The sequence below is a fragment of the Ostrea edulis genome, chromosome 1, assembly GCF_947568905.1.
Source record: "Ostrea edulis chromosome 1, xbOstEdul1.1, whole genome shotgun sequence".
NCBI lineage: Eukaryota > Metazoa > Mollusca > Bivalvia > Ostreida > Ostreidae > Ostrea > Ostrea edulis.
Genome location: NC_079164.1, coordinates 14,756,639 through 14,886,246, shown reverse-complemented (window position 1 = coordinate 14,886,246; position 129,608 = coordinate 14,756,639). Strand labels below are relative to the sequence as shown.

The window sequence follows — 129,608 nt, the reverse complement described above, 5'->3', positions numbered from 1 at the left end:
GGGCTTTACGAAGTAGCCCAATAAAAAGATAGATAATGTAAGCTTTAGATACAGTATGCTTTCCATGACAGAAAACGTTATGACAAGTCTAACAGACGCTATGTGGACTTTGTTAGTTCCCTGCTCATTCATGTCATCGCCATAGCAATGCCGTCTGTGCTGTTGGGGATAGTGTATGTTGATGTCATCAGAGAGTTTGACGCAGACGCCTCATGGGCGGCCTTGATGCAGTCTTTGTTTCGTGGAATTATGACCGGTGGAGGTATATGTATGCTTTGTTATCTAAAATAAATTTGAGATCATTGAGAATTTAAAATTCAGTGATGGCTCAGTCCTAGAATTGGGAGTATCACGCCAGTTTCCGTTGAAGTAGGCTATCGATTTTAATCTATTGGTGAATTACTGTCTCCTCTTAACAGAGTTGCGAAAGGATACAGTTGTTAGTCCAGGAAATAGTCAGTAAGTCATATCAGATAACACTCTCAATATATATCTTTAAAATTATGGAATATTTGAGGATGAAATAACTGATGTTACAGGCTTAGAATTGAAAAATATGTCTCTATCTGCCTATCTGATAAGATATATCCTATACGAATACACAATGTAATCCATAGGAGCATAATAGAATTATAAGTATAAATTTAAGGTACCTTCATCCTGATGTGACTTATGAATATTTAAAATGGTTGAAAGTGGAAAAATTGTATTTATTTTCCACTTAATGTAGTTAAAATCTAATTAATATCCACAAAATGTCTATCTGATAATTTTTTTTAAAGATGTTAGACATACATAAAACAAGTATATGTTAACAAGAAAACCGCACATTTTCGTTGTACAAAATAATAAAAATAGATAAAAACTTGTTGAAACAAGATTGCTACACGTAGCCATTTCACCCACCGCCGCAAAAAAGTTGAAGAACAAAAGTCCCATAACTCATGTAACATTTGTCGAATCAAAGTGACAGTGACAGTGCCATATGATCAACTATATATGGTGACTAACAATCCTACAACATTTGAACAAAATCTGTTGAGCGGTTTCGGAGGAGTTGCGTTCACAAAGTGTTCCTATAGTGTATCATGTACAAATTCAACAAAGTCCCATAACTCCTGTAAAATTTGTTGAATCAAAATGACGTCACAATATGATCAACTCCATATGGTGACTAACAATCCTACAAAATATGAACAAAATCCTTTAAGCGGTTTTTGAGGAGTTGCGTCCACAATGTTTTCCTATAGTGAAGCATGTACACATTCAGCAACGTCGATCCATAACTCCTGTAAAAATTGTCGAATCAAATATGATCAACTACACATTGTGACTAGTAATCCTACAAAATATGAACAAAATAGATTGGACGGTTTCTGAGAAGTTGCGTCCACAAAGTGAGTGGGACGTCCGGACACCGGTATTTCTATGTCTTCTTCCGCGTTGCGGTAGGGGACAATAACAAATTTTAAATGTCAACAATTTAACAAAGATGTTTATTCATAAATATGTATAAATTAATTGTGGATATTGGGGGAAATCATGTAAAATAGACATGCAGTAGAAGAAATACCAGCATAGTCCGTGGGTCATTGACCTTGACAACATTTTCAATATCATAAACAATTGATTATCTATGGGAAATATAAACTTTGTTGTAGCATCAATAGTTTACCACTTTTTTTTATTTTATGCAGTGAATAAAATTCCTCTCAAAAATATATTTCTATCATGCGCAAAGTTTAATTTGATATAGATTTATGACATCACATGAGGATCGATTCACCTGAAATACGGTACTACTCAATGAAAACGACGACCTGAGTTCAGTATTATCTTCTACTCTATTGTAAATTGCAAGGACAATACAAAATTGGTATTCCCTCGAAACATACATATGTACAAAACGGTTTTTAAATTCTTGGATTCACCAATTATGCAAAGGTAAAACGACATCATGAACCATCATATTGTGACTTAACTCATAATATATTCTTACTATATTACTTTATTTCAATTGAAGAGAAAAATACATATTACATTATCACCTGCATATGGTGTTTATATATCTCAACTGATTCGATTTGCAAGAGCTTGTTCTGCGTATAGTCAGTTTTTAAATCGAGGTAAGCTACTGACAAACAAGTTGATGGTAAAGGGGTTTCAATAGTCTCGATTGAAATCAGCATTTCGCAAATTCTATGGTCGTTATAACGATCTAGTTCGTCAATACAACCTATCATTGGGTCAAATGCTGTCTGACGTGTTTCATACCGATTGTTAAGCCGTTCTTGGCACACTAATTTTGACTGCGGATAACTCCGTTTACCTAATCAGGATATAGGGCTCACGGCGGGTGTAACCGATCAACAGGGGATGCTTACTCCTCCTAGGCACCTGATCCCACCTCTGGTGTGTCCAGGGGTCCGTGTTTGCCCAACTATCTATTTTCTATTTTGTATTGCTTATAGGAGTTATGAGATTGATCACTGTTCGTTATCTTCACCTTCCATTTGTACTCGAAATGTAACGTCTTGCGACATGGGGATCCGGGTTAGAATAGGTCCTCAGTACCTCTTGCTTGTCGTAAGAGGCGACTAAATGGGGCGGTCCTTCGAATGAGACCGCAAAAACCAAGGTCCCGTGTTACAGTCGGTGTGGCACGATAAAGACCCCTCCCTGCTCAATGGCTCTAGGCGTCGAGCAGGCCTAAATCACCGGCAATAGTGGCGTCTCCATATGAATGAAAGATTCTCGAGAGGGGCGTTAAACAATATACTATTAATCAATCTTCTTAAAGAAGACCGGCCGCTGTAGTTTTAAAGTGGTATAACCGTTCGCTTTGTAACCGGGAGGTCTTGCGTTCGAGGTCATGAGTTCAAGCCCCGCTCGTGTCATGGCCGCGTCAAACAGAAGACGTTGAAATAGTTAGTGATTGCTACTTCGCCAAACGCTCGGCATTTAGAAATGAGAATCATGCACGGGTCTTTCGGATATGACCTTAAAAACGGCAGGCGTTGGTACGATAAAAACACAACAACACTACTATGGACTTGAGTGTTCAGCATGTCTAAATCTGTGTTATTTCACCTACAGCTGGCGACGTCTCAATATCAGTGAAAACTTCTCGATGATACGTAAAACAATCAATAAATCAATCAATCTTGCTCAAGAATTGACAACAGATAAAAATTTCCGTTTCTAAACATTGAAATCACAAGAACTGACACTAAATATCTACTGGCTTATAGTTCCGTGGGGATCCGGGTTAGAATAAGTCCTCAGTACCCCTTGCTTGTCGTAGGAGGCGACTAAATGGGGCGGTCCTTCGGATGAGACCGCAAACACCGAGGTGCCGTGTCAAAGCAGGCGTGGCACGATAAAAATACATCCCTGCTTAAAGGCCATAAGCGCCGAGTATATGCTTAAATTTTGCAGCCCTTCACAGGCATTGGTGACGTCTCTATATGAGTGAAATATTTTCGAGAGGGAAGTTAAACAACAACAATCAATCAATCTACTGTCTTGTATGATAAGGGCCTAATTTGGCACTTAAAAAATTGGGACAATTACGTGAAATATGCAATATTGGAAATGTATATGTTTTTACTACAATGTTTGTTAGACAAAGCCATGGCATTATTTACTGCAATTTTCACACCGTTTGTTATAATTTCACGTCACAAATAAAGCATTTTATGGTTTGCTCGAGGTTTCCGCACTGCAACTGTTACTTGCAGTGCTTGTTTATTGCTTTTAAGTAGCATTGAGTACATTTGAATTTCTGCCATTGACATGTATACATATAGTAACGACGTTTGTTTTACAATGTGGAGATCCGGGGTTCCATCTCCGTTGACCGTGCCAAACCTAAGACATTTGAAATATGTTGTGACTTCCTTAGCCAAGCAGTCGAGTGAGGAAGTGAAAGTCTTCTCTTAAACACCAATCGCAATATTTAAGCTAAGATTTCCTTTAATTCACTTGATTTTGATTGAGCAGATTGATACTCGGAATGAATATATAAGTTTTTCGTTTTTCGTTGGATGGTTCGAGGTATACCATGGAAAAAAAAGACGGAAAACTGTATCATTGCACGTAGCGCATGGTGAAAGGTTTTCCGTCTTTTTTTGGTGGTTTACCTCCATCCGACTAAGAAATAATAATTCAGATACACAATATTATGTCGAAATAAGGTTTTCTTTGATGCAAAAATCAAACGAATTTTTCATTCAATCAAAATCATCGTAATTGCATCAAGACTATTCATATTAAATGATAGGGGGATTTCTATGTACGTGAATGAATTCAAATACAAAATAACTTTTTCCAAACTACCATAACACTTGATGCTTCGCAGAGCTAATCAAAATCATATTTCACAGGAGTGGTAGCGGAACTTGTTACCAGACGAGTAGGGGAATTCCCGTGTATGATGGCTGGGTCATTGTTAGGAAGCCTTAGTTTTCTAGCAGCAGCCTTCTCAGAAAGTGTGACCACAATTGTCCTTCTTGTTGGTGTTGGTGGAGGTAGGCTTAGCAAAACGTGGACCAAGAAATCAGATAATTCACCTTACATATATAGATTACCGTCTTTGACTGAATTTTGAAACGTAACATATGTTATATTCAGGATGTGGATTTGTGTTTCCAGTATTCTTGTCTTATGTCAATGTTAGACGAGTCTTCTATAGTCACTCCTCTGCTGCCAAGTACCTTTCATCTATGATTACCGGAGGTGGCGTGGGGATGTTGGTAACACCTTATATTACCGAGTTCTTCCTCAGAGAGTTCGGATGGCGAGGGACATTTATGTTGACAGCTGGGATATTATTTCATCTTATCCTGATTGGAATAGCAGTGAAATTAAATTTACCACATTCAGAGGAACCTACTAAATCTATGGATTTCAAGTGGAGGGACCAAGTCACCATTTTCAATAACAGAGGCTTTTCAGTTTATATGTTTGATACTGTTCTGATAGGAATGTTTGGTAATTCATATGTCGCCATTGTTGTTATAACATTATGTTTCTGTGATCCAATCTCTGTTATGATTTGTTTAGAAACATATTCAATTTCTTCAAAAATCTTTAAAGTAATTGTATACATGTATTTGAGATAGGTTACAGTGAATCGTGGTTTCTTCCGGATTTCCTCGTCTCAAACAATTACATCAAAGAAGATGCTGCTTTGCTGTTGACAGTAAGCGGTGTATTTAATCTCGGCGGATGAATGCTGGCAGTACCCCTATCATCGTTCTTTAGGTAAGAAGTAAATGTTAAATTAATGCAAAAATGCTACTCCACTCTTCTTAGATATTGTATACGTATTTCAATATTACGATCAATCGATTTTACTAATAATTTTGCATACTTTCAATCGGTATTTTATGAAGAATTTCGTTATCATTTACATTTATATTTCTTCACGTTCTATTTCTTATCCTTTTCTATAAAATGTCGCGGTAGTTCAATAGTGGAGATTTTGTCTCGTAACTGAGAGATTGTGAGTTCCATAGCCATGTCCGCGTCAATCCGAAGACGTGAACATGGGTAGTGATTGCTCCTTCGCCAAAATACTCGGCATTTTGAAGTGAGAATGACGGGTCTTTCCGAAGTAAGCTTTTAAACAGAGGTCCCGTGTCGCGACAGGCGTTGACACGTTAAAAATAACCTCACTACTACGGCTGTAAGCACTAAGCATAGGTCTAAATTGTTGTACTTCACCTACAACTAGTGACGTCTCGTACGAGTTTTAAATTCTCGGCGGGACGTAAAACCAACCAACAATCAACCTTCCACAATATTGTTTTGACAGTTGCTTCTTCAACAAAAATGGAAAACGGAAATATTCATATCTTGTTATCCGTCATCCTGAACATTACTGTGTTAAACACCACTCTGATTCCACGCACAAGTACCCTGAAGTTGAAATTAAAGATATGCTGGAGTTCTTCATTGACAATATCTTCGTAGTTTTGGTGATCAGGTCGTCCAACAGTCTGTTCTGTGTATGGTCTGTTTTTAAATCGAAGCAGGCTACTGATAAACAAGTTTTTGCTGCAGGGGTTTCAACAGTCTCGTTTAAAACAGCATTTTACAAGTTCTGTGGTCGTTGTAACGATCTAGTTTGCCAATACAACCTATTATTGGGTCGAGTGTTGTCTGACGTGTTTCATGCCGATTGTTAGCCCGTTCTTGGCAAACTGATGTTGGATACGGATGACTCCGTTAACCTGATCAAGATATAGGGCTCACGGCTGGTTTGACCGATCGACAGGGGATGCTTACTCTTCCTAGGCACTTGATTCCACCTCTGATATATCCAGGGGTCCGTGTTTGCCCAACTCTCTGTTTTGTATTGCTTATAGGAGTTATGAGATTAATCTCTGTTCGTTATCTTCACCTTTCATGTGATAGAATTACCATTGGTACTTTAATGATAGTCTCATGCATATAATTTAAAAACAATCCCCTGATAATATATCTTGTTATAAGTTGAGGAATATACAGAAATCAGAATAATTTATCTTTTTCAGTCGACCCAAGATACTGTATCACTGGAGCTACATCTGTTTAGCCTTGGCTCTCAGTCATGCTCTATACCCATACTTCCTTCAGTTTTATCCCATCCTAGTTGTCGCCTCCGGACTCTACGGTATTTGCTTTGGACTGATCTTTTCTCAGGGCCCTCCTGTTATTCTGCAATCACTCCCCCGAGATAGTTTTCCAATAGGAATGGCAACAGAAATGACTATTTATGGATTTACCTCAGTCGCTGGCGGATACATTGGTGGTGGGTATATATCTTCCTCATTATTAGAGGGAGGACTAATTATTAATTTATTAATGAATAGTATACTATAAGTGTTTTGATTCAGAGTTCTGCAGCAGACTAAAAGTAACTGAAAAATTAATGGAAGATCTTTGAATATAGAATATTTCAAATTCTTCGTTTTCGATGATATTCCTGAAATTAATATTTTTACATGTCGTGTCGCATGTATCCTATTTTATAAATTTATTCACATTATTTATTCATGTTTTGATACTGTACTTGTAACTTTTGCAATTGTAATGCTGCAAAATATCATAAAATTTAACTTACAGGGACTGATTCACGATTCCCCCAAATTTTGTTTTTCACTTTTAAATGATCAAAATCTATAGTCTAATATGTTTAGAAGGTTTCACAAAAAAATTAAGGTTATTCATCATGACAGAAGCTCATTATAGAGAGTTTATTATTTGTTTTGAAAACAAAGATGGAGGTGTGTTATTGTTTACGATGTTTTCAAAATAAATGGATATTGCTCCAAGTTTATTATATATATCATATTTCAAGCATACTTTAGGTAAAATGTGTCATTTAAAAGTTAACATTTGTGATTGTACCAAATAAAGATGCTTTAAATTACAAAATTAACGTTTCACATGTTTGTTTGTTTACATAAAAAGACATGAGTCTGTTTACATAACACTGAATCAAAGCTAAAATATTGCTCTTGTCCTTGCATCCAGACGGTCCAAATTTTGGTTGTCAACATTAAATGAGTTATATTTTTAATTTTCAACAAAAAACAATGTAAAATATTTCTTTTGAAAAACGTGAACCAGTCCCTTTAATGTACTAGTACTAACACAAGTACAAATGTAATATGTATGATGTTCATTTTCCATGATTTTTAGTCTGTTTCTCCCAAGCTATACAGGTAAACACTTATGTGATTCAACTCCCTTTCCATTGCCGTGCGTTAGAATACGTTGGTCTCTTACTTTTATAAGATTTGCATATGCAATTGGGAAAATGCTATCCGAAGAGATTTTTTTAAAAATGTGTACACTGCTAAAGGTTACATCCATGTAGATAGTTTACTGAAGTTCGAATTCCGTCCAGCAAGACTATTCCTATATGGTAATAATGTCTGCATAGAATAAGTGAAGACTGATATCATATATGGATGCTCTTTGTGGGTTGTAACAGTTTAACAAATAGGGTATCGTCAAGAATTCATGAAAAACTATTTATTCCCTAAAAAAATAATATCCTTGCACAGTAAATGTTAGACATCAATATACCAGCTCTTGTGTCGTTAAACATTTTGAAACAAGATGAAGGTAATTTTCATGTAATAAGAACATATGTAATGCGAAAACTAAATAATATGATTCCAACATTTGATAGTTTAGCTCTCTTGATTCAAAGGCTCAATAGAGCTATCTCAAGATATAAAGTATGTTTGTCAGTATTACTTGGAAGGCGTCCGTATTTGTTTAAACACAAAGACAGTATATAACTTAAAGTTACATGTAATTCTTTACCAATGCAAATTAATACTATGAAATGTGTACGCATGGGTTTGTTTCCCAGGGCCTGAATAGGTAATGATGCGTATGTATACAATGTTACAGAGGAAAGGAATAATAGACAGAATGTATCAAAATACATGAAGCACTCAATCTCCAATATTTCGTGTGGGATTAATAACCGCATATACAAGATGTCACGCTTGATTTACATTTACCTTAAATCAACAGACAATTAAGTCCACATCATATTCGCACAAAACTGTACTATTTCATTAAGAGTTTTGAATAGGTTATTTGAAGAAACCAGAGCTGGTCCATACTTGGAATTTTCAACACCAGAATATAGACTGAACTTTCTGATTATGGATGCTTTTCATCACATGCTCTTTAAATCACCGTGGGTTATCGATGATATTCCTTCCGAATCATACTGCCAGTTCCTCAAAACTCAAATTTACTAAAAACAAGGAATGGATGTATAGTCAACATCAGCAACATTCTTCGTCATAAAAATGTTTAGTCTTATATTCCAACATACATGGATTTCAAATTCAAGTATACACCTTGTATTTCCTACAAATATACTTCTACTATTATATCCAAACTTTTTAATTATAAACAAACTTTTCGGTTTCTAGATATAAACCATCTTAATCCTTAATCCACCTACGTGTTCTTCGTCGTCTTCTTTCAACTGTAGTGCAGCTGGACATGTCATTACTGTGGTTGTTAATATAGTTGAAAATGAGGACCTGAAATACTAATTTTAAAAGGTCCTAAGTACAGAGAACCTCAGTCTTTAAATTAATGACAGAACTTTATCTCTATTATGAATTCTGTCAAAGATTATGCCAGAAAATGGGCTAAAAATGAAAAAGAACTTGATACCTTGTGAGAATGTATTAAAAATATAAGATGAATATTGAAATACGTATTAGACACATCAAAACAAAAGCACGTACATGTACCATCTATCCTTTTGTGTTTGGTAAACCAGAAATGATAAAAGGATTAGATAGGTTTCATTGATAATATGGTTTGGTTCCAGCTGACAAAGTTTGTGTAACAAATTATCGGAGTTAATGTTAACTACTTTTGAATGTTAAATATTTATTATTACAGTTTTAAGCATGTGAAAAGGGATAAGTGATGTCAATATAATGTCAGGTTACAATGTATATGTCGCAATAAACATGATGGTTATTATATTTTGGATACCTAATTGTGAGATTTAGACAACTCATTGAAGGGATCGTATCTTTATGTGAGCGAGTGAAAATCATGTATGCTTTTGACATTTCTAACTATGTTGAAGTTTATATGTAAGATGAAGATAACGAACAGTGATCAATTTCATAACTCCTATAAGCAATACAAAATATATAGTTGGGCAAACACTGACCCCAGGACACACCAGAGGTGGGATCAGGTGCCTAGGAGAAGTAAGCATATATGTTGTTTACTCGTACTAGATTAATTTTGACTGGTGAACTAATGTTCCAAAGTCAGCAATGAATTTACCAAGAGTTTGTTTTATCGGAATTTTGTTTTATAATTTAAATAACTACCCCTTTACCTTCAGCTAGTGATTTTGTCGTTAGCGATGGCCGCTGTATTGACCTACACTGCTGATGTGACCTACATCGCTGTATTGACCTACACTGCTGATGTGAACTACATCGCTGTATTGACCTACACTGCTGATGTGACCTACATCGCTGTATTGACCTACACTGCTGATGTGACCTACATCACTGTATTGACCTACATTGCTGATGTGACCTACACTGCTGATGTGACCTACATCGCTGTATTGACCTACATTGCTGATGTGACCTACATCGCTGTATTAACCTACATTGCTGATGTGACCTACACTGCTGATGTGACCTACACTGCTGATGTATTTCGAACCCGATTCTCATTTGAGCAAATTTTATTATTATTATTTTTCATCGTAATGTAAGGTATCTTGTACGATATATTTCTATTTTCAACAGTAATATATATATATATATATATATATATATATATATATATATATATATATACCTCAACTGATTCGATATACAAGAGCTTGTTCTGCATATAGTCAGTTTTTAAATCGAGGTAAGCTTCTGACAAACAAGTTGATGGTACAGGGATTTCAACAGTCTCGATTGAAGACAGCATTTCGCAAATTCTATGGTCGTTATAACGATCTAGTTTGTCAATATAATGTAGTATTAGGTTAAATGCTGTCTGACGTGTTTCATACCGATTGTTAAGCCGTTTTTGGCACATTGATTTTGACTGCGGATAACTCCGTTTACCTGATCAGGATATAGGGCTCACGGCGGATGTGACCGGTCAGCAGGGGACACTTATTCCTCCTAGGCACCTGGTCCTGCCTCTGGTGTGTCCAGGGGTCCGTGTTTCCCCTACTATTTATTTGTATTGCTTATAGGAATTATGAGATTGATCACTGTTCGTTATCTTCACCTTGCATACGTTAGTTTTAGTACCAGTGTTTGCCGTAGGACCAGGTGTCCATCGGAGGCCTTGCTGTTGGTTTCCTATCAGACACGAGGGTTCCCGGGGGACGGTCAGAAGGGGTATAAGGGAACGCGGTGGCTCTGCCGAGGACTCTCACTATTTTTCTATTGCACACATGACGCATAATTTGGTAGGGATATTGATCAAAGGTGAAGATTTATTTTATTGGGATTTTCTTATTAGATTTTTGATACATTTATAGAATTTGGGTAATTCCTATGCTCTATAAATACTTTAATTGAAAGTAACTGTAAATACGGCAGGCCCAGTAAGATCGGGTAATTCTTGATCTTACTTGAAATTTATTTTCGGAAATTACAATTGAACGAGGGTTAGTCTCTTTGTCTCATTGTACTATGAATAGGGTTTATTCAATAATTTATGGCATTTGAAGGAAACTGCATGGTATTTTATAGTAGCGGATCAGTAAATAATTGGTGACAAAAATTTGTTAGTCTAGCTGAATTGACAATTCTTAAATAATTCCATTATTTTGTTATCAGAATATTTAGTTTTAAACTCCCTTGTGAGTTAGCGGTACATTCTGGTGATTCTAGAGTGTTCACACTAGATCTATTATTTTTATCCAGTGTTAGTTGAGTGCCCCCTTTATTTAATACTGTCAAAGGTTGAGTTTTATGCACGAGTCTGGGTAATTCCCGTCTCATGTAGTTGTTTATATTAATCAATTATAAGCTATATGTTTGTAGTTGTGTAAATTGATAAAAAAAAAAACACCTCTTCTTTGCTTTCCTAAGTTGATACATCAGTAAACTTGATCAAGTCTTGTCATTTCAAGCCAGATAACCCAACACGGGTAATTCTCGTGTTGATTATTCGAAATACTGTCAGATACATTTTCGACAGCTCAACCATTGAATCCTTTATTGTACAAAACTGCAATTATCTAGTTCTGTTACATTTGTAAGAACGTTATCTTTGTTTTAAGGATCATTACTACAACTGTATTTAAACGAACTTGGCATTAATTTCACAATTGATATTTGTACTTATACTCCAAATCTCCTTTCAAAATATACAATTCTTCAAAAATGATGATTCAGTTTTAAACACATTTGATATCATAGTTAATGAGATTAATGATTAACTGAATGTATATTGTTTAACGTCCCTCTTGAGAATATTTAACTCATATGGAGACGTCACCATTGCCAGTAAATGGCTGCAAAATTTAGGCATATGCTCGGCGCCTACGGCCTTTCAGCAAGGAAAGATCTTTATTGTGCCATATGCTGTGACACGGTATATCGCTTTTGCGGTCTTATCCGAAGAACCGCCCCCATTAAGTCGCCTCTTACAACAAGCAAGGGCCGGGGTACTGAGGACATATTCCAATGGATCCTCACGGGACATGGGATGGATTAATATGAGTGACCTATACTGGATTCCTAAACTTCACAAAATCCCTTACAAAGGAAGATAAATTGCTGGATCCAGTAAATGTTCTACCAACCCCTTATCTTTGCTCCTCACGAATATATGATAGTTGTGAAGGAGAAACTTCGAACGTACTGTGCCACAACATATGCCAGAATTGGTGTAAATCAAATGTGGATTCTAAAAATATTTAAAGAACTTTTAGTGAATTCGAAATCGCACTTTTCTCAAATCAATATCAAAACATATGACTTTTCAACACTTTACACGACCATTCCTCACGATAAAACTAGATATTTTGACATCATAGATAGTTGCTTCTTCAACCAAATGGAAAAAAGAAATTATTCATATCTAGTGATCAGTCGTCCAAAACACATTTTTGTTAAACATCACTTAGAGTCCACACACAAGTACTCAGAAGCTGAAATTTAAAAATGTTGGAGTTCCTCATTGACAATATCTTCGTGGTCTTTGGTGATCAGGTCTTCCAACAGTCTGTTGGAATTCCCATGGGCACGAATTGTGCTCCTTTGTTAGCTGACCTGTTTCTATATTCATACAAAGCAGAATTTATTCAAAAGCTTCTACATGAGAAGAGAAAATCTCTTGCTGTGGCCTTCAATGCGACATTTAAATATATCGACGACATTTTACGCATCAACATTAATCATTTTCATTGATATGGCAATTTTATATATCCCTGTGAACTGGAAATAAAAGACACCACAGAGTTGTCCACTTCTGCTTCGTACTTTGATATTTTATTGAAAATGGATATTAACGGCAAACTAAAACTTAAGTTAATGACAAACGGGTTGATTTCAGCTTTTCCATCGTCAACATCCATATTCATGAAGCAATATTCCATTATCACTTGCATATGGTGTTCAAATTTCTCAACTGATTCGATACCCATAAACTTGTTTTGCATATGATCAGGTTTTAAATCGAGGCAGACTATTGACAAACAAGTTGATTTTAAAGGGGTTTCAACAGTCTCCTTTAAAGTCAGCATTTCGCAAATTCTATGGTCGTTATAATGATCTAGTTTGCTAATACAACCTATCATTGGGTCAAATGCTGTCTGACATGTTTCATACCAATTGCTATGCCGTTCTTGATTTTGACTACAGATTACACCGTTTACCTGATCAAGGCAAAGGGATTTCAGCGGATGTGACCAGTCGATGGGGATGTTTACTCCTCCTAGACACCTGATCCCACCTCTTGTATGTCAAGGGGTCCGTTTTTGATATTAGCATGGGATATTGTCAATGAAGAACTCCAACATATTTTTTTTTAAATTTCAACTTCAGAGTACTTGTGTGTGGAATCAGAGTGGTGTTTAAATGATATCCCATAGGTGCAAACATGTCAATCGTTGTACGATTATGCATCCCTCAAATAAAATGTTTTCAAATTCTTCATGACAGGTTAAAACTTCGTGGTAGATAGTTTTATTCCTTTCCCTCCGAAATGCGACTGTTCACATATGAAACTGAAGGATTTTTTAAACTTTCATTCTGGAGTAGGTATGCACCTTGCAAAACTCAGATCATTCAATAAATTGTTTGAAATGGTGAAAAGGTTTAAAATGAAATGTCCTCCTGTATAACACAAATAACATGAAAGAGCAAAGATAACGATCAGTGATCAATGTCATAAATTATGTAAATAATACAAAATTATGAAATTTACTAACATAGACATACCAGAGGTGAGATCAGGTACCTATAAGAATAAGTACCCCCGCTGTGAGCCGTATATTTTGATCAGGAAAACATAGGTATCCGTAGTCAAAATCGATGTGCCAAGAACGGCCTAACAATTTGGTATGAAACATGTCAAACAGCATTTTACCCAATGATAGGACATCGAGTCGACATATGAATAAGCTTAATTGTTACTCAGAAAAATGCAATACTTCACATTGTTTTGCATACTCTGAATATCTTTGGGAAATTTCCATCAATACCATGATTGAATAACTTATGCCACAAAGCAATTCTATTCATAGAATCAGATATTTTTCTATACTCAATGAATATCAAAATGAATACCAGAGCAATACTTACCTTCTTCTCATGCAGTTCTTGGATAAATTCTGCCTCATAAGTTACAGAAAGAGGTCAACTAATCATGGAGCGCAAATTATGCCCATGGGCATTCCAAAATATATTAGAAGTCCTGATCACCAAAGATTACATAAATATTGTAAATAGTAATGAGGAACTCGGGCATCTTTTTAAAGTCATAGTGATTTTGAACGATCAGACGATATGAATATTTCCATTTTCCATTTTTATTGACGAAGCAGCTGTCTGTGATGTCCAAAAGCATATTATCCTAGCTATCGAATGCAACGTGAAGATAACGAACAGTGATCAATCTCATAACTCCTATAAGCAATACAAAATAGATAGTTGGGCAAACACGGACCCCTGGACACACCAGATGCGGGATCAGGTGCCTAGGAGGAGTAAGCATCCCCTGTTGACCGGTCACACCCGCCGTGAGCCATATATCCTGATGGAATAGTCGTATGGAGTGTTTGGAAAAGTTTTGTGATTTCAAATTTATTACTTGTTCTTCTGGAAGTTTTGAGAATCCACATTTGATTTACAACACTTCATGCATACGTTGTGGCACAATACATCTGAAGTTTCTCCATCATAGCAGTTAATATCTCCGCGAGGAATAAAGATAGAACATGAACTGGATCCTGCAATGTATATCTGCTTGTAGGGGTTTTTGTGTGGATTTAAAATGCAGTATTACAGTATAGGTATGGTATTCATATTCGTTCGTTCCATTGACGGGATAACAAATGTGATTAAAACTAATACATGATTTTGAAGAACTTTGAGTATAATCTAGATTACCAAATGTGGAATTAATATAAAGTGCGTTTAATGAGCTATACAAAGGCAATATTGTTACAAGCTTTACCAACAGGAACCAATACATATTCTCATGTAACTTATTTCATTTTTTCATCAGTTCTGGTTTCCTAAGAAAGGACAGATGACACGTTGTTCCAATGTGTCTAATACGAGAGTTTGATATTCTTTTTACACTTTATATCAATTTTGACAAAGTGTCTGGAATGATACACATTCTTTTTATTTACTGTTTAGAAATTCAACAAATGTTTCTGTTCCACACAAAACTTACATGTGTTGACCTGTTTTTATATTCATATGAAGCAGAATTTATTCAAAAACGTCTACGTGAGAGGAAAAAATCTCTCGCTGTGACCTTCAATTCGACTTTTAGATATATCGATGACGTTTTGTCTATTAACAATGATAGCTTTCATTCATATGTCAATTTGATATATCCCTGTGAGCTCGACATAAAGGACACTACAGAGTCGTCCACTTCTGCTTCATACTTAGATATTTTATTGAAAGTAGACATTAACGGCAAACTGACAACTCAACTGTATGACAAACGGGATGATTTCAGCTTCTCCATCGTCAACTTCCCACATTTATGTAGCAATATTCCATTATCACCTGCATATGGTGTTTATATATCTCAACTGATTCGATATGCAAGAGCTTGTTCTGGGTATAGTCAGTTTTAAATCGAGGTAAGCTACTGACAAAAAAGTTGATGGTACAGGGATTTCAACAGTCTCGATTGAAGTCAGCATTTCGCAAATTCAATGTTCGTTATAACGATCTAGTTCGTCAATACAACCTCGCATTGGGTCAAATGCTGTCTGACGTGCTTCATACCGATTGTTAAGCCGTTCTTGGCACACTGATTTTGACTGCGGATAACTCCGTTTACCTGATCAGGATATGGGGCTCACGGCGGGTGTGACCGGTCAACAGGGGATGCTTACTCCTCCTAAGCACCAGATCCCACCTCTGGTGTATCCAGGGGTCCGTGTTTGCCCAACTATCTATTTTGTATTACTTGTAAGAGTTATGAGATTGATCACTGTTCGTTATCTTCACCTTGCATGTATTGATATGTACTCTAGTGTGCAAAGAAATATATGGTTGAAGTCAGTATTTAGCAAATTCTATGATCGTGGAATAATATTTGCCATGTAGTGTAGATGATGAGCCCCGAATCTAGTAGCTATTGATAGCTAGCCCCCCCCCCCAAAAAAAAACGCTCATTGAATTTTTTTTTTTCAATTTTATTTATTATAACATCTTGACTTTATCCTAAAACATATCAAAAAATCAACAAAAGCAATCAGGTTAATTTTCGAGGAAAGCGAGATTGAAATCCCCTCTTTTGTGGCCCCAAAAGGCAAAAAGTGCCAAAATTGAGCAAATTAACACAGAAACCAATAAGAAATTTATTGACACCAGAAATAATGTTTGTCATATATAGTTATGTAAATCAAACACAAACAGATAAAAAATCAACATTGATTAGAAATTCAAAATGCATCTAAGGAAAACATTGGAATGATTCGACTTGGCAATTGGCCAAATTTACCCTAAATATGGCATTTCTCAAATACTATCAGGCATGCATTTTCTGACAACAACAAAATTCTGCTCATAAAATTTCTAATTTTATTTCATTTTTACAATAAGTCAAGTAGTATCTAAAATATTGAATAGAAAAAATATACCAAATGAGGTTTAATCTGAAACTATGTCAGATTTTGTAACCCTACCCCACCCTTCTAGAAATGAATTTTAAGAGATACAGTCAGCAGAGATAAACTATTGACCTTAAATGATTAAGCATTCCCAAATTACCACATTGAGCATTCAAACTCACAAAACTAGAAGTTTCTATGAGCCATTTAAGAATGATATATAGGGTGTGCTGTTGCAGTTGACCTTTTCGCACTCACAATGATTGCCTAAATATTTAATTATTTTTCATACAATTTCTTGTAATAACTGGACCAAATCAATTATCTATACATATTTTTTTATAGAAATTTATATCACTATACAGTATAATACACCAAATATGTTTAAATAACCATTTCATATTTCAATAAATAATTAATATCAATGGAAAGAGACCCATAGATTGCCCATGGATCACTACATGCAAGTCCATCTGAGTCATCTTGCCCTCACAGATAGGTGTGTCTTTCATAAGTTTAAGATTTCTAATTGTAGTTTTACAATGAACCAAAAACTCACTATTGGATAACTGAGAATGCATGTACATGTATATTGCATTAACTAACTGTAGTTTTCCCCAGGTGAAGGTTTATGTTCACTGTATGTATAAGGGGGAGGGGGGTGAATTAGTTCTATTATGAAACTTTTCTAAAAAATTTGATATACATTAATGTATCAATGATGTATGTTTCAACTAAATTTTGAATTACAAGGAAAATTCAAACACATTTATTGAAGTTATAAAATTGATATTTTTTTTACTAATATATCTAAGAAAGAATAATCAACATTGAAATTTCCTTTACATTTATGCAATATTATTGTCTTTCAAAAGACATTTAGATGTAATACACGAGTACATGTACTTGTTTTCCCTTAAATTCACAATTTAGTTTAAAGTATGTTGTACAACATCCACTGCTTTGAGCTCATATAAATGAATTAATTTTTTTCATCCAGTCCCAAATTTTGCAGTAGTTCTTTAATCTTCGGAACTTGATCAAACAATTTTAAATTTGTGGAGTTGTGGGGGTCCAGGGGATATGTCATCATCACTGTAAATGGAGTACCTTTTCAAAATATAGATACATATATCTAAATATAGCAAATAATATGAATATCTGATATACTCAGAATTGTCTTTACAAATGTTTATCAAAAGAAAATATAGTACCTCTCTTGCTGTTATACTTGTTGACTCGAAATCCACTTCAATCTGCACTGGTCCTATCGAACCTCCCTTGGTCTTCAGGCTGATGCCTAGAAAAAAGATCATCATAATTGATATTTGCACAGTTAGGTCTATATTATACCATTGAGTAATTATACTGCATCAGACAATGTGAATTTTAAAATTGTGTCTCAACACATATTCATATGTATACTATAGTCTAGGGAATTATAATTCGACACATGCCCCCCCCCCTTCCACTTTCTACACGGTTCCCTCATACCCCTAGATAGTGGTCTATACAGATATTTGTTTTTCATTACTTTTATACATGTAGTTCAAGGTATGTTATTTTCGTAACGGTTATTTTCATAGCGATATTTTCTTAATAAAAATGTGGTATACATTTACATGACATCCGTTCGTTTACAATCACATGCACAGGTGGGAGTTATATTTTAAGCACACATGGAATACATATATACATACAAAATAATACATATATTGTATGTCGCGTCGTGTGTTTAAACTTACAGATGCTATTATAAATCGCGTTGTGAAAAAGCAAAGGAAATGTGAGTTCAATATTTGAATACAAATTTATGGCATTTTTTTCACTCACCAAACGAAACTATGATTTCGTTGTCCAAGTTGAATGCATCCACCAACTTCCTCTTCTTGCAAGAAACTTTGTTTAGCCTCTCAATGACTGTATAAACAGTATTTAATATCGTAGCATGCAGCACTCGGACATTACGATGTATCAATCAACAACTTTGTTTACTAGCTCATCTATGCACATGGGTTGGTTATGTTGGTGGTTTGTTTAACATTTCGTTTGGCAAATAGTTTCACACAGATGAAACATTTGATCTACCATTATTACAGATATTGACGTATACTTATGTGCATGTGGTATGTACATATTTTCTCTAGGCGAGTCAGTCACAGCAACAAAACACTTTCGGAACCCCTTTTTGTTTCTCGACTATTCTATGACGGAGTAAGGAATTCCGGAAAATGAATTCATGTGAAAATACACAATTTTTACTGATCACTTGGTTGCTATCCGTCGCTACCTTAATAGAGAATGAAAGACTTTCTGTACGACTCCCTAAAATAGGAACAATTTGGTTTGTTAAAATTGTGAATGTATATAACATCGTTACTTGCGTAGCCCAATAAAGTGCTTTTGTGCATTATCTATGAAAAGTGACTAAGGTTTGTTTTTTTCATTGTCTCAAGCGTGTGACAAAGGCTTTCCTAATTGGAAATCCTTTATCAGGTAACAATGACTATTTTATTTCAATATCTGAATATGGTGGCTATGACCTTATTTCAATGTCTTTATCAAACTTTGTTATTTCAATATCTCCGTAAGGTTATTGGGACTTTTCTTATTAATTTAATTACAGGATTCATTCGTGACGTCACTGGTGGATATGATGGAGTCTTCTATGCGGCATCAATATCGTCTATTCTCTGTTCGTTTGTATCTTTTCTTCTAATCATGGTGGATATCACATATAAGAAGGACAGAAAGAATCTTCATATTAACACTATTTCGATAGTGTCACACCTGTAAATTATGATTTTCACAATGTAGTAACGATATTGATGTCATGGATTTGGCTTTACTATCTTTATAAAATAAATAGAGATTACACAAACAATTAAACAAGATGAGATCGACACGGAAATTGGTGATTTTACAAAGAGTGTATGTAACTTAAAACAATCGATTGAGATTTTAAGTGTAGTATTTCTATCTTTATAGTCCCGTGGGGATCAGGATAAAAATAGGTCCTCAGCACCCCTTTCTTGTCGTAAAAGGCTATTAAATAGAACAGTTCTTCGGATGAGGCCACAAATCTGAGGCCCCGTGTCAAGGCAGGTTAGACACGATAAAGATCCCTTCCTGCCCAATGACCATAAGCGCCGAGCATAGGCCTAAATTTTGCAGCTTTTCACTAGCAATGGTGACGTCTCCATGTGAGTGAAAATTTTTCGAGAGGGACGTTAAACTATATACAATCAATATATCTATATATTTTTCTATTCCATAGTTCCTCCAGATTAAAATTGAAGCAAAGTGACTTATATAGTAGACACACAATACTAAACAGAAAAATGCTGTCGTTTCTTTTTGCTGCTGATTTCTGTTCTTGTGCTGTCGTTTCTTTTTGCTGATGATTTGTTATTGTGCTGTCGTTTCTTTTTGCTGATGATGGCTGTTATTGTGCTGTCGTTTCTTTTTGCTGATGATTTCTGTTATTGTGCTGTCGTTTCTTTTTGCTGATGATGGCTGTTATTGTGCTGTCGTGTTTTGTTGTTTTTTTTTTTGTTTTTTTTTGTTTTTGTTTGTTTTTTTTTGTTTTTGCTGATGATTTCTGTTATTGTGTTGTCGCTTCTTTTTGCCGATGATTTCTGTTATTGTGCTGTCGTTTCTTTATGCTGATGATTTCTGTTATTGTGCTGTCGTTTCTTTATGCTGATGATTTCTGTTATTGTGCTGTCGTTTCTTTTTGCTGATGATTTCTGTTATTGTGCTGTTTGCGCTAACACGTTTTGATAATCAGTAACATTTTTACTGTTGGTGTCGATAATATCGGTTGGTACTGATATTTTGACATTTACTGTGGTTGAACTGTGCTATTTACTGATGAGTACTGAAGAAAATACTGTCAGTACTGAGAAATGCTAATGGGTCATATCTATCTGAACAAAATTACTAATAGTGAATACAAACTACTAAGTTGCATGCCCTAGTTTAACTACTAAAACGGTTGTAACAGTTGACTGACTTAAGAGAAAAGCAAAACTCGGTGAAACATATCGTTTATCAAATACATATAATAATTAATATTCCCATCAAATACAAATACAACTGAGATACGAAGAGTTGAAAAATATGAATACAAGTACAAATTGAAATACAACTGTAGGTTTATACAACACAAAAGGACAATATAAAACATTGTCATGGAATAGTGTTGATTTGCATTTAGGTAACCGACAGTCTGTGAGACCTCTATAGTTTCGAGCTGTTTTCTGTATACAAACACTATCTATAAGTGTTTATAATTTAAAGTTATGTCTGTAGTGTTTACTATGAATTAGCTATTCTTGTCAGCTTCTTTTGTTTTCTTTTCTAACTGTTGTTTTTTGACCAATTTATGGGTATCAACGTTGCCATCATCTGAAGGTACTCGTATCTGGTAACTATCATCTGTGGACTTTTTCTCATAATTAATTGACCCACTGATGGAGGAAGAACTGCTTCTCTTATTAGAAAATATCCTGCAGCTGCAAAAGTCATGGAATTGAAATAATTGCTAAACACGTTAAGCCATATAATATCAGCTGAAGACTAAAGCAGTTCCCTAGCCTCGGGGATAATACACCTTTTACAATATAATTCTGAATTCTGCATATACATTGTAACACTTAATATACATATCCTCAAATTTACAGCTATTTCGGATCTTATACCAATATACCACGTTTAGAGTGATATCGGAGTTGTATATCGTTAACTTACTTCCTTCTCTTCCCTTCAATTTGTAAAGGAACAACTATGGACTTCTTCTGGAACTCCTCCCGTATAGCTTTCCGATTGAAATCATTATTACCTGTTAACGATAATCCAATTGTCTTTGAACCCATCTTTATGAGCCATTCTGAAAATGAAACAGTGGAAAAACATAGTAGTGTATAATCACAAACTGTAATATACTATGAAATCATTTTAATTCGTTGGGGCCAATGTTCGTGGGTAAGCATAATTTTGCTGGCTCATGTGGACTTAATTTCGTGTGTAATCGATACGATGTGACTAGAAGAAATAACTCTACTCGGTTAAAAAAAATGTTCGAAGACACATAAATTCGTGGGTAAGTGCCCACAAAATCCACGAAAATAAATCCCCCACAAACAATGATGATTCCACACTGTTACATGACTAAATATTAGTGAGCAATTATACATTAGAGAGAAGTCAAAATTATACATTAGAGAGAAGTCAAAATTATACATTAGAGAGAAGTCAAAATTGTCGTTTAAATATTAGAGAGCAATTATACATTAGAGAGAAGTCAAAATTGTCGTTTAAATATTAGAGAGCAATAATACATTAGAGAGAAGTCAAAATTGTCGTTTGATTTGCAACTAAGAGATATGGAAAATCATTTCGTCACATTGAACTGGTTTTATACTTTTCGAAATGGGTAGGATTTGAAAATTTAGCCTCATTTCGTGGTAATATTCTCAGATCCTAATTACCTGTTTCGAGTATCTCGAACATTTCTGCTAATTTCTTGTTATCTCGAATTACTTTGTTTAGTGTGTTTTTCACTCCAACAGATTGCTGAAAATAAACAACACAAAGCAATAGAAGAAGGAATGTATTGAGTAATATTTTCTATTATTTAATGATGAAGGAAATTTAAGTCAAATCTTAAAAGCTACCTCCTTTTCGAACCAAAACGTACATCATATACATGTAATGCTCTACAAATCAAATACTATATAATTCTACAAAGATTACATTTTAAAAAGAAGAACAATCTGAAGATTGTAAGGTATGTGATACTTACAAGTTGCTCAGCAATATCCATGTCTCCTTTGCACAATTCGTACATCTAAAATATTTGGACAATAAGACAGTTGTATAATTAAATGCAGGATGAAAGGTGAAAGTTGCTCAAACGAATGATGGAGTTGTATGAAATAGTTGCCTGGATTATTATGTCATATATTTATATTCTCAGTTCAGTACATCCGTGTATCATTCTTGTTAACAATGTAGATTATAAATATATGTCGTTTTGCCATGGTGTGCGGTATGTGTTTATGTAATATTTGTTTCTTGATAAAGAATGTGGTAGCGCAGAAAATAAACCAACAGTGTCGAAACCTTTTTAGTGATTATATATATATATATATATATATATATATATATATATATATATATATATATAGCACTACAACTACACCAATCTACAAACGTATTTACAACGCAGACTACATGTTTTTGGTCTTTAGGCTTGCCAATCAATGTTAAAAGTGGAGCGAATTAGGACATGCCTTATTCGTCCAAAGAGCTGATCCAAAATGTCCGAAATGAGAAACGATATACTTAATTAATCTCAAGTGGAACGAGTTAACCCAATTACATTGACAAATAGTAAAGCTAACTCTGTTGATATTGGCCACATTATGTAATTCTTTTCGTTTGTCCTGAAGAAGGGACGGGTCGTCCCGAAAATTTGACAATCTCGTTGTTCGTGTCGTTGCTCTTTTTAGTGCTTTGTATAATTTTTTGTATTTGACCTTGTATCCATGTTGTGGATCCGACACTCTGAGGTATCGGGTGTTGTTGAAACTTTAGTGCTTTTATATATATATATATATATATATATATATATATATATAAAGTCTCATCGAATAAAGATTTGGTTAGTGTGCAAACGAATAATGGCGGAAGTTTGCAGCAGATAGTTGTTTCGTTTCTCAGTTGTTCATTCATAGGTATTAGCTACTACTGGACAATCTCAGAGACAATTTTTAATAGAGTATGTTCAAATTATTATCGCAATTACCTATGCTTACCTGTTTACATGACACGTACTAGATTTAGCTTTGCTCTGATTTATCGTAGCAAAACAATTATTTATAATTAGGGTTCTGATCCCTGGTCGTTGGCATTGTTATCGGGGGATTTAGAAAGGCAATTTGACCTATTGTATCTGAAAACGGGTGTCGGATTGCAATATGCAAGATTGGCGTTATATCGGGGTTTTTAGCGTTTATGGAAATCCGTTCTACACATTTCGATGGCGGTATGTGGGGTCGCGATCTAACGAGTGGCGATATACGAACGATAGATAGATAGAATCTTTACCTGATGCAGGAGATTGGGGTTTGCCAGAATAGGATGAAAACTGTTCGTTGAGATGTCCAGAACATGTCCTTTTTCAGACGTTTCCACCAAAGCCTTTGCATATTCCTATCAGTCAAAACAAGAAGAATCATTCAACCATAATTGTTTTAAAAAAAATAAAACATGAAGAATAAAGAAATCCTGACAAACACTTCTACATTCTATTGCTGCTTAATTATAATCACCAATTGACTTCTGTCTGTGACGGCAATAACCAACGGGATGTCTTTCAACACAGTCGTTATTGTATCCTTTAACTCATCAACCTGAAGATAAATTAAGAGAAAATGCATTCTGCAATTTATATATCCAACATTTTCCACATCTGAATTATATTATACACATCAGTGACATACAAAACATGATAAGCTCAATTAAGTTTTTTTTATCGCCGGGAAACTTCCCACATTTATGTAGCAATATTCCATTATCACCTGCATATGGTGTTTATATATCTCAACTGATTCGATATGCAAGAGCTTGTTCTGGGTATAGTCAGTTTTTAAATCGAGGTAAGCTACTGACAAACAAGTTGATGGTACAGGGATTTCAACAGTCTCGATTGAAGTCAGCATTTCGCAAATTCTATGGTCTTTATAACGATCTAGTTCGTCAATACAACCTCGCATTGGGTCAAAAGCTGTCTGACGTGTTTCATACCGATTGTTAAGCCGTTCTTGGCACACTGATTTTGACTGCGGATAACTCCGTTTACCTGATCAGGATATGGGGCTCACGGCGGGTGTGACCGGTCAACAGGGGATGCTTATTCCTCCTCGGCACCTGATCCCACCTCTGGTGTGTCCAGGGGTCCGTGTTTGCCCAACTCTCTATTTTGTATTGCTTGTAGGAGTTATGAAATTGATCACTGTTCGTTATCTTCACCTTGCATTAGGAAACCAATCTTTACATTAAAGTTCATCAATCTAGAAAATGATTCACCCGAGAATGTTGAGGAATGTTCCTTTTTTCAACATACATTTTTCATTTCGTATATAAAAGGTGAAGATAACGAAGATTGATCAATCTCAGAAACCCTATAAGCAATACAAAATAGATAGTTGGACAAACACGTACCCCTGGACACACCAGAGGTGGGATCATGTGCCTAGGAGGAGTAAGCATCCGTTGGCGACCGGTCACATCCGTCGTGAGCCCTATATCCTGATCAGGTAAATGGAGTTATCCGTAGTCAAAATCAGTGTGCCAAGAACGGCCTAACAATCGGTATGAAATACATCAGACAGCATTTGACCCAATGTTAGGTTGTATTAACGACCATAGAATTTGCGAAATGCTGACTTCAATCGAGATTGTTGAAACCCCTTTACCATCAACTTTTTTGTCAGTATCTTGCCTCAATTTAAAAACTAACTACACGTAGAACAAGCATAAACTCTTGCGTATCGAATCAGTTGAGAGATATAAACATTATATAGAGGTGATAATGGAATTTGCCACATAAATATGTGAAGTTGATGATGGAGATGCTGTAAATTTAAGCTTAAGGAACTGGCGGCATGATTTGGAAGGAATGTCCTCCATGACCCATGCTGGTTTAAAGAGCCTCTGATAGGTAACACCATAACCATAGAGTTCAGTCTATATTCAGGTGTTGAAAATCCAAGTATAGACTAGCTATAGCTTCTTCAAATAACGTATATAAAACTCTCAATGGAACAGAATAAAGTTTTGTACGAATATGATGTGGACCTAATTGTATGTTGACGTAAAGGAAAGATGAATCAAATGTGACATCATTTATATTTGGTATTTTAGTTGAACGATGTCCATGACTGCATTTCCGTCTTTGAGTATTGGGAAAGAGTCCCATAACATTCATGTTATTTCCTTGTGGACAAGTCCAATTTCCCACATCATATACATTATGATTGCACCCATATAGAAATGTAGTGCCTAGTGTCCCGATCCAGTGCTCTTCTTGTTGTCTACGAGAAGGTGTATTTAATGTTGGATTGTTTGTGTGGTGGTAAATTATTTTTCCAAAATCCTTAGCCTCATGGACAAGATGGAGTTGTCCGGTGCATTAAAATGCTTGTAAAGATGTTGGTTACCACCATTATTTATTTGAAATATTTGCCCGGATATTCTTTTATTAAGTGAACTCTTGGTTTCTCCCACATAAATTAAGCCACACAGGTTACACGCAATGGCGTAGACAACGTTAGAAGATTTACAAGTCAAATTATCAAACCTTTTGGTTTAGAAACTACGTTCTGTGAGATTACTACTAAATGAATTTCTAGTGATCAGTATATCACACCTGATCCCAACTCTCGCTAGTCCAGGGGTCCGTGTTTGCCCAACTATCTATTTTGTATTGCTTATATGAGTTATGAGATTGATCACTGTCCGTTATCTTCACCTTTCATTCAATATAGTCCGTCTCATAATCAAATAAAAGCATAATGCAAATATATCATATTCGAAATAATGGTAAATATACAGGTACAAGTTTTAGTAAATTATGGTCAGTATTATTTTAAAATGCATTTTTACTAGAGAAATTGCTTGCTCCGCTTTTCAAAGCACAAAACACTGTAAATCACGATTAGTTACTCGCTTATATTTTGGAATACTTTGATATACATTTATAAATTTTACTATAGAATCGAAATCCACAAATTATTGCATCGTCAGTATTTTTTAAATTTGTGTGACGTCAAGAATATAGAATTAACATAAATGCTGGAGTGATTTCAGGATCGATCTTAGATGTACCCCGAAGGAAACATTACATGCGCAGCTTTCTGTCATGGATATCCGTTGCAAAGCTCACCTTCAATAACAATGTTTTCAAATTTGATAAACAAATTACTTTCTTTGGTTATTGTAGAACTAAGATGGCTACCTTCACATCTGTCTTTGTTGGTAGTTGCCAAGTAAATCTTTGTGTGGCACAAATGATTTGCATTAAGCAATGTTTATTCGCATATTTATGAATGAAAACTTAGTTTTCTGTGTTTTTGCACTCAATTATGAGGAATGATTTTGTTGGAATTGTAGGGCATGTTATACCATAAAACTTAGTTTGGGTTAGTTTAGGCTTCGCGGATTATAACGTGTATATAGCATTTATGTCTAAAAATTTAAAATAATTCCTTAAGTAGCTCAAATTGTTGGTGATAAACCCTAATATAAGTGTAAACAATTTTCATCGTGGCATATTCATACTAATTAAAGAGTCAATATAACAAAACAAATATCATACATTTTTGCTTTAGACAAACCATAAATAAAGGTTTAAAATCTCCCATTATATTAAAACCATAAAACAAACTCCTCCTAGGCACCTGATACCACCCCTGGTGTGTTCAGGGGTCCGTGTTTGCCCAACTGTCTATTTTGTATTGCTTCTAGGAGTTATGAGATTGAGCACTTTTCGTTATCTTCACCTTTCATGATGAAAGAGATCACTAAATTCTTTACAGAATCTTAAATTTCCTATGGCATTTAAAACCCTTCAATTACAGCAAGATAACGTGGTTTCTCCGTCTAGAATCCAACAGTAAGATCTGTGTTGTCAAAATGATCCGTGGTTTGATACGTAAGAATGTTATCTTTGTTTTATCATGTCAATGTTTGCTTATAGTGACATGCACCAGTCGATTTATATTAACTTGCTGTTATAAAATTTAGAAATTCATTTCAAAATTAAGGATTATCTCCCTCATGCATAGCTCTTATCCTTGGACGAATTTGGCTCCACTTGTTTGACACGCTGTTTTTGGCTATATTTAGATCTAAAACTTCATAGCTATTTCGGGTTTCAAACATTTCGGTTGAGCATCACTGAAGAGACATTATTTGTCAAAATGCGCATCTGGTGCATCAAAATTGGTACCGTATAAGTTTTACATTAACCTTGAAGTACAAAAACATCCGTTTTCAACAGTTGATATATCTAACGTTAATAAATGATATCCCAAACAGTTTCATAAAGTGAAATCAGTTTTTACACATCATAATTACGCAGATTAAAGAAAGATTAAAACAAATATTTCAAAAATATTTTTAAATTAAAGAAAAACACGAAAACATTGAAATGATATCTCAGAACAGAGTGTGTACCATTCAATGACTTTAATATCCCAACTTTTTCTAAAACTAGAAGGGTGACCGGTTGACAGGGAATGCTTACTACTGCTAGGCACCTGATCCTACCTCTGGTTCATCCAGGGGTCCGTGTTTGCCGAACACTCTATTTTGTATTGCTTATAGGAGTTATGAGATTGGGCACTTTTCGTTATCTTCACCTTTCACCTTTCATGAGCACGGGTTTTTTTTAGCTTATATTCCAGGTTAAAACTCGTATACAAAAACTATCCGATTGGGTGTTTAAAAAAAGAAGATTAAAGTCTACCACTTTCGATCTGTGTGTGATTAAGAAATCCCTCCCCATCGTTCATCATTGTTTAATCAAAAGTGAAGATAAGGAACAGTTATCAATCTCATAAGTCCTATAAGGAATACAAAGTAGAGTTGAGCAAACAGGGGCCCCTGGACACACCAGGAGTAGGATCGGGTGCCTAGGAGGAGTAGGCATCCCCTGCAGACCGGTCACATCCGACGTGATCCCGACAAGGCGTATGTTCATTAAAATTTACCACTAAATGTTTAGGAATACAAAAATGACGTGCAAGAATTCAGAACAATACAATAATGATGTGATTTGAAAACTCAAAACCGAAACATAGTTAGGCGAGTTGTGCTTGAATTGTTGTTTTAAAAGAAAGAAATATGTTAAAAGATTCAATAACGGTTCCATTTAAAATCACAAGGTCGATAATATAACACGACGAGAATGAATCGTCTATTGAAGGTTACCTGGATAATACACTACAGATGACTACACTACAACTCTATTACAGTCTACAAGTATTTACCAATTTCGTGAATTTTTTTGGACATTCTTGGCTTTCATCTTTTGGATTGGAGTTGTATTCAGAAAAACCACCGTTCCATTCTTCAGTCGGCTTGAGATCAGTTATCATTATTATGTAACCACTCATCACTCCTTTATTTTCATCATCCCCAATGAAATCTAGAAATACAAACCAAAATTTTCTCTGTTTCCAACACAAAGAATTGAACCAATTTCGGCATAAATCATGACATTGCTTACCTTTTAGTGTTTTGTAGCGAAATACACCTCTGGTATGTCCAGGGGTCAGTGTTTACCCAAACCTTAATTTCATATTCTTTGTAAGAGTTATGAAATTGATCACTGTTCGTTATCTTCACCTTTTCACAGAGGTAGTCAATTAAACCATTGCTTACCAGTGGTGATATTCACTAAGGCAGTAAATCCAAGATTTGGTTACTTGTCATTGCTTTGTTTGATTTGATTTGATGTTTTCCGCCACACTCAACAATTCATTGCTTTGTTGCAAATTATATTGTTAATCATTGGTAATCTGTCAGTGCTTTTGTAGCCAACTTTACTGAACCACTAAATGAAACCATTGCTTGTGTGGCAAACTTTACTGAAACACTGAATGAAACCATTGCTTGTGGCAAACGTTACTGAAACACTAAATGAAACCACTGCCTGTGTGGCAAACTTTATTGAAACACTAAATGAGACCATTGCCTGTGTGGCAAACTTTACTGAAACACTAAATGAAATCATTGCTTGTGTGGCAAACTTTACTGAATACACTAAATGAAACCATTGCTTGTATGGCAAACTTTACTGAAACACTAAATGAAATCATTGCTTGTGTGGCAAACTTGACTGAATACACTAAATGAAACCATTGCTTGTATGGCAAACTTTACTGAAACACTAAATGAAACCATTGCTTACCTTGTAATGTATTTCTGGCGAACTTGACGGAGGTAGTCAATGGCGTACATCCTTTATGTTGAATTATATCTTGTAAAACAGAACAATATAAGTTTTATTATACACCCGCACAAAACTCTATCAGGGTACGTTGCTGTTCGCTGCTTTCTAGCCTGAATTTATAAAGATATGTACCCACGTAAACAAAGTATATCATTCAGTAGATTCCCCATACCCAAATCATTGACGTTAAAATCCCGTGCCAGGGTGAAAGGTATCAAGCATCCTGGGCCATCTCCAATTGTACAAACAGCGACAGCAGTTAATTTTGGACTTTTCTTTAATGTTTCTGTGAAAAAATAATCCAAATTGAAAAGAAAATATAGAGTATCTAATTCAATAAAGGACTCATTCAATCATAGTTATGTATATCCACCAAAATATACATACAGGCACTGTTTTGATTTCAAAATTGGGTGCATTTTCTGCAAGAATTCAATGCAAATCCTATTTTTTACAATTTCATCAAAATGACATAAAACTGGATTATGAAGTCATAATGACGTATTCCCGCCATTTTCAGTATACAAATGGCTACCATTCACATAGTCTAGGAAATAACAAGGGTAGACTTGGACTAACTTCATATTCATGTCATAGATTTATCAGAAAACATATATGATAATGCAATTTCGTCTGTCCAAAGCGGCACTCTGTTTTCTGAAAGAAAGATATCCAAGAAAAAAAATATTTTAGCTGAAATATTGAGAAATTGTATCACTTTTGATGACTGCAAATACATGTATTAAGGACAAATATAGTAAAATCCTATTGGACATGATCACTTTAATGAAATAAAAGATATAATCTTCTTTTGAAGCTTTTATACAGAGGTCCAGAAAAATTTTACATGTTGCCGTATATAATTGATCATATCAATGTTTATTATTCTCCCATCAATGTTTCATTTTTGATAGTGTGGATTTCACAGTGTGATTCGATTTTCTGGATCTTCTGCTTCCTTATCAGTATCCTCTGAAACTAATGATGTCACAATGCATCATCGCAACGTTTTTTGTGGAAAATATCGACCGTGTCACAAACAAAACTGCGTACACAAAACATAATTTCACTGTATGTCTGTGTTTTGATAATTTGGATTACATTTATTATCTTATAAATCTGGGTTTAAAAATACATAAGAGGGTATATGATAAATTTATCATTACTACAGTAACTTCATCCGAACAGTTGGATCATGTTAACAGGCGCGGATCATCAGATCAAACACGACGCTTCGCGTCTCTCGGGTTAAGTTACTGTAATGATAATAAAATTGTGGCATGCAGAACAACTTTGGCTACAAAAGAAATTGGTGTGGTAATGATGTCATGATGTTCTGTTGTGACGTAGCAGTTGTTCCGCCTTGATCAATCCATAACATGATATGGATACAAAAACTATTTTCATAAAAGAATATCTCTGACAGAATGTCTTTGTTTTCTGTTTGAATTAAAGAAAGTTTCCGTGATTATATTACGCATATTATAGCATCATGACTGAAAATAATCCGGTGAGGTTTGTCGTTTGTTTTGAATCCGTGTCTAAACGAGTTTACATTGTTATTCGGTTGTTTATTCTACAATATACATGATCTCAATTTTGCATACCCCCATAGTTTTACTTGTATGAGATACATTTATGAAATGTTGACTGTTTGGGCATTATGTTTGCATACAGTAGGTGTTGTCAATCATATGCATATCTTACACGAAATTCATATTCACTATCTTGCCCTTGAACCTTTTGCTCAAAGTTGACCTACTGCGTTTTACGGGAAATAGTACTTACATGATTGTATTTGATCATGTAACGAAAAACAACATCATTTGTAAATATTAGGCTACGTGTCACAGTAAACCATCAACAGAACTGGCATATATACTTGTACCATGCTCATAGAAATAATTAATAAAATCCTTTTCAACATGGTTCAGAGTCAAATCTTGTCTTGGGTGCACTGCGTACTTGTTTACTTTTCTGTTGTTAAGACATCATATATATGATAATTTTTGTATCATTCATGTTTTGTTTTACTTCAGAATTTTAAAATCTACGCCATGCAGAATGAGACTGATTCTATCTCCTCATATTTCAATTTCTCAAATTGACAATTTATAAAGTATTGTATATGTACTTATTTTAATATATTCAAATCAAAAATCAAATCTGGTGCACTATATGGCGTAATAAAACTTCAGCGCTTGATCAGTGTTTAATCATGGATAGATAGAGATTTTCATACTTTTGCGTAATAATAAATTAGTGCTCTTGCTGCACCGACAAAGCCGCTATAACTTGAACCTCGCTAGGTACGTGTATAAGTATACAGTACGTTTTTAGATGAAAAGTCTGAATAGATATATTTTTTGTTGTACTTTACTTTGTTCCAAAGTCACAATACAAAATGTGTGAATTGTTTATCAGTAGACTTTAGTATCAATTCCTCGGTAACAAAAAGGCATATTGTTTGCAATACAAGTATCAAAAGCCATAATTCATGCGACAAAGTCATGAAATGTGAAATATATAAGTATCATTTCATCAAAACATTCATTTCAGGAAAATACTTAAATAGAAATTTATATTTTAGTGGATGGCCGACTTGAGCGGTTCTGATCAAAATAATTCGAGTACTGTAGTCCTATCTGAGCTTGAATTGTGAACTAATATAATTATGTCCTTTGTTTGATAAATCTCATTGAAGAAGAACATATGCATGTTGACAAATTTTCTTTTTTTATTTTGTATATCGTTGTGGCCTTGGAATGAGAATGAGACCATATCAGTTTTATAAAGTTACATGTAAATCTCCATATAGTGTTGATGTATCGTCCTCTTTTCCATAACCAATAGAAGTTCATAGCTTATCTAAATTGAATAAAATTCTTGCAAATGAGAAATATACGTTAAAGAATTTTACAATACATATTTATCGATATCTACAAGTCCATACAACACACAGACACCATTACCTATAAACTGCTTGCAAAAGCTTAATGTCGTCATTCTCTCCTTAAGCATACTCTTTGAATTATCGAAAAGCAGCACCACAAGACTTAGTGGAATATTCCCTGTAATGTAAAGTTGGAAATAGAATAAGGTTTCTTCACTTGAATATTCTGAAAGTTGGTTACCTGATTAAAAATACAATTGACTCAATTAAAACTGCAATAAAATCACATAGAATTCAAGAAGATCTGGAGCGGTATAATTGGGAACAACTTTAATATGATGCCTGCTTGAAAATACGGATGTATATTTAATTGCTGGGATAAAATTTTGAAATCCATTTCAAAATTAAGGATTATCTCCCTCATGCATAGCTCTTATCCTTGGACGAATTTGGCTCCAGTTTTTGGCATTCTAGGTTTCCTTTTAGCTCTCACAAGTTTATTGTTATTTCGAATTTCCAAACTTTCAGCTTGAACATAACTGAAGAGACATTATTTGTTGAAATGCGCATCTGGTGCATCAAAATTGGTACCGTACCGTATAAGTTTTACATTTTGCATCGTGTAAAATCAAAATAGTCATAAAAAGATATTTAATAAAAGAATGGTTTCGTTTTGGTCAAAATAATTATTTGACTTATGAAGAGAAAGTAATAGACAACAGATAATATTTTTCTTGAATCATTAGGGTGTGTTTCTAGGTTGTAAAAGTTAACTTGTGTCAACAATTATTTTCAATTCAGTATCTTTCAAGTTTTCTATTATCTGTTTTATAGAATCATAACCCGTGTGTGATCACTTACTATGAAATAAGTCAATTTGATCTATACATGTATATCATAAAATGAACTAATTAACATATTGGAAAGATGGTGATAACGAACAGTGATCAATCTCATAACTCTTATAAGCAATACAAAATTACGAGTTGGTCGAACAGGGAACCCTGGATATACCAGAAGTGGGATCAGATGCATAGGAGGAGTAAGTATCCCCCATTGACCGGTCACGACCGCCATGAGTCCTATATTGATATGGAACAGTCCAGGCAGCATTTGACCCAATGACTGGTTGTATTGGTAAACTAGATAGTTATAACTAACATGAAAGGTGAAGATAATGAAACTTCATCAATCTCATAGCTCCTTTAAGCAATATTTAAAGAACAATATTAAACGTAAATATCCTTGGGGACAGACTGTCTACCAGCAGAGATGCAAGCTACATTTACAAAATGTTGACTTAAAAGGAGACTGATGAAACCCCTATAACATCAACTTGTTGATCATACCCAGAACAAATTCTTGCATATCGAATCAGTTGAAATGAATAACTACTATATACAGGTGATAATGGAATATTGCTACTTGAATATGGAAAGTTCACGATGGAGAAGTCATCCCGTTTGATATAAAGTTGAGTTGTTCGTTTTTCGTTAACATCTATGTTCAATAAAATATCTAAGTACGAAGTGTGAAAGATTCTGTGGTGTCTTTTTTTCGAGTTCACTTGGATATATCGAATCACATATGAATAAAAATGATTACTATGCTACGAGCTCGCTCAAATGATTACATATATAATCACGTGATTTGCTCTTCATCAGCTGAATAATAATGGGGATTACCCATATTTCTTCCGGGGGAAAAGTCGCTGTCACTGCGGTATACTTCATTGACAATCCCGTAAATAAAATAAATAAATAGTTTGAAAAGTATCGCGTTAAATGAATCGGCGGATTAAATGTCTAAAGTCGTTGTTGCAAGATGTAAAGGGTCTTCGTTCAACTCAACGGTCACACTGTAAAACATATTGGATAAAACGTCGTCGATGTATCTAAATGTCGAGTGAATGCAAAAGGATGATATCGTTTCTTCATGTAGAAGGGTTTGAATAAATTCTATCTCGTTAGAATGTAAAACCAATCAGCCAATAAAGGAACACTATTCGTGCGCATAGGTATTCCAACAGACTGTTGGAAGACCTGATAACCAAAGGCTACAAAGATATTGTCAATGAGGATATCCAGCATATTTTTATATCAACTTCAGAGTACTTGTGTGTAGAAGCAGTGTTAACAAAGTAATTTTTTAAATGACTGATCACTAGATATAAATATTTCCTTTTTCCATTTTTGTTGAAGAGGCAACTATTCATGATGTCAAGAAGTTTTGTTAATCCATCGTAAGGAATGATCAGCCAGAGTGTTGAAAAGTCAGACGCTGTGATATTGTTGCGTTGAGAAAGGTTCAGTGGTTTCAAATTAATTGAAAAGTTCTTTAGAATTTTGTATTATCCACAGTTAATTTTACACCACTTCTGGTATGCATCGCTTTACCACATGTATTGAAAAATGTACTGACAAAATTAATCATTGAAAGTGATAAAGTGAGAGTACGTACGTAGAAGCCATTTCCTTAGCTTGTTGATATCAGGTGTCCTACCTGGAAAAAATATGTAAGAACTGGTTTGCGATCATATTTACTTTTTCTTTTCAAAACCACTTGTGGACATTAACGTTTAAAAAAGATGCACGATTGATAAACAGTTGTATATACATGTAATACATTACTAGCACGTGATAACATTTTGACCAAAAAGATATTGCCAGTGTGAAATTAATTCGAAGGGGGGGGGGTAAAATGCTTTACGGACGGAGAGCAAAAAGTTTCCTCTGTTTATGAAACAGAAGAATTACAATGTTTAATTATTTCATACATTAAGAAATACAAGTTCTTATAAGCTGTAAAATATGTCGATTTTCCAAAGGATGAAAGATACCGTTTCTGCCATACGTGGAAAGACACTGGTCCTTCCATACATAGAAAGACACCGATTTAACACTGGTGAATGTACTATTCTCCTATATGGTGAAACATATAACTGCATATGGTGATGCATACATGTATATACACTAAAATATACTTACATATGGCTCCTAATATTTCCAAGGCATCATTAACTTTGTCTTCATCTTCACAATCAACTGTAGTATACAAAAGTATGGTGTGAATATAGATACATCATTAAACTGTAGTATACACAGGTATGGTGTGAATATAGATACATCATTAAACTGTAGTATACACAGGTATGGTGTGAATATAGATACATCATTAAACTGTAGTATACACAGGTATGGTATGAATATAGATGCATCATTAAAATTGTGTCATAAACTATCTACTATTGTGGATGTCGTACAAATTTAGATTCGACTGTGATGGATGGAGAGAAATGCATTAGGAAGTTGCGTGGTAACGTTCACATATGAAACATGTATTATCGTAGGATTACTCCATAGGATAAAAACACTGATGAAAGATTCATAGAGATGTCGGGGAATTAAGGAAGGATTGACTATAGATTACCTGATCAAGATATTGGGTTTTTGGTGAGTGTGACCGGTCAACATGGGATACGTATTCCTCCTAGACACTTGATCCCACCCCTGATGTGTCCAGGGGTCCTTGTTTGCCCTACTCTCTTTAATTACTAATTCTGTATTATTTATAGCAATTGTCAGATTGACCACTTTTTGTCATCTTCACGTTTTCATTAACGTAGAACTATCATAAGACACGCCATGCATGAATGAAGTCTTTTCACGAAAGTGTAAATCCGTTGTAAACACATGCTTTCATAGAAAAGAACAACGGACGTCTTAGGAATATTCCAAAGATCAAAGTTCACATAGATCCTTGTTTGACATTATGAAATTTCATTAAAAAAAGGTTGGTGAGTTTCACGTTTTGGCTAACAAACTATCACGACCATGCCTTGTGATTAAAGACCTATGACTAGTACTATAAAGTAAGTGTACGTAATATGACGCCATATAGTACATCACTATAGCAACTTTGTCAATTTCATTCTTAAATTAGCAAGAAATGTAAAGTACTTTTAAACGTCTGCATGAATCACGACATGTGATTCATTATATATATGCTTATTGATAGATATGCTATTGATGATAATTATTGTATATTGACTAGATATTGGAAATTATGTCCGCCAGAGGTCGCTAGATGGAAAAGAGGATCGAGTTCCAGATTTGGTATTCAAGTATCAATTGTGATTTGTGTGGTCGCGCTCATCTGAGGCCTTATGGGGTGGGGAAAAATTCAAATGAGTTTGTACTCAGCTCATCTGACCAAAAGCTCCAGTGTGTCTTTTTAACACTTCATCTCATCTAAAGCAGAGCCATTTTGAACCCCACTAGCCGGAGCGCCAAAGGAATACTGATTACATACATGGGGTACATGTGTAGTACGTGTGCACCATTCAACATTTCTATTGGTGTCTATTTTACAATTATTTAAAACCATTCAAAATGTTCTACATTAAAATAATTACGACGTATTGCTCATAATTACAATCAATAAAGTATTACTTACGAAGCGTTTGTACTTTATCTAATTCCCCAGCGTCTAATCCAAATAGAAGTTCTCCTTTATCAGCGAAAATTTTATTTAAATTCTTATTTAAATATATCAGATCTTGGGTGTATTCCAACAACGCTTTTCTGGTTCTTCCCGAATCTAAAAATAAACATATTCATACATACTGATAAATATAAAATCTCTAAACTCATTTTGTGTAAGATAATAAGGGATAGAAGAAGAGAGAAGAGGAGGAGACCGTGCTCACTGTTATGGTTCCGAAGTTCCTGTAATCTCTTCTCTATTCCCTCCAGTCGGTGGACGATTTTTCTCATCTTTTGTAGCATTTCTTCATTACGATAATCTAAAATATGGTGTTGACAGACATCAGTTTAATTCTGATTTAAACGTAAATTCATCGATAAGGTAATATTCACATAAATAGTGTAAAACATTACCGCGTTCAAAGCCATTGTTACTGTTTATGCCATTCATGATTGAATCAAATGTTGGTGCTGAGGCAGCTGTGGCAAAATATGTATTAATTAGCATCCTTTGTACATGATTACTACACTATCTTCGACTATACTGAATTATGAAAATGTCATTAAAACAAGAGATTATTACAGGTCATAAAACTTAGACGAGATCACTTTTTTAATCTCAATCTTACTTTCATAAAGCAAACTTAGAGGGAAAAAATTAGTCTTAGGTCAAAAATAAGCTTACTTTTGTAAACGGAACGTAAAGCGAAAAAGTAATCTTGGTTCTAAGGTGAGCTTACTTTTGTAAAAAGGAAAAAGTAGCGAAAACGTGGGTCTTAGTTCAAAGTGAGCTTACTTTTATAAAAGGAACTTTAAGCGAAAAGTGAGTCTTAGATCAAAAGTGAGGTTGTCTAAGTGGTATAATCCCGTAGCCTAATCATTTCAGGAATCAATATCGTTTAAGTTTACCAATTTAAAAAAATGATGATGAATGTCCTCATGAGTTTTGATTCAAAATGGAAAGAATTTTGGGAACATAGTTCCTAATATGTTATTCAATCCGATTATAATGATCAAACGTTTTTCATTTATGAGAGAACCCATGGAAATGTTGCTAAAGCTGTAAAAATAAACAAATTATATGTCAACTGAATTGCTTTTCAAATGTGTTGATGCCTTTCTGTGCTGATAGCAGAGATAAAATAACATCACTCTTACTTTGAAGATCAGATATGAAAAAGTGTTGCAGAAAATCCAAACACCTATAGTTCACAGTTCATCCTTTAACGACATTGATTCAAGTTTCGACGAATTTCATGTTCCTTATGTAAACGAAAATATGTAAAGCAATACATATACGTACGAATAAAATAGATTTGATTGAATTGTCCATAAATTCAGGCATGCATTGTATATTAACCCAAGACATTTAAAATCAGAATTACATCTAATTTAACAGAAAAGTTTTCAAACCCAGTGATTGTATTAACCGGATGGTTTCCTGCGTCAACTTTGCCATTTATATTTTACAGTTTTATAACAATGTAAGATTTTAGAAGCATTTGACAAATACTGCTGTCAAAGATTAAAAAGAAATCCTGATTTGTGGTCAAAATTAGTATTTCTTCTTTCGAAATTAATCTATTTTGCAGACCTGAAGACTTATGTTACTACAAAGTTTACATTGTTTGAATTGGTAGTCATAATGATTGAATGTTTTACTAATCATTGTAATTTTCTTGCCTGTATCTTGAACTACAAGCTCCCATAACTCCTCAATAGTCCTTTTCTGATCATCAAAGTTGCGTGAACTGAAACAGGTTTGAATTAGATTAGTTCTTTAGTTAATCAAGGCATACAGGATCAGTAGAAAATGTTCCATTGATATAAGTGTACATGTTTTCATGAAATTCATAGTTTTTCAATTGATCTTCATTAAAACGTATTATCCCAGATTCATATAAATGCAAATAAGGCTTATATTCATTTATTTGTAATTATTCCTTAAAGGGACTGATTCACGATTTTCCCCAAAATTTTGTTTTTCACTTTTAATGATCAAAATCTACTGTCTAAGGTGTTTAAAAGCTTTCACATGAAAATTAATGTTATACATTATCATAGAAGCTCATTTTAGAGAGTTTATCATTTGTTTTGTAAACAACGATTGTGGTATGTTATTGTTTACGAATTTTTCAAAAGAAATGGATATCCATCCAAGTTTATCATATCTTTCATATTTCAAGCAATCGTTGGGTAAAATGTGACATCTAAAAGTTAAAATTTGTGAATATGCAAAATTATGATGCTTTATATTACAAAATTAATATTTCACTGGTTTGTTTGTTTACATAAAAAGACTCGAGTCTTTGTTTACTCAACACAGATTTAAGGCTAAAATATTCCTTTTATTCTTGCATTCAGAAGGTCAAAATTTTGGCTGTCAACATTGAATGAGTTATATTTTTAATGTTTAACATCAAAAATGAAAAATATTTTTCTCAAAAATCGTAAACCAGTCCCTTTAAGTCCAATTTTAATGTTTTCTTACCTGATCAAAGGATCGTTCTTAACAAAGAAAGAAAGGAAACAATAAGAATTACGAGATAAATGATCAATACATGCAATTAATATTTTAGATGAGACAAATACAAGCGGATTTTGACTGGAAAAACAACAAATGGAAAATTGATATGGACTTTAGAGAAATTCGGCTCCCACCTGAATCTCGACAACCTCTAAATGCCCTTTGTCAAAATCAATGGATTCAAGTAATAGCTTTCTTCCATCTTTATGGAATTGCTCGACGACCATTTCATCGAAGTTGCAAGATACTCCATCTAGATTTCGTATGCCGTGCGCTATGTGCTGTATCTTTCTGTCACTGTCTATTCCCCTTTCAGTTAAAGATTCGCCACAAAATAACTCCAACTGCCTGGAAAAAGTTGTTGTTTGAGATGTTTGTTTAAGACGGACGTGTCGTCTTACCGTCATTCCTGAAATATATGAGTATTTTCTTCAAGCATCATATTACTGCAAAAATAATCTCAATATTGGTGCTTTAAAGATGTCCTGAATAAATATTCTTATTAATAAACGTTTTATCACTATTTTTGTATCGGTTTGGAACCAGTTAAGAATTTTTTTTCTGAATATTATCCATAATTCTGTTTTCCTTAAAACTAAGAAGATATTTCTCCTTTGAATTCTGTTATATGGATAACATTTTAACATGATAAATTCTGGAGAATTTCCACATGGTTTATTTGAATACTGAAGAACCCATATGCTTAGAAGAGTGATTACCTGTAAATGAATGTTGCTCATCGCTTGAATACAAAACTACTCTCTTGTCTCCTTTGTGTGTTATACTGATTCCCTGAGGGTTATGAGGGTTCCAGGAATTGGTCATTTCTGAAGTGATATCAAGTAAATCTTATACAAAGGGTGTTTTCAAACACAAAGAATAGCCATAAAATTAAAGTTCCAACAAAAACACTGCGATGAGGGATATGTCAAATACAAGCAGTTATTCTTTTTAATGATTTGTAATACACGAGTCCTGAATAAGCTGAATTGTGACCCGTATGAGAAACAACGCCCTAATGTTGACAACACGACATCAAGACACCTACAGCTGGTTAAGCCTCAATCCAAGTGAACAAAAGTTTAAAACGATGTAAAAACAAAAGATACAAAGAAAGATACAAATACCGCTTCTAAAATTCTGTTTTGAAGCAATGTCTTTGAATTTCCGCAGTAACCAGGAAGTTACGAACGGAAATGAACATTTTCTCAATCATTTCGTTGATAAGACAGCACAGGTAGCTTTCATCGTATCAGAAAAAGACCAAAAGTTAAAATGGAGCTCGAGTTCATCCCTTTCATACAATGTGAGTGAAATAATAGTGAGATATCATGGTTTTACTTACTTTCTGTTCCACCACAATACGGGATTTCCCTAGCTACGTCACACAAGGAGACAATGACGAGGTTTACCTTTGTAATCATTCACAAGTTCAAACCGAAACTACATGCACTCGAGCTGACATGTTATAGTAAGATATTTGTTTTCATTCTTAGATAAATACTAACTGTGTTGAATATATTTCTACATACAAATTATATCGATACTATTCTTGTCTATATTAGTCTTTTCATAATTCATCTGAAACACTTATGGGTGTAAATCATGTTCACGTATAAGAATAGTGGATGAATATACATTTGCATTGATATGGCCATTTTAAACCAATGGTCTAAAATATATACAAAGAAACGATACAATAAGACCCCCCCCCCCTTATATAAACTTACTCAATTTTCATCAAATGAAAATGTAGCTAACCTATCTTAATAATAATATATTGATAAAATTGTTGACGTTAACCTGCTATCATTTCACAAAATAGATAATTTATGTTGTTGTTTTTTTTAGTGGAGTTTCTGATCTTGACCTGGATGAGGGTCATGTTTTAAAACTGGTTTCAAAATGGTTTTGTCAGTTCTGTGATCTTGTATTTGTTTTCCGGGATGGTCTTTGATTTCTCTTTGATTTTGTTTGTTCGTTGCCGTAGCCTAATTGTTTTCATATCGTTGAAGCCAAATGGTTTTAGTTTCCAATATTCTCTTTGATTTTTCCTCTTCGCGGGCAACATCGTGTGTCCAGAGTTCAATGACTTTTTCGCGGATTTTCCCATAGGTTCATCCAAACCTTAATAGGAAATAATTATTTGAACAATCGAACTACAATTTAGCATAATAAATTTTTACAAAATATCTGGGAATTATAGACAATTACCAAACGCTTCTGGTTGACGTTATTATGACGTCATAAAGTACTCGTTTAATTGACGTCATAACAAAGACTTTGCTAAACAATTTTTGTATATTTGAACTGACTGGAGAAAGCGCTAACAGTAAATGATTGTTTTTATGGAATGTGTCATTCTGATTTTCAATATATATATATATATATATATATATATATATATATATATATATATATGGAGAGAGAGGGAGAGAGAGAGGTAAAAAATAAAAAAGATACACGAAGACGTTTAGTAAAGCTTAAGGGCTTTCATTTCAAATCTTCAGAAGCTTTACATTTAGTAACATAGCGACGTTACGTCACAAACAGCGGAACATTTTAAACAAATCTAGACGTCATTACATACTGACTGTATTGTTCATTGTGACGTCATAGTAAAGCAAAACAAATTTCGACGTCATAAGACACTGAACGTTAAAACATAGTAACGCGTGAAAACATTTCCATTTACAAATATGATAACGTTAAACTGAATTATTGAGTATAGGTTTGAACATATAAATGAAATGTTTTTCCTTTTCACATCTCTGAATGTCACTTCCACCTGTAAACTTGTAAAATGGAAATATATTGAATAGTTTTTGTCCACAAACATCTAAATGTACACTTACATGTAGTTGAATTTGCCTGTATTCCGGGTTGTGGATATGCTGTTTGTGGACCCGCATGCGAGCCCGAAGCGGATTGCTTGTTTCCCCCAATATAAAATTCTTTGCATCCAGGACATGTAATGACATACAGGACATTTTTGCTATCGCACGACATGTTGGCATTAACTTTAAATATCCGTCCGTTAAAGTTGTATTGTGATCCTTCCGTGATGTATTGAGAGGTCCCGCATCGTGGATCCCCACACTTATTGACATTGTGATTGTCTTTAAGATATGGAGGGCATAATATTCTTTTCAGATTTTTCGGTTGACGTTAGCTGTTGATGAGTTCAGTGTCTTATGACGTCGAAATTTGTTTAATTAAGAAATAAGGTATCATTTTAAAATATTTATCGGGATATAAATACGGGTTGGTCACGTGATCAAATTCCATAAAGCCCGAAGGGCTTTATGGAAAATTTGATCATGTACCAACTCGTATTTATATCCCGATAAATATTTTAAAATGATACCTTATTACTTATATTTACATTTTTGGTCGGTAACATTACTGAATTGTGTTAACAACACGTTTCCATACATTTCAAATTGTTGACGTCCACAACGAAGCGTCATAGATGTTCAAAATGACGACAACACAAAACAAAGTTCTATAAAATTAAGAACTGTTTTAATTATTAAGACGCTAGAAAGCAAGTATATCAACATATACTTATACATTAACTCGGGAGTATATAATGGAAAACTCTTCCATATGTCTAATTTTAGGGGGTGGGGGAATTATGATTTAAACGGGGATGCGCAGTGTTACACTAGAGTTGTGATGCGCTTTGACTTTTGAAAAGTGAAGACGTTGAAGACCGACTTTGAAAGATATTCTGTGGATATTACGGAGTTAACAGAAGACTGAGATGGAGGAACATGAAGAACAGGGCGGCAGTCGTCAGGTGTAGGCAAATCATTTATAGACAGGACAGAGGACGCAGCTCAGATGAATCTCCGGAAAGAACTGACCATCGCAGAGAATGTGGAACTGCACGAAGGTAAGGGACGATTTGGATTTGGATATGTAATTGTTGATAAACATGAGCTCACTGAACGCTTCTTTTGACTCGATAATTTTTTGTAATAGGTTTTTAACGACGCCTCGCTTCGATGTCCCGACATAAACTTGGAAACCGACGACATCAAGCACCTATGGCTGCTGTGGCACGGAAGCAGTGTGGTGTGAAGGTCTTAAACTCTTAATGCACTTTGACGACTTATCGGCCATACATCCTGTGAATGACCTTTTTGCTAAAGCCTAATGTCATCGTCTAGCAGTAGGTACAATTCTGCATCACCGATGACCAGGGTGAAGTTGTAGCAGACGAAAGGCCTAGTAGGCTAGTAACTAAAGACATTGTTTACAGAAATGCTTTTATCAATTATTGATGAAAGTCCACTGCTTGGAATACAAATAAAACCGTAAATACATTTTGTGATGTTGATTTCATCTATTGAAAGATTTCTGTACCAGTAAGTGAGAGCGATTGCTAGATGTGTATTGCCTTAGTAAAAGTAGTACCTGTTACCTACTTTAACAAATGTTCATACGCACAGCCGTGACCTCTGTTGACCCCGTAGTAGATTTATCCAGAAATAAATACGTATTGCTCGTAATAGTGTTATGTAGGAGAAAACAGTTGCAAATGTAAATATCTAAATGTAAAGCTTCTGAAGATTTTAAATGAAAGCGTTAAAGCTTTACTCGTGTATCTTTTTTTTCATTTTTTACCTATAATTTTACCGATCATTGCGAAAAGTAATTATTATCTATATCTATTTTTCACGGCCGAAATATTTCTACAAAGTGTTTAGACAATATATATATATATATATATATATATATATATATATATATATATATATATATATATATATATATATATATAGAAAAGACTTGCCTAGATGGTCGAGCGGTCTAGTGCGCTGGTTACATGCTGCGATGCTGCTAGGAGATTTGGTTCCGCAAGTCGTGAGGTCAACCCCGGGCAGGGGCGGAAGTGGGTATCCAAATAAAGTGAAATTTATATATATATATATATATATATATATATATATATATATATATATAAACAAGAAACATTAATGAATAAATAAACAATGGGGACCAACAGAAAGAAAACGCAAAGGAGAAGCAGTCTAGGTAGTCTAATCAATTTCAGACATCCCCGTACTGATCATGTCTTTGGTAGATGAGCAGAAATGAATTAAAAATAATTAAACATAGAATCACGGAAAATTATGAATTATAAATGGGTTTTGCACATAACCAGCTGGATAATTTTGTAAACGGAAATTTAAGCTATAGCAATAAATTGAAAAATATGGCTTTAGTACTAGTGTTAGGGACATGATAGGACGAGAATGCCTATATGAAACTTATATATACAAAAGTAAAAGTTTAGCCCTTATACATCCTGGTGAAGTCAGTGGGTTTGTTGAGTTTGATTGATTGATTGATTGAAGTTTTTCCGCCACACTCAACAATTTTTCAGTTATCTGGTGGAGCTCAGTTTTTAAAGGTGGAAGAGAGAACCTAGATACGATGTACCGGGGAAGAGACCACCGACCTTCCGAAAGTAAACTGGGAAACTTTCTCACTTACCGGCGCGAGCGGGATTCGAACCCGCGCCGACAGAGGTGAGAGGCCGTGTGATTTTGAGCGCGATATTCTAACCACTCGACCACGGAGGCCCCTGTTGAGTGTGAAAAGGTTCGAATGACTTCAACCTGTGCATCCAGAATTTTTCCTTCTACTTTCTTTCGGTATTTGATCAACTTGGGCCATGGTCAATAACTACTACTGTCATGTTCTCACATTCGTGATAATTGCCATTGAAATGTGTGGCTACTAGTAAATCTTCCTTGGCTCTGACAGAGGACCAGTTTGCGAAGGTCTGTTGTTCCCCTACGTACTGTTTTTGGCAGACATCGAAACTGATGAGATAGATGCAGTTATTGGTTTTGCAGGAAAATTTTCCCAATATTTTATAACTGCGACCTGTGACATGAATGTCTGATCTATATTTGCATAATTGACATCTGAGGTCTGAGCATGTTTTGAAACCTTCATTGGGTAAAGGGTTATCCAGTCTAGTCCTTACTACCATGTCCTTTGGGTTATGGGGCGTCTGAAGGATGCCATCGGGAGTTCCTTGAAAGCATCAGCAATTCGTTTGTTGGCATATATACAGAATGGGCAGGTGTTTTCTCAGAATACTGTTGAGGTTCTTTGGGGCAGGATGATACGTAGTGACTAAATTATGGAAAGACATGTTTTTAACACTTTTTACGAGTATTTGAATGCAAATAATCTTTTAACATAGCATCAATCAGGTTTCAGACCAAAACATTCTTGCGAAACTGCTTTACATAATATCATTGACAAATGGCTTGAGAACATTGATAAAGGGAAACTTACAGGTGTACTTTTTATTGATTTAAGCAAATCATTTGACACAGTTAATCATGATGTATTGATGCACAAACTTTTATCTTATGGTATCTGTGAAATTTTTTTTAAATGGTTTCATTCTTATCTATATGAAAGATCGCAATGTGTCAAATGGAAAGGGACCATCTCAAAGGAAAAAATATTACCATTGGAGTCCCTCAGGGTTCTATATTGGGTCCTCTGTTTTTTATTCTGTTTGTCAATGACTACCCAACATGTCTCAAGCACTCTACAGTCAATATATATGCAGATGATACCACGCAAGATGTTTCTGATAAATCTTTAGATGTAATTGAAAAAAAAAAAAGGATGATCTTATAAATTCTGTGGAATGGATGCATAAGAACAAATTGACAATAAATTTAAAGAAAACACAATGTATTTTAACAGGAACGTCACAGAAATTATCGAAATGTAGAAACCTTTGTATTAATTTGGTGAAATTTTTATAGAAAATGTCAAATGTGCCAAACCTTTAGGTGTTTATATCGATGAATGTCTTACATGGTCTTATCACACAGATGCCTTATGTAAAAAGCTTAGTCAGAAACTAGGTGTTTTAAGGAGATTGAGTACTTTTATGTCAAAGGAGGCACTATTCAAAATTTACATTATTATTGTTTTTCCTCATTTTAATTATTGTTGTACAGTATGGCAGGATACAAAGAACAAGACTAATATTGATAGGCTTTTTAAATTACAAAAGAGGGCAGCAAGGATCATTTTACATATCAAAGTACCTCATTCAGTGTCAACTCCTTGCATACTATCAAATTTGAGATGGATGCCTTTGAATGACTATTTCATTTATCGAAAAATTAGTCTTATGTTTAAAGTTTTACATCATATGACTCCAGAGTATTTACATGTTTTTAGATTTGTGAATGAGGTAAACACAAGAAATACAAGACAGGGCTTTACAAATTTTATCTATGTTAAAAGAGCCAAAACAGAATATTTTAGAAGATTTTTTATCATTTCAGCAGCAATTTTATGGAACTCGTTACCAGATTTTATAAGAAAATGTACAACTACCACATCTTTTAAATCAGCCTATCTAAAACATTATTTTGACACTCAATGATACTCGTGTGTTTATTGTCTCTTTTCATTGAGTACTTATCTGTATGTATATAAATTGTGATATTCCCATGCTTTGTGATATATTATGTTCTCGATACGTATATATGTTATAGACAGGACCACAATATAAACTAGTTTATACAACTAATTGTGCAATCCTGTATAAACAAGAGGTACTGTGAGCAATGCTCACTAAGAATACCCCCCGCTTACCCCAATCTCCCAAAGGGTGTTGGTAATAGGTAAAACTTCAGTATTATGATCCAAAAGGTATCTAGGAACACAGCATCTCCATGCGATGAAAAAAGCCGTTAAAAAATTTAAATGGAAACCATATTGCTACTTTGATGTCCAGTGTGTGTGACCTTTGACCTTTTGACCCCAAAATTGATAGGGAACATCTTCATCCCATGGGTAGTCCATATGTATGATATGGTGACTGTAGGTGGAAAGGATAACGCTTTAGAGCCCGGAAACCATATTGCTACTTCGATGTCCAGTGCGCTTGACCTTTGACCTTTTGACCCCAAAATCGATAGGGAACATCTTCATCCCATGGGTAGTCCATATGTATGATATGGTGACTGTAGGTGGAAAGGATAATGCTTTAGAGCCCGGAAACCATTGCGTCTACAGACGGACGGACGGACGGACAGACAGATGGACAACCCGATTCCAGTATACCCCCCCACAACTTGTTGCGGGGGGTATAATAAAGGATATTATTATTATTACTAACGAAACCCTGTCATTTTAAAGGTTTTCTTTGTACTAGAAGAGCGACTGTCTCATCTCTCAGTTGGCCTACCTAATATAAGTAAATAAGAGCATAGATAAAATTCAATGGTATAACCCATTACTTTATTTGATGAAAGAGAGCTTATTCAATGTTTTGACCTGTATCAATGCAAAAATTCTATTCAATATGGCTTTATTACAACAGGGCGTATCTTTTCTTTTATGTACATGTAATTAAGTATTAACAAAAGGCCATGCATTTTCAAATGAATAAATATCTATGAATTTTTATTATTCTAGTACTTCATTTTAATATAAAATAAATAATGAAAATGAACTTGCATAGATTATTTCAATTTCATTCTAGTCATATAATCCCCTACAGTATGAAGTGCGCTGCATTAGGCCTACTGTAGAATAAGGAATATTATAATACCAATTATACCGAGCAAGACAGATGTGTGACGCCACAGTCTACATTTTGACGTCATATAATACAACTGAAGCAGTGGTGAGTTGAAAGGTGAATTTAACATGCACGCACATCATATGTGCCATATATGTTATGACAGATCTAGATAAATTCATAATTGTGCATAATGTCTATGAAAACATTTGACACCAAATGATTGTGATCAAGTTGATTAATTCTAGGCTTCTGAAGTGAATAAGAATAATTACCTGTATTACTATAAATCTGGTACTCTGATATATGTCTCCCACACCCTCTTTCGAGAGAATGTTTTGAATGCCACATGTCTTCGTCTAAACTTCTTTGTAATTGTCTTGTTTTATCACATTGAAGAATTTCAAAGGGGAATAACTCTTGGTTACAGAATGCATATTTCATAAATCAGTATGATATAAGCAGATACCCAAATGTTTTAGTTTAGATTTATAAAGAATATAAACTAGTTGTTTAAAAAACTTGGGTTACTTTATTTGAGGTGGGTGCGAATGAAAGTTATCATAACATAAAAGCCATTGAATTCAAACACAATTTTATAGATTTATTAAATTACAAAAATTACTTAGGATTGCCCAGTATTCAGTTTTTCTTAGATAAAAAAAAAATAGGATCTGTTTTATCATTTGATATGAAAAATAGATTGATTGATTAAATGTTGTTTAAACGCCCCTCTCGAGAATCTTTCACTCATATGGAGACCATTGCCGGTGAAGGGCTGCAAAATTTAGGCCTATGCTCAGCGCTTATGGCCTTTGAGCAGGCGGGATCTTTATTGTGCCACACCTGCTGTGACACGGGACCTCGGTTTTTACGGTCTTATCCGAAGGACCGCCCCATTTAGTTGCCTCTTACGACAAGCGATGGGTACTGAGGACCTATTCTAACCCGGATCCCCACGGGAATGAAAAATAGATTTTTAAGACTATGCATAATGTTTTATATTGAACTATCAAATTCTATAAAATCGCAAAATTTGATAAACTTGTCCATAACAACCATGACCAACATCTAATTTTTAAATCTATTGATTATGTTATATAAACGTTTCATCAGGCAAGTTTCGTAAAAATCGGTGACTATGTGTGCCGAGTTGTTTTTAAGCGATTACAGAGAATGGCTCTTAATTACTCATGTGACATGTACTAAGAATGTGTTGGAAAACTTTTCACGAGTACTTCAGATCACAAGTTGGAAAACTTTTCACGAGTACCATTGAATTAGGTGAGTCATAAGAGGAAAGTTTTAGAATGTATTCTACATAGTTATAACGGTTGACTTTCCTTTTAAAACATGGATGAAAAAATATATATATCAACAATATTTGACTATTCATTTCAAAGATTATTGCGTAGTTGAGTAGCTCAGTAGGTTAGCACGTCGACTGCAGAACTTTTGATCGCGGACTCGAATCCAGAAGGGGTTTTATTTTTGTTTTCAGATTGCTTTCTACTAAAACTGCATTTTTTGACTAAATAAAGTAAATTTGAAAGTTTTCAATTTCAAAATATTGTTGCACATATCCTCCACTTTTCATCCATATCATATTTCTCTGGTGGAGCATTCCTCCTTCAACCGTTAACAGTAAGTTTCGTAGTAATAAACTATTTTTCTTTCTTTTCTATTCATCAGATGTACCAGACTTTGCAACGCAAATATCGTACAGTTTGTCAAAACATTGTCCTCCCGGCGAAATCTCCGTGTTATTGACTCATGGTTTCGTCCGCCTTACTGATTCTCTGACATATTGACCTCTGATAGAGATGTCAAATGTAAACAGAGCGTTGGACTGCACGATTACAAGAAAGGAGCCAGACTCCGGTAAACCATTACGTTGTATGGGATTTTACTGATATTCTAATCCATGTAAACTGCATGCATGTTGTATTTCAAAACACATCTCTTTTACAGACTCGTGTATGATTTTTCTGAGTGGCACGCCAATATTACAAGTTGGAAATTGCTGTACAGTAGTGGAAATAAAAGTAAACGATGATCTTGTTCAGTGGCTGGAGAACGCAACAGATGACAGTCCTGCCGGTACACATACTGTAATAGCTTTAAAATCTTCAGAAAACATATCAATCCATGGTTTTATTACCGTACGCGTATTCTAAATAGCGGTGTGTTTGATGCAAATGTTAACAGTAGTATGATGTTAACAATAACCGCAACTTTGACGCATTATTTACATTCCTCTTCTTCAGAACCCCTGTCATATTCAAAATAAGGTTCTTCATTGCTTAGCATAGTGACGTCATACATGTAGGCTATACTATTCAAAACACTCGAGATTAAACGCGGATTCGGTATAATACAACCAAAATTAATGCATGATCTAGCAGGGTACATATATGTGTAGATATATACACCCTCGAAAAATCACATTTCTCTTGAGCGTTGTTCACTAGGGATATTATTTTTCTTTGAGTTCTGATTATTCGTAACTGAAGAGGCGTGACTGTTTATATTTTCATTTAGAAAGTATTTTTGATATCTTTTTAATCGCAGAATTAGACATTGATCTTGGAAATTTAGGAATATGCACTCTTATTTGGAATAATAAAGAACGTCTGCAAGAAAAATGGAAGGTGGAACTAAAATCAGAACTTTCCGAAGATTTGTCAGGTTTAAAAAACAAGGTACTCAAGAAAATTACTTACCTGCATGGAGGAGTAGTCACTGATATTGCCAAAGAATTCTACCAAATATTTCATGCGAAATTGGAGAAAATTACTCCTGGATGTATCAACATGGAATTTATTTTGGAGGCAAAGAACACTTATGATGCAAAGACTAAAATAGAGGAAATGAGAAAGAGACTGGAAATCAAACTACAAGACATAATTAAAGATGAACACGGACGTTTTACAACAACGATAGCTAACAGATCTCTACTTTCTCGGAGGTACTTCTTCCTATGAAGATTTTGTATCACATTCATGATCATTTATACCATTATATTTGAACTTTCTGTCACAATCTTATTTCATGCAGAAAAGTATACGACAAGTGTACGGGAGGAACTTGTCCCATGACAGCTGAGAGTATTTCAAATTATTTTCCTGGAGGTAATGATAATGAGGACCAACTTGATGTTTGAACTTTAACAAAGTTAGAATTCAAAACTACTTTTCTAAAGTTCTTATTGATATCATTTAAAATAATTGATTGATAAATTTTAGTACCATAATGAAAATCCTAATGGTTGCTAGTGGTCGATGAGTTGAAGGCTTTTCAGTAAGGATAAATTTTTAAGTAATACTAGCTCTAAATCTGAAGATTTATTTTGTTGTAAAATGTGCTATTATGATAGTTTTGTGTGAAAGGTGAAGATAACGAACAGTGGTCAATCTCGTAACTCCTATAATCAATACAATTTAGAGAGTTGGGCAGACATGGACCCCTGGACACACCAGAGGTGGGATCAGGTGCCTAAGAGGAGAAGGCATCCCCTGGCTGCCGGTCACACCCACCGTGAGCCCCATGAAAGTGAAGATAACTAACAGTGATCAATCTCATAACCCCTAAAAGCAATACAAAATAGATAATTGGACAAACATGGACCCCTGGAGACACCACAGGTGGGATCAGATGCCTAGGAGGAGTAAACATTCCCTGTCGATCAGTCACACCCACTATGAGCCCTATTATCCTGATCAGATAAACAGGAGTTATCCGTAGTCAAAATCAGTGTGCCAAGAACGGCCTAACAATCAGTGTGAAACACGTCAGACAGCATTTGACCCAATGATAAGTTATATTGGCAAACTAGATCGTTATAACAACCATATAATTTGCGCAATGCTGACTTAAAACGAGACTGTTAAAACCCCTGCACCATCAACCTGTTTGTCAGTACGCTGGTAGCCTGCTTCGGTTTAAACACTGATCATACACAGAACAAGCTCTTGCGTATCGAATCAGCTGAGAGATATAAACATTATATGCAGGTGATAATGGAATATAGCTACATAAATATAGGAAGTTGACGATGAAGAAGTTGAAATCGTAACTTTAACCATAGTCATTGATAAAATCAAATTAAGTTTAAGATTTTATCAAAATAAAGAATTTGGTTCTATTGAAATTACAACATGGAGATTATTTTGGGTTGGTTTTTTTTTAAACTTTTTCTTTCCCTGCAAATGATTGTGCCGATTTTGAATTGATATAACTACATGTACTTGCATCTGAATTTATAGTATCCTTTTAGAGAAGAGTGTTTATTTACCTGTGTGAAATGTGCACCTTTATCCTTTTCACAAGTCAGCCATGTGTGCTATGCTTTTTGCACAATCATTAAATGCTTATTGCTTTAGGATATATTGCTTATTGAAATGGTCTGACTATTCAAGCCTGTTTCTTCATTGAACCATACGATGTGGGCCGATCCTTGTCCTGTCAAATTAGTTTCAACAAAATTGAAAAAAATGAAAATAAACGCATATCATTTGATGGTATTAATGTATACATGCAACATATATTTGAATGTTTTCTTATTTCTAAATTATTGCTCTATCACATTTAATTGTATCGCCCCATTGGTGGAACGGGTTGAAGAGAAATTCTTGAATGTAAACTGACACAAATTAGCCATTGTATTCAATAAATATCTTCCTATAAAGAAAGAGAAAAGGGTATTTATACTCTCTTGTGCTTGGATGGTTCGGATGTTTCTAAAGACCCGGGATTGAGGAAAACTCTACGTCAACTATACAAGAAAATACTCGAAGGTAAGCACCTATCTATGTAAAATTACATATGTTTACTCTGATGAAAGTATCATATTTCCAGTGTTTGGGATCATCTATATTTTATCAAATGACTAAAATAGATTTATTTACTCATTCAGGAAGTTTTCGTAAAGAAAGATGATCATTAATCCACTTGAAGTGATTCACAGCAAAGCGTATATGTATTTTTATTGCTATTTTGTTGTTGGTTTAACATATACACTGAAGCAGTTCAAGTGGCACCGATGTTCAAGGATTGAAAACAAATTTCCTATTCGGGAACCTTTACTATTCTTACCGGAAGTTCATCTTCTGTTCAAGGAGGACATGAGATTTCGAACATAGAATATTAATAATTATACCGTACTGAAAATTCTCTTCAACAAACATATATCCAGCTTTTAACAATCAGCTTCTGTCACGAGTGATAACATTCATGAGTTAATGTGCAAGGTGAAGATAACGATCAGTGATCAATCTCATAACTCCCATAAATAATACAAAATAGATAGTATGTGTTATGTTGATCCATGTTTGTCTGACCCTAACAAAAAGGTCACATTTCCAAGTTTACGCTGGAAATGAAATAGTCCATGCCAATTGTCTATTTCGAAAACCAACTGGTGTAGATGTAGTGATTCAGCTGGTGCAGATGTAGCGATTCAGCTGGTGTGGATGTAGTGATTCAGATGGTGTAGATGTAATGATTCAGCTGGTATAGATGTAGTGATTCAGCTGGTGTAGGTGTAGTGATTCAGCTGGTGTAGGTGTAGTGATTCAGCTGGTGTGGATGTAGTGATTAAGCTGGTGTAGATGTAGTGATTTAGCTGTTGTAGATGTAGTGATTAAGCTGGTGTAGATGTAGTGATTAAACTGGTGTAGATGTAATGATTTAGCTAGTGTAGGTGTAGTGATTCAGCTGGTGTGGATGTAGTGATTAAGCTGGTGTAGGTGTAATGATTCAGCTGGTGTGGATGTAGTGATTCAGCTGGTGTAGATGTAATGATTCAGCTGGTGTGAGTGTAGTGATTCAGCTGGTGTAAGTGTAGTGATTCAGCTGGTGTAGGTGTAGTGATTCAGCTGGTGTAGGTGTAGTGATTCAGCTGGTGTAGGTGTAGTGATTCAGCTGGTGTAGGTGTAGTGATTCAGCTGGTGTGGATGTAATGATTAAGCTGGTGTAGGTGTAGTGATTCAGCTGGTGTAGGTGTAGTGATTCAGCTGGTGTAGGTGTAGTGATTCAGCTGGTGTAGGTGTAGTGATTCAGCTGATGTGGATGTAATGATTAAGCTGGTGTAGGTGTAGTGATTCAGCTGGTGTAGGTGTAGTGATTCAGCTGGTGTAGGTGTAGTGATTAAGCTGGTGTAGGTGTAGTGATTCAGCTGGTGTAGGTGTAGTGATTCAGCTGGTGTGGATGTAATGATTAAGCTGGTGTAGGTGTAGTGATTCAGCTGGTGTAGGTGTAGTGATTCAGCTGGTGTATGTGTAGTGATTCAGCTGGTGTATGTGTAGTGATTCAGCTGGTGTAGGTGTAGTGATTCAGCTGGTGTATGTGTAGTGATTCAGCTGGTGTAGGTGTAGTGATTCAGCTGGTGTAGGTGTAGTGATTCAGCTGGTGTAGGTGGAGTGATTCAGCTGGTGTATGTGTAGTGATTCAGCTGGTGTAGGTGTAATGATTCAGCTGTAGATGTAGTGATTCAGCTGGTGTAAGTGTAGTGATTCAGCTGGTGTAGATGTAGTGATTCAGCTGGTGTAAGTGTAGTGATTCAGCTGGTGTAAGTGTAGTGATTCAGCTGGTGTAAGTGTAGTGATTCAGCTGGTGTAGGTGTAGTGATTCAGCTGGTGTAGATGTAGTGATTCAGTTGGTGTAAGTGTAGTGATTCAGCTGGTGTGGATGAGGTGATTCAGGACACTCAACTTTGCAGCTGTAAATGCGTATATAATTTTTAAGGGTGATATTAATGGGTTAAAAGAAGGGGTTACACGCTATCTAACCTGTTTCATACCGATTGTTAGACCGTTCTTGGCACACTGATTTTGACTCCGTTTACCTGATCAAGATATAAGGCTCACAGCGGGTGTGACTGGTCGACAGGGATGCTTACTCCTCTTAGCCACCTGACCCCACCTCTGGTGTGTCCAGGGGTGCGTGTTTGCCCAACTTTCTATTTTGTATTGGTTATAGGAGTTATGAGATTGACCACTGTTCGTTATCTTCATGCCTTACAGTGTTTTTTCCTTCATTTTCACCAACTCTCTTATGTATGTACATGTATTAGCTATTTACAGTTTTATTCATTACACTAAAAGTAGGGTTTATCGGTAGATTTAGACAAAACCCATTGTGATCAATGTGTAACCTTCAACGAGTTTGTAAGTCTGATTGCGTTTGGAGGAAATGGTAAGGTACACATAGAACAACCATTCCAGATCGAATTTCCTCAGGAAGATGCTTTTGATCATGTAATAGGTAAGACGAAGTTATAAACGAAACTATCTAAAAGTCGAAATTATTTACATGTTTGTAATGATAAAGCAGTTAAAACAGTTAAAATAATTGAATATAGATTTATTCGATATTTGGTATTTCATCGAAATCTATGAAATTTTAATATCCCTAATGCAAGAGGCTCTTGGACGAAGATGGAGTATGGTGACATAGTTTTGGATAGAAATTAATGACATACTTTTTATGTCACTTAGGTTACTTTTGATGACTTGTTTTGGTCCGTCAGAATGAGTTGACAGTAGTCCTTAGTACATCAACATTTCCAGCTTCTCTGTTACTACTTGTTCTTTTAATGTTTTTGAAATTTAACAAATGGTATGAAATCCCTTGGCCCTGACAAACATTAAACAGAGATGTGATTTTTAAACATTCTTTTATTTCGAAAGGAGATTAAACATTTGCATATATTCCAAGGATACTTACCATATCATAAAATGCTCCATGACCCATTTGGCCAAGATCAGATCATTGGTATTTTAATAGATCACTCGAGTAACTCAGGTGACCTGTTGCTATTGGTGTGCGTTCGTCATTGTGCATTAACAATTAAAGATTTTTTTTAAATTCCTCTTAACAACTGCTATTTCTGTACTCCCGGGGCTTTAGGGGTGGGATACAATCTGCCATAAATTGAAAATTTTCACAAATCTTCTCTGTAAATACACATGTATAAGGAAAAAAATAAATGCATAATCACGTAGAACAGGAAAACATCTCCCAAAATTACAATCATATAAAAAGCAGATCCCATGATCTGCTAATATACCTAGTATAGCAAATATGCGTGAGCGGATTATAGGATCTGATTTTAATCAGATTGCCAAAATTATAGATTTCATGATCTCTGGAGCAGAGATTCTGATTCCAGAGTGGGGCCAAACTGGGTATATTAATAGTTTGTATTGATTGATTTATTGAATGTTGTTTAACGTCCCTCTCGAGAATATTTCACTCATATGGAGACGTCACCACTGCCAGTGAAGGGCTGCAAAATTTAGGCCTATGCTCAGCGCTTATGACCTTTGAGCAGGGAGGGATCTTTATCGTGCATAATAGATGCAGTCTCATCCGAAGGACCAACCCATTTAGTCGCCTTTTACGACAAGCAAGGGGAACTGAGGACGTATCAAACCCGGATCCCCACGGGATTAATAGTAGCTTGTACATGTAACACATTTCAATCACATCTTTAATGCTATTAATGTTGAATTGAATCTACATGAATATTTAGAAGGTAGCCTTTTACCAATATTGCAAATCCCATGATTTCAAGGGTGTGGGTTTTGGTACCATGGTGGGACCAAAATGGTCGTAGTGATGAAATGTGTGCATTAATGATTGTACATAATTTTAGCTTCTTGATATCTACCATTTCAATTATTTTTAGATTCAGAATTGAGCATCTTTGGGAGAAGAGATGATTTAAATTGTTAATTCAGGACTTCTGCACACCTTGGGATTTAGGAATGGGACAAAAACTGCCATAAATTATTCAATTTTCAGCAATTTTCTCTACAACCACTCATGTGTATGAATTACTAAGTGCATGGTCATGTAAACAGGAAAGTCTCTACCAAAACTGTAAATTTTATAATCCTACGGGTAGAGGTTCTGACTCCAGAGGAATATAATGTTCTTGTGTAAAACATTTAAATGATATCTCCTTTAATGCTAGTGATACTAAATGGATATTTAGAAGGAATTTCTTGATCCCCGAGTGCGACCAAAATGGTCATTCTGATTAAATGTTTATGACTTCTTTAATTTTGCTAATAGTAGGTAAAAACTAAATGCATATCAAGGAAAAGTAGAAAAGGATGTACCATAATTGTGAATTTCGCAACCCCAGGTCCGACTCTAGGACGGGTCCAAAATAGTCATAAAGTGTTAATGACTCTATGACGAGTCCAAAATAGTCATAAAGCGTAAATTATTTCATGATTATGACACTTTGGGAGTATTTGTGTTTTAAGAACAGACCTTGTTTTATACTGCTGCTGAATACTTCAATTTAGCACAGATATGCAGAACACGAAAACATTATAGACTTGACAGTCCTTGGGACTAGTGATAATTGTAACTAATGCTCAGGTGACCGATGAGGCATGTGGGCCTCTTGTTTGTAGACATTCTACTGGACCTGAACGAAGATCCTTTGACCAATGTTAAAGGCATTAAAATAAAATTATTTTATCTATAATGGATTATATTAAAGATCATACCTGGTAGAAAGGTTGCTTATAGGCACACATTTTGTATGATTCTGAAGCAAGGTCGTGTGACCAAAGTCATTACCATCTACGAAATATCTGTTACACCAATGCCTTTTTTGCAAACAATGTATATGGACTCTAAAATCTTTGGTTAACGTCAAGGTCGGTGATAAAACCGTTACATCATTCATCTGGAGAAAAAGAGAAGTTCATATATGGAAATTGTAGTTTAGGATGAGAGTGTATGTCATGACCTTGGCTACAGTCGAATTCGAATTAACAAAGGTCATCGATAAAAATATTCGTAGTCAAAATCTATACTATAGATACTATAAATAAATAGATAATATGAATGAAAAGTTACTTATCCAAAGCATGGAGAAGGATTAGTGGTCTGAAGAAATAATTTGAAAACAAAGACATGACTACATTGAGTATGATTGTACAATTCTCTCAAAACACCATCACCATAATACAAAAATACGATTTAAAGCCTATCATAAAATCCCTTGATTTCGAGCGTGTGTGGGTTTTTTCTCCGTGTGATACACATATGACTGTGAAAACCCATGTGAGTTAGCATTTTGCTGGGAACTTGATTTCCTGTTCATCAGTGGACACGGAAATTAACGGGTCTGTATTGATCATATATAAAGACAAATTCATGCGGTAATTTCGATGGACCTGGACTTGGAAGTACATGTCATTGACAATGACTTGGCGATAGGTGTAAAGCGCTGACACATGATATCTTGATACTGAGTTAAGGAACCGAAGCGGATGATCACAACTTTACAATTCATACTGTTTTCAGATGTTGTCGTTCTAATACACTTATTTATCTTTAGACGAAGTCGTTGGTTGTGATCTGCCTTTGGATGCTTCGCAAATGTTGACCACTGTATTCCAGATTGCATCTAAACATGGTACGAATATTCGTTTATATTAACATAAAAGGGTTACAAGAATGAACAGTGATCAATTTCATTAATCCTATGACAAATGCAAGATTGAGTGCCGGGTAAACACAGATACATGGAAGCACCACAATCAACAAGCCTTTTTTTTTTCTTTTTTTTTTTTTTACAATTTACATTACCATTTATCGCGATGAATTAAAGATTAGGCCTTTTGACATCAAGACGGTTGTTTCTTTAATAAAAATGGAAACATAATTCATTTTATGTCCAATCATTCAAAAAATTACTTCATTAAATATCAATATCATTCTACGTACATTTTCTCTGAAGTTTATTTTAAAAAAGATGTCGGAATTTCTCATTGACAATTTCTAAGTAGTCGTTGGCGTTCGGGTTTATTGGAATTTCCATGGGCATGAACTGTGCTCCTTCATTAATTGACCTTTTTGGATTCTTATGAGGCAGAATTTATCGATAAAATTTTACATGAGACGAAAACAAATCTTCGTGTTTTATTCAACTCGACATTGGGATACATCGACGACGTTTATCTATAAACAATACTCATTTTCATTCATATATTGACTTGATATATCCCAATGATCTCGAAATAGAATACAAAGTTTTCTATATCTGCTTCATGTCTGGTTATTTTTATGGAAAATAGCCGTTAACAACATACTAAGGAATTAACTTCATCACAAACGGGATAACGTCACATTCAACTTCCCAAATTTATAAAGAAATGTCCCATTCTCACCTGCTTGTGGCTGATTATCTTTCTCAAATGATTCGATATGTAAAATCATGTTTTGCGTACGATCAATTATTCAAATAGAGGCAAACTATTTGCAAATGAATTGATATTACAGGAGTTTCAACAGTTTTGTTTAAAGCAAACATTTTGCAAAATCTATTGTCGTAAAAATCGTATTTCCAAGCGCAGTGTAGTTAAAGCTTCCGAGAAAAATCACAGTGTTGTATAAAAATGTATCTCAGTGTACAAAAATGTATCTCAGTGTACAAAAATGTATCTCAGTGTATAAAAATGTATCTCAGTGTACAAAAATGTATCTCAGAGCACTTCACACCACAAGACGACACAATGACAATATATTCTACTGTTATCAAGTGTTCATTTTCTTTGATATCATATAAATATCCTATTCTTACATATAATATGCGCTGCGGTAATTTTGATATTACATTATGACCTTGAAATTGCCCTCAATAGGTACACAATTCTAGAGTGAAGAAATCCGATGGTGTGTACGTAACGACTTGTCACGGGTGAAAGATGAGGATCTTTTGCTGATGCATGTATTTTATGTGAAACCAGGAGGGGGAAAATAGTTATGTAAATCTTATTGGGAAAGGTGCTAATTATTATGGTGCTGTTATAATCTATCATTATTTGCAAAAAGTATTCTCGAATTTGACGATGTACAACAAGTTTAATCTAACATTTACCGATGCTATGCATGTTTATGAAGTTCCCAAACAAATTGCAAGTAAATCTGAACACTTTACCATCTTAACTCCTTTATATTTCAATGCTATGGGATCTTTCACTTGTGTCGAAGTGATTTATTGTAGGACCTTTAGAATGTATATATATATATATACTATAAAAATGACATTTCACAAAACCTTTATTATGGTGCCAAAACTCATGTCGATACGTAGTTGTTCCTTACTGAGGCGAAATTAAGACTACTTGATATACCAGGGAGATCTTCCCTTTTATTGTTACAAGATCCCGATATATATATCGGGTCATGTGACTGCTATGATCATGTAACAATAAAAGGGAAAATACTCCCTGGTATATCAAGTAGTCTTAATTTCGCCTCAGTAAGGAACAACTACGTATCGACATGAGTTTTGGCACCATAATAAAGGTTTTGTGAAATGTCATGTTTAATTACTTTGAATAGTTTGGGTAGCCTTAACCTTGCTGTGAATACAACCTCTGATTAGGTCGAATCTTTCTAACATGTTTCATACCAATTCTTATGCCGTTCGTTCCATACTGATTTTGATTACGGATTACTCCGTTAGCCTGAACAAGATACAAGGCTTACGGTGGGTGTGACCGATGAACGAGGGTGGCTTACTTCTAGTGTTTCCAGTGGTTCCTGTTCTCCTTGCTCTCAATTTTCTATTCTTTGCAAAATTGATCACTGTTCATATTTTCATATGCACGACGTGTAAACATCTCTTGAACTTGGGATATTTTTTTTCTGTTTTTCTTCTTTTTAATATATTACATTGATGTGCTTCTGTGAATGTTCATGTTCATGCTTATAACATGAAGCAGAAAATATGTATTTGAAATTTGCTTAAGCATCATCATCTGTGTGCCGTTTACATTATTTGCAAAGTCTAAATATTTTGAAATCTTATTCTACCTTTAAAATAGCTTAACCACCGCGTAGTCTAGAGGTAGAGCGTTCGTCCCGTATGCGGAAGGTCGGGGTTCGAATCCCGGTCACGGCACACGTAAGTCGTTAAAACAGGTAGTGGCAGTTCCATGGCCAAACGCTCGGCATCAGGTGCGAATGTCACGGGTCCTCGGAGATTACCTTAAAAATGGATGTCCCATGTCACAGTCAGTGTGGCACGATAAAGAACTCTCATTTCTCAAGGGCCGTAAGCGCCGAGCATAGGCCTAAATTTGAAACTCTTCACCGGTATTGGTGACGACTCCATATGGGTGAAACGTTAAAGAAGATGCAATCAGTCAATCAAAATAGCCTTGGCGTTCAGCGTGTTAATCTTGAAAGGTAATATGTACACCTCAAGAGTCAATTTGGAATGTCAATCAAACGTATCACTGTAGTACGCTAACATGCGGGGAATACGCTACCTCTGCCAGACATAGACATGACGGCTTACCACACAATAATAGTGTGAATGTTTATATTTGACAAAAATATGATGCGATACTTAACAGTCATTGGTTCACAGCTCTGAGATGACTAATTATTATATCGATACTTATGACGACTATGTTGATGAAATACACTATCTGATTAACTTTTGATCCTGTGGGTTGTTATCAGTACAATAGAAGTGATGATCACTACATAAAGATGAAGATTATTACGGTAGAGATCACTGTTATAAGAACGATGACTATCACTACAGAAAATACTACTATAGCTACACTAGAGATTACCGTAATTACATTAGAGATAAGAGTCATTTAACAGCTATACTAGAGATTACCGTAATTACAATAGAGATTAGAGTCATTTAACAGCTATACTAGAGATTACCGTAATTACAATAGAGATAAGAGTCATTTAACAGCTATACTAGAGATTACCGTAATTACAATAGAGATAAGAGTCATTTAACAGCTATACTAGAGATTACCGTAATTACAATAGAGATTAGAGTCATTGAACAGCTACACTAGAGATTACCGTAATTACAATAGAGATTAGAGTAATTTAACAGCTATACTAGAGATTACCGTAATTACATAAGATATTGCTATCACTATAGAGAATACGACTATAGTTACACTAGAGATTAACGTAATTACCCAATATATGACTATCACTATAGAGAATGCGACTATAGTTATACTAGAGATTAACGTAATTACATAAGATATTGCTATCACTATAGAGAATGCGACTATAGTTACACTAAAGATTAACGTAATTACCCAATATATGACTATCACTATAGAGAATACGACTATATTTACACTAGAGATTACCGTAATTATATAAGATATGACTATCATTATAGACAATACGACTTTAGCTACACTAGAGATTACTGTAATTACCGTAGAGATTCGAGTCATTTAACAGATGACTGTCACTAGATAAGAAAAGGTGACTATGACAACACTAGAGATTACTATAATTACAATTGAATTAATATCACTAGAGTAAGAATTAATATCACTACAGTAAGAATTAATATCACTACAGAATTAATATCACTACAGTAAGAATTAATATCACTACAGTAAGAATTAATATCACTACAGAATTAATATCACTACAGAATTAATATCACTACAGTAGGAAATAATATCACTAGAGTAAGAATTAATACCACTACAGTAAGAATTAATATCACTACAGTAAGAATTACTATCACTACAATAAGAATTACTATCACTACAGTAAGAATTAATATCACTACAGTAAGAATTAATATCACTACAGTAAGAATTAATATTACTACAGTAAGAATTAATATCACTACAGTAGGAATTAATATCACTACAGCAAGAATTAATATCACTACAGTAAGAATTAATATCACTACAGTAAGAATTAATATCACTACAATAAGAATTAATATTACTACAGTAAGAATTAATATCACTACAGTAAGAATTAATATCACTACAGAATTAATATCACTACAGAATTAATATCACTACAGTAGGAAATAATATCACTAGAGTAAGAATTAATACCACTACAGTAAGAATTAATATCACTACAGTAAGAATTACTATCACTACAATAAGAATTACTATCACTACAGTAAGAATTAATATCACTACAGTAAGAATTAATATCACTACAGTAAGAATTAATATCACTACAGTAAGAATTAATATTACTACAGTAAGAATTAATATCACTACAGTAGGAATTAATATCACTACAGCAAGAATTAATATCACTACAGTAAGAATTAATATCACTACAGTAAGAATTAATATCACTACAATAAGAATTAATATTACTACAGTAAGAATTAATATCACTACAGTAAGAATTAATATCACTACAGAATTAATATCACTACAGTAAGAAATAATATCACTACAGTAAGAATTAATATCACTACAGTAGGAATTAATATCACTACAGAATTAATATCACTACAGTAATAATTAATATTATTACAGCAGGGATTGATATTACTACAGTAGGAAATAATATCACTACAGAATTAATATCACCACAGCAGAAATCAATATATCTAGAAAATAATATAATTATCTATTACAGGACAACGCTTCCAGAAAGAAGGATATGTTATCCAGCCGAGAATCGTAATCTTTACTAATGGGAAGTTTAAAGAACCAGAATCGGTAAACCTTTGAGAGTAGGCATGATTAGTTTTAAAAAAATCATACACTCTAAATTAAGTAAGCCATCATATTTCTATCTGAAACCAGCGATGGAAAACGATTCTGGAAGAGTTTTGACAAATACATAAGACGATTTTTCATCACGAACTTTTATATGTATGTAATTATTTTCAGATAATTTCTCGTGATTTTTCTCGAACGAGGTGGAAGTTGATTTATGGTAATAAATTATACTTCAAAATTATGTTGAAAGTTATGAACGTGTGAATTGAGAAACAACGCTTCTTTTATGTAGCAAATTTATTGAATAAGAAAGATAAATTTCGCTAATTCAATGGTTGTATATTATGTCTATTGATTCAATGGGTAGAAATCGTAACTATGACATCATAATTATAAGTCCAAGTATGTACATATCTACCTATCTGCTGGAACCTAGCCTCTTGGAGAAAAATGTATTGGTCGGATGAGAGTCCCTTTACTTTTGCTTTATCTTGTTCTAAGTTTTATTAACCATGGTATTTGATAATGTAGCAGCTTTGAAATTGCTTCAGTTTTTATCTTTATCTGAAACATCTAATCTTTTGGGGAGGATGACTTTGCTTTACTATTTTCCTCTGAAAGTAAGTACTGTAAACAGGGTTATTTTCGCCCCATGTTATTTTCGCCCCGTATTATGTTCGTCTTTCTACACTAGCTGAGAGTTTCGATCCGTTTTAAAGCCCAGACACAGTTGCGTTAAAAGTGAGGTGAGAGAGAATAGTTTCTCCAAGTCTTAAATGTGTCCACTGAAAACGAGAGTGAATAGAACGAAAATAACACGGGAGCGAATGTTTTGCTGTATACAATACCGGAATCATAAGGATTGTTCTTCATATTTTCCAGACAGCACTTCCCGTTTCCAGCTGTGACACAATGTACCCAGTAACGTTTGTCCCGATTGACCAGAATTGTGATAAAGTAAGTATAGAAATGCATATATATCATTGCATTCAATGATAATGCTCGTAACAATAAAATGGATTGGACGGGTATGGATAGGTAGATAGATAAAATAAATTCACACACACACACACACACGCACTCACACACACACTGTTATACATGTACACACACTGTTACACACACACACACACACACAGGTAAACTATTATGTAGTATGTTGTGGATAGTAGTTCAGAAATACTACTGCTTTTATAGATTTGTTTCTTTTCCATGTGAAATTACCTTCTTGTCCTGGGGAAGGGATATGAACCCAATAGGAGTTCTGCAAAAGTGAAGATAATGAACAGTTATCACTCTCAAATTTACTACAGCAAATACAAAATTATGAGTAGGACAAACATGGACATTCGGAAACTCCATAGGCGGGATCAGACGCTTAAGAGAAATAAACATCCACTGTTCACTGGTCACATCCCAGAGCCCTATATCCTGATCGGGTAAAATAGGCAATCATTATTTAAAATCGGTATTTAGAGAACGGTCTAACATTGGAATGAAACACATCAGCAGCAATAGGCCTAATGACAGGCTGTGTCTTTATAACGACCATATAATTATCAAAATGTGTACTTTAAACGAGAACGTTGAAACACCTGTAACATTAACCTATTTTTCAGGGGCCCGTCTTCATCTAAAAATTTATCATATGCAGAACATGCATTCATGTATCGATTTAGTTGAAGGACGTATAAACACCATATGTTGGTGTTAATGTAAAACTTATACGGTACCAATTTTGATGCACCAGATGCGCATTTCGACAAATAATGTCTCTTCAGTTATGCTCAACCGAAATGTTTGAAATCCGAAATATCTATGAAGTTTTAGAGCTAAATATAGCTAAAAATAGCGTGCCAAAAATGTGGAGCCAAATTCGTCCAAGGATAAGAGCTATGCATGAGGGAGATAATCCTTAATTTTGAAATGAATTTCTAAATTTAATAATAGCAATTGAATATAATATTGCTACATAAACATGTAACATCCCATTTGTTATAAATTTAAGTCGGTAGTTTGTCGTTAACGTACAATCCCAAACATGAAGCAGATGTAGGCAAATCTGGGGTGTCTTTTATTACGAGTTCACTGGGTATAACATGGTTTTGAAATATATTTTTAGCAAAACTTGAAAGAATAAATGGGGAAGTATGCCAAAAGTATGTATGTTATACCTGTACTAGTCTATCTATTACGTATTCACCAGGGTGTCTTAAAGAGAATTATAAGCAACATTGGTGGTGAGATAACGACGGATATTCCATACATCGCACGATATGCGGGACATTTGGTATGTTCTTATAGCTAATATTGATTTATATATCTTTGATTGTAAGCTAAATAATGATACTAAATTTAATTTTGTGCATTTTAGCAAATGTTTGTAGATGCTCTGAAAATGGGGAAAAGAGACATCAATGAAATTCTTGAAACAATTAAGGAATATGCACCCGATGACGTTGTAAGTATATTTTATTGTTTATTGTTCATTACTGAATAGTGATAAACAGATAATTAATCAAGTAGAAAGCTTTTCGCTCTTTTAGACTATGATTTCATAATGTAATGATTTAATGGAGTATGAATCCTCGCAATTGTTTTCTCGGTGTTTCTATTTCTGACTATTAAGGGAGAACAAGAAGGCTCATGAAATGAATGAGATCCGGTTAACATTCTAAACGATGCAAATGCAATTTACATTCATTCTGTGTAATCAACGAAGAAAGGAATGGATTTTCTGTGTAAACTTTGTAAATAACAAACATTTGTTCTTTTAAATATTTCTAAGATGCATTGTGCATTTTATCGTTTCATTATTTGTGCATTTGTTTCTTTTACGTACCATTCAGATTTTTCACTATTGTCACTTTGGCCTATGCATTACACTCATGGTCGTAGCGTAGGGGATCCTTTATCGTTACAGTGAATGTCGTGACACACAACCTAGGAATTTAAGGTCACGTCCGAAAGACCTGGGGCGCGTTTTACAAAAGAACTTATGACTTACAACCAACTTTACATACTGGAATCTACCAGTTTATTGTAACATCATTCACTCCAAATGCAAATTTTTGTTTAACAAAAATGTTGAAAATTAAGCCTTAGAAAAGTTTTACTTCATTTACTCAAAGTAATAACTGTGTAATAGAATTTTCAAGACTTGCGACTTTGTCGTAAGTTGTTTTGTAAAACGGGCCCCTGCTCTCTAATTTCTAAATGCCAAACATCTTTATACGTCTTAAGTTAGAAGCGGCCAAGTTACGAGCAAGGGCTCGAACCTAAACATTTCGAAGGAAGCAAATATTTCCTGAGAATGTAATATTGTCCGTCAGCTATTTTATCTTTGTTTTAGCATTTCTTCACTTTACTTACAGAAAGACATGGCTAATATTTTTAAAGTGTACAAAAGTAAGTATTATGTATGAATCTATGATTTTATTAAAGTTTCCTCTTTTCTAAACCATATACCTTAGACATCTATAACACAACACCGCGATATGTGTGAATTATTTCGTATGTTTTGCACCTGCACTTGAGTGTGCGCGTGTATGAGTGTGTGTGTGTGAGGAATGAATAAGTATTTGAAGGTTGATGGGCTTTGTGGAACTTCATATCAATTTCCCTTGGAACTAATTTTGTACAGGTGATGCGTTAAGCACCAGTATCGATAATGTACCATCACATCTCCCTAAATCAGAAATTTGATTTAAGTTTCAGTACCTGTTGAGAAGACACAACGATCCCAAACCGACACTGCTGGGCCGGAAGCATTCATCATCTAACAATCACTATCACGACTGTTACTGTTTGCTATTGTATCATACTCATAATACATGTACACCCATCGTCGCAAACCACAGTTTCGAGTTCTCATAGTGATGATGGAGGGAATCGAATAGAAGCACCAGTGGGTAACCGACGATGATGTACACCGAATGCACGATTTGGACATTTCTTAACATTTGATATCTTGATATTCTCATTCAGGTATATTTACAGCACGCCGTGGGCATTCCTTGGCGGTTGATATTTTGATATTCGTTTGGATATTGAAAGTTATGTTACAAATTCAATACATCTAGACAGTTTCATTTCTTATGATTATACATTGTAGTATGCATCTAAATTGTGAAGAAAATGCATTTCACAATTTACATGGGGATCGTTATCTAAGAAAAGTTTCTATTCTGGGTTGTTTAATGTGATATCAAAATGACGGGACACGCATTGTCCGTATGTTCCGTATACTGTCTCCTCACAGTTGTATTGTTATGGTTAGTAAAGCTTTCAAATATTCGCTAGCCTTAAGCTTGCTGTTTGAACTTTGTTCAAATTTTGAAAAGAGTTTTGTGATTCTTATCATTGAAAAATTTGCAATATTATCCTATCATTCAATTCATAAAAGATTTTCATATTGCAAAAAATATAGGCTTATCGCATGAATAATAAACGCAAGGCTTTAGAAACATTTTACTGTATCATATTTTTTATTTCAAGTTGAAAAATAATCTAATGTGAAAAAAAAATTAAAGCTGCATGTAATCCTCATTACCGTGAAAAAATTGATTAATCCCTAATTTACCGATTATCTACAATTTCATTTCATTTATTCAAAAAACCGGTACACGAGGTCAAAAACAATATAAACAAATAATCGTGTAAAGGGTACGAAATAGACAAGTAGGTATTAAAAAAATAAATGAACGCACAGTTAGGTGTAGATATAGGTTGTTCAGGAAGAGAAGATAGCTTTGAAAATTTTCTTTAAAAATTTTGGTAATGATTTTAATACTACCACGCTGTATTCAATAGGAATTTAGACCATTCGTTACATACAAATTTTGACTACGGATTACTCCGTTTACCTGGTCAATATACAGGGCGGGCTCACAGCGAGGTGTGACCGGTCGACCGGGGATTCTCACTCCTCCTAGACACTTGATTCCATATCTTCATATATCCAGGTGACTGTGTTTGCCCAATTGATTTATCCTCATATATATATATATATATATATATATATATATATATATATATATATATAAGGAAAGGTGAAGATAACGAACAGTGAACAATCTCATAACTCCTATAAGCAATACAAAATAGAGAGTTGGGCGAACACGGACCCTTGGACATACCAGAGTTGGGATCAGGTGCCTAGTAGGAGTAAGCATCCCCTGTCGACTGGTTACACCCACCGTAAGCCCTATATCTTGATCAGGTAAACGGATTTATCCGTTGTCAAAATCACTGTGCCAAGAACGCCCTAACAATTGGTATATCTGTATCAGTATAAGAAACGTTGTAGAACACAAATTTGGATTTTTACAAACGGAAGAGAGAGCGTGCTGGGTCTTATCGGCGGTGATGTTCCTGTAGGGTGGTCTTTCATCCTTCTACAGTATAGGCATGCACGACTGAGTCCGGTAGGTGCATCCAGTGTATATACAAGTGTCGACCAAAACAAATGAACATTGATGTTGCGGTGTTCTGCTGTTTGGTATGGCTTGTCCTTTGTTGTTGTTAAACACGTGGTTATATACTATATAAGGTCGACAGGCGACGCTTACTCCTCGTAGGCACCTGATCCCATCTGTGGTATATCCAGGGGTTCGTGTTTGCCCATAGCATAGCGGCACTGATGTGATAACAATCACTAACAGTATCCAGTAAGTAAGTAAGTAAGTGCCCAATTTTCTATTTTGTATTGCTTATAGGAGCTATGAGATTGATCACTGTTCGTTATCTTCACCTTTCATTTAGCTATCGAGCTTGAATGTCTGCTGGTGGACAGTCTGTACCCGAGGATATTTGTCGCTCGATATATGTTCTTTCATGAATATAAACAATAACGATATAATACTGGCTGACACGTTGTCCAGTATAAAAAGGTGTTAGTCTGTGGAGTCTATAAGGGGCACAGGCTCTAACAGATCGGTTAACGTCCCTCGGATCATCCTTTGAGATATCAAAGATTTGTCATATGTACAATCGTCAAATTGTCAGCTTTTGTATAGAAACGAAAATTCCCAAAAAGACTGTTCTGTTCCTTTAAGATATATTTTTTGATGATTCCTTTTCAGATCCCATGTGCTTGAATTCTAAATGTTCTGTAAAAATTGTAGAACTTGTGATATACTGAAGACTAGAAATTCATTTATTAGTAATCTCACCGGACGCAGTTCAAGAGAAGATCACTGGATCATGAGTCTAGGTATTACATTCCCATATGGATGCAATGATGATATAAATGATGAAGGAAATTTGACTAGTCCACAACGTGAATATGATGGGACTCTTTCCAAATATTCAAAGACGGAAACGCAGTCATGGACAAAGACCAAATATAAATGTTAGCACGTTTGATTCACTTTTGCCGTACGTAAATAGACAATTAGGTCCACAAAACTTTACTCTGTTTCATTGAGAGTTTTACATACGTTATTTGAAGAAGCTAAAGCTAGTGTGTACTTGGATTTTTCAACACCTGGATAGAGACTGAACTCTTTGAATATGGATGTTGCCGATGACAGGCTCTTTAAACTACAATGGGTCGTGGATGAAAGGTGGAGATAACGAACAGTGATATATCCCATAAGCAATACAAAATAGATAGTTGAGCAAACATGGACCCCCGGACAAACTTGAGGTGGGATCAAGTGCCTAGAAGGAGTAAGCATCCCCTCTCGATATTCCTTCCGAATCATTTCGTCAGTTCCTTAAGCTAAAGAAATAGATGTCTTCAACATATGCAACATTCTTCGTAATACAAGTGTCCATGCAGTCGTGTATTCCATTTTCAAGTCTACACCCTGTATTTCCTACAGCTATACTTCTACTATTGCATCTAAGCTTTTTAATTATAAACGCACTGCAAAGTTTGTTTATAATTAAAACGTTAAGATGCATCTACGTGTTCTTGTTCCTCGTCTTCTTTCAACTATAGTCCAGCTGGACATGTCATTACTGGTGATGTTGATATAGTCCAGCTGGACATGTCATCAGTGGAGATGTTAATATTGTTCAAAATGAGGAGCTCAAATCACTTATTCTAAAAGGTCCAAAATACAGAGAACTTCGGTCTTTTAATTGGCGACAAAACTTCATCCCTATTATGAATTCTGTCGAAGATTATGCCAGACGATGGACTAGATATGAAAAAGAACTCGATACATTGTCAGAATGGATTAAAAGTGTAAGACGAATATTAAAATTCCGCATTTAACACATCAAATAAAAAATACGTATCATCTAAATGTCATATTGAAGGCCACAGCAAGAGATTGTTTATTCTCACGTAAAGGTTTTTGAGTAAATTATGCTTCATATGAATATAGAAACATCAGGTGGAACCAGGTGCCCAGGAAGTTCTCTCACTACTATTTCCCACGTAAATGGATTTTATGTTATCAATAGCACAGATTCTGAAATCATTATACACTAGACATTTGAACATAAAGTGAAATAACATGTATTATACCCACCTTTCACTCAATACATAGATCAAGTCAGTGCCATAATATTCAATACATAGAACAAGTCAGTGCCATAATATTCAATACATAGAACAAGTCAGTGCCATAATATTCAATGCATAGAACAAGTCAGTGCCATAATATTCAATACATAGAACAAGTCAGTGCCATAATATTCAATACATGTTTTAAAAATGTTTGTTAATTACAGAAGTTGACAAGTTCACATAAATTGAATACAACAACACGAAATCCGAGTAAAAAAAGCCCAAAACATTATTGAAATCAATAAAATTGATTATTCGAATAAAATCAAATTACAATTCTGTACATTTATTCCTTAATTTTATTCAAATCAAAACTTGTACCGATCAATTCTGTGTTTGGCAACATGTATTTTTGTATCATATAACAAAAGTTATGTACAGCATATGTAAATAAGTTATAACTTATGTAAACTCGCAACTTATTCATATCTTGTATATCACAAAGTTTTTACATGTAACATTGCAAATTTTGATATAAATCACAAGAATTTGAAATATATACTGTATTACAATTTCATTTTGCAATCTAGGTGGTTGAGGGGACTTATTCACTCTGGATTCAACAATGAAATAAATTTATGAATAGCCATGGCAAAATGTCAAAATAATTTGGTCTAATCCATAGATAAATTATCTGTAAAGACCTTGGTCCCCATTAGTTCTGTACACCTCATTAATAACAATTAGACTTTCCCAAGCCATCTTTAATGATGCTTCAGTCTGCATTGTACATAAATAAATGTGGGTGTTTTTTTTTTAAATCAACGAATGAACGAAATGGGAATCAGTTAATAATTATACAAAGTTTGAAAACTTAAAATTTGATTTTTTCGTTGGGTTTTGCTAAATGCACACCAACTTTGTTTCCACGGTTTTTGTAAGACTGAAACTTCATTCTTACTTTATTCTTATCATTAAAATCACTGAATGTGGACGCTATAATTGCAATAGGCATGGCTATTATCAGTACACCGGATATAGCACAAAATGATCCGACAACTTTCCCACCAAGAGTCTTTGGATATTCATCGCCATATCCCACGGTTGTCATGGTAACGATAGACCACCAAATGCCCGTAAAAGCATGTGGAAACGTACTATGTTCCTTGTACTCTGCGTAATACACAAATCCCCCGAAAACAGTTGAGAAAATCATGAAAGCTGCAAACAACAGCCCTATCTCCCATCTACTACTTCTGATTGCCATGAACAGCATATTAAGACCATTATGTTGCCGAATGAGTCGGAGTAATCTCAACATTCGGAAAGCTGAGCAACACTTAAATACTACATAAAATATGCTTGCTACTTTGCCATTTATCCATACATTGTTCAATTCCATAATAGTTGTTGTCCACATCGAAATGACCAAAAACCAGTCTAAAACATTGAGAAGGGACCGAAAAAACCTTCTCTTGTGTGGACAGAAACCAAAATGGAATACAAGGTCAAATGTGAAAAATGCTAAGCAAGTGATCTGTAGATAATACAGCTCGGGTTTAAGTAGTGTGGTAGTGTACAATATTTCCTTTGGGTTTTCAAAATCTACATTGTCAAATATATTCGTGAAATTCATCAGAAAAAGAATGTCGTTCACGGTCTGGAATTGATTTCTAAACTGGGGGTGTGTCTCCATGCAAAACAGTGTGACGGAGAGAACTGTTACCATCATAAACAAGACGCTGTACATCTGAAATTAGAAATCATGAAGATAGAGTTACTCCAGCTTTTACAACACCTAATATATAATCGCCATTATCGCAAAGATTAAAAGAAGGCCGCGGTCATTATTCTGCAATATACCTTCATAAGTAATAACTGACTATGAAATATCAATATACATCTCACTTGCACTTCGTGTTTTGCTAATACAACAACAAACTCGATAACTAAAAATTCAATTTTATAATCATAAGAATGAAATAAATATGGTTTGCAAAACTGATTAATAAATGACTGAAGAATAGTTGTAATTCGATATAAATCAATCTTCTGTATTCCGAGATCGATGCATTTGTAAACAAACAAATTAGCCCTCTTCCACGTATGTGGGGTTTTGTGGTCTGTGTATTCAAAGCAGTTGATATAATCTATCGACATCAAACTAAGTGCGAAATATTTTTCTGAATAGATATAGTATACCTTACAATCTCACCCTTTCCGTCAGCAAAGATAATGTAGGTCTAGTCGGTTTCGGACACAATCATTACATTACGAAGTTACTAATCGCTGTATAGGAAAACAATCGGCTGTATATTTCTGAGACTTGATAGAACAGTTCTTGTATTCGTGAACGAAGCAGGATAACTTCATCGCTCTCGAAATGTTGTTTGATATATAAAAGCCGACTCGGAGACATTAACTGGTGCTTTAATATTTCAAAACAACATTCTCGACCTTGTAGATTATTCTGCAACATCCATGAATCGCGACCTTTATTTCTTACTTCTATTAAAAATAGATAATGTATGGGAGTGTGGTCTTCAGTTAAGATTGATTTGAATCGTAACAGATATAGTATCAGTGCGTGAAGCATGGCGCTAATGATATTATATATTTCACACCAGATACCTAGTCAAATTCTAAGAATTTTGTTACAGTCATGGGAAGAAAATGACTTTTCATCTACTGAAAGGCTCTTTAATGATAAAAAAGTTTAACTATGTAGACTTTCGTTGTTGTTGTGTTACTAAATGATAATTACAAAAAGGAAAACTTCGATATGTCAACATTCTTCATACAAAGTTTCTATTGGACAAAAAAGGTACAATTATTGCGAGACGGAAATCCAATTTACTGCTGTAGCGTTAGATCTTTAAAAAAACCCATTAAACAATGTTATCCAATGCAGGGTGAAGTTTCCTATATTGCACTGTGTGCGGATCCCAGATCATTTATATTTTTGATCACAGGTGGGATTGTCCGAATTGTTATATCTGTCTTTGGGTCATTAAAAACATTATTTTGTAGCTGTTTTTTTGCATAGTCCAGCCTATACCTTTGCAGTATGAAAAATGAAGATAAAGAATCTCACAACTCCTATAAGCAATACAAAATAGAGAGTTGGGCAAACACGGATCCCTGGACACACCAGAGGTGGGATCAGGTAACTAAGAGAAGTGTAAGAGAACCACTGTCTCTAACATTTTGAAATTTTGTATAAATACCCGAAATGTAATTTCATAAATTTCTAATCTTAAGGTGAGATTTTGTATCAAAATTATTACTGAAGTAGCAAAATGAAAGCTTCAAATTTACGCGATATACATGCATTTCAAATACTATTTCTTTTGAAAATGAAGAAACACTGATCAGAGTAATAGATATAACCTTGAAAAAACAAAACAAAAATTCCCAACGTTCTTATTATACAAAGATTCACATTGTGTGTTAAAAGGATGACCCACCTATTTGTAGCATTATATTACCCGACATCACAAAACGAGTGCTTGTAAGTTAGTTTTTTTTAAAAATCATCTTTTTTACACGTTTTTATAGATGTGTTTGTTGTCACACGTCCCATTCGAGATTTTGTAACTCATACAGAGGTCACCAACTTTAGGTGAAGTGTCACAGACTCTGACGCATGCCTGGCTAGTAGGGTCGTAGCAGAAAAGGGTGCTGTATCTTGCCAACGCCTACCATCATACGGGATCCCCGCTTCTAAGGTCATATCCGAAATACCCGTAATTTCATTTCTATGCTGCTGATGTAAAGAAGACTACGAACTAACATTGCAGAATGTCCGGGGGTCCAAATCCAACGTAAAATGATGAATCCCTTTCTGTAGCAAAAGTATTCACCTGTAAGATTTGACTCGGAAAGAGGAGCATTTTTATTAAAATCACCGAGTAGACAAATTTATGCCTCTCCCCATTATTTTACACATTTTTTGGTTAAAATACTAGTCAATGTTTTCTATGAATAGACGAAGCTTTGTTCGAACGCTGGTCAGTACATTTCTGTAGAAAAACATGTCACTTTCAGGTGAGGGTGAATTATGGGGTTTTGAAAATTTAGACATTATCGAATGGCTGCCTCTAACATTTTGTATACTTATATTGAATCTAAAGAAAACTACAACTGATTATATGATTTATAGTGAACTTATTACTAGATATCCATTGTATCTACATGTCAAAATTAGAATGATTAAATTCTGGCTAAAATTGTTGAATGGTAAGGACACAAGGTTGTCTAGTATTTTGTACAAATTTTTACATAACTCAACAATAAACAATGTTGATGTTGATTTTAAATGGTTTAGATATATAAAGAAAATTTTACAAGAATGTGGTTTAAATTATATCTGGATTTACGATCTGTAGAAAATGAAAAATGGCTGATTAGTGTTATTAAACAAACTCTGAATGATCAATTTCACCAGAAATGAGTTTCTGAATGTAATACATCAGAAGAAGGTGTACTTTATAATTTATTTACAAAAAGTAATTTTACGTCGAGAAGTTATCTAGAAGCCAATATACCAAGTAATATTATTCTTACCTTAGCAAGATTTAGAACAAGTAATCACAGGTTACCCATTGAGACAGGCAGATGGAGTGGTGTGTCCAGAAATCAGAGAATTTGTACTTTATGTGAAAATGAGGTTGGGATGAGTTTCATTATATCATGACTTGTTCAGCTCTTAGTGATAGTAGAACATTTTATTTACCTTCTAAATATGCAAACAGACCAAATGTCATAAAATTCTTTAACTTGTTTTCATGTAAAAAGTTATCTATGAGTAATCTTTCCAAATTCATGAATATAATTCATAAGAGAGTTACATGTACCCTTCCACGTTAAAAAATATATAAATTGTACACTCTTTCATGCATTGCATCAACTGAATTCTTTGTTTTCACATTATATGTATATCTTTTTATGTTGTTTTGTGCAATAAGAGAATAAATTGAATTGAACTGGAAGTTGGTGAAAGCATATGAGCAAGGATGCGCCGGTAGTACTTCTCTTCATCCGTGCTAATGTATACCAGGGGAAGCGATACTACGTATAGTACACCACTTCCCCGAGATGTGCAATCCCACGTCCAGGTTAATGACCGGGGGTCAAATCCTACATGTATTTAGACAAATGGCCCCTTTTCTTTAAAATGCAAGGTCTATTAATTGATCATGTTCTGCAACCTAGTAATGACAGTTGGAACTCGATATGTTTTAATAATACTACAAAAGAAGTAAAACGACCTTTAACCTGAATTTCAAATATTTCAAAATGCTCTAGGGGTTAAGTATTCTGGAAACATGCATATTTAAATGCAACATGATAGTATTTTGAAAGAGTTCATGAAAAATGTATAAGTTTCTCCGAGAATTTGATAGTTGGTTGAATTAATAGAAATGAAGAATGGATAACATACTTTGTTTTCAAAAGTGTGTATGATTTCAAAGCTGTGTGTATGTTAGATGAACGCTTCTAAAGTCCCTTAAAATGAATATCAGTGGCAGGCTAATTTATTCAGACATGGTGATCAATCATGTTTACAAAATATGCATCATAAAAGATTCAGAAACAAATCAATAGGCGTATTCTAGTTCTCGGGATTTGAGACCCCTTGATACCTTGGGGGTTTATGTTTCGAAATTACATTTCAAGTATTGTCTTATTTTTATGTTCTAACTGGTAGTTTACTTCGGTTAATTAAACTACAATGTACCACCAGTATCGATCATTCTCGCTTTCATTTGAATTTCCATGTAAAATACGATAGAATTAACAAAAAATGATACTTTGATGTGTAAAATGTATCCGAGGGGTATTTCTTTGTTTATAAGTGATCTATCTTTACATGAAATAAGGGTCTGTAATCATTCATTCAAAGGGAGAGGAAACACCCCTGGCTGTTGATATAGAATGTTGTGATATTGTAACAATATTTACATAGGAAAAAAAAAACATTGTTACATTTAAAATATCGTAATACCCAACTAAAACAAATTTTTCAGCTTCTTGATGAAGAAAAAATGGAGTGATTGATGTGTGTCTGGCAATTTTTGGAAAATTCAATGCATCCTTAGACTTACACGAGGCATTCTACTTCATTATATATATATATATATATATGTGTGTGTGTGTGTGTGTGTGTGTGTGTGTGTGTGTGTGTGTGTAATTCAATAAAAAAGCAGGAAAATATGCAGTTCCAAAATATTTAAATCACTAGCGCTTTCTGGATTTTAACATCCATCCTCAAGTGAATACAAATATTGAATATATACAAAATGTATATATATATATATATATATATATATATATATATATATTAAACTATATATATATATATATATATATATATATATATATAGTTATAGTTTCAGTTCGGTACTTTTGTTTCAAGTCCTTATACATTCATTGAATCTTTTCTCGTATATTTCTACTGAAATTGACAATGACATCTTGGACAATGAATGCATGTTTGTTGCAAACTAGTTCGATCCGGTTTTTCCAATACTGATCGAGAATCGAACCCGGGACTAATACCATCGGTTTCTAAATATACAAAATGTGCAAGAGGAATTACACGTACAATGAATAGAACATAATTATAAAAAAAAAAGAAATAGGAAAATGTAATCGAAGACTCACAAATGCCAGTTTAGATGATTTAGGGCAATCGAAAAACAACCAGATTTGCCTGGAGATTTGTTTGACCTTGCTGTGCTGTAAGTCATCTGGGTTGTAGTCCACTTCCACGTCTTCCAAGCTCTTCTTCAGCTCCAGTTGCTTCTGTACACTATCCTCGTAATCCGTCAAAAGTTTTAGACAACACTCAGAAATGTAACTCTGGTCTATTTCCCAGAAGTCTAATTCCTTTACAATGACGGCAGCACACATATTCTTCGGCAAATGAAGCTCACCCAATCTGTAGAAATCTAAAATGTTCGGGAAAATGATTTGATTTCTATCAAAGGGCGAAGCCTCGGTAGTGTGAATTCCTGATGCCATTTTGCCCAGACGAGTCGATGGAAATTTTAGTAGAGTTTGTCGTTTTGTTTTGAAAATTGTTCCTCCAATATCAAGTGTCATAAAATCCGTCATGTTTTCTAAATCAAATCAAATAAATGATAAAATATAGGACTGATGCCCGCTGGGTCAATTCAGCTCAATGACATGTCTATGAATGGCAAATATCCTCATATCACATAAACACTTAAATTTGTTCAAATATGATGTCTTTTATAATTTGCCATTTTTTGTTTCAACTTTTAAAAGTGTTAAATCCATAAACATCTGCTTGAATTTTACAAGTAGAATTGAAAAATGAATAGGGTGAAAAGTTAAACTACCCTCTTAAGATTATAACGCGATTTATTTTGAGGAAAGAAAAATATATCATTAATATATACCTGGAATATATATATCAAAGAGGTTAGGTCTTCAAAAGAATAAATCCGTACGCCACACAACGTAAGCAGACGTTACAAGGCAGACACACAAGGTCATTCTGAATACTCTGGTCTGTTTCAACAGAATGGAAACAATCGCTATCGACTTGTTCCAGTAAATGTTGATTTTCATCTACTGTGACTAATGTTTTAATGAATTGTGGGGAGGATGTTAATATTTAACTATTGTGGTCAATACGGTGATGATCAATGGAAGCTTTATTCTACATATTTGCCTTCTTCGCTTAGGGATATTTTCGTGTGAATGATATTAGTGCAAAAGATAATGATATAGTACTCGTTATTTTCAAACATATATACTAGTAATGTAAAGTACTTTGAATCGCCTTGAATTTCTATCTTCCTGTTCACATGTATAGTTCTGGTATCAAACATTCATCATATATTCTTATGTTCCTGTTCACATGTACAGTTCTGGTATCAAACATTCATCATATATTCTTGTTCAAGGTCTACTGTATGAATTTCTGGGTTTCTTAGTAACACTATATTTCTAATTGTCAAATATAGCTTATACACTGTATATGTCCTTGGGTAATGGTTGGGGTTTTCTCTACAGATCTTTGATTTCATCTGTCTACACTACGTGAGCGAATTGAAGAATCAAATTTTAATTGGATTGCATATAGTGTTTATTTCTTTAACGTATTTGATATGCAAGAGCACGTATTGCGTATGATCACGTTTTAGATCAAATTAGGCAACTGAAAAATATATGGATGTTACAGAGGTTTCAACAGTCTCGTTTAAAGTCAAAATTTCGCAAATTCTTTGGTATATAGTGATCTAATTTGCCAATACAAACTGTCATTGGGTCGAATGCTGTCTGACGTGTTTATACCAATTATTAGGCCGTTCTTTGCATACTGATTTAACTTTGCATTTACCCTCTCTCATTCTACTTGGCAGAGTTATGGAGTATATTTCATTTAAAAAATGATCAAATTGAGCACTCCAGAAGGGAAACCAGATATCAGTCATATCTTTAGTGCATTAGAGCAGGAAATAAAATTTGATGGTTTTTCAAATCATTTACAGTGCTGATGATTTTATACTGGTACTTCCGAGAGCTTTCCTTATGGGTCCCCATCAGAGATTCATAATTTTGATCTACAGTATGAATACAAATTTTAAGATACGTGATCCATAAATTGTTACCAAATATGTCATGGAATTGTTTCAACAATCTATACTTTATCTAGTCCCGTGGGGATCCGGGTTAGAATAGGTCCTCAGTACCCCTTGCTTATCGTTAAAGGCGACTAAATGGGTCGGTCCTTCTGATGAGACCGCAAAAACCGAGGCCCCGTGTCACAACAGGTTCCAGGGTACAAAACACATTCTATGGGGACCACAAATTGACAATAAACTGCTATCAATTATAATGAGGAATTTTGGTTTCAGCTCTCCCAAGGGCCCTTTACCAAGCGATCGGTGTAAAAACTTTAATTTACACCCATTTTATGAGTTACGAGTCCAACGTCAAGCCAGATAGGCGTGTCTATGACGTTGCGATCAATCACCTGTACACTGTGAACACTTCTCACATCTCCTTAGCTATGAATCAAATACACTATAAGTAATGGTTATCTTCTAGCATCCGAGTAATATTCACATTATCAAATAGATGGGCGGTCCTTCTGTCACGAGTGCGCGGAGCGCATGAGTTAGAGAAGGGCCGCCCATCTCTATGATAATGTGAATTTTACGAGGATGCTAGAAGATGACCGACTTGTCACATATTTCAAAAGCTTCTCATTTTACATTTATTGAACCATACATTCAATGCAATGGTAGATTGCCATATGCCATGATTATCCTTGTCATTATCAATCACATATTGGTGGCTTCATAAATAATTTTTCAGGAATTTAATTCTGTACATGTATTTGTACAAATGTTTTAAGAAAACATGTATAACACAAATATTAAAGTAGGAAAAGGATTAAAGACTTGCATTAGCAAACTCTTTATAAAATAAGAGAGAGAGAGAACTATTTAATATTACTGACTGGAGAGAAAAAAACGGTTACAGGTATGTGTACAGTGTATATCTGTTACATAACAACTCCTGTCTGCTTCAAAGCCCATCATCAATCGGCGCACGCTTTACCCGTAAAACAGCAAAACAAACTTAACGAAAACTGATAGTAGTATCTATCACATATTGGTGGCTGTATAACACAAATGTCAAAGTGGGAAAGGGATTAAAGACTTGCATTAGCAAACTCTTTATAAAATGAGAGAGAGAGAGAACTATTTAACATTACTGACTGCAAAAACGGTCACAGGTATGTGTATAGATGTATTTGTTACATAACACTTCTCGTCTGTTTTAACGCCCCAGACATCGATCGGCGCACGCTTTTCCCGTGAAACAGCAAAAGTAACTTCACGAAATCTAAATTTTTAGTATTAAAATTTGTATTTGTTAAATAAATACTTACCTTTATAGGTTTGGATATTCACCTGCTTGCAGTCTTGTATCGGAAAAAAAACCATGTAAACAAAAAAGCACCCTTCGTGACCCACCTCTGACATGCTCAGAACCCAACATCCGGTATCATCTATTCTTTGACATAAAGCAAAAAATTAGAAGGGGGATGAAGGGGAGGTGGGTTGGGACCTCTGATTTATAAAGGTAAGTATTTATTTAACAAATACAAATTTTAATACTAAATATTTAGAATTTATCACAATAAATACGTTACCTTTATAAGTTTAGATAAGCAGAATTCAAAGTAGAGCTGAATCCCCCTGAGATTGGTAACGAGGAGGAAAAACCACTTTTTTAGCTGAAACTAGAGGTCCAAGCGAGAACAAACTGTCACTATGAAGAGGCATAGATCTAAGGTAACGGTTATAAAAGGTACTATCAGACCTCCAATAACCAGCTGACATGATTTCCGACATAGAGGAGGAATTGAAAATAGCCCAGGAGCAAGACAAGGCTCTAATTTCATGTGCCTGAACTTGAACACGAGACAAGGCTTCTGGAGATGAAGATTGGTAAGCCATCTTAACAGTCTGACAAAGCCAAGTAGAAATAGTCTTAGCCGAAATATCACTTAGACCTTTCTTAATTGGAATGAAAAGTCTAGTAGAACCAGAAGGTCTGAGCGTTGACGAAACAGAAATATATTTCTGAAGTGTACGCACTGGACATAAATCCTGATTACCTAATGATTTTGGTAGAGCAGGAATAACAATAGGTCCAGAACCTTTGTCTGATAACTGATTCTTGGCTAAGAAAGATGGATCTGTCAACAGAGTAACTGAAGAATTATCTGCAGAAAATCTGAGACAAGAATCTGCAATGGAGAAAGCATGAATCTCACTCATTCTACGACCAGAAGCTAAAGCTAATAAAAAACAGCACTTCAAGGACAAAAACTTAAAGGGAGCTAAAAATAAAGGTTCGAAAGGAGGAAATTGTAAAGTCCTAAGAACTAAAGCTAAATTCCAGGATGGAACCAACCTACGTTGTCTTGGTCGTTCCAAACAAAAATTCTTGACCATGAGGGACAAGAACTCATTCTTCCCAAAATCAGGACCTCCTGACAAAGCTATAGTTCTTGATAAAGCTGAACGATAGCCCTTAATAGTAGAGGGAGAGAAACCTTTGTCTTCAAACAGATAGACTAAAAACTCAGCTAACTGTTGGACAGTAACTGCGAGAGGATCAATTTCCTTTGAACAACACCAAGAACAGAAGATGTTCCACTTAGAGTCATAAATTGCTCCTGTAGATTTTCTGACCGAACTAGAGATACGTTTGGCTGCTCTGTCAGAAAAGCCATCCTGTCTGAGAGATTCCCTGACAGTAACCATGCGTGTAGATGGAGGTTGGAAAGATTCTGATGAACTTTCCTGCCTTTGAATTGAGACAAAAGATCTTTCCTGAGAGGAAGAAGAATTGGTCTCGCACAACACAGTTGAAGAAGATCTGGAAACCAAGATTGTATTGGCCATGCTGGAGCAATAAGAATGGTCTTGCAAATTTCTACCCTGATTTTGTGTAAAATCTTGGGAAGAAGACGATAAGGAGGAAACATGTAAGAAAATATCCCCTTCCAATCGAAAGACATTGCATCCACTGCTAAAGCTTTGTTGTCTGGAATCTGAGAGACAAACGTTGGCAGTTTGCAATTCAGATGCGTAGCAAAGAGGTCTAAATGAGGAAGATCCCACTTGAGACAGATCTCCTGAAAGACTGCTGGATGTAACTCCCATTCTGTATTCACTGGATGCAGTGACCTTGAGAGAGCATCCGCTACTAGATTTAGATTGCCAGGAACATGCCTGACTGACAAGCGAATTCCCAGGGAACGGCAAAACAACAGAATTTCTTTGCACAGAAGGTAAAGAGACTGAGAATGTGTGCCGCCCTGATTCTGCAGATAAGCCACTACTGTTGTATTGTCTGTGGCTATCATCAGAGATTGACCCTGAACAAATTTGGAAAAGTGTTTCAATGCCAGAAGAACAGCCCGCATCTCCAGTAAATTGATGTGTTCTGTCAACTGGAGACCGGACCATATACCTGATGCCTCTCTGCCTTCCAGGGTAGCTCCCCAGCCTGTCAGAGAAGCATCTGTAAACAGGGTCATAGAAGGAACTGGGGGGTCTAGCGAGCAACCTATCATAACATTCTCTCTCACTGACCACCACAGCTTAGCCAAAAATAGCAAGTAGAAAAAATTCTTTTCCTCCTCGAGAAAAACGTGACTGCACTCCACAACGGCGGAAAAGAAAAGATGATACCGGATGTTGGGTTCTGAGCATGTCAGAGGTGGCGGGTCACGAAGGGTGCTTTTTTGTTTACATGGGTTTTTTTTTCCGATACAAGACTGCAAGCAGGTGAATATCTAAATTTATAAAGGTAACGTATTTATTGTGATAAATACTGAATTATCCCTGTCTTGTTTCTATTGTGTAATTCTGATGTTAGTACCGCCCATGCGATAACAAGGTGGGAGAAGCTCGTTTTATCACATATGCGATAAAAACCCTGTTGATGATAACCAGATACAATTCCTGAACAACAAAATAAAATCACTGTAAATATGTGACAAATGGTATTTGCTAATGCAAGTCTTTAATCCTTTTCCTACTTTAATATTTGTGTTATACATGTTTTCTTAACACATTTGTACGAATACATGTATAGAATAAAATTCCTGAAAAATTATTTATGAAGCCACCAATATGTGATTGATACTGACAGGGATAATCAATTTTCGTTAAGTTAGTTTTGCTGTTTTACGAGCAAAGCGTATTAAATTTTATATACACATGCATCTATGGCAATCTACCATTGTATTGAATGTATGGTTCAATAAATGTAAAATAAGAAGCTTTTGAAATATGTGACAAGTCGGTTATCTTCTAGCATCCGAGTAATATTCACATTATCAAAGAGATGGGGCGGTCCTTCACTCACTCGTGCGCTCCGCGCACTCATGACAGAAGACCGCCCATCTATTTGATAATGTGAATATTACTCGGATGCTAGAAGATAGCCATTACTTATTACTGTCCATGGTGGGGGGTATTGAAAACCTAAGATTTCCTAACAACACAAATAAACGCGACCTTTCTCTCAGTAAGACATCGATCTTTCATAATAACGTCATGAATAAGGGATTTCTTATATTCATTACGTAATTGTGATCTTCCACCTCTTGAAGCATCTTAGAAATCGAACACACCATTGAAAACCGTTTCTGTCACTTACAAATCAAAGACCTCGGTAGATTCCAATTATTCCCGTTATTCCCCCCTTCTCTGTCAGCGTTTTCCCCATGTCAACAAAAATAATTCTCGCACGCTTTCCGAAATTCGGATGGCCAACTTTGCTATTTTACGATTTTTCAGTGACATATTCCTTGCGGAGTTTTCTTAATACCTACTTTATTCGTCAAAATAACCACTACTACTGAAATCAAAATATTACATCAGTTGAGTTTGTTACGTCACGACTAATTCCATCTAGTTTTGACCTGTTTTATGAAAAATATACCTTTTGAATGTAAAAATTTAATCATGAAGTTTTAACTATTTGACCCTGGGATGTGCGTGCCCTCGAGACCTTTAAGACAGCAATTTGTCCCCATTAACTGTAATTTTGTCACGAAAAATTGACTTCAATACAAAATGCACTATTATATACAGTACTTGGCCATAAGTATGTTCCCAAAGAAAATTTCCATTTTATATTTCATACATATTTCATACATAGGCTTATATTTTCAAACAATTTTCCTGATCTAATTTCTTGATAAATTTTGATGAGATAAAAAGCACTGATCTCAGAAGTATTCACAGTATCATCTAATTTAAGAATAAATATATAATAATCTATTGTAAAGATATGACAATTTTAACACGAAGTTTCATTTGAGAGTCCTTAATCTTTATATAAGTATGTGTAATTTTGGAATAAAAGATCAACATGAATAAAATGATATCTCTCTGCAATATTTCACCGTAATATGTTTTTCTATATTATGACAGGTACTTGTGATATTTCTAAACAAAATGGTGTTAATTTCATCCAAATAGAGTAAAATTTGGCTCCAAGGTTCGATTTTGAAAATATGTGGTTTCTTTAAAACATAGGCCCTACTCATGGCCAAGTACTGTATATCAATAATAACAATTCTATTTCTATTATTTCAAACACTTTTTAACCTCATAGCAGACACATGTATTTGTAATTTTGGTGATTAAATAATTATTGTCTAGCAAGGTTGCAAACCAATAATTCTTCCTTATATATTTTTTACACTAAAATTGGTTACCTAACGTAGTTTTATTAAGTTTCTTTTGCTTTTGTACAAAATAAATGTTTTTTATGATGCCCGTAAAGAATACAAAGTTAAGAGTTTTAGCAAATACAGACCTCTGGACATACCGGAAGTGGGATCAGGTGCCTATGAGGAGTAAGCATCCCTGACGACCGGTCACACCCGCCGTGTATATCTCGATCAGGTAAACGGAGTAACCCATAGTCAAAATTAGTGTGTAAAGAACGGCACAAGTGGTGTGAAACACGTCAGACAGCATTCGACCTAATGATAGGTCGTATTTGTATATACAATGTATTAGATCTTTGTAACGACCATACAATTTTCCAATGCAGACTTAAACGAAACTGTTGAAACCACTGTAACATCAACTTGTGTGTCAGTAAAATACTTTAATTTGAAAACTGGTATATAAACTATCTATACAATGCATTCAAGATACCTTAGATATTTTAGCAACTTTATATCTAAAAAAAAAAAAAAATAACAACTTTAAAATAAATGTGAGTGCCAGAATCTCTTGAAAATGTTTTGTGCTATTGTTTTTGTTGAAAATGTTGATTTTCTTTTGAAAACGGATATTTTACATTCAAAAAATTTTCTAAGAGTGTAGAACCACACGAAATCAATGCTGTATATGTCGTTGCAATATCGATTTACTATTAGCAGGATACTGAGGAATTTCTTAATACCACTAATGCTAATGTCAAGTTTTAATTGTTGTATTTACCCATCAATCATTATTTTATTGTAACCACTATATTCCGAACAAAGGTAAAGGGACTTCCATAGTTCTATATGTTTTGAAGCAACCAAATATGTTAGGGGAGTCGATCCGTTAATAGACTTAAAGGCGTCAATTACATGTACATGTCTGTATGAATAGAATGAATGCATACACAGTCTAGTATAATATACTAAATTAAACTAGAAATGATATAGAGTAACAATGATTTATCAATAATATATTTACATACATATTTACTTCTGGAGGATTGATTTATATTTCTCTTGAAAACGGTTCTATGATTACTCGGGTATAACTGTAGCCGAGGCGGTATAAACCGATGGTCACCAAGAAGAATCCAGAATTGCGTTCTTTCAATCCCTCTTGGTTTAAACTTTCCATATGACGAAGTATCAAAATATTACATTTTATCTACTTTATGATATTTTAAAAGGAAATAAATCTTATGTACATGTAGTGAAATCATCGGTTCAAATACATTAATTAAACTAAACACGATATTTGCGAAAATATTTTTTAATCTTCACGTGTGCGTGTGTGTGTGTGTGTGTGTGTGTGTGTGTGTTATTTTCAGGCAAAAAATCATGACCCATCTTAAGCTTAATTCAAAATCTGAATATTGCGATGAAATGATTGATAAGTCAATGATTCCAAAATGAAATTGTTATTCAATATTGCTTCTTGTGTTTGCAAATTAAGAGTTTCATTTCAAAAGTGATGCACATCATAAAGGTGATTGGAATTTTTACTTAAGTCTGAGTCTGTTACATGATACTGGTGTCTGGCTTATACGTATTATCAGGTGGTGTCTTTAAAACATTGACAGAATAGGAAAAGAATATCAAGATTAACGTGGAAATCTGTATTTAAGTCAAACCATGTTAGTTAGCCCCCCCCCCCCCCCCCTTTTCGATCCAGTTGGCATCCCCAATGTCAAATACTTGCCGACGCCCCTGCCTACAAAGCAAACAAAGGGTTCCTGGCTGAGTGGGGACAAACTAGAAGTGCTCTAGTCAAGTCGAAAGAAATCAATGGTGAGGTCGAGGCGCGAAAAACAAGTGGTATCCAAGTAAAGTAGGGATAAACAAATGATGTTCTGGCCAAGTCGGAACAATCAATGGTGATCTAGCCGCGTCGGGATAAATTAGTGGTGTCTTGGCCAAGTCGGTAAAAACCAATGGTAATCTAGGCGAATCTAGACAAACAGATAGGCTCCTAGCCGAGTCAATACATCTTAATGGTAGCCAAGTCGAGTCGAGACAAACCAATGGCGACGTATGTACAGCAGGAACCTAACTAGCTGAGCTAATTTTCGCTATATTTACATGTATAATTGATGGGAAAGATTTTGTTTTTCAGTACGTGAATGTATATCGCCTGGATCTGTTTATATTGCCTACTGCATTTAGTTTGACATCTATTTTACCAAACATTTATGGAAGGAATGAAAACAATAAGATGTATAAAACAAACATGACTAGGGGTCTCTGTGGCTTTCCCTAAATAATAGCATCAAATCTTATTCATACTTATTTCAATGTCAATACCAATTCTGAGTTGCATTGATCTTTAAACAAAAAACCATGTTTGAGCATTCCTTTCAAACCGATAGCGTTTTCGATAATTAAAGTTGTCTATACAGTATGTCATATGCATCCCGATCCGTGTCTATCGATCAGTCTGCCTTTACAAAGACTTTGATAATAGCATATATATATATATATATATATATATATATATATATAAACCTCAATAACACACACACACACATACACAAGGAAAAGATAGAAACTACTTATATCAACACCGATGTAACACACTAGTCTTCACATTTAATAAAAAAATGTTTATTCCGGACACCATTAGTTTCATAGAATATTTTAAAATTGCTGGATTAGACAACGTTTTAACTCTGATAAACAAAGAATACGGTCAACTTAAGTTTTACGGTCATCATACTGCTAATTTTTTTAATCGTTTTATATGCTTTAATTCTATCAAATAACAAGTGGCATCCAAATTACACCTCTATGCAATCATAATCATCATCGTAAGTAACGCATATAAATAGGCAATTGTTTGATATCCCGAATGTAAATCTTTTACCGGTCAGTTGCCATTTATTAAGACAGTTATATATACTACACTTACACACAGACGTTTAAAACTTAAGATATTTTATCATTTTAAGAATGATATATGGAAACATGTAACAGCATTTATTTCGTAATGCACTAACAGGAAGGATAAATCACAACATTGGATGGTGTTGAACACGTGTAGCAGACAGTTCGTGTATACAAGACTGTTACAAATCGTAATATTGCAAGAGACATACTCCTGTTGATCACAATACAAATTACACTAAACTTAATCAAAATTACACACAACCCAAGATAACTTCTTGACAATATAGAAATTTCACATTCCCAGAATTAACAAATCAACAAATGTGCAACAGACACTTAACGGTAACGATTCTCTTTTCATATAAATGGTAATTTGCAAAACTTTTAGAGAAATTCAACTGTCTCACCACCACCGCTCACTATCATTAAAAATACGATAGTATGTAAGTATGTATTCAAATACGATTATTCCTTTTTAAAAGGGTCATTCATATTTTCTGCTTTTCCGGCTTTACATTCCTCCTTGTCAATACCTTCCCATTCAAAAGCATCCTCTTCTTTCTGCGGTTCACCAGATTTTTTCTTCTTCTGTTTCATCTTTAACTCGTCGACAAATTGTATCCTCATTTGAAATTTTGTTTTCCTTGTCTGAAGCTGTGGTTTAATCTTTCTAATTACTGACATAATCATGCAGTAATACAAGTGATCGCATCTATTGCGCGCTAGCGAGGCATCGAAACAACTTCCTTCATCTTCACATTTGTTTGACATCTCAAACTCATCAATCACTTTTTTGAGGTCCGTATTTTCCTCATGATTGCGATGAACCGGGTTGTCTCTCATGTGACCTACCATTACAAAATGGTGACCATTCATCGGGTCTGTCGTTGAAGATAAATATGGCGACAGTGTCACCACTTGCAATGTTGAGCGACTCTCGGGAAACGCTTTTGCAAACTCACGTGTACATGAAGTTAATGGTCCTGAAGGAAAGAATCTGTTTATAAGGTAATGTCCAGAAAGAAGAAAATCTGTAAGTATGGCCATAATATTGCCAATTTCGCTAATTAATATAAAAGCATAGGCGTTATTCTCATTCTTTGAAACCAAAACTTCCTCTGATCCACACATTAAGAAAATTGGGACACAGCCCGTAAAGAACTTCAAGTTTCCAGCTCTTGTTTTCTTTATTTGCATCACACTGCAAAATTTTTGCATATTCATTTTGGAATTTCTTACGGAAATAACAGGATCGTTTACAGCGTTTCCGTCTATTACTGTCTTTGTTTTCGTCTGTGTGCCTTTGTTTCGCTTGGGTATTGCCATGCGTCTCTGTGCTGTACAAGAACTGGTTTTCTTTCTCTGGCTGACATTCTCTTGTTCAGATTTCTTCACTATCAAAATCAGTAATGGAACAGTATTGAATAAATAAACAATATAGACAGTAATCACTTTCCCTTTTAAATTAAAATTCGTAAACGAAATTATCATAATTCTATCAGAAAGGGAAAAATTGCAACGAATCAAACCGGGATTCGAACCACTGTGTCTCGAGTTAGGTGCTCTACCAACTGAGCCATCTGGCACCAGTGATCAAACCTGACTGATCCTTAAAGACATTTATCTATTGCACTAAATGAACAATTGTACTGAATGGGATTCAAACTCTGGCCCCTTGCGTCTCTACTAGTCAAGAGCTGAGCTACCTTGCCACCGATGAGCGAATCCGACTGAGAGCTACACAATCATAATGCTATTTTTTTTCTTTACCTTTCTTGTTTTCTTTTTTCTTCTCCAACACTTCGTTTGTTTTGTCGTCACTTTTCTCTCGCTCCAATTTCAGAATGGGGCGAATTTCTATATCTTGGTCGTCTTCCGTGGATGACGAATTATCAAGAAGATTTGATCTTTGGGATAACTGGCTTAACAGTAAAAATGTAGACATGGTCGCTTGCGTTCGGAAAGTTACAAAATTTTCAACAACTATACCTAAATGAATAAGAACTATATTTAAAAATAATTATATGTAATATAGAATAATACGGATACAAAAATAGATCTGCTTCCCAAAATAGTCATTTTTGCCAAGGAGTTTGCTAGGAGTTTACGCAACATACTTCAGTAATTTGGATTAGCTCAAGTGTAATTAGGCAAGTGTAAAAGCTGGAATGGAGGAAGTGAACTGAATAAAAATCGTATTATCTCTGTCAATATTAATATATTTTGATTCGGTAAATTTTCTATTCATAGATCTGTAGAACCAGGGTTATTAGCAGGCGCGTAGCCAGGCGTACGTTTGTACGCACAAACGTCCACATCATTTTTGCACCAACAAAAAAGGGAGAGAGAGAGGGGGGGGTAGAAATATCAAAAGGTAGTGAAGGGCAATATCTCCGCATATTGTTCAAAAACAGAACAGACTTCGAATATGGCTGCGCAACAAATTTTATAAAGTGTACGAAAAATGCGTTCAGGAGGGTCGAATATACACATCGAAATCGTCTAAAATTTACCAGTTTCCAGGGGCTTTGCCCTGAATCCATTGGGGGCCTTAAGGCGACCCCAAACCCCTGCTTACTCGGGCGTACACATCAAAAGTACTCTGGCTACGCCCCTAATTAGAATATATACACATGAGGCTCACCTGAGTCACCTTGGCCGATATTCCATGATTTCTGTACATATATTCGCATGTAAAACTTTGATCCCCACGTGTTGCCCCAACCTGGGGACCATGAGTTTTACAAACTTGAATCCGCACTATTTCCGGAAGCTTTCATGTAAATGTAAACTTCTTTAGCCGAATGGTTCTTGAGAAGAAGATTTTTAAAGATTTCTCTCTATATATCTATAAATTTGAATATAAAAAATTTGATCCCCTATTGTGGCCCACCCTTCCCCCAAGGGGCATGATTTTAACAAACTTGAATCTGCACTATGTCAGGAGCTTTAATGTAAATGTAAACCTTTCCGGCCTAGAGATTCTTCAGAAGACTTTTTAAAAAGATTTTCCCTATATATTTGTAAATTTTGATATCCTATTTTGGTCCCATCCTACCCCGGGGACCATGATTTTAACAAACTTGAATCTGCACTATGTCAGGAAGCTTTCCTGTAAATTTGTAATTTCCTGGCCTAGCAGTTCTTAACAAGAAAATTTTTAAAGATTTTCCCTATATATTTGTATACGTAAAACTTTGATACCCTATTGTGGTCCCATCCTACCCTGGGGACCATGATTTTAACAAACTTGAATCTGCACTATGTCCGGAAGCTTTCATGTAAATTTGTAATTTCTTGGCCTAGCAGTTCTTGACAAGAATTTTTTTAAAAGATTTTCCCTATATATTTGTATGTAAAACTTTGATCCTTTAGTATGGCCTCATCCTACCCCCAGGGTCATGGTTTTAACAAACTTGAATCTACACTATGTCAGGAAGCTTTCATGTAAATTTCAGCTCTTCTGGCCTGGTGGTTCTTGAAAAAAGGATTTTTGAATGACCCCACCCTATTTTTGCATTTTTGTGATTATCTCCCCTGTAAAGGGGGCATGGTCCTTCATTTTGAAAAAAAAATTCAAAGCCTATTACCTTAGGATGTTTTTTGCCAAGTTTGGTAGAGATTGGCCCAGCGGTTCTGGAGATGAAGTCGAAAATGTAAAGTCTACTACAGGCAGACAGACAGACAGACGACAGACAACAGGCGATCAGAAAAGCTCACTTGAGCTTTCAGCTCAGGTGATCTGAAAATTGAATATAATTTGATGATGAACACTACAGTCATGGAACATAATTACCAGTGTCAATATTATGGGAGAGAAAAAAAGTAACTCATCCGCTCATTCCAACATCCTTGTTTCATGTTAAAGGGGCATTAGATGTCAGTTAGTCCGAAATATCTGATGTTTTCCTGGCTTTTTTTTATGATTTTGATATTTCCTGACACAGAAAGTATCAAAATTTCAGACTAGCTGTCAGTATGTCACCAAAAATTCAATTTAATGAAAATTGCTCTGGATGTTATAAATTTCAGTAATAACATAGATTTCAAAAGCTTTTTAACATCAAAACAGGTACATGAATATGTAATTTGATTTTGAAAAAAATTAATTTCAGTAATAACATAGATTTCAAAAGCTTTTTAACATCAAAACAGGTACAAGAATATGTAATTTGATTTTGAAAAAAAAAGTTGCCAGATAACTTTCACAGCTAATGCCCCTTTAAACTAAGAAAGTTAAATTATAAAACATGAGTGGAAACTTCCCAAAAAAATTCAAGAAACTTATACACTTGAGATATTGCAGATTATTGAGGGATGATAGCTCATAATATGAGTCATATTTCTTGTTAAACTGTCAGTGGCGGATTTAAAGGGGAGGGGGGGGGGGAGCACAGTCTTTAAGGTAAATCGTGGTGTCTGGTTCAGAAAAATGTACTAAACGATAAAAGAAGCAATAATTTCTTCCACTCCTGGGGGAATAAATGGCAAAATCTTTTGATTTCTTGAATTACTTTATTGGGAGAACTTAATTTTTCCTTAAAATTTGTGTCATTTCATTAATTTCACCTTATTTTTAAATGATAGAAAACAGTAAAAATGACTAAATAGGAGACATATTTCAAATCCTATAAAATCCAGGTGCTTCCGGGGGCTTTGCCCTGAAGCCACTGGGGCCCTCAAGGCGGCCCCCAGACCCCCTGCCTCATAAAGTGTCCCCCTCCCCGTCGTAACCACAATTCCTGGATCCGCCTCTGACTTCTGTACACACCTCTGTCCATTCCGACAGGATTTTCTCTTACAAATTCAAATAATTTCTTAAGTGTTTATATTTACTCAAAGTTTGGGGTCCATAGACTGGTACTAGTAACTAGATACCGAATGAAGTTGATCGAGATCCACTGCCTCAGACTGATCACTGTTAGTTATCTTCACCTTTCATTTTACACTCTTTTTTTCGAGTCCCATCCATTCCCACAAACTTTATTAACTTACCTTATTAATATATTTCAAATATCCTATACACATTCTGGTTCCACAGATATGGGGAAACTTCACCGAATGAAATTCTATAAGAATTAATTAACGGAGATATTTTGGATTTTATTCATGTCATCCCAGGTAGCACAACAACGTTATTAAAACGTTGTAAAAACATTGTGAAAATGTTATGAAAACATTTTCTAAAACGTTATTATAACGTGATTTGTATGGTTTTTTAAACGTTGGCATAACATATTTTGAAAACATTGTACTGCAATGTTTTGTAAACATTCCTAAGAAACGTTTTCATAACATTTAGAAGAAACGTTTTGAGAACATTTCTAAGAAACCATTTGAGAACATTTAGAAGAAACATTTTAAGAACATTTATAGAAACCATTTGAAAACATTTAGAAGAAACGTTTTAAGAACATTTATAGAAACCATTTGAGAGCATTTAAAATTCAATTTTACAAGATAATTCAATTTTACAAGATACATTCTTCCAACAATTTTGATAAATGTTTTCAAACCCTTTCACCAATGTTTTTATATACTGTGAATATGTTTAAAAACCTGAACCGTAATAAAATAAAATAAACAAAAGTCTTCTTTGCAAATAAAATTTGTATTTTTGGAAAAATCAGTCCATATAATATTAATTATTCCGAATCTGATGGAAATTCATCTATTTGTATCGACTTCTTTCCCCCTTTTTTCTGAAAAAGAAAGATTTGAACATGAAACATAAATTTACAAAATTATTACTCATTTATGCGGACAACTGCATGTACTATGTGTATTCACACAGCTGATGAAGACAAGAAACAAGTGATATGATACAGAGTTGTATAAACAGACCAGCATAAGGTTTAACAATGTTTTACTGTATTTTTCTGATGACAAACTTCATATATACCTTAGCATAATTAGTTCCTCCAGGAAGGTATGGGGCGAATCTGAGGACGTCTAAAACTTCTTGTTTGATTGTCGCAAACGAAACAGTTTTCTTTGATGCTTTGCGTGCAGCAGCTATAAAAATGTGAAATGGAATTCATTGTAAAAATTATATATTAAATCAATGCATGTGTTTAAAACAGTTGAATTACAACATCAATCAAAATGACATGTACTACATATACTGAAATGAAATCATGAGGACAAAAGTGATGTACTTATATGTTTTAGTTTATTATCATTTTTTATTTAATATACCAAATTTGTATTGTTTAAACTTACAAAGAATGATTTTGTACAGGGGTGTTCCAATAAAGGCTATTTTCCCTTTCTGTCCAATGCCACTAAACTGTTAGTCATTACAAATCTCATCACTGCTCTGCTAATCTCTCCTGCATTATCTCCACCCTGCAGAGAGGCCATGGCATTTATCTAAAACGAACGTCATGTTTTAATTATAGTACAATATGAATGTATAGTATATGGATTTTACGGATGAAAAGACGAATTATTAAATTAATCATACTTAAATCAGTACCCTTTATAGATATACACATAAGCAATTTAATTCCTTATACCAGTTTCTTCTTTGCACTATCATCTAAGGAGTCCTGGAAGTCTTCTACTTCCCCTGCCGTGTCCAGCCTGTTTCCTGATGGTAACAGTCTTTCAATCGTATCAAATTCTACATCCACTGAAGAATTTATGGCAGATATATCCTGTTGCAGGATATCAAGTTACTATCATCAGTTTAATACCAGTGTAAAGGTTGGCTATGCAGGCGCAACACTTACAATTGCTAAATATACAGAATGAATCATTTACATATTGATGCTGGCATTTATAAGAAATAAAAATTAATATTAACTACAAAATTATACTCACTTTAACCGACTGTTCACCAGCTCGCAGACTCTGTGTAACAAGAATGGCTTGGGTTTTCCAAAACTTTGACCTACACAGCATATCAAATCGCGAGAAAATTGCATAACTATAGGATCGGCTGTATGAGTCTTGGCCATAGTGTCCCGCTGTGTCATTCCATCATAACTCTCCGTAAACACATTGAAAGGGGGAATTTAATTCCCAGAGCAGAGCATGCATGCCCACAAGCAAATGAAATGAATTCCATTGTTTAAAATATTGTTAAGTTAAAAATAGACTTTTACTCTTTTTTGTATCAAAGATGTTTTAAAACTGATGTAAGATGACTTTCGGTAATTTAGAAGCATGAAATCATTGTCCTTAACTTACAAAATGATTATCATAATTCAATATACTGCAGTTGAGTCTTGTTAAACATTTTTTTTTAAAGTGTTACATCAATTACATAAATCAAATTAAGTTGAAGTACTAATAGTTTTTTAAAGTTATATGTATTTCTGTAACGTTTTAAAAATGTTTTATCAACATTGTAAGGCAATGTTATATTTGTGTTGGCTGGCAACATTTTAATATTATGTAATTTAAAAAAAAAATAATTTTCAAAAGAATATATTTAAAACACTACTTTGATTTGGGTCACTTTTTGAAAAAACATAGTATATTAAGTATGTTTTTAAAATCATTATTAAAACGTTTTGAAAACGTATTTTCAAATGTTTAAAAGAAAGATGATCCTAACATTTTCAATAATGTTTTTATAATGTTTTTAAAACGATGACAAAATGATTTTAAAACATTGGTCAAAAACGTTTGCTTATAGCGTTTTTACAACTGAAAAAAAAATGTTATTATAACATTATAAAAATGTTTTGTTAGTAATGTTTTCCGATAACATCCTTACAACAGGAATACAATGTTATGAAAACGTTTTGTGCTACCTGGGATTGCCTCCATTCCGGCTTTTACACTAGCCCCACTTCACCTGCCTTTAATTAATGTCGAATTCGGCTTAACTTTCCCCTTTCATTGAGATATACATTATATGTGCAATGTTCCATTATTTATATAGCACCATAACTCACTGAAGAAGCTTTACAGATGTTTTCTTTGTCCCAATCTCCAGCTGAATGATCGTCTGCCGCTTCTTTATTAGATCGAGATCGAGATCCGTGTAAATCCGATATCAAAAGTGAAAGTACTCAACGTCATGTGAGAATAACGATTCAACGATGAGATACTGATAAAGAAATCCAATCATGAACTTCATTAGTACTGCTTTCGGCGTGTTTTTTGAGTATGACACACCGCGAATTGTCCATATACAAAGCAAGAAGGTCGGTGTGATCAACCGTTTTATCCAGCTCTGCATCATAGGCTATGTCATCGGGTGTGTACTTTTAAATACGTACTAGATCTAGTTAATTTTTTTTTAAAAGCCAGTGTCCATGTAAATTTATAGAACTATTTTAAGGTCAATTATGATACAATTACGATGTGTACAACATATTTCACTTTTATTTATAATACACTGCAGACAGTTGTTAAGTGTTAACCCTTGTAAATGAACAATTTTGTGAGCCATTCCAAGCAGTGTTGTAAATAATCTCAGCGAGATTCGTCGAGGCTGAATATTTGGACTGATGCCTCTTCGGATGCTGATATTATGTCATTGTTGTATAGTGGTGGGGGAAAAAATCAATGATCAGATTAATTGGATGCACTTTTTCGATTGATTAATTGAAAAATAATCGAATTTTATTCATTTTAAATTTATGGCTTAAATATATCAAATTTACTTTATTTTTACCCTAAATATTATGTTAATTAGAAGAAAATCATTTGATTGATTGTATCTTGTTTAACGTCTCTCTCGAGAATTTTTCACTCATACGGAGAAGTCTAAAATCATTAGAAATTTGAAGTTAATAATCCCATACTTTCGATTTTGTTTTTCCGGGATAGGGATAGATCTCTCGACTTTTGTTGTTGTTCTTATGGGATCCGGGTTAGAATAGAGCCTCATTACGCCTTGCTTGTTGAAAGAGGCAAAATCTGAGGCCCCATGTCACAGCAGGTGTGGTACAATAAAGATCCCTCCCTGCTCAAAGACTGTAAGCACCAAGCATAGGCCTAAATTTTGCAGCCCTTCACCGGCAATGGTTACGTTTCCATATGTTGAGTGACAGATTCTCTAGAGGGATGCTAAAACAATATTCAATCTTATTGGATGATTCATTTTCGCCAGCCATTTTTAATTTTAGTGAAGTTGCGGCGGGAATATTTGTATTATTTTTAAAAAATATGGTTATCCCGATGTCAGCGATTTTTGATTTTCAAAATGACCATCGATTATTCACATGGTTTCAGTTATAGCGATCGACAATCGAAAGTCGACGATAATCAATACATCACTAGTGTTGTTACATAGGAAAATTATTGATATAGAATACAGTTTAATTGATACCATGTTGATTGATGAGTGGCTATCAGAACCAGGCTATCATTATGCTCTGGAAAGGAAGCATTGAAATTATTTTACTTTGAGTAATAAGTTTTCCTTGATCTGACAGTATGCAACTAAACAGTCACTTAAATTTCCTCTTTTCCTCTTCTAAAACATAAATCACAAGAGCTGTCATTGCACCCCCTATGAATGTCAATATCAGAGCTGTTTACTTGTACGGATTGTCCGTATTTTCCACAGATTTTAAAGTCAAAATACGCTCTACGGATTCACGTTAAGAATCTACGATTTTCCACAAATCTGGAAAAAAATCAGTTTCCGATCGGTATGATAAAAAAACCTTGTCAATTGAATTAAACTGGTTCCCCGGTGATTAGATCGAGGAGAGAAGCGAGGTCAATAGGGAACCAGTTAGTCAATTAAAGTTACCATTGTTTAAAGTGCACCATTGATACTGATTTATGTCAAACTTTTTAAAAAGCATGGATGGCGAATGTCAGATTGATGAGAATGCAAACGAAACATTCAAACCCATTCAGAGGTTCAAAACAAGAAAAAAAATGTGCCCTAATTTTAAAGACTCATACAGAGTGCTTTGGCCATGCCTCCAACAATCGAAAAAAGATCACATGGTGTTTTGTAGTGCGTGCAACATGGACTTCAGCTGCGGTCACGGAAGCATAAATGACTGCTACAGACACGTTCATAGTAAACAACTTATCGAAGCTGAAAGTGTCTAATAAGTCAAAGACAAGATTCATGGATATTTCTAACATTAATTCAATATGGAGTATTTATTTTCGTTCCATATTTTATCAAGTTCAAATTGTTTTGAAATTAAGGGATAAATGGTATTGATGTAGGGAATATAATTTAAATGAAATTTATTGAACAAAGAGCAAGGTCAAAATTAATACAACCGGCAACCTTCTTCAAGAAGATAACCTCGTGGACTCTATAAAAAATTAGTTTATCAAAATGCTGTGGTATTTTATAAAATATGACAGATTTAAAGAATGATGGAAAACCATGATAATTACAAAATACAAAAGCAACAGTAAACAGCAACATCCTATTTATATGACAACAAGGTGTTGTTCATATAAAAAAAAAAAAAAAAGGGTTTAACAACCCGTGTAGCTTTTCTTGTTATATTCAACTTTTATACTGACAAAGTGCTCAAAATACTGACAACTTGGTTCTAGAATACTGACATCAGTTGGACGGGGTAAACAATAAAAAATATGAACAAGTATTTTATTATTAAATGCTTAATGCTCTATTGTTAATTGTGATGCAGCTTTTTCATACCCTATTACAGTATAAATCGGTAGACCATTTGCTGCTGAAACAAAGATAAAATTTCTACCTTGAAGAGTGTATCAATCTATAAAATGAAGATACCTCAGTGTGTAGTCATTAGGGCTAAACAGACCCTGGATATCAGCGTGGGTAGCTCAGTGGTTACAGCACCTGACTAGTAATGGGGTCCCAGGTTCGATTCCCGGCCACAGATTTTCTCCTCTCTCCTTTATACTACACCTGTATCATGTGCATTAAGAATTGTACATTGTGAATTAGCTGTGATAAAGTTCAACAAATATATCAAACACCTGAAATTATTTATTCATAAAATGTTGATTAGAAAAACCTATTACAACCATGGCATGAGATGCACATCCTTTTATTTGCTGTCATAAAGCAAAATTTGATTAAACATTAAATGCTTGAACTTCACTTTTACAAAAGGGAAAGTACAGATAATACATGTATGAGGCAGTTCTGATACATCCTTACCAGTATAGAAGCCATTCTACAGTTATAGATTCATTTACCACAAATCAGTTGGAATATATATGTATAGTTATTTTCTCAACATACTTTTCTCATTGGTATGCCGTCTCACAGATATGCATTTCTACAGGTATGCTATCATTTACAAGAAAGGTTACCAGGACTTTGACAATGTACAAAGTGTGGTCACTACAAAGGTCAAAGGCATTGTCATGGTGAACACCTCAATACATCCAGACATTCAATCTATCTGGGATGTGGCAGACTACATTGTACCCCCTCAGGTAAATTTTATATTTATATTTAGCATTGGTTGAAGGATCTCCGTTTGTTAGAAAATGACTACTACAATTTATTCAATTCTCATTTCTTGAAATCATTTAGTTACTCTTAAGAGGAAGTATACACTTTGTATTTGTACTTTGTCCCTCTAAGTATGAATTTATGCTTTATTGTAGGAAAATAATGCCTTCTTTGTTATAACAAATCTGATTGTTACTCCATTCCAAACACTTGGCACATGTCCAGAGGTGAGGCTTAATGCAGTAAAGTTTTATGTTTATAAGGAGGAATAACACATCACCATAATGGCCGACTTCCTTTTGGAACTAAAATGAAAATATATTAAATAAGTACTCAACAATACTGTGTCGCTATAGCCAATCCTACCTCAAACCGTGTCTGTATGATCAAAGAAACCCTAGATTTTCATGAATATTTATGAAATGATACGATCATTTATTGACCAATTACAGTCACGATAACAGATTTTGATATTTTAATGGCTCCACCCACAGGTAAATTTACAAATAGTAACAAACACAAAGGCTTACATATCACTTTTATAAAAGCAAGAGAAGTATATAGCTATATATTAAATGAAACCTACCTGAACAACAGAGGCTTTATTGCAGAGTCATATATGCATTTACTAGTGAGTCTGGTTCCTAAATTAGAAGAAGAAGATAAAGGCTATGCTGGCAAATTCCATATTAATAAAGTTATTTTGATTGGCAGTTTTTCTCTGATTATTCTACTATGAGCCACGCGGTGATCTTCAAGTATTTTTATTTTCATCCAAAAAAATTAAGGGAGCTCCCTGATTGGTTGATATATATGAAAATCAATATTCATGAAATTGAGGGCTTTCTTAATCATAAAACCAAGACGCTGCGTGAACGGAGACAAAAGGCATGGTACATCATTGCAAACCATACCTTTTGTCTCCGTTTACGCAGCATCTATGTGACAAGACCTTTGGGTACCAGAATTATTTCAACACCATACAGGGTCATATGTGTTTCACAAAAACATCTTGTTGGTTTCCATTTCAAAATGTTGTACATACATGTATCCTCCACTCTCCATATCAGATTTCTCAGGTGTGTTATTCCTCCTTAAGATTTTGTTTGTTATACACCTATTATGGTATGGTGCAATATGTTTGTCAGTGTCTTGTGGGGTAGATAAAAGCAGTACTGATATAATGGTCAGAATCATCAAACTTAGTGCACATGTTTCCATTGGTTAGAGGAAGAAACCTATTTTTATTCAATATCAAAGGTCAATGTCAAACTCACATTGATAAATTTTTAGGCACAAAAGATGATGGAATCAGTACTAGTAAGGAAAATCAAACTTGATGCACATCATAAACCATCACAGACAGATTGCAATGTTGTATAGTGTGAATCTGTAAAAAGAAAAGGGGAAAGATAGTCAAATCTGGTGCACATGTTGAGAGGAAGATGTCTGTTATTTCTCAAGGTCATACTTCCACGGGTAATCACGAGGGGAAAACAGTATTATTAAGGGTGTGATCATCAAACTTGGTATACATGTACCCCACACTGTGCAATTTCAAGTAATTTGAAAATAATGATTTTTTTTTTTCAAGTTATACTTTATTAGAGTAAAATCTTTCTTTAAATTTCATATTCATCTTAGAACTAACAATATTATTAATACTCTCTGATATGAGAAAAAGTTTTAGATTTAAGAACATCGTTAGATCAATATTTTGACCAACAAATGGTTTTTTACTGCATTTTAAATTAGCGAATATATTGAACAGCCTTATTTTGTATCAAAAGGCTTAAGCATTGTTTGCTTGTTCTGATTGTATTGTAACAGTTATTGGGTAAACTATTGCTGTCTGTACACCCAGCGGAGTTAGAAGTCTTGAATGCCATCGACTTTTGTTATTAGGTCACTCAGGTAAACTATTGCTATCTGTACACCCAGCTGAGTTAGAAGTCTTGAATGCCATCGACTTTTGTTATTAGGTCACTCAGGTAAACTATTGCTGTCTGTACACCCAGCTGAGTTAGAAGTCTTGAATGCCATCGACTTTTGTTATTAGGTCACTCAGGTAAACTATTGCTGTCTGTACACCCAGCTGAGTTAGAAGTCTTGAATGCCATCGACTTTTGTTATTAGGTCACTCAGGTAAACTATTGCTGTCTGTACACCCAGCTGAGTTAGAAGTCTTAAATGCCATCGACTTTTGTTATTAGGTCACTCAGGTAAACTATTGCTGTCTGTACACCCAGCTGAGTTAGAAGTCTTGAATGCCATCGACTTTTGTTATTAGGTCACTCAGGTAAACTATTGCTGTCTGTACACCCAGCTGAGTTAGAAGTCTTGAATGCCATCGACTTTTGTTATTAGGTCACTCTGGTAAACTATTGCTATCTGTACACTCATCTGAGTTAGAAGTCTTGAATGCCATCAACTTTTGCTCAAAAACTACATGGCTACTTTTCACCAAAATTGTTGCATAACATTTATATCAAAATTGGTGAAGTTCAAAGGTTACTGCTCTCTTGGAGCTTGAGGGCTTGAGGAATGGTGCTGTCTTAAAAACTCTTTCACTTTACTCTTGGACAAATTGAATAAAAAGGTAATACATATTTATAAATGATAATATCATATTTCTACCCCAAAAAATACATTGATATCGAGAAATATGAGGCTCCTGTATAATGGATCATATACATGTACATGTATCTAAAAAAAAAAATGAATTATGTGTTGAAAACTTTTCTTCATTTCTTAACATTTGACAAATAAAGAAGGTAGATTGTTGTAATGAGTATGGAAACTTCTACCAACAAAGTGAAATTCATTCCCCCTAAATTTGAGTTTCATGTTTCATATGTAAAAATACATTTAATTCAATATCTATGGAACCATCTGTTTTAAATTCTTTCTGAATATATATAGTAGTTCATAGAAACTTCTACCAAAATAGCAAAATCATTGACCCCTGAGATAGCAAAAATGCAATAACTTTCTGTGTTTTTGTTTCTGGACATTTAGCTGATGAAGTGGGAACATACATGTATAGTTACATTTAGTTTTGTCGTGACTCCTTCAGGTGGTCTGACCTGATTGTGTTTCTTTTACATTGAAAATGCATTGGTTTGAATCTTTAGATACATATGTACATGTATGTTCTTTTATACACCTGAACATATAGCAAACAAACTTACTGCACAGTTAGAACCTCTGGAAACAAATTTTGGGGTGGTAGATGGGACTTACCATGTCTAACTGTTTGTCCACTGTCCTAAATCATGGTGGGTTGCTTAAGCCCAAACAATGTGTCATGACACAGTTCATTTGGCAAAGGCCAAGGTCACTAGTAAAAAAAAGTCAGTGCAAATTTGTAACAGAGAGACCTTATGAAAGCTCATACTAGAGACAAAGGTTGCTTATCTTAAAATGGCAAACCAAGGTCATTTGGCAAATGTTGAGGTCACTCATTTATTTTTTTCAGAAATTTTTATTTGAATCAAGTTTTGTTATGGAAAGACATTAGAATTTCATACTTAGCACAAAGTTTTCTAATTACCAGAAAATAACCTTGAAACAAGGTTACAAATTAAAAAAATATATAGAGCACTAACATTTTAATGAAGAGACATTAGAAGCTAATTCTGAATAAACAAGTACATTGGTAAGATAACATGTACAGCTATAGCAATGCTTAATTAGTAAATCATTTGTATTTTCAGCTTGGTATGACAAATGTCGGAAAAGCTTCTTTTTTTTTCACCCCAGTGTCATTGATGGCTTTAGCATCACACTTTAATAAGGGGAAAAGTTTAACCTTGACTATTAATTTTGAACCAAAGGGGTTAGGGCTTTGACATTTTACAAATAGATTCAGTCATCACGACCAGGTCTTTGGAATTTGATATGTATACAGACTTTTTAAACCCCCAACAAACGAAGAAGGGGTATATTGGAATCACCTTGTATCTCTGTCTGTAGACATGATTTTGTCCATGCATGTTCTAAGAAACTAGAGCATGGGTTTTCCTGAAAATCTGAACACTCATTACTCTTCATATGAAAATGTGCACCTGGTATTTTCATATTGATTGGATGATTTGTCATCAATTTACAGGCTTTTTTCTACTTATGGACTTTGTTATTTTTTTCAATTAAAAAGAATATATCTTAAAAATTCATGAAGAGATTTGATTTAAATGTTGTAAATACATTGTTCTTAGACTGAAGTTATGCATTTGTTATTTCTTAATTAGAATATTTAAACTAATAGAAAGTTATGCTATTTTGTACTTTGTTTAAAAGGGACATCTAGGTTTCTTTGTCTGGAGAATATTTCAAAAAGTTAACAAAGGATTAGAAGGTTTGAATCAGACCTTTTACCGTATATACTCGCCTATAAGTCGGATTTTTGGGAGTTAAATTTTGGTCCAAAACTCTATGTCCGACTAATAGGAGTGTCCTAAGAAGATAAGTATTTTTCTGGATGGTGTAATGTATAGCCTAGTATTTTTTAAACAACAAAAACATGGACGAAATAAACAAAATAGTAACAGTTTAATTTGCTGAGAATAAAAGTGAAATATCGATGTCATATCCCAAAACATTACTGGAAAATGGATAAATAAATAAGAGTATTGATATGAAATTGATTTGTTGGGAAAAAATTTCAAATATCTGTGCATTTCTCAACATATTATTTGAAACATGGGTAAAAACATTAGAGCGTTGATTTGAAATAGTTAACTGTTTCTTGAAAAAAGTTAGACCAACTTATAAATGGGTCAGTTAATGGTAATTCCCTTCAAAATAACCTAAAAACCTATACAACCGACTTATAGGCGAATCAACTTATAGACGAGTATATACGGTACATACATTTTTATACGTCCAACGTCAAAGATGGGATGTATTATGGTAGGGCATTGTCTGACTGTCTGTCCGAACCTTGTGGGTAGGATACAGACCAAATCATAAGCTCCAGGATTTTACAACCTGGTACATTTGATCACCATGATGAGAAGATGATGTCTATTGTTTTTCGAAATCAGAGGTCAAAAGGTCAAGGTCATAGTATCACTTAGTAGGAAAACCTTGTGGGCAGGATACAAACTGAACCGTAAGCTCCAGGATATTACAACTAGGTATATTTTTATCACCATAATGAGAGGAAGATGCCTATTGTTTTTCAAGGTCAAAAGTCATAGGTCAAGGTCGTAGTATTACTTAGTAGGAAAACCTTGTAGGCAGAGTACAAACTGAACTGTAAGCTCTAGGATATTGCAACTTGGTACATTTGATCACCATGATGAGAGGAAGATGCCCATTGATTTTCAAGGTTAGAGGTCAACAGTCAAGGTTGCAGTATCACTTAGTAGGACCTTGTAGGCCGGATACAAACTGAACTGTAAGCTCCAAGATATTGCAAGTTGGTACATTTGATCACCATAATGAGAGGAATATGCCTATTGTTTTTCAAGGTCAAAGGTAAAGGTCACAGTATCACTTAGTAGGAAAGCCTTGTAGGCAATATACAGACCAAACTGTTGGGGATAGGATTGCAAACTTGGTACACATTATACACTTTATGCCTGGCGGAGGATGCCTGTTGTTTCTTAAGGTCAAGGTCATATTAGCAGGGTACAGACTGATTCGTTAAGGCTAGAACCATCAAACTTGGTACACATACATCTTATGCCAAGTGAAAATATTGCATAGAGAGTACATAATTTGTCTTGTTTTTATGATGCAAAGAAAGTATGTCACACCCTGATATTGGTGATACTACTTGAATCCAAGTTCTACAAATCATGGTGTGAGAAAAACACCCTATATTAAGTTTTCATGGGTGTATTATGTTCTGTTGGTGGTACTCTTGTTTATTAAAGGTAAATAATATTTATGTACCTTACATTTTGATTTATAGTGAATGTATGAATAGTGAGGGAGGATGTTCATACTCTAGCTATTTTTAAACCATGTACCAGATTAAGAGAAACGCTAATAAACAGTTAGGTTCTCTGAAAATCCAATTTATTGGTATAGTGTGTATGTCACCAGAAATCTTTTTAATATTTCATTGCTTCATTGATTTTTTTTTTAATGCAAAATTTTCAATAGAGAAAAATAATATACTAGATGACCATTTGATTAGACAACTTCTGGTTTGATCTGAGGCAGTCTGTTTTATCCATTATATAGTGGCACACGGGGGGGGGGGTATTGATCCGAAAAGGACAGTTCTAGTTAATTTTAATTTCCTTTATTTTTGAAATTTCATTTGATACCAACTTGAGACTTTTGACCTAGTGATCTTGGACTATGACCTCCTTGTAGTTCTGAAACAGCTGTTGTGAAAACATTGATATATAATATAAATTTTTAAATTTGTTCCCAAATTATGAACACATTGTATGCACATGTAATTGGCAATATATGAACCATAATGCATGTTTGAATCAGTTAAATAGATTTCATACACTGGATGTGTTTTTGAAACATGTTTTCATGAGAGCTTGTTATACAGGACATCAAAATAAAGGGTTCCAACTGCACCTTGGACCGGGACTGTCCAGCTGGCACATCTCTACCAGTGGGCAATGGTAAGCAAATCTATACCAATGGACAATGGTAAGGTCATCTCTACCAGTGGGCAATGGTAAGCAAATACTACCAGTGGGCAATGGTAAGCAAATCTCTGCCAGGGGGCAATGGTAAGCACATCTCTACCAGTGGGCAATGGTAAACAAATCTCTACCAATTGACAATGGTAAGCTCATCTCTACCAGTGGGCAATGGTAAGCAAATCTCTACCAGTGGGCAATGGTAAGCAAATCTCTACCAGTGGGCAATGGTAAGCAAATCTCTACCAGGGGGAAATAGTAAGCACATCTCTACCAGTGGGCAATGGTAAGCACATGTGTACCAGTGGGCAATGGTAAGCTCATCTCTACCAGTGGGCAATGGTAAGCACATTTGTACCAGTGGGCATTGATAAGCTCATCTCTACCAGTGGGCAATGGTATGCTCAACTCTACCAGTGGACAATGGTAAGCTCATCTGCACCAGCGGGCAATGGTAAGCACATCTTTGCCAGTGGGTAATGTTAAGCACATATCTGCCAGTGGGCAATGTTAAGCTCATCTCTACCAGTAGGCAATGATAAACACATCTCTACCAATGGGCAATGGTAAGCTCATCTGCACCAGTGAGCAATGGTAAGCTCATCTCTGCCAGTGGGTAATGATAAGCACATCTCTGCCAGTGGGCAATGGTAAGCTTATCTCTACCAGTGGGCAATGGTAAGCTCATCTCTGCCAGTGGGTAATGATAAGCACATCTCTGCCAGTGGGCAATGGTAAGCTTATCTCTACCAGTGGACAATGTTAAGCTCATCTCTGCCAGTGGGCAATGATAAACACATCTCTACCAATGGGCAATGGTAAGCTCATCTGCACCAGTGGACAATGGTAAGCTCATCTGCACCAGCGGGCAATGGTAAGCACATCTTTGCCAGTGGGTAATGTTAAGCACATCTCTGCCAGTGGGCAATGTTAAGCTCATCTCTGCCAGTGGGCAATGATAAACACATCTCTACCAGTGGGCAATGGTAAGCTCTTCTGCACCAGTGGGCAATGGTAAGCTCATCTCTGCCAGTGGGTAATGTTAAGCACATCTCTGTCAGTGGGCAATGGTAAGCTTATCTCCACCAGTGGGCAATGGTAAACTCATCTCTGCCAGTGGGTAATGATAAGCACATCTCTGCCAGTGGGCAATGGTAAGCTTATCTCTACCAGTGGGCAATGGTAAGCTCATCTCTACCAGTGGGCAATGGTAAGCTCATCTCTACCAGTGGGCAATGGAAAGCCCATCTCTTCCAGTGGGCAATGGTAAACACATCTGTACCAGTGGACAATGGTAAGCACATTTGTACCAGTGGGCAATGGTAAGCACATTTGTACCAGTTGGCAATGGTAAGCTCATCTCTACCAGTGGGCAATGGTTAAGCAAACTTGCCAACTTACTTAATGCGTAAACAGAACTTCAAAACATAATAATGATTTGTAATGCAGCAAGGATAATTTGATCAGTGCCTAGTGAATCGGTCAGTTTATTAAGTTTGATTTGGAACATTTTGAAATATCAATCAAAGTCTTAACTTGCAAAATATGTTATACCTAATTTGAACAATTTTATTTCTCAGATCATCTTGATTCAAAATGCAAAAATCAAACTATTTTCTATCCCAATTTTTTTTAAATGATATTTTTGAAAATGTTTGAATTGTCTTTCTCTCCACAGGAGTTTTAACAGGAAAGTGTAATACTGACGTGGGCAGATGTGACATATATGCCTGGTGTCCCGTGGAAAAAGGAACTTTAGAGATGTAGGATATTTCTGTCTTGGTTTTTTCTTTATATAGATTGAACATTTTAGTAGATACTAGTCACTCTAAAAAGCATCTACACTAATTTAAGATTTAAAGCTTTAGAAAGTTTTTTGAATTTTGAAAACTTTTAATGTTCATAGGAATTAGTGCAACAGTTTGTTTCTCTTTTTCTTCAGCCCAAAACCGGCAGTTTTGGAGAATTCAAAAGATTTTACGGTCTTCATTAAGAATAATATAGAGTTTCCAAAGTATAATGTTAAAAGGTACGTAGACATCATTATCCACAGATCTTTATTAATATTTACAGTTTACTTTGTCATCACAGGCCAAGGTTCTGAGATAAATAAAGAGGTTTATTTAGGAATGTCTTTCAGGTTTTAGCTCTTCTGAGCTGAAGGCTCAAGTGAGCTTTTCTGAACAAAATTTTTCCATCATTTGTTATAAGCTTTTCACATTTTCATCTTCTTCTCGAGAACCACTGGGCCACTTTCAATCAAACATGGTACATGTACAAATCATCCTTGGGTGAGGGGGATTCAAGTTTGTTCAAATGAAGGCCTATATCCCCCTTCAAAGGGGAGATAATCAAGAAAAGGCATAAATGGTGTGGGTTGTCATTTAAAAATCTTCTCAAGAACCACTGAGCTAGAAAAATTGAAGTTTACATGTAAGCTTCCCGACATGTGTAGATTCAAGCTTGTTCAAATTTGTGATCCCTGGGAGGTAGGATAAGTCCACATTTGGGGATCAAAATTTTCTGTGGGGATCTTTAGAAATCTTCCTCTCAAGAACAACAGGGCTATGATCAGTCATAATGAAATGCAAGCATCTGTAGGTAGTGCAGATTCAAGTTTGTTCAAATTGTGGCCCCCAAGGGTAGGGTGGCGTCACAATAGAGGATCAAAGTTTTACATGAGAATATATGGGAAAAATCTTTAACTGCATGGTCATGATTACTCATATTGATAAGGAAACATCCCCAGGTAGTTCAGATTTAAGTTTATTCAAATTGTGGCCCCCAGGGGTAGGGTTGTGGTCCCCAGGGGTAGGGTTGGGCCACAATTGGAATCAAAGTTTTTCATGGGAATGTTTTGAAAAATCTTCTCAATAACAGCAGAGCCATGATTACTCATATAAAAGCATTCCTAGGTAGAGCAGATTCAAGTTTGTTCAGGTTAGGGTGGGGGGTCATTATAGGAGATTAAAGTTTCACTTAAAAATATATAGGGAAACATCTTTAAAAATCATCATCTCAACGACGGCAGGGTCCTGATTAGTCATACAAGCATCCATAGGTAATGCAGATTTAATGATACCCAGGGGGTAGGTTGGGGTCATAATTGGGGATCAAAGTTGGGGTCATGATAATCACAGTTTTATATGGAAATGAATAGAGAACATCTTTAAATATCATCTTAACAAGAACAGAAGGACTGTGATTAGTCATATTAATATGCAAGCATTTTCAGGTAGTACAAAGTCTAATCTATTCAATTCAGTGGCCCCTGGGGTAGGTGGGGCCATCATAGAAGATCAAAGTTTTACATGGGAATATACAGTTACTGTATATTAATTTACATAAATTCTTTTCAATATTAGCAGGTCACTACTGAATTGTATCAAAATGCAAATGTTCCTTAGATGAATGGATTCAAATTTTTGCATGCCCACATGACTGAAGTTGGTCTGTCCGCAACTTTAACCATGCTCATAACATTTAAATGATGAGTTATAGGGCTCTCATATTTCATATGTGTATTCCTTGTGACGAGGACTTTCTTTTGGTAGAAAAATTTAACCTTGTGACCTTGACCTTGGATTTGACCTACTTTTAAGATAACCTAACCTAGGTAATAGTGTCTGAACTACTTAAGGTAGGGCTTTTGTAAGCATATTTTGTTTATAGATTGCTATGGCAGGACCTTGCATTTATGATCTTGACCTTGGAGTTTGGCCAACTTTTAAGAAAACATAATCTAAGCAATATCTCCTGAAGAATCTATGACAGGGCTTTCATGTTTTGTATATAGATTCCCTATGACAAGAAATTTCATTTTATGCCTTGTGACCTTGACGTTGGAGTTTGATCCAAACTTCAAAACTTAAACCTTGCTCATAACTTATGAATGGTGAGTGAGACATCTTTCATGCTTACATTCCTTGTGACAAGAGCGTTCTTTTGGTACCAAATGTTTTGACCTGTAAACTTGGATGTTGGATTTTGACCTACTTTTAAGAAAAGTTATTCTAGGCAATATCTCCTGAGCTGTTTAAGTTATGGTTTTCATATTTTGGGTATAGATTCCTTATGGCAACACTCCTCTTTTCATACCATGATTTTTGACCTTGTTTTATGGTTATGTTGTGACCTTTTATAGCTATAAGGTTGGGGCCACAATTTGGGGGAAGCATTTTCATGGGAATAAAGATTGAAAAAAAAAATCTTTTAAAAATCACAACAGCTGAACAATTACAGGGCCAAGTTATAGGCACTGAATTAGCCATTAGAATTGTAACTTTAAAGAAACTGGCAGTGCATGTTTGACTTTGACGTCAGCCATTAAATGTCAATATACATGTATTATACATTAATCTGCATGATATACTTGATTTACTTAACATTTCCTTAATACTAGTGATTTTAATCAGTTCTTGCTTGGTCTTGATTTTGCATGTGTGGCAAATGAGTAACAAAGTTTTGAAATATTTGTTTTTTCCGTATATATATATATACATGTACATGTAATGCTTCATTGATTTTTGTCTATCAGAAATAACCTTTATCTTCAAAAATATTTTGTCTTCGTTTTACATCCCTTCAAGAATTTTCCACTCCTATTGAAACATCACCAGCTGTAGGTGCAGTACCACAAATTTAGGGCTGTAACAGTAAGGTTTCTTTATGGTGTCAACGCCTGTTGCAACACAAGACCTTGGTTTTAAGATCTCATCTAAAATTTATAAAAATTAAAAAAAACTAATATCAATGCACACATTCTCACTAGCTTGGAGAAATAATATGATTCTGGTATATGAGGTGTGTAACACTAAGTGTGATGGTCAGAATATTTCATTCTGCAGTGCCATATAAAATGTGTCTCCAGAAAGATCAGATCTGTGAAGATAGGCACTTTTGTTAATTTTGTTAGGGCCCAGCATCAAAGATGTTTTCACTTTGTCCATCTGTTTGTCAACAGTTTTAGTCAGCCCCTGGATTTCTCCTACAGTATGCATTGCACTTCAATGTGATTTATGCAACCTTAGTGTTGTATTTAAAAGATGTATATAGGACTGATTGTCAAAGTCATAGACATGTATTGCACTTATAGATCCTGTGAATGTTGATAACAGTGTTACTAATTCTAAACTCCAGTACTTCATACACAGTTTAATCTACAGAATTAACCCTCTATAGAACAAAATCTCCTTAAAATTATTAGAGATACATTGTTTATGCAGTGTTTAATTAAGAAATACAGATCCTTTAATGAAAATGGTTTATTTATTTATCCTTTTTCTTTGAATTACCTGTGGCTTGAATTATTTGTCCTTTAAAATTGTCAATCGAATTATTATGTAACAAAGTCTTAAGGTCATCAATAATATTCGAAAAATATGGGAGGTACATTATGATTATGAATGGTTTTGAAGCCTGTCAAATTTGCTATACCAGAGTTATTGGATGTTAAAGTATTGAATGAAAGGCAAATAGTATAACTCTATGAATCTGCTATGGATCTCAATTAAAGCCTCGGTGTAAATCTGTAGGAATTAAACTGATTTCTCCATGTTTGTCATTCTGCCCATTAACGATTTGTGTTCTGCTACAGGTGTGGCTGATGAGCCACAGTGATGTTTTACATTGTGCTTCACCACCTTGTCTGTAGATGATTGCCCTACTTTGTTATTATGAAGTTGTGGGAAGATGCTGTTTAGATATTAGCAGTTTTTCACTTTTTATGTACATATAATAACTCAAGCGCATTTTCATCATGAAATCAATGAAGTATCACAACCAATGAGAGTAACTAGTTTAACAAAATGTCATAGTTGTACTTATGATTTAACTGTTCATTATCAACTCTATGAAAGGTCATTTTCACTAGGTCAAGGTCATTGAGAGACAAAGTCTGAAATTCTTGAATTACTAAGATGGCCAACCTTCATTCCATGGGACCCTAGCTAACTGTTGTTTTTTCTACTTATGGTATATTTAGTGATCACAATCTTATCTTTCTGATAAATGTTTTTCGAAAATAATGATAACTGATTTATTAAATGATGCAGGCGTAATTTGCCAGACAATGCCAGTGATGAGTATCTACAGAAATGTAGGAATGATGGTGGAGCCAACTTACGGTGTCCGATATTCACTCTTCAGTCCATTGTAGAGGGCGCTAATAGTGGATCGTACAGTAACGTAGCCTCAGAGGTACTACCAGAGTGCAGAGTCCTCCACTTCAATGCATGTTGTGGGGTTTTTTTTATCTGAAAACACACATTAGGAAACAAATAAAATCAGCACCTGCGTGGATGTCTGTTCCAGGATAATAATGCAAGAGTCAATCAAAAGATGTGGTCAAGTCGGGCCCTGAAGTGTTAATGGTTACCCATCTCAAAAAACTTCACTTTGATTCGTAATTATACATGAATTCTATTACCTTTATGCATTAGGGAGTATATATGAGATGCAAATTTCATGTACAACATTTATATCAGTCTTAAAATTCATAGCATAATTTTATTTTAACAGCATAGCCAAATTATATACTTGTAATTGTCCACTGCATGCGATCTTCAGACAGGGAAATGCAGGGGGATTTTCAGATGAAAATCTTCACGTTTTTTTTTTTCATGTTGCTTTCTAATTGTCAGTTCTTTTTTCATTACAACAAAGAATAAACTCATGAAATTGATATTGCACATTATAAACCTCCAGTTGTATTTAGTAATGGGAATATATTTAGTAAAGAAAAAATATTTGTATTTGGAATATCAATAAAAAACAGATATTTAGCTCATTTTCAACTCTCCATTTCAGTTATTTAAAATCTTAGTAATCTCTTCATTTTTAGAAGTTAAGGAATTTTGCACAGCTCATTTACTGAAGTAGGTTAATTCAACCAATTATGGCTCGAAATTTATTCACTCAAAACCAAGGCATTGGTAGTAAAATATTTGGGACAAATGATTATACAGTGTCCATATTTCACATAGTTTGATGTACAAACAAAGTCTCAAATTTAAAGCTTTGAAACTTCAGAAATAATTTATGTTTTTTATATTACAAATAAAACATTCAAAAATCTAATCATTATAAGCTTCCCTTTGTTAGTGACGGAGATTCTGCATACAAATACGGTATACTCTATAACTAAGCATTACATACATGTGTTAAATGCATGTTTAGTTATATGCATAAACATTTTCAGTTCATATTTGATTTACAATTCAACAATTATATTCAATGTTACAAATTCTGCTCTCTTACTTACTACATGCACTATATTACTGCATAGTGCAAACATGGGTGGGGGGGGGGTGGGGGGGGGGAGAAACTATGTCAGATTTGGAGAGTAACAACATATTGTCCCATATTATTTGAACTTCCATGATGCCATATCAATATTGCATTACATGCTTTTCAGGCTTGTCTGTGTAATGTACAGACTTAATGTAATTAACGCTCTCATGAATGTTCTATTATTTTCTCCTGCATATGCACATGTTACCTTGCATGAACAGATGTTAGTTGTGCATATATTGTACTAATTAATTTTTCTGTAAAGTCCTACTTGAGGCAAATACAAGACATTTTAAATCAAATCGTACAGATGATCATTTCTTTGTATGTGTATATATATTTTTTTCTTTTTTTTTCTTTATATGGGAAAGAAGCTTTGTTTAAAGATTTTTCTTGCTTACATCACAACAGATACTAATATAAAACTATCTTTTTTTTTTTACATTGGGCTTTATTTGATAAAACACTGTCTGTTGCATAAATTATAAATTTAATCAAATCAACTTTAGAAATTCTTTTGCTGATTCACTATCCTCATATGTAAATTAAATGTAAAGATAGAAGTGTCATGATGTAATTTTTGTATTTACACTCGCTCAGTAAATTTCAAAGCCTTTTTGTGTCATTTGAATATTTTTTTATCATTTCCCCTTAAAATAATTTTATACTAAACATAAGAATTCACAAACAAGGTCATGTGTTAATTATTCTAAAAGAACTTTAATTAAAGTGGGGTTTTTTTTTTTTAAATTTTTATAATGTTTAGTTTAAAATTTGTTTGATTTGATTTGGGAAGTAATGGAATAATTTTTTTGGAGGGGGTGGGGGGTGTTGAATTTACTGGGTGGGTGGAAATATGACGAGTTGTTTATAGTAATTTTTTTTTAATGTAACCCACCCAGTAAATTCAAAATGCAATATGACAGAACTTTCCTTAAAAAAAATTAAAAAATCTTAACATTTGAAGCTTTTTGAGATGGCAACAGTTTGTTTTTGTTTCAGATCAGACAGTGAAAATAAATGTTTCCCGGATATTTTTTTTCCTACATTTTTTTCTTTTTTAAAAAATAAACTTGTCTCAAGCTGACATTGTGCATTTGCAGGAGAAATATTTTTGGTTTTCAATCAAATGAAGAGTTGTCACAATGCCGGTACAATGCAGATGATCCGGTAGCAAAGTATTGCCCAATTTTTGTGTTGAGCGAAATTGTAGGTGGCTCAGGAAGTAGTTATGCAGATTTATCTAAAGAGGTAATTTAAACAGAGTTAGTCTGCTTGTTTCAATAATTATAATTGTGTTTTCCAAAGTTCATCCTTCTTTGATTTAAACACATTATTAATGAAGGAATAAAATTTCAAATACATGATTAAACTGATGTAGGGAAAATTGCTACTACCAAAAAAAATGTTATTGGTGTACTAACAAGAAAAGGTCGTATTTACCAATACATTTTTAAGTTTATTCCAATATGTTTGCATTTCCAATTTTTAGGATGTAAACCACCCCATTTATTTTCAAAAATGAAATTTATTTCTTGAGTAAAAGACACTTAATTTAGACTCCGAGGACTGATATCGCACATGATAACATCTCAACACTTGATTACAGAAATTATAGATCTCGTCACAACATTCAAGCTACAAATGTATAAAAAAAAAAACACACATCACATTGAATAGAATTTGGTTATTAAAACTGCATTTTTAAGGGGCCATTTTGATTTTTAAAGGTTTCCTGGGTATGTCTTTAAACTTTGTAGCAGAATGAGAGCAATGTTATTGCAAATTCTGAAGTTTATTTCATTTTTACTTAAAATACTATGCACATTTTTAGAAATACTTTTTGACCATGCTTTAATGCTGATAATTTTCTGATTTTAGCTTTACTTACTGAAGTTTCTTTTATGTAAAACTTTGTAATGATTTATCATCAATTAAAATAATCCATTCTTATTAGGTTAAATCTATCTAGAAGTACAGTAGCAATGTTTGTTGCATGTAGATAAATAGATTAATTCATGGATATGTTCTTGTGATTAGGGGGGTGTGATTCAGATCCGCATCAAATGGAACTGTAACCTGGATCTCTCAGAAGAGAATTGTCTACCAGAGTACAGCTTCAGGAGACTGGATAGTAGCACCTACAAAATATCCAAGGGATACAACTTTAGGTAGGTGCACAATGTACCGTAATGATGAAAGGGCGATCAATGTCATGTTATATACACACCCAACAACTACCGATAACCCATGGATACAACTTCACACCCAACAACTACCAATACCCATAGATACAACTTCACACACAACAACTACCCATACCCTTAGATACAACTTCACACCCAACAACTACCAATACCCATAGATACAACTTCACACCCAACAACTACCCATACCCATAGATACAACTTCACACACAACAACTACCCATACCCTTAGATACAACTTCACACCCAACAACTACCAATACCCATAGATACAACTTCACACCCAACAACTACCCATACCCATAGATACAACTTCACACACAACAACTACCCATACCCTTAGATACAACTTCACACCCAACAACTACCCATACCCATAGATACAACTTCACACACAACAACTACCAATACCCATAGATACAACTTCACACCCAACAACTACCCATACCCATAGATACAACTTCACACCCAACAACTACCCATACCCATAGATACAACTTCACACCCAACAACTACCAATACCCTCACACAACAACTACCCATACCCATAGATACAATTTCACACACAACAACTACCCATACCCATAGATACAACTTCACACACAACAACTACCCATACCCATAGATACAACTTCTGATAATATATCTAAAGAATACAACTTAGGTGCATAGATATCTACAAAATATATATAGGATTCTTCTTAGTGATCTACATATATCTACATCTCTGTACATAGACAAAGGTCAAGAGTCAAATTTACTCTGGACATAGGAATATACGGTCCACTCAATATCTTGAGAACCTTTGCTTGACAGACATCAAACTTGGTACACTGGTACATCCTAAAAAGTAGATGACCCCTATTGATTTTGAGGTCACATGGTCAAGGGTCAAATTGTACATAGGAATATACTGACCACTTAATGTCTAGAGAACCCTTTGCTTGACAGACATCAAACTTGGTACACTGGTATATCTTTAGAAAAAGATGACCCTCATGATTTTGAAGTCACATGGTCAAGGGTCAAACTGGACATAGGAATATATGTCCGCTCAATATCTTGAGAACCCTTTGCTTGACAGACATCATGCTTTGTACACTGGTACATCTTCAGAAGATGACCCCTATTTATTTGAGGTCACATGGTCATAGTTCAAGGGTCAAACTAGACCCAGAAATATACTTTCCACTCAATATTTTGAGAACCCTTTGCTTGACAGACATCAAACTTGGTACACTGGTAGATCTTCAGGAGAAGATGACCCCTATCGATATTGAGGTCACATGGTCAAAGGTCAAACTGGACATAGGATTATACTGTCCGCTCAATATCTTAAGAACCCTTTGCTTGACAGACATCAAACTTAGTACACTGGTACATCTTCAGGGTCAAGGGTCAAACTGGACATAGGAATACACTGTTCACTCAATATCTTGAGGGCCAAACCTACAAGGGCTCAACTCTCACTCGTATACATTGGAGACTCTTGTTACATCGGAGACACATGTGGACGTTGGAAGAGTGAGTGCAGAGATACCATAAAATTCTCAATATGGCATTGCTGGGCACAAGAAAAAAGAAAAATAATTAGAAATATGAGGGGAAAATACTCTCTTATTAGTAGCCATAAAATAATAAGGTAATTCCACCCTCGGGGTTGCAAAAAAAAGCGGTTTTACTGCTTTTTTGCAACTCCTCGGGTGGAATTACCTTATATTTCATGGCTACTCATAAAAGAGTCTTATATTGTTTAATGTCCCTCTCAAGATATTTTCACTCATATGGAGACGTCACCATTGTCAGTGAAGGGTTGCAAAATTTAGGCCTATGCTCGGCGCTTGCAGACTTTTAGCAGGTAGTGATCTTTAACATACCACAGTGACACCTGCTGTGACACGGGACCTCGGTTTTTGTTGTCTCATCCGAAGGACCGCCTCATTTAGTCACCTCAAGCAACAGTATGGGGTTAAAATTCGTTTGGGAATAATCTTTTAAAAATCACAATATCTGCATATTAGCAGGGCCAATGACTCAGGTGAGTGATGTGGCCCAAGGGCCTCTTGTACATAACTTCTTTTTGAAATACTGTGACTATTTGATATTCCAATTGTTGCAGATATTCAAAGAATTTTAAATTTGAGAATGGTACAGAATACAGGACTCTTTATAAAGCCTTTGGAATAAAGTTTGTGATCTCGGTATCTGGTCAGGCTCGCAAATTCGCACCTGTTCCATTTTTTACAAACATTGGAAGCGGGCTTGCTCTTTTGTCAATAGTAAGTAAAGAGAACGTTTCTTTTTTATCTTTTTTTTTTTTTTTTTTTTTTTTGAGATTATAACTGGTATTCAAGAAAGAAAAAATTATAAAGGCATATAGACTGATGAATGTTCTCTTTTTATAGGCCACAGTAATCTGTGATATTGTCGTACTTTACGTTCTGAAAGCCAAGGTGGTTTACAGAGAAAAGAAATACCTGCAGGTTGTTGGGGACGATGCATACAAAGTAAGTGGCATCACGGTGTTGAAACACGACTATTTAACTATTTTTTGTAGAGGGAGAACTTTTAAAAGTGAATTTAAAATTTTTGACATCTACTCCAATACACTATATTACTTAAGTTACGGTTATAGTGAAGACTTTTCTACGGAGATTTGTTTAAATGGTTGTACTGTAGATGGGACAGTACTACTGTCCCATCTACAGTACAACCATTTAAACAAATCTCCGTAGATGAGTACTCGATCATTCTTAACAGAATTTTCTGTACATTTACCAATATGAGACATAGTATTAGAAGACTTGATCACTAATACATGTAGTGCAGTATGTGCAATAATGTTGTTAAAGAAGGTATAAATATGAATGGAATCTAGGACTCGAGAAACTGGAAAACTTACAGTTGGAAACATCTTTATGTAATCAAGTCACTGGTTTGTTAAGTTAGCAATATAGAGAGGTGAGTGGTATGTAGAATACCAGTGTCATTTATTCCGTCACTCCTTCTCTAATGAGCAAAGAAATGAATGAGCAACGAAAGACAAGGGGAAAGGAAAACACCCCATTTTTGCGACTAACGTTTGTTCTATTCACTCTTAGAGTTTTCACATTTTTGTCCCACAAATCCTGTACCTCCACAATTAATCACATTTGTATGCTAAACGAATTTTTACTCTAAACTGCGTGTATGTACATGTATGGTTGTACTGTAACATAACTGTAGTTGGAATATGTCAAGTTTAAAGTCAATCTGTACAATCTGTTTAAATGAAGTTAGAGGCGTCTGATATTCCTTTTCTCAACCATTATAGTCTAGTCAATCTAGCTCATATATGAGCAAAACCTCAAACTAATTGCAACAGAAATGAAATTTTGATTATTCATGCAAGAAAACACATGCAAACAACATATCAAAAATCGGCTTTTGTATTTCAATGGGAAAATTGGAATTTTGGGGTAAAATGATGTGTTTTTTAATGAAAATCGCTAAAAACTGGAAATGGAAGAAAAGGTCCATTTCATGTAACATACAGTAAAAATAAGTTTCATATTTCAAATTTCAACCTGGAAATGTTTGATTAAAATTTTTTACAACAGAATATATTCTTTCCTTGACTGTAATTTTTGGGTAAAATCTTGCTTTTTTTAATATAATTGTTAAAGATTGAAATTTTAAGAAGAAAACCCACATTTTTTCATACATCTGAGGCTATCAATAAAAAATTGAGGTTAGGATTTATTTTAAAAACTGTTCAACAAGTAAGATATATAGATTATTGGCAATATATAATTATGAAAAATACCATTTTAGGTAGCAAAACCTACCTTTTCTAAAACAAAAATAGTGAAAAACTGGAAATGATAGGAAATGACTGTTTTATAGAAGATATGACATTGATCTTATAAATTTAAGAATAAAACATCCAAATGCACAACTAAACTTTTCTGCATCAAAATTTATTTTCCCTTTCTGAATTTTGGGCTGAAATCTTCATTTTCCAACAAAAATCGTTAAAAACTGGATTTTGGAAGAAAATACTTTTTCCTGTCCATTAGTCATATATGAGTTACCACATGAAGATTTATACATTAAAATAAATTGTTAACACAAAACAAGTGCCCCTTCATCAATGGTCTGTTAAAGATGACCTACATTTTTGCAGTCACTCCCCTTACATCGGAAGTTGGAGGCGCGCTTACCATTTCGGTCCTATGTTTCACATAAATGCATGTAGTATTTTAAAACAAACAGTGTATAGTAAAGCGTACGTTACCAAATTCTTTTTAAGCTGAGTTTTAACAGTTTGTACTACATCTATGACGAAACAAGGTTCAGTTTCTTCGATTTTATAAAGAAATCTTTAATACGTGCACTTCGTCAAATTCTAGAGTTTGGGAAAAGGGGTGGTGGTGGTGGTGGTGTTATAGCCGTATTTGACGTTTAGTTCTATCCAAATCATTGTGCAATTAATACCGAGAATTTCAGAAGTAATCTGTTTTAAAAACAATGGACACATAGAATTAAAAGCAAAATGAATCAGGCACGCAGCATCGTAAAATAAAAAATGGGGGTGAAGATAATTTCACAATATTGCCTGAAAATTGACCAGAAAGTTATAAAAATCCTTGATGGTGTGTGTGTGGGGGGGGGGGGGGGGGGGGGGGGGGGGGGCTAAGGGTGCTCTCTCAGTTTAATTTTACACTTCCGCTCTGTACAGTTCACGACAATGCCATTTTAAAAAAAGAGGAGGGAGGGCAACCAATTTGTCTAAAAATCGACCTCTGTACGTAAAAATTTATCAACTTTCCATGTAATGATAAAAGGGGGTAGAGCCATTGTTGCTACGTGCCTGATAATTATATAAGTGATCATTTGAGTAATTGCAGTACAGTTCAGTCCATGTTTTTACAAGTACAACGGCTAGTGTCACAATTTGCCTTAGAAGTGTATTTACAGCGAATAACGTTCAAAAGTTTATGTGGCGCGACTTGTAATTTAGTTTTAACGGATACAAGAATTGCTGAAAGCAGTGATAAGCCCCATTTCGAAGGATCCAAATAAACAATTTCTTTAGTCCACTTTATGTGTTAGACAATACTTCACAAAGCAAATCTCCTATAAGTGTATCAATGGTATTCCATCTTACAAAGTCGATATGACATCGACACCAGAAGATATCTTTTTCTCTATGGAATCCTCATTTAGGAAGGTGAAGATAACGAACAGTGATCCATCTCGTAACTCCTATAAGCAATACAAAGTAGAGAGGTGGGCAAACACGGACCCCTGGATATACCAGAAGTGGGATCAGGTGCCTATGAGGAGTAAGCACCCCTGTTGACCGGTTTCACCTGCTGTGAGCTCTATATCTTAATCAGGCAAACGGAGTTACCCTTATTCAAATATCATTGTGCCAAAAACGGCCTAACAATCGATATGAAACAAGTCAGACAGATTTGCCCCAATGATAGGTTGTATTGGCAAAGTAGATTGTTATAACAACCATAGAATTTGCGAAATGCTGACTTTAAACGAGACAGTTGAAACCCTTGCACCATCAACTTGTTTGTCAGTAGCCTGCCTCCATTTAAAAACTAATCATATACAGAATTTGTTCGCGATTTGTCTACATTTTGACATTCCATTGCTTTCTTAAGTATACAGGACCCGTTCCGATGCCGAACATTCTTGACGTTGTGTCGCATCCTGTGAATGCATGTAGAAATGGCAAGGATTGACAAACTTCATTTCCTAAAAAGACATCTGGTTTTAACGATGTTCTTCACTTAGGGGCAAGATCAATGTCTGACAAAAAAATAAGTTCACATAGTTTTCACCAAGACCCCCCCCCCCCCCCCCCCCCCCCCCTTTTAAAACTTAATATGATAAATGTTGAAACTAATCGAATGCTGAGCAATATTGTATGTATAATTGTATATAGGTCTTAAAATCACCTTTTTAATACAACTGTTAAGCTGTATAATCGCGTTTTTTATTACATGCACCTTAGATCATCGTGTATAACTTTATTCCGATGACTGTCACAGTTAAGTTACTCCCCTTTACGTGTACTGTGTGCCGTAAACACCACAAAATATCGATGTTTTACTAAAACATTTAAGTCTAAATTTGAAATATTTCCCATTGTCCGATTTTGTCCGATTTTTTTGTATGTTGTTAACCACGCTTTTGTTTATTAAATTCCATCAAGTTTGTTTCTGTTGCAATTACTTTGAGGTGATTTGCTAGATTGACTAGACTATTACACGAATCAAATTATTATACACTGTAAGTCTTGCAGTAAACCACAAATAGTTCTTCAGCTCTTTTAAAACTTGCTTGGCCCATTGTTGATACAGTATGTACATGTATATAAAATTCGTTACTAGGGATTAGTGAATGAAGAAGGGAGGCCTAGAACAAATTATGGCATGCCATCCGAAAATGAGTATGACTTGTAATTTCCACGCACTTAGGTTTGTGTTCGATATTAACCATTTTGATAATCCCACCACCCCCCTGAGTGAAGAGTTATAAAATCCTGCTTCTTTGCCGTACTTGTACTTGTAATCATAGAATTATTATACTGTTACGCAGTTCACATCCATTTCCATTTTCTCCCCTGTTACCGCATCCTTCATTACGCTTAGGGAGGCCAGATACACTAAAACAATATATTTATTTTTTGTGGTAAACACAAGGCTGACGTATCATTCATACCGGTAAACCCACGACCGACGTATTATTCAAACCGGTAAGCCCATGACCAACGTATCATTCAAACTGGTAAACCCGTGATTAATGTATCATTCATGATCAAACCGGTAAACCCATGACTGACGTATCATTCGTAACATTTATTGATACATGTACCGTAAAGTAACGATACCACTGCAATAGAAATGCGTTATCAGAGTGGGAAAAAAAAGAATCTTCTAAAACTTTTATTTTTTAAAACATCAATTGAATGATGAATTGCAAGGTGTTTAAGCTTTGGGATTCAAATTCACGACAGCAAGATTATCGGATGACACTCTCTCCTCTTGACTAACATAGAGTACATCTGGTAGGAATTTGAATATTCATCAGTTATAATTCAGGAATCATAATAGCCGGGAAAATGAGGTGTGTTGTGTATCAGGCCTCGTTAAGATCCATCTGAAGTCAAACTGGCTTGTTCTCTTATATTCAAATCTAGTTCCCAGCTCTCTGTAATGTGTCAGTATCACATGTTATGTTCGAAAAAGAAAATTATTTCATTTCACTAAAACAACAGACAACTTGCTCGATGCCTTTGCTTCTAATTGATAAAAGTTGTACCAAAACAATGCCCATATTGCCCTTTTTTGTTTAAATGAAGGGAAAAGCATGTGCACGCATATGTTAAAATCAAAATTGAAAGTTGCTTGCTTTTGCCTAAGTTTTTCATTTTCAGTCATTAATAGATGTACATGTACAACGTACATTCCTTTCTATGGAAAAACTAAGTCTGGCCTGACCTTCATTGATGTTTAAAGAAAAGAAATCAAGCTTTTAAATTATTATTTGATTGTGCCTTTTCGATCCTATTTCTCCAAGACTTGAGCATTTTATACAGGTTTTACATATCTATTGTTATTTGTCCACGATGCGTTTTGATTCCAAAGTTTAAAAGAATGGTATAAGGAATTGTGAAAAACTCACGTGTAATACCATCTGTGTGAAATTGTAATTAATAATTTTACGATAATCGTTAGTTTAAAGAGTCCCTTACATTACTGTTAAAATGAGTAAGTAGCATAATGTGTCAATTTGGACCATACATTAAAACGAGAAGTTTCACAAAATTTGTATTTAAAGAATCTTTAAAATTTTACTCGAAAGTTGTTCAATTCTGTACAAAAAATGTCACTGACGTTTTGAATTTTGTTACAGAAATGTATCTTTTCGTAAATTGCAAGAAACTGATATTTTTTGTTTGTCTTTTTGAATATCGACCTGTTTGTTTAAATTTCGTTCTGATGACTAAGTACTCTATTGATAACACCGGTGATTCACTATGAACTCCAGGTTACGGGTTCGAATCCTGGTTTGTGTTTTCACTGTAAAGAAAAAAGAACAAGCAACAATTTTTATGGTTTTGACAGATTTAGCAATAGTGTTCTAATTGTATGAAAATACTTAGCATTTGAAAATCATAGAATAAATAAACAGCGTTGCAATTTTGTAGCTCTTTCTTCGTTAGTTATTCTGTTTTTGCTGGTAAACACCTTGTCATAGAAAGTATTGACCATCTTGTTTTAATGTGTTTGCGTTCTTCATTTTCCCTTAGAATATGCCACGAACTTTGCAAGGTTTGTAAAGAAAGAGCTTTAGGAAAATCTCTGTTTAATCAAAGGGTCTAATCGAAGAAAACATAATCTTTTCATTTAGATATATTGCTAGGTCGAAACATTTGTCAGGATTTTATTTACAAAGAAATGAAATCAGAGTATTCAGCAGCATTCTCTGAATTTGCAATTGGTTACAGCTAAGTTTATAGTACAATGTCTACCATTGGAGAACAGTACTGCAACGTCACAGACGCTAGAAACACAGGCACTCAACGTTTTAAATATCTTATATTAAAAAAAAATTCTTCCAATATTTTGTTTATAGGAAGACATTTTTTTTTTTATTATAAATATTTAAAACGTTGAGTGCCTGTGATTAGAAACACTGTATACAGGGAAATATTCGCCCCGTTTTATTTTCGCCCCTTTCGCCCTTGTTGTCAGTGGGCAAATTCAGACCGGACGAAACTTTTTTCCATTATATCATTTATAACACAACTGTGTGGGGTGAAACCATCTGCAAATATAGAAGGCAAAAATAACACAGGGCAAAAATAACCCTTTATACAGTACTCAACCGGGAATTCAGTTCCACGAACATAAAAAGAAAACGTCATGTTCCCATCTAATGCATACTTTTTTATCAATTAAATGGCACGGCATATAAATCCAGTTGATTGACAGATGTCCTTATGTTCACGAAATAAACACCAATATTTCCATGTTTAATATACACAAACGATAATGACATGTTGGAGAGGGTTACAGCTGTACCCGCCCTTCACACTAAGACGCCGTTCACATATCTCTGACTGTAGGAATATCAGTTAAAGACTGTCGCTATTTTGATTATACGAGCTGCTTAACAAGCACACAGTAGACCTGCTATGAGCTATAAATGTACATATTGCCCGTAGCGCCAATGAATACAATCATTATACATGTATCTATAGATGTTTCGAATAAAATGCATTTGTCATTGCAGGTTTTAGACTAGTAGTCCATAATTAGCATACTGCCATCCGTAAGTTGAACTTTCTTACCTCTCAGATTCTATTACAAAACCGTCTTACATTACACATATACCTACAAAATGTTTGTTACATTTGTTTTCTATTTCAGGTAACATTTATGTGCCATAGGAGAATCGGTTACTGTCATCAATCCCTGACTATTTCAAACTTCCCAACAGAATTCGTCAAAAAAGACTTTGAATAACCTTTGTTATTGTAGTTTGAATCATTTGATGCTTGAATCAAGGGGTATGCATATCATTATGAAGTTATAATTAGGAACGACAAGCTGATTATTGATCAGAAGGGTTTTGTAGTAACTTCTGAGGTGATGTAATGGTGAATTTTAGTTTTTATGCTGCTGTGCTTAGTCCACGTTAGTGTTTTTCATTACAGTCACTGTAGTGTACATGTACATATTTACACTCGAACTTGATTTTGATATGTTAAGCTTTTACAAATTTGTTGTTTTCATTTCGCAATCATTCAGAATGACATCGCGATGCCACACTACACAATAATGATGACATCCTAATGCCAATCTTTCAGATGTTGTTTTCTATCTCAGGATAATAATGATAATTGATATATCATGAAATGAAACCTAGCAGCTCAAAATGAATACAAAAGACTGCGAAGAAAAAGCCGTTATTTTGTTTTGACCAAGTCGATTGTTTTTTGTTTTTTTTTGGGGGGGGGGGGGGGGGTGGGGGGGATGGGTGTTGTTAATGTTTACGCACAGTGATTTGTAATCACACTTATTGATTATGTGGAATAGCTTGTCACAATAAGGTACTTTGATTTATCTACAATATGCATTCCTTCATTAATTAGTCTCGATTATCCAGGCGTTTGTGTATACTCCCTACTAACATCTGGAAAGAAAAAAAAAATCCTGGTTAAATGACGTCGATCTAGTAAACATCAAGTTAATAACGCTGTAGAAAAAAAGCAGTGTCTGATGAATTTTCCGAGTTACTTGATGACTTAAAATATACGATACTTTATCAGGATTAATTCATTATAACTCAGGGTTATCCCCAGATGTCAAATTCAACTTGCATAATAGTCAAGGGGCGCGTTTTACAAAACAACTTACAACAAAGTCGCAAGTCTTAAATTGTATTACACTGTTATTACTTTGAGTGAGTGAAGGAAAACTTTTCTGAGGCTTAATTTTCAACATTTTAAAAAATATATTTTGCATTTGGAGTGAATGATCTTACAATAAACTGGAAAATTCCAGTATGTAAAGTTGGCCTTAAGTCGTAAGTTCTTTTGTAAAACGCATCCCTGAAGTCCAGGGAAAATGTTCTAAACACTAAATCCGGTTTTTTTTACCATGGAAAATAATTGCTTCAACTTTCTAGAGATCTTTCAAATCAAAGTAGTTTCTATGGGTGCAGGTATTACCGTTTTGAACTAGCCAATCGGCGTCTTTCTCAGAATTTCAATAGGCCTCGCTTTAAGTTCAGAAGAATCCAGACGTTTGTGGGAACGCTTGTATGATTGAGACTATCCATTAGTCATCCGTCCACATCATGTTCAACAGTTTTTATATGCCCGTCTTTAGACGGGACGTATTATGGTACAGCGATGTCTGTACATCCGTCCGTCCGTTCGGGGTTTTCTCTTTATAATTTCATTTCCCTTTCACATATCATGCTGAAACTTGCTGTGTAGCTTCTTTGTGGGTCACTCTAGATCATACTGCAATTTTGATCCATTTTGACCTTTTTTCCAGGAGTTTTGCCCCTTTATTTGAATATAATTATTATATGGAGGGTACATAATTTGTCCGCCCTACTCCTCCCACAGTTTTCAAGTGAGAGCCTTCTTATTATGCCCCCTTCAAAGAAGAGGGGCATATTGGTTTGCACCTGTCGGTTGGTAGACCACATGTTGTCCGCTCAATATCTTGAGAACCATTCACTTGATGATAATGATATTTCATATGTGGGTTGGTTATGAGTAGAAGAGGACCCCTATTGTTTTTCAGGTCCAAAGGTCAAGGGCCAATCTACTCTGGACATAGGAATATAATGTCCGCTCAATATCTTGAGAATCCTTTTGCTTGAAAAACATCAAACTTAGCACACTGGTACATCCTAAGGAGTAGATGACCCCTATTGATTTTGAGGTTATATGGTCAAGGGTCAAACTGGGCATAGGAATATACTGACCATTCAATGTCTAGAGAACCCTTTGCTTGACAGACATCAAACTTGGTACACCAGTACATCTTCAGAAGAAGATGACCCCTATTGATTTTGAGGTCAAAGGTCAAGGGTCAAACTGGACATAGGAATATACTGTCCGTTCAATATATTGAGAACCCTTTGCTTGACAGACATCAAACTTGGCACACTGGTACAACTTCAGAAGAAGATGACCCCTATTGATTTTGAGGCCACATGGTCAAGGGTCAAACAGGACATTAGAATATACTGTCCGCTCAATATCTTGAGAACTCTTTGCTTGACAGACATCAAACTTAGTACACTGGTACATCTTCAGGAGAAAATTACCCCTATTGATTTTGATATCATATGTTTAAAGGTCAAGGGTCAAACTGGACATTGGAATATACTGTCTGCTCAATATCTTGAGAACCCTTTGCTTGACAGACATCAAACTTAGTACACTGGTACGTCTTCAGGAGAAGATGACCCCTATTGATTTTGAGGTCACATTGTCAAAGGTCAAGGGTCAAACTGGACATAGGAATATACTGTCCGTTCAATATCTTGAGAACCCTTTGCTTGACAGACATCAAACTTGGTACACTGGTACATCTTCAGGAGAAGATGATCCCTATTGATTTTGAGGTCATATGTTTAAAGGTCAAGAGTCAACATGGACATTGGAATATACTGTCCGCTCAATATCTTGAGAACCCTTTGCTTGACAGACATCAAACTTAGTACAGTGGTGTATATTCAGGAGGAGATGACTCCTATTGATTTTGAGGTCACATGGTCAAAGGTCAAACCGGACATAGTAATATACTGTCCACTCAATATCTTGATAACCCTTTTGCTTGACAGACATCAAACTTAGTACACTTGTACATCTTCAGGAGAAGATGACCCATATTGATTTTGAGGTCAAAAGTCAATTGTTGAACTGGACATAGTAATATATTGTCTCCTATATTTTAAGAATTATTTGCTTGATTGACACCAAACTTGGTACACTGGTACAGCATAAGGAGTAGATGACCCCTATTGATTTTTAGGTCACATGGTCAATTCACTCTTGACATAGGAAGATATTGTCTGCTCAATATTTTGAATTTAAATTAAATGATGTGTGTGTATAACCCTTTTCAATTTTGCACCATGGGTGGCATATGTGTTTTACAAACATCTCTTGTTTTGTGGAGTGTTTGTATGGGTATTGAAGATGTGCATGTGGGATGGATTTTGATTTTCTACAATTTTTGAGAAAATTACAGGTTGTTGAACTTAGTCCATTTGGAAATTAATATTCTATGGAGGGTACATAATTTGCCCGCCCAACTCCTCCCACAGTTTTCAAGTGAGGACCATCTTATTTTGTGGAGTGTTTGTATGGGTATTGAAGATGTTCATCTGGGGAAGGATTTTGATTTTCTTCCAGTTTTGAAAAAAATACAGGTTGTTGAACTTGGTCCATTTTGAGGAAATCTAGATTTTTAAGCTAAGACCCTTTGTTCATATGAAAGTTTGTCACAGCCTCATGATGGCTGATAATACCTGAAGCAAAGTTATACAAATTATAGCACAAGAAAAACACCCTATGTAAGCATTTCACGGGCGTATTATGTTCCGTTTGTGGTACTCTTGTTCCATATTGTCTTCGTTGTAAAGTTCGTATTTGTATATTTACAATATTTGGCGTAATCACTTTATCATGTATAAATAGATATGCTAGAACATTCTCATGCAATATTGATGGTGATTTTTATTGACCAAATTAAATTCATTGATGTATAATGACCTTTGTGTATGTAAAAGTACTCTCATAAAGGCGGTCTGTTGCACGGATCTCAATGTTACATGCAAGTCCAGATATGTTCTTAGACGTTGTAATGGTAGAAACCAGTATACATAAATCAGAAACAAACCCCTTTTCCAAAATGCCTGAACCAATATTGGAGCAGCCATCAAACAACGCCGTTATGACCTAAGGAGAGATATTATATCACAGACATGTGGCAGTTCTTAAACATTTTCTATATTACAAATGGCGTACACACACTCGTTATATAATGTCTGGACCACACCACTCAGTCCTTAGCGTGGGACGTTAAACGATATA

General features: G+C 34.7%; 6 protein-coding genes and 1 pseudogene across 24 annotated transcripts; 2 read left to right on the top strand and 5 right to left on the bottom strand.

Moving 5' to 3' along the window:
* Positions 1-20,852: 20,852 nt before the first annotated feature.
* Positions 20,853-42,297, bottom strand: LOC125660710 (uncharacterized). Of its 5 annotated transcripts, none has more exons than XM_048892463.2 (20): positions 41,093-42,297; positions 40,467-40,574; positions 39,882-40,156; positions 39,712-39,728; positions 38,904-38,971; positions 37,635-37,700; positions 37,445-37,540; positions 37,192-37,335; positions 35,724-35,780; positions 35,197-35,238; positions 32,816-32,914; positions 30,016-30,129; positions 29,802-29,870; positions 28,879-29,036; positions 24,157-24,237; positions 23,933-24,037; positions 22,626-22,670; positions 22,312-22,396; positions 21,572-21,710; positions 20,853-21,336 (listed from the first exon to the last, which is right to left on the bottom strand). In XM_048892463.2, exons 1-20 carry the CDS (start codon positions 41,169-41,171, stop codon positions 21,147-21,149), a joined length of 2,037 nt encoding a protein of 678 aa, XP_048748420.2. In that variant the 5' UTR covers positions 41,172-42,297; the 3' UTR covers positions 20,853-21,146. The 5 variants fall into 5 exon arrangements, with proteins under 5 accessions (XP_048748420.2, XP_048748431.2, XP_048748453.2 ...); XM_048892474.2 differs by lacking the exon at positions 41,093-42,297 and adding an exon at positions 40,875-41,006; XM_048892496.2 differs by lacking the exon at positions 32,816-32,914.
* LOC125660714 (uncharacterized) lies at positions 41,082-68,314 on the top strand. 12 transcript variants are annotated; one of them, XR_008799640.1, is made up of 16 exons: positions 41,082-41,218; positions 48,290-48,433; positions 50,021-50,209; positions 50,300-50,428; positions 50,900-51,296; positions 51,386-51,459; positions 53,017-53,124; positions 55,448-55,591; positions 58,692-58,769; positions 63,758-63,840; positions 64,726-64,800; positions 66,050-66,133; positions 66,218-66,304; positions 66,693-66,799; positions 67,218-67,251; positions 67,555-67,658. XR_008799640.1 is itself a non-coding variant. In XM_056152777.1 (15 exons), exons 4-15 carry the CDS (start codon positions 50,381-50,383, stop codon positions 67,623-67,625), a joined length of 1,023 nt encoding a protein of 340 aa, XP_056008752.1. In that variant the 5' UTR covers positions 41,082-41,218; positions 48,290-48,433; positions 50,021-50,209; positions 50,300-50,380; the 3' UTR covers positions 67,626-68,314. The 12 variants fall into 12 exon arrangements, 11 of the variants coding, with proteins under 11 accessions (XP_056008752.1, XP_048748478.1, XP_048748496.1 ...); XM_056152777.1 differs by lacking the exon at positions 66,693-66,799 and having other exon boundaries at positions 51,160-51,296; positions 67,555-68,314; XM_048892521.2 differs by lacking the exon at positions 66,693-66,799 and having other exon boundaries at positions 67,555-68,314.
* A 3,037-nt stretch (positions 68,315-71,351) lies between these two features.
* On the bottom strand, positions 71,352-78,836 carry LOC125660757 (potassium voltage-gated channel subfamily C member 3-like). Its single transcript, XM_048892566.2, has 3 exons — positions 78,733-78,836; positions 77,972-78,429; positions 71,352-73,055 (listed from the first exon to the last, which is right to left on the bottom strand). The coding sequence occupies exons 2-3, from the start codon at positions 78,422-78,424 to the stop codon at positions 72,180-72,182; spliced, it is 1,329 nt and encodes a 442-aa protein (XP_048748523.2). The 5' UTR covers positions 78,425-78,429; positions 78,733-78,836; the 3' UTR covers positions 71,352-72,179.
* Positions 78,837-82,445: 3,609 nt separating this feature from the next.
* LOC125662075 (uncharacterized) lies at positions 82,446-83,438 on the bottom strand. The gene has a single exon (XM_048894286.2). The coding sequence runs from the start codon at positions 83,436-83,438 to the stop codon at positions 82,446-82,448; it is 993 nt and encodes a 330-aa protein (XP_048750243.2).
* A 5,109-nt stretch (positions 83,439-88,547) lies between these two features.
* On the bottom strand, positions 88,548-96,504 carry LOC125660788 (uncharacterized). The gene is made up of 3 exons (XM_048892597.2): positions 96,386-96,504; positions 90,249-90,467; positions 88,548-89,872 (listed from the first exon to the last, which is right to left on the bottom strand). The coding sequence occupies exons 2-3, from the start codon at positions 90,421-90,423 to the stop codon at positions 88,944-88,946; spliced, it is 1,104 nt and encodes a 367-aa protein (XP_048748554.2). The 5' UTR covers positions 90,424-90,467; positions 96,386-96,504; the 3' UTR covers positions 88,548-88,943.
* Positions 93,818-95,143, bottom strand: LOC125662167 (uncharacterized; annotated as a pseudogene).
* A 54-nt stretch (positions 96,505-96,558) lies between the features above and the next one.
* LOC125660768 (P2X purinoceptor 4-like) lies at positions 96,559-129,283 on the top strand. 4 transcript variants are annotated; one of them, XR_008799638.1, is made up of 13 exons: positions 96,559-96,690; positions 99,692-99,845; positions 100,020-100,091; positions 106,385-106,460; positions 108,160-108,244; positions 108,424-108,510; positions 114,875-115,022; positions 115,812-115,942; positions 118,098-118,257; positions 118,384-118,485; positions 122,371-122,457; positions 125,279-125,317; positions 125,416-129,283. XR_008799638.1 is itself a non-coding variant. In XM_048892583.2 (12 exons), exons 1-11 carry the CDS (start codon positions 96,560-96,562, stop codon positions 125,288-125,290), a joined length of 1,158 nt encoding a protein of 385 aa, XP_048748540.1. In that variant the 5' UTR covers position 96,559; the 3' UTR covers positions 125,291-125,317; positions 125,416-129,283. The 4 variants fall into 4 exon arrangements, 2 of the variants coding, with proteins under 2 accessions (XP_048748540.1, XP_056008746.1); XR_008799639.1 differs by lacking the exon at positions 114,875-115,022 and adding an exon at positions 112,535-112,679; XM_048892583.2 differs by lacking the exon at positions 122,371-122,457.
* Positions 129,284-129,608: the final 325 nt, after the last annotated feature.

What these genes read in the sequence shown, in the direction of transcription:
- LOC125660710 (XM_048892463.2), bottom strand. Translation starts at nt 41,171, where the DNA reads ATGATTACAAAGGTAAACCTCGTCATTGTCTCCTTGTGTGACGTAGCT. An exon ending in ACCCCAATCTCCTGCATCAG is followed by an intron (nt 22,671 to 23,932) that starts GTAAAGATTCTA and finishes CAAATATTTTAG; the next exon opens with ATGTACGAATTGTGCAAAGG. An exon ending in TGGATATTGCTGAGCAACTT is followed by an intron (nt 22,397 to 22,625) that starts GTAAGTATCACA and finishes GTTTATTTTCAG; the next exon opens with CAATCTGTTGGAGTGAAAAA.
- LOC125660714 (XM_048892547.2), top strand. Translation starts at nt 50,152, where the DNA reads ATGTCAAATGTAAACAGAGCGTTGGACTGCACGATTACAAGAAAGGAG. An exon ending in CCAGATTGCATCTAAACATG is followed by an intron (nt 58,770 to 63,757) that starts GTACGAATATTC and finishes TATCTATTACAG; the next exon opens with GACAACGCTTCCAGAAAGAA. An exon ending in TATTTTTAAAGTGTACAAAA is followed by an intron (nt 67,252 to 67,554) that starts GTAAGTATTATG and finishes ATTTGATTTAAG; the next exon opens with TTTCAGTACCTGTTGAGAAG.
- LOC125660757 (XM_048892566.2), bottom strand. Translation starts at nt 78,424, where the DNA reads ATGACGGATTTTATGACACTTGATATTGGAGGAACAATTTTCAAAACA. An exon ending in AATCATCTAAACTGGCATTT is followed by an intron (nt 73,056 to 77,971) that starts GTGAGTCTTCGA and finishes TTCTAATTTCAG; the next exon opens with ATGTACAGCGTCTTGTTTAT.
- LOC125662075 (XM_048894286.2), bottom strand. Translation starts at nt 83,438, where the DNA reads ATGATAGGTTGCTCGCTAGACCCCCCAGTTCCTTCTATGACCCTGTTT.
- LOC125660788 (XM_048892597.2), bottom strand. Translation starts at nt 90,423, where the DNA reads ATGTCTACATTTTTACTGTTAAGCCAGTTATCCCAAAGATCAAATCTT. An exon ending in GAAAAAAGAAAACAAGAAAG is followed by an intron (nt 89,873 to 90,248) that starts GTAAAGAAAAAA and finishes TGATTTTGATAG; the next exon opens with TGAAGAAATCTGAACAAGAG.
- LOC125660768 (XM_048892583.2), top strand. Translation starts at nt 96,560, where the DNA reads ATGAACTTCATTAGTACTGCTTTCGGCGTGTTTTTTGAGTATGACACA. An exon ending in CACTTGGCACATGTCCAGAG is followed by an intron (nt 100,092 to 106,384) that starts GTGAGGCTTAAT and finishes CTTGTTATACAG; the next exon opens with GACATCAAAATAAAGGGTTC. An exon ending in ATGCAGATTTATCTAAAGAG is followed by an intron (nt 115,023 to 115,811) that starts GTAATTTAAACA and finishes TCTTGTGATTAG; the next exon opens with GGGGGTGTGATTCAGATCCG.